A 109,941-nucleotide genomic window follows, 5' to 3' on the forward strand; every position below is an offset into this window, starting at 1 on the left:
GGGACCTGTCCTTGATAAACTTTAAGGAGTCAAAATTTGGGTTTTGGTTACAAAGAAAGTATATATACACTTGTATATGTCAGTTAGTTACTTACATAAATGATGGGTTATGTGACTACCTGTTCATTTGCATGCACAATTACCTGAACTGATTAAGCAAGCATGACAAATTTAATGTCAAATTGGGAGTGCAATCAGGCATTTAGCTACCTCACGCCTAATTGGGCATACTTCATTCAGAAAATTATTCCCCTTATTTTCTCCATACTTCAGTATTCTTGAGTGAAAGTTCTACTATCTATCTTTCATAGTTACAAAATCAAACAAAAGGGAATCGCATTTGTTTGCAAAGTACATACGCAGTAACATCACCTATATCTTTCTCAGTTTGACCTTGTCAAAAAACTTGCACAAGGCTCTACCAGGCTGCAATGTTGCTATTAGTAGGTTTAGAGACTCCATTCCACAGCAACCTATTAAACTTATGAAAATAACTCAGCATCAACTCAGTGCTATGCAGAATTTATGACTGAGTGTTCTTTCAGACCTGGGACTCATAGATTCTATTACGTACAAATAGTGTTGTATGGTATAAAGCTATGTTTTTATCTAGTATGGCATTTAACTCACTGAGAACCAGACTTTCTGTGATAGGCAGACACAGATGTTTGTGGATACCAGATTTATGTGCATAAACACCAGCTGGGTAATCACAAATCAAGCATCTGCACACACATATACTTACATTCCAAGTGGATATAAAATAGGTAAACAACTGATGTAAGTATATGGATTCACTTCTAAGTCACAGATAAGCCAATATTTGGGAGGCAGTACTAGCTTCTTCATTCAGGTTAGCCAGAGCTAAAGTGTCTGAAAATAGGTAAAGAATGATATGATTGAAAATACAGAGAATGGAAATATGTTTGACTTTCATATATCTATGGGGCCAGATGTGAGTCATTCAATTGTATTGAAAAAGTTGACAAAAATGGTCACCAAGCTACTTTCAATAATTTGCCAGCCGTTCTGACTTACCAGAGAGGTCCTAGTTGCCTGGAGGTGAGCAGATATGACTCCAGTCTACAAGAAGGGCAGGAAGAAGGATCCAGTGAACTAAAGGCTTATCAGTCCAACATCCATACCAGGGAACATACAATCTTGACTGACATCATACGGCACTCATAGGACAATCAAGTGACTGGATGCAGCCAGCACAGGTTTATGAAGGGCAGGTCTTGTCTGACTAACTTTATCTCTTTTTATGACAGGATGATCTTGTCAGTAGTTGAGGGAAAGATTGTGAATATTGTTTACCTGGATTTTAGCCAAGCATTTGACACTGTTTCCTGCAGTGTTTTCCTGGAAAAACTGTGGCTTAGATAGGTGTACAGATTACTGAGTTAAGAATAGGCTGTACTGGCAGGCTCAAAAAGTTCCAGTGAATGGAGTTCAAGCCAGTTGGCTGTCCTAATCTTGCTCCCCAGTACTCAGTAGTAGAGCCAGATTTGTTTAACATTTTTAGCAAGTATCTGGATGTGGGGACCAAGATAATCCTCTTTAATTTTGCAGATAATACCAAATAAGGTGGGACTGTTGAACTTCTTGAAGATTGTAGTATCAAAGATTCATAGAATTTTAAGGTTGGAAATGACCTCCAAGATCATCTAGTCCAACCATCCACCTACCACCTATACTGCCCACTATGTCTCTAGTAGACATCTACCCTTTCCTTAAACAACTTCAGGGACAGGGACCCCACCATCTCTCTAGGCAACCTGTTCCAATGCCTAACCACTCATTCGGAGAAGAAATTCTTCATAATATCCAATCTAAACCTCCCCTGACATAAATTGAGTCCATTCCCTCTTGTCCTATTGCTAGTTACCTGGGAGAAGAAGTCAACCCCCACAGAAGACTTTGCAGAGGCTAGGTTAATGAGTTGAGTCCAGTAGCAAGACATTCAACAAGGCTCAGTGTTAGATTCTCCACTTGGGTCATAACAAAGCTATGTGGTAATAGTAGCTTAGGGAAAAGTGACTGAAAGGTTGCCTCACAGAAAATAAACTTGGGGTGCTGGTAAAAATCTAGCTGAACAGGAGCCAGCAGTGTGCCTGGGTGACCAAGAACGCCAACAGCATCTCGGCCTGTATGGACATACTTTTGAATACTTGGACATTGTGATCAGTTTGGGGCCACATCCTGCAAGAAGGATGCTGAATTTCTCAAGAATTGCAAAGAGAAGAAGCTGTTGAAGGGACTAGAAAACAAGACATATGAGCAGCTGAGGGAACTAGGATTGTTTAGTCTGGAAAAGAAGAGACTAAGGAGAGACCTCCTCTCACTCTAAAGCTACCTGAAAGGAGGTTGCAGAAAGGAGAATGTCTGTCTCTTTTCTCAAATGACAAATGATAGGACATGAGGAAATGGTCTCAAACTCAGCCAGGGGAAGTTTATATTCAGTATCAGGAAGAAATTTTTCATGGAGAGGGTGATCAAGCAGGATATAGTTCACCTGGGGAACTGGTGGAGTTTCAGTTCCTGTAGTTATTTAAGAGATGCCTGGATGTGGTACTGTGGGATAAGATTTACTGAAGGAGGAAACTACTGGTAAGAGGAAAACAAGAGCAGGTATCTTCATTTCCTCCTACTATAGATACTATACCTGACATTATTTCTTCATATATTACTTATTTAGTGTAGGTAGCTCAGGAATCAGTTGAAAGGAGGTTGCCCCTGAATTACATTCTTGACTCTCAGTTGTTTATTTCCTTAGAGAAATTAGCTGTAAAAAATATTTAAGTTTTTATTCAAATTCTTTAACTCTCCTCACAATATGATTTTACCTACATTTTCTCTTGATAAGGTTTTTAACTCACTTGATAAAATTAGTCAATTTTATCTTTGATAAGGTGCTTGATTTAGTATCAAATGTGAGTATTATTACAAAATTAGCCTTTTATAAACCAATTGAGAGCACATTAAATGTGTTAAGAATCACTAATTGGCAGATGCCCAAATGCAGCTGTCAGCGTAGATGTCATCAAATGAGAAATATTCCAACAGGATGATCCCTTTGTAGAGATTAATTCAATAATGTTTTATTAATGCTCTGGAAAAATACACAATATCACTGCTAGCATCATTTGTGGATGACACAGAGATTGCCAAAGTAGCAGATAATAATGATGAAGAAACACAACTTCTCAGTCTGGGTGCACTCAAAAAAGCAATCTAAAAAGAAATGCCAAGTATTTCTAGATTGAAGCATCTGGACCATGCCTCTCAAATTAAATACTACATATAGAACAGACACTCTGTGAGGACCATGCAGAGCAAACTACTAAGCAGGAGCTTTCAGTACGATAATGTGGTTAAAAAAGGGATGATGAAGTCACTGGAAGTATGTAAATAGAGGGGTAGAGAACAGGGAGAAGATTGTATCTCTGTATGGGACACAGATAAGGCCAGCACAGGAATGCTAGAGGAGAAATTTCCAAGAATTGTCACCACCTAAAAACAAAGTCAGATACTCTGCTCACTGCCGTTGTTCATCGCATCCATTTCTTTTCTATGTGTAGCATCCAGTGGACAAAAAGCTTGAGTTGTATCAGGAGCAGTGGAGTGCCATATATAACCACTGGACGGCACAACATTACTATGCTCATACTCATACTTCTTTGCCCTTCACCTTCTTTGGTAACAGTGTTGCTCAGCACCCTCACACCTTCAGTGTGGTGACAAATGCACTCTCTCATAGCTCATCAATACATTGCTTTGATTAACCCAGTCTAAAAGATTCCCATGAAAGGACAGGTTGTTTTTCATTAAGAAATCATTGGATTCATGACAGAGAAGCTACCACTTGCTTCTTGAAGTCTGAAATGTATTACTAGTTTCTGACAGCATTTTCTTTTCCCACTGTGAATTATTTAAATTGTCTTTTAACTGTTACTGACACTGTTTATTTCATTAATTTTAGGTGGAACTACAACAAAACTGCCCCAGTCAAACAAAAAAAATATTGTTCAAACTTGTGTAGTAATCATTGCTACTTATCCACCTCTCTGTGAAAATGTGACAGAAGAAAATGGTACAACTCATATTTGGAAGAACAGACAATAGTATAGCTGAAGAAGGTAGTACTGTGATGTATGTAAGAGCTATTGGATGAGTTATTAGCACAGGTAGTTCTTGAGAAGACAGAAAGAAGAGGGTTTTTTTTTTTCAGTTGATAGAAAGAGTGAGCTGACATTTTATGGAGTAAACTTGGACTTTAGAAAATCCTGATTTCTAATAAAGTAGATACTGTCTGGCCACACTTAGTTTTCAGGCTCCCATATCTTCTCATAGTACTCAGTCATTCTGAAAAGCAGTCACATTTGGGTATACAGCAATACATAGGTTTTGGCTCTGGACATGCAGCCTGTCTCTTTTGAAGGAGAGCCATCTCCAACTTTTCATGTCTGACTGCACAGATAGCAACAGCTCTGGCTGCTCTAACACCCTGCCACAAATGGAAGATATGCAATTGCATTTGTGTTAAATGAGAGATTTTAAATGTTAAATGAGAGATACTGAAGGCTTCCCGCAGTTTACAAAACAAGAACAATCCAAAATGTAACCAAAAATAAGAATAATCTAGAAATGTAAAAGAGAGTGTTCTAATTACACCACTTAAAACAGCTCAGGATATCTGGGTGACAGTATCCTCTTAGCAAAAGGGACTGGGAGACCTCAGAGTAAAGATTCCAAGTAGAATAGAAGGTCTGAGTCTCCATTGCTGTTTGAGTAGAGGCTGAGCTTTTCAAGAATCTGACTGACCTCAGAAAAACAAGTGACAAGACTGATAGGCAATGAGTCCTCATGTCTGGTACAGTAGTCTATGATTTCAAATTTTATTTATTTATTTATTTATTTTCCAACAAAGAAAGAAGAAAACTTTCAAACCATGGTATACATACATCCCAAAAGCTAGTTTACTGTTCAGTAAGCACAGAATGTGCAAAGAGTCCTTTTCTGTTAAGATACACTGCATGTCTTTTATTGATCCACTACCATGCAGGACTTTGGAAAGACCAAGCTTGCATGCCTTACACTTCTCAAAACTTTAACATTCTCCATAACTGACAACAACTTGGACAGGCTTCACACCATAATATAATACATTCCCTTTTCTTTGCTCCTAAAGAGTAGATTGAGAACATTTAACAAATTAATATGGCTTCTGTGCAGGAAAGGGAGAATATGGATACACATATGTATTTTATTTGGCTGAAGGCAAAGCAATGAGCAATTTAAACATAATGAAGAAGAAATAATTGCCTATTATATATGCAGAAAGACATTAAGGGAAGAGAATAATTGACAACCTGGAAAAAATATAGTTAGTTAAAGGTATAGGTATAATCATATGCATATATACAGATAGACTTTGGGAAGATGTAATTCACTGGGGATAAGAAAAATATTCATGTAAAAAGCAAGCTTGCATATGGCAAGTCAGAAGGTTTTGACATAAACAGCAGGAACAATTGGAGTATCGTGTCTAGTTCTGGGCTCCCCAGTACAAAAAAAGACAGGGTTCTCCTGAAAAGAGCCCAGTGGATGGCCACAAAGATGATAAAGGGCCTGGAGCACCTCTCTTCTGAGGAAAGGCTCAGTGACCTGGGTCAGCCTTGAGAAAAGAAAACTCAGAGGGGATCTGATCCAGGTTTATAAATATCTGTGGTGCGGGGGACAAAGTGGTGAGGCCAGACTCATTTCAGCAGTGTGTGGAGACAGGACAAGGGGGAATGGACAGAAACTGCAGCACAGGAGGTTCCACACAAATGTGCACAAGCACTTCTTTACGGTGAGGGTGACGGAGCACTGGCACAGGCTGCACAGGAGGGTTGTGGAGTCTCCTTCTCTGAAGATATTCAAGATCTGCCTGGATGTCTATCTATCTGTGCAACCTGGTCTAGGGAGCCTGTCTTGTCAGGGAGCTTGGACTAGATGATCTCTAGAGGCCCCTTCCAGCCTCTACATTTCTGTGATCCTGTAATATTTCAACAGTGTGTGCTTGTCCATCTAGGCCTGATTGAAGACATGTCTGGTCTTGTTTCCAACAATGGGAAGGAACAGATGCCCAGGAAGGATATATGAATACTGCAAGCAGGAATTTGTGCTCCCTTGATGAACTGCACATATTTTTGTATCTAAAGATATCGCTGAGACAGTGGTCATGTATTTTTTCGCCTATAATGACCTTACACAAATAATTATTTTACGAAAACGTCTTTGGAAATCATTTATACTTTCAGCATTTACAGTGCCACATGGCAATGAAGGAAAGATTTGAATTACAGGTCACATGAAGACATGCCTTTCTTTGTGTGTTCCAAATGTGCTTACAGATCATTTTGAGTGGTGACTCTGTTCTTATTTTTTTAAATAAAGAAATAAAGCTATTCAGTTTCTCAAAGCCATTCATGAGTTTGTGTGCCTCAAATCCCACAGGCTATCTTCCATGCTTAACTGTCCTATTGCATTTATTCCCCATGTGCAAATACCGTTACATCATCTTTGTTATCCCTCTCAGTGAATTTTTAGTTTTATAATATCCTTACTGTGCAAACCAACTCATAAATGTCCTTTCTAGACTGACTACTGAAGGTGGTCAATAAATTCACTGCAAAGGGAAGACAATCACTTTTGTAAATAAAGCAACAAATGGCGTGCTACTTGCTAATATATAAAACAATTTAATTGATTTTCATTTGATTAGCTGATTAGAAAAGAAAGGGGACCCCTATACATGAGAATTACTTGTAAAAGCATGGCAATATGTATCCTAATGCTTCACGTGCTAGCATTCCCTGCCAGGTCTGTGACTGCTAATTTTTTAACTCTCTGTCCAACTCCCCCTTTTCCCAGTGTGATTACTTTTACTTTCTTGATATTCTTGTCCATCAGAAAATGTTGTGTTTGTGTATGGTTAATTGTTTCTGATGTAATAAGTCTGGCAATCATACAGTTTTGAAAGGAAAGATGTAATGCCATCATGAGAGTTAGGAAACATGGAGTTTCATTTCAAATTTAGCCTTTGCCACACCCAAACACTTCAGTGGAAAATATTTCCTCGGACAAATTCTGCTAATTTTCACTGAGGACTATAGCAAAAGCAAACATTCCCAAAGGAAAAAATTCAAATGTTTAAACTCTTCCTCTCTCCCTGCTTCCTGCAGGTGTGAGCAGTTTCTGATCATCTTTGATACTGAACTACTATAAGAAATTCAAATAGCATGAAATTACACACCATTGCTCTGCTCTGGAAAAATGCACATCATGGTCATAGGTGTCATGCAGGTAATAAGGCAGAAAGATGAGTTACTTAAATCTACAGAGCAGGTGCAAGAATTAGCTGAACTTTTCAGAAGCCTATTCTTACATTTTAAGATAGGAGCTTATTATCCGATTATATTTCTAGTTCAGGAAACCAGAAAGTAAGTAACTTACAGCATCCTTTTTATTCTATAATCTTAATTGAATGCATTGGTAAAAAGGACTGATATGTTTACTGCCTTTGATTTATCTTGACAGAAATCAAACAGTAGTGCAGCTTCAATCTAAGAATTCCTTTTTCATGGGAACTTGTGGCAGTTTCAATTCATTCTGACTCAACCAAACAAAATATGATCTGAGATTTCCTACAAAAAAATCAATGTTAATAATTCAGGCTCACTGATAATAATATTGTTATAATATTAGTAATCACAATAGCAGTTTCAGTAAAAAAATGAAATCACTTGGATCAATGAATCGCAAAAAATGAAAACCAAAGGCCAACATATTTTACTCAAAATGCTCTTGCAAATAAAAACTTCAAGAATATTCAAACTGATATCAGTAATACTATAAGCCTGCGTTAGTTTTGTCACAACATAAAAAGTTCCTCTGGGGAAACTTTGAGCTCAAAAAAGCTGACAGTTTCCCCCTCTGTCTTTCCAAAATGATTTATCTGATAGCACCAATACATTTCTCCTGAGGGTGTTGTACTCAGTGAGGATATGTGACACAAATTCCTCAGAGACTAAGAACCATATCAAATATCAATTACGGGAAAAAAGAAAAAAACACAAAACAGGTATGCCCATTTCAAATTCAAATCATGATCTGTGCTGCATCCAGCCTTCATGGCCTTCGATTATTAGCGACTTCAGCCCATAACACAGATTCACTTATTCCATTCTACAAACCAGCAGCAACAAAAGGCAATGAGCAGGTGCTTGGATGTTGCATGCAACAAATAAACAGCATTTCCTGATAATCATTTGTAAAGAGAAACTCTTTTCTGAAATAAAATAAATGGAAAAGCTGTAATTTAATTGTGTTTTGTTTGTTTGTTTGTTTCACAAGGGAAAAATAATAATATGATATAATTTATTATTTCCAGGGGAAAATACTCAAGCTAAACAACATACTATACATTTTATTGTCTATGAAGAGGTGTAAATCGCTGTCACTGGGTTTTATATTGCACTGATAAGGTGCTTCCACGAAAGGGAAACTAGGCAGAAAATTGGTACCATTACTCATAGCTGAGATGCTTATATTTAATAATTATGAACAGCTGATCCTTGAATAATAAACAGGGAGGAAGGGGGGAGAGGCTGGAAATCAAACAGTCAAAAATAAATATCTGCAGCTGCTGAATTGTGAAAACATCAGTTGGTTAATTACCTTGAAATGGAAAAAAAAGAGTTATGTCCCTACTTTCCCTTGTAAGAAAGACTGACACAAAAATAACCTCAGAATCGATAAAATTGCAAGACAGGAAACTGGCAATAAATGGAGAATAAAGAAATTCCTAAATGTGAGGACCATCTCCTTCCTTTCATAATGTAGAGACATCAGTAGAGAAAAATTAAAGACAATGAGCCTTAATAAAGAAACAAAGAGCCAAGGGTAGTAACACATTTTTTCTGAAAAATTACATAAGATCCACTCAAAACAAACAAACAAACAAACAAACAAGTGTGTATGTTATTTATAAGATTTCTGACTGCCTAAATTTTAAATAATCCACTGCAGTAGGTCAAAGTCACATTTCCATAGTGAGATTGCTTATTAAGTCAGCTTATTTAAATTTATTTAAACTGGCTGATGTTTCTAGCAGATACATACATACTGTGCTTTTTTGCTTTCTTTCTTGCTTATTTTGGCTTTGAAGACCACTGTACCCTAAAGTGACAGCAAGCCATATCCCCTGAAGAATTAGGTACTTGATATAACCGTTGCAAGGACTTTTCTAAACATTTTATTTTGAGCTGTAGAATTACTTCAATATCAAGTTTAGTCCATAAATGCTTTGAAATAGTTTGAAATTGACCACACTATAATAACATAAGAAGTTATTATGGTTTAATGTGCTTGCACATGGGACACAAGTTCCAGACAAGATCACTCTGACACAATGCATGAGCTATCTTTTTAAAGAAGAAAAGTCATATATATGGGGAATGAAATAAAGAGAGATCAGCATGAGCTGCAATATATCTGTATCTTTTCTCTTTTGTTGTTTTCATTTTCTGTTAACAAGATGTTTTATTTCTCCTTGAGGTCTTTGCAGTCCAAGCATTAAGAGGATCTAATACTAATGTAAAGCCTTAGCAGCTAGAAAATTTTCATTTGATATCATGATGAACAGCTGTGCTTTGTTTTATTCCAATCAATTTAATATTTGAAGTTATTTTCTTTTTTGTTGGTAGCGTGGTTGGAACTGTACAAGTTTATATGCATTAAAAAAATGAATGGTAATCTTAGAAAATAAAAAATATTTCATATTTCATGTTTAAATTTTGCAATTTTTTAAGTCAGTACATCACAATTAAATCAAATTTATATATATCAAAATAATCATAATCAAAATTATATATATATATATATATGTATTTTTTTTTCATTAAGATCAGCATTTAAACCCCAACTTCTTCATCAGGATTAGGCTTTCTGCAGGGATTCTGTGACATTCTGTGGATATGGTACAATCAGTCTAATTCAAAATTTCTTTCTTCATGAAGAATTGCCATTTATTAATGAAATGTATTTGTTTTCAGAGATTGAAATAAAAAATACTGCTATCAAATTTTATAATTAGCAGCATCCTCTATCATTACCGTTGTTGTAAGTAACATTTTAACAATGATTTTTTATTAGTAGTAAATGTTTTTTTAACTTTTTTAAAATTTCAATAATAAAAAAGTGAAAAAGTTGCAGATATGAATAGAATGGTAGCATTAAAAAATATCATCTCCATTTTGACAAATACAACCTATTTTTGATGCACACACACATTTCTTGTTTGTTAATCTCCAGAGTTTTCAACAGTGAGGTTGATGGATGAAGCAGAGAAAGATCATTTGACAGCCTAGTAATCTATCTAGAGGAGAAGGAACACTCTGTCAGTCAGGGTTCAGGTGCTGGATGTGCTCTTGACCAGCCAACCATCTGTAAATGTCTAGAAGGTCAAGCACTATTTTTTCTCCATTATTCATCTTCTGAGAATGAAAGCAGCCCCTGCTGCAGCCTATGGCCTTGCTGCTCTGCTGTCATTGCTGAGCTTTCCATTGTTTTATATGGGGATAGAGTGCACTCTCCACAAATCTGGAGGGAATGGCAGGCACATCAGAAGGCTGTGCTGCCATTCAGCAAGATGTGGGCAGACCATAGAGTTGGGTAGAAAAGAACCAAATGTGGTTCAACAAAGGGCAAGTGTGGAGTTCTGCGTGTCCGGACAAGTAACCACATGTATCAGCATGGGTTAGGGGGTGACCTGCTGGAGAGGAGCTCCAGAGGAGCTATGACAGTGCCATATTGCAATCAATAATTAATTTTCCAGATAAGTTGCCTCTACAACGTCATGGAGGTGGGAGCTACACTGACACTCTATTTGGTTGGAAGGTGTGTATGACATCTGGCCCATACAAAAACAGTGGTGCCTGACAGCAAATGCTTAGCACTGTTAGAAAGGAGCTAGTAGGATTGCTCTTCTCTTCCTACCTGCCTGCTTTGATGATACCATGCATCTAAATCCCTTGAAGCTCTACTGTTGATGCCCATGGCAACCCAGCTCCCTCAGGCCGAGCCCAAAACTGGGCCTCCTCTCCATGTCCCTCAGCCTGCAGCCTGGACTCCTCTGGTGGAAACAAAGGTGCTGTAGTCATACATAAGCTGCAGGACACCAACCAGATCCCATAGCATGTCTGGGCTAACTCCGCATGTTGCACTTAACCAATATGGTGGAATATGTTAGCTGTATAAAGCTTAATGTTGGGCAGAAATAGTTTCTTTCCAAAGCCTGTAAAACTCAAGTAGAGTTCATTCAATTAGCATCTGTCTTTCACATGTATTTTTTAGTGCTAGCAAGCCAGACAAACACTCCCAAATACAAACACAAAAATATATATGTATTTTAATTTTCATTTGGTCATATTTTATTTAACAGAATGTCATTCTTCCTCAGTATCCGACAATGATTTAAAGTAGTAGTACTCTCCAAAGCAGCCCACTGATCACAGAGAACTGATAATATTTAAATATACACTATAAAGAGTGACATGTTTCACAAGTTGCTTAATGTTCAGATTTTAGATTGGAACACAACAGACCATAAGTAACAATCTTACTAGGTCCAAGAATAAAATTCAAACTGACAACAAGTTGTGAAAAGAGAATGCTTGATGGAAATATACATAGAGAGAATGTGATTGATAGACTTGTTCTGACTTTACAAATCTCAGACCCCCTGAGTCCTAACAATACTAAATTAGAAACAAACAAAATTTATCCTGAGGATACAAGCGCTGTTTGTAAATTACTTCTGTAATTTCTGAATTCTCGATGTGGTGCTATAGGGTTTTCTGCAAGGCTCCAAAGTAGATTACTGCATGCAAAATAAAAATTAAAAGTTCAGTGGTCACTACTGCACAAGTACTACAGATCAGGAGAAGCTTAAGGCACAGATAGCCAACCTAGCTACTGCTATTTTAGATGTTGCCACAAGTAGCTGTTAATCACCATCCTCAGATGAGTTCTAATAGATGATATGAATGTTTTTACATGTACATGAAAGCAGAACCAACAGTTAGTGTGAATTGTTAGCAACATTCATTGGAAAAGGACTACTGACATAACCTACTGCTGCTTAACTGTTGGGGCAGTAATCCCTCGCTGAAGAGTGATCATTAACAGCCAGGAGAAAGCAACACCTTAAATCACAAGAGCTGTCTCAGGTGATTGTCTATCTACACCTCTGTGGATTCCTAGTCAAAATCTTCTTTTGTATTCATAAATAAATAAAAGTAAAGTCAGTCTCTGCTCCCATCTTCCATTTCACTCTGTTACCAGAGATTTCTGTAAGGGAAATATTTGGAATAATGATTTTCAAGCTCCCATCTGTAGATTGTCAGTGTTCTGTTGTTTGTTTTTTAACGTTTTCTCCAGTTATATACAGAAATTATATACAGTAAACAAGATGTTGTGGAATGCAAGGGGTGAGAGAAGAATGAATGCATATGGGAAAGGTTAGCAGGAAACACTTCATATAACAGTTCATGAAAACACTAGAGCCAACTGATTTAAGAGACATTATTGTCAAGCTGAAACCTAGTTAACTGCAAAACATTTTTACTTATTTTAATACTGTTAGGTATTCTACATGTGTCTGACTGAACAAATTCATAGCTTCAGAATCATATTTTCTACCATTTAATTCCTTCTGCCACTGATGCGTGAAAGATGCACATGAACCCCAGGGAAAATTATATTTTAGGGAAATTGATTACACACTAAGTCTCATCAAAGATACAATGCAACCGTACACTGAAAACCTTTAATTCATTATAATCTTAGACATTACTTGCAACCATCACCAATTTAGTATTTTTAGATTTAAGTGTAGTGCTTAAAGTTGTCACTTTCCTTTAAATCATCTCCACTCTGGGTGCCTAGTGGCTACTACTAAGATCACGAGCAGCCCTGTTAAAGACAGAGGACACAACATCAGCCACAGCTTGAAGGCTGCATAATTATCACACTGCACTAGGGTGTGTAGGGGAGGTGTCTGTACAATCACATTATTCTACACAGAACAGGAGCAGATACAGATGTTACAGCAAGACAGACTTGAATCCAGTCTCCCATGAAATTACTTCTGCAGCAAGGACTTGCAGAATACCTTCTCCTCCTCTGGACAGGTTTGTGAACATGAGCTTTTCAGCTCCTGGGTACTATGTGTTACATCTCAACAGCCTCACTGGAAACAGCAGCAGAGACAGTTCAGGCCTGGTGTACATATCAGGTTTAAATACCTCAAAATCAAGTTTGTGTTGGAAATAGAGAAATATGTTTTCTTGCCTTTCTGATGGCAGATTTGCCATTAGGCTTTGTAAGGCCTCTTCAATATCAGTTACAGAGCAAATGAAAGCCTCTCTCACCAACATATTCCAATGACTATTCTGTTCACTCCACCTTCCCATTATCCTTTACTCCATAGGCCTCCCACCATCCCTTTTGGGTGTACGTCTCCTTGCCTTCTCTTCCTGCATGACTTCTTCAGCTGGGCAGAACACAGCAGTTTGCATCACTCTTCAAGTGCCCAAGTCTCAGTTAGTCTGAGTCTCCTCTCTAGCTGAGGATCTGGTGGCAAGCAGCGTTAAGTCACGTTCACAACCTCATCCACTCTATGATTTCACAAGGTAGCTCAGAAGCATTTTCTGAAGTTTTGGGAAGCTCCATTATGGCCATACAAATGAAACTGTGTGAATAAAATGGGAACTCTGCTCATAATGTAGGTGGTAGACACAAGACAGACTTCCCTTCTTGGAAGCATTCATTCAAGATCGCTCACATAATTTTTTTGCTATTCCAGCTTTCCAGCACAGGACATCTTCTGTCTTTAATTATTGCACTTTATCATTTTTCCATTATCTCTCCCCTTTCTTTTTTCTCCCCTTAAGTTTTTATTAATCAAGGGATCCAATTTGAGATGCTTGCCTTTAGGCGCTGCTGTGCATTACTGATGATGTAGCAGCCTTTTAAGGAATTAAAGCAGTATTTCCATATTAAATCCAAACCCTAATTAATTCCCACCATTTGTCTGCTGTTGAGATATGTTAAATCACTAGAAATTATTTGCCAAAAGCATACAGATTTGTCACACCTTTATTAGAGAGGACTTGTTGCTTGTGATTGGTACAGAAACAAAAGAGTTGCTTGACCAGAGTTCCCACAGACAAAATACTTTGGTAATGTTTTACAATAAATAGCATGCCATAAGGGAGCATCAACATTTTCCCTTAGGGCAGTGTTTCCTTTCCATTTGAATTCTTCAGGAATACTACCAACTCAAATTTTGAACTCAGTATAAAAAGTTTTTTCAATATTAAACTTGTTTGATATATCCACTATCAATCAAAGCAGTTTGTATACACAAAACATCAGAGAATGAATGGCAAACTAGTGTGAGCTTGTGACCTATGCTTCAACTGCACCAATGCCCAGCATACTACAACTCATCATTTTTTAACAGCAAAATCAAGTTGCAAGTTCTGCACTCCAATAGTGTTCAGTGCCATATTTGTGGCAACAGACTCACATAAAGGAAACAAAGATCCCAAATCTGATAGGGAATAAAAATCTCGCACAAATGGAATTTGAAATGCAGACTGAATAATATGTCAAAGTTAATGTGCTAAATACAGACCCTTGAAACAGCATCATTAAAGGTTACAAGGCAACAAGGAATGGAGTCCTATCTAGCTAGTTTGCACTTTCATTTGGGGTGGGTCACATAAAAGGCCTTCAAATGAAATGCCAATGTTCCCTGTATAGTTAAGAGGACATAAGTATTGCCCAAAGTCCTCAGGAGGAGGTCTCCCTTGACAAGTTCAGAGTGCCAGCCAAGAGTAAACAGTTTTTAATTAATTATATGGGGAAAAAGTTATTTCATCTTGGGGACGTAATTCTTTTTTACCAATTCTGCAGCAGAAGGCACATGCATTCAGATATAACCCAAGCAAACCATCCCTGGTTTGTAAAGGGCTCAAGCTAAAATGCTTAGGACAGTTCTAAGGAAACTAGGCATGACTGAATCAACAGCCAGACATTCTCCTCACACAAAATATTAGACATACTTCAAACCAGACTGAGTGATCAAAGCATTCTTTTAGCCATAAATAAACTCAATATGAATGTCTTCTATTGAGATTTGAACATTTCTAACTGGCTGTGTTTTTATATCACTACCTGAGAAATGGGATAACAATTATTTTCTTGATTTTATAACATTGAACTTTTTGGATGAAAGTACTATTCTCAGCACCACAAATGGATGCACAGAAGCTACTCACAAAATGCTTTTCATTAAAAGGACATTATACAGCTAGCCAAGTGATTTTTCAGTACAATCCTTTGAGATCTTTTATCTTGTTTTTCACACTGATATTCATCTCACAAATTTGTCCTAGTACCCAATCTTTTTGATAGCTCCAAAGGACATTCCTCAGAGGCAAATACAAATTATCCAAAACAAACTCAGCTTCCCATCACCCACAATCCTCTTTTAATATTCTTAATAAAATCCTGAAGTCTTATTTTGAATTTTTTTCTCATATGGTCTTCCAAACATGACTTTTTCAAAAATCTGGACAATTGCATACACTGATAATCACAGAAACAATATATTAACAGGGACATGATCAGAGCTTATTGCAAACTGCAAATTTCCAGGTAATTCTGAATGGTAGAATTATTATATTTAGCAAACTTTTTGATTTCCCAAAGAGAAATAATAAAAGTAAATAATAAAAGATTTCAATAATATCAACTTACAGTTTTGTCAGATATTGTACATAGGCTTTGCTGTGGTTGTGTTTAAATGATACAAATAACATTCCATGCAGTGTACTGAGTTAAAACAATTTTTTGAGACACAACTGAAGAAAATCTGCTCTTCCACACATCCAAACAGCTGACATCTTGAGGTCCCTTCTACATCTATTTTCTTTAATTCTGTGTTGTTTACGTATACCATTATAAATATCTTTAGTGATAGGCATATCATGTTTGCAGAGTGCAAAACATCTTGTTAAATATGCTATACAATAAATTTACATTTTTGTAAAGACTTCTTAAAGCTATTTTACACCTAAAATCTACCTGGAACCTGCGTGTTTGTGGGAGCTTAGTAGGACTGATTACCTGTCTTTATAAGGCCAATAGATTTGCACATCTGTGATTACAGGATCAAGATGCTTTGGGCATTAAACTTTCCATGACTTCTCCAAATAAGTACAAAGGAGAGCATTTTTTGATCTTGCCAAAGGCATTAAATTACCAGTTTTACACTTCTTTTCTCCTTTTTTTTTTCCACTTAGCTGATTGAGCAGGTGAATCCAGTCTTTCCACTAAGTTCCTCATATGGCAGGATTCTTCTGATATGCATATCAGCATGCATAAGCACAAAAAGATTTATTCTACCCAATATACAACAAAGGTAAGAAATAAAAATGACCCTCCCAAACATTTTATTTTTAGCACTTTACTTCTGCTATAAAAATTTAACATTGCCTTATCATAATAAAGATTGGAAAAAGTTTTCAGTCCAAATTTCAGCTATTAAAAATTGACCTATCTATAAAGATTTTCTACAAGAAGCAAGGGAAAGGGGGAAACCCTTCATGTACTCTAATGAGTAAAAGAGAAATGCCTTCAAAGAATACCTAGAGCACGTGATGGAAAATTGGTTTTCTTAACAATAGTCATATTTTTTTTTCCAATGTCATAACTGCAAGTTACCACTGCAATAATTTGCTTCAGTGAAATAAAAGCTGTAACCAAGAAGATCTGTACCCAACTCCTTAACAGTGAGGATCTTATTGAAAAAGTAGTTTTTGTTCTTGGTGAAAGATGAAGAGCAAGTAATGCAAATTTATAATATACCCTACTTTCACTAACTGGAAATAATATATTAATGCTCATTAATTTCAAGCTGAAATCAGGCATCAGAAAACATTACATAAATTACAGCTAAGAGCATAAATAAAGGGATCACAAACAAAACAGGTTTATCAGTTGGTATGCAGAAGCTTCATACAGTTGAGCAGATATACTTTCCCACAAAGATACTCTGTCAGAATTCAGAGGCATTTGCATTGTCTGTCCAGACAGCTGGTGTACTCTGCTATCAGCACAGAACTGGCTTCCACCAAGGTTTGGCCCCAGTATACAACAGCATCCATGAAGACTTTGATCGCTATTGCATCACAGTTTGCACAAATGTCATTAAATCCCAAAACCCTTACAAGGAGAACATTTATGCTGATATTACAGTTTATCTGATAAGGATTTATGAATCAGCTGTGGCAATACACTACTCCACTAGCCATAAATGTGGGAATGCACAACCATACATTCAAATATGGCACTTATGTAAATCCTAGAGATACATCTTACCTACATAACATGATGTTACAGGATTCATGAAAAATAGAGTAAAATTGTAGATAAGAGCTCATCAATCTTTCAAGCCTGTCAAAGATAGCAGTAGTATTACAATAGCTTCATCTACTGAAAACTCCTAGGAAAGACTGTAAATATGTAGGCAGATACAGTTCCCATGTACCTTTTCTGCAATTGCCACTGATTAATACTTCTCAAGCTCAGGTTGTGTATCTTTTCTCTTTGCATTAGGGAATAACACATATCATGAAAATAGAAATAAGAGAATGGAATGGAGAAGACTACTTCAGACAAGTTTCTGCAATACGCATGTTGAAGCACAATCTATTTATGAGTGTCACTAATTAACTGCTTTATCTATGTACACCCTGGGCTAGTCAAGGGTGATACTGGAAGAGACTGGCACTGGGGAACGCCAAAGTTGCCATCACAGCTAAATTCTGAGATGACACATTTCCAAGATTTCTCTTAATTCTCCAGTCTACCAATTGTTAAATCTGGAACCATCCTGAGAGAGGAGAGGTGACCTATAACCAGCAATTGTGAAACTTCAGTAGACACTAAAGTAATGGAGAAAACTGTTACCACAGAGCTTCAGAGGCAAGATACCTATGAGCTACTGCCTCCCTAGTGGTCATCTGTTGAGATATTCGTAACCGCTGCACTGTCCAGACATTGTTGCAATAGCTCCATATCTCCAATTACTCAGATGTTTAGGTGAGCACCCTGTGCTATCTCATTCTGATTGCAAAGTTAAACCCTAGTAAGAAATGCCTGGCTAGTTCAAAGGATATATTCTTGTCTCAGTATATAATAAATTGCGCTCGCATCAACACACAACAAAGATTACACAGCCCCTGCATTTCAGCTGACTTAATACCTAGTGAAACCTGTTGCCCTTTTGAGGTAAAACATATTTTTCTATTATGGCACATGTTAAATAGATACACTTACACAACAACAACAAAAAAAAAAAGTGCCCCAAACACACAGGTTGAGATGTTTGACTACAACTTATTCATATTAATCCTTGCTTGGAGTGGGATGCTGTTGTTCTATGGAAAGTTGTACTATATTAATCATGATATCATCTCAATATACAATCTATAATATATATAAGTACACTGAATAGGTATGATTTCCTGTATAAACCTTCAACTAAATATACGTGTCTAACAATGTCACCTTATATGCTTGTCAGAGATTGGTAAAAATATATATATGTATGTATCCAAGTCTCCCAATGCACAGGATCCCGTGAGTAACTTTTAACCTCTGCTGCCAGGCTTTACTTTCTTTTCTTACACTGAACTTAGAGGATTATTTTCTCATTCCAAGGGAGAACAGAGTTCTGGAAAACTTCTTGATGTGCACTCAAAATTCAAAATAAATAACTCCAGTATGGCCCACATTACAGTACCCAGATTAGGGTAGCAAGCGATGTTATTTGCAAACTGTAAATAAAAAGTTAAGGAAGAAACCTCACAGACTCATATAGCCAAACATCAAAGCCGTCAAAGAGTTGGTTCCAGCTCATCTGTTATCTTCTTCACAATGCTACATGGTTTATGCTAAATCACAATTCTAAGCCACAAAGTTAGTTGGAAATAAATTCCTACATTTAGGAAACACTTGACTGATTACAGCATCCCCAAGTTCTTACAATCCCTCTTTTATCTTTGCACACTACTGAGCATTGCAGAGAATATCCTGTATAGTGCAGTCAATATACTAGCTGCAGTATGGCTTCCTACAAGAAGGACAACATTTAATTGGCTTTGATACTTCTCCTTGTCCAGTATGTGTTTCTCTGTGTGTGCACGCATGTGTGCGTGCACGGACACGTCTTCTACTCTTTCATACGGTGCACTTCACTGACATATTTAGTAGTCACTCATAGCATTTGCTTACCATAACTTACAAAGTCAAAGTGGAGGATTATATTATATTTACAAACAAGTTGGCACTTACAGAATAAATTATTGATTCCTATTTTTAAGTTATTTTCCTTCTTTCTTCTTAACCACTCCAGGGCATCCAGAATTCAAGCAGAATAGTACAAATTTCTGCCTGCTTCCATTATGCTACATAAACATGAGTAAACAGGATTCCAGCTGGTATACTCCTTTCCTGATGGTTTGCTTGTTGCTGAGTGCCTTCCACTTCAGTTCACGTTTGATGCTCAGGAACTGTCAGTCGAGGGAAAGCAAAGGCTGCATGTTTTCTTCCTCATTCTTATCCATGCGTTTTAGCACCCCAGGATCCACCACTGACTGAGACCTGCAGAAGGGTAACATGTTTATTTGACATTTCTAGATGAAAACAAATGCAGGTAAATCTCAGCTTACCTTTGTTTTTCCTTTCTGCCAGGGCTTAAAAAGTATGATGCTGGTACTCTGAGCATCCAATCATCACAGATGGTCAGAAAATACCCTCAAGAAGTGGATACATGCCTTTAAAGAGCTCTGTGTTGGTTTGTGGAAACGGTCAAAAAGGGCAATAAAGTAGATCCTCTTTTGTTCAGCAAAGGAGTGACTGAAGTAAAGTGCATCCTTAGCACACAACAAAGAAAGAACAAAGCTGTCTTTTGTATTGATGTAAGCACTGACCCTCTCTACCAGAAAGCAGTTGGCTTGTAAAGAAGGTACAATTCATCCACCCAGCTGGCTAATGGCATACTGCAATTAGTGGCATGTATTAGCTAGAGGCATATTTGTTCCTTTTCTGAACAGCACAATGCAACAGAGCATGCTCCTAAGCCAACCCTGGGGAAGCCTGCCATGGCCGGCAGGATTTCTGGAGCAGTGGACACATCTGTCAGACTCACTTGTCAGCTCAGTTAAACACAGCAGAAAAGGATGGCAAAAGGGCAAATTCAGTGATGATTTTAAACCTTCTCCAGATTCTCTGATTCAGCACAGAAGCATGACACTGGTATGGATACCATGTAACGGCCATTTGTGAGAGAGAAAGAGGAAGCCCCAGCCTCCAGCAAAATCAAAACATTCTGTTAGAAACAAATCCTGAAGTGGTAAGAATGAGTCTCGCATCCTGTCACAAGCTTGTCAAAAAACAGACACTTCTAGGGTCCAGTAAAAGAAACCTTTGATAGATATTTCCTTTAAACTGAGATTAATCTCATGCTAGAGATGTACATTTCCTTTCTGTAAAGAGGACTTGACATGGCTAGAGCCTGTATACATCTCAACAACGTAGGCACAAATTTTTGATCAGGAGAAGTGCATTGTGATAGCAGCATTACTACAAATTTGCCCATCTGAAGGGCTACAGCACAGAGAAAAAGATTTATGAATTTAAGATAAAAACGTCTTATCAGTACCCCACTCTGGAATGATCCCCTGAAGCCAATGAATGAGACTGCTTGCAGGAGTTGATTTGTTTTTTTCTCAAAAACGATAAGGAAAACATTTGAAAACACAAATAAGGAAGAACATCTGAATCAAACCTTATGTGAAAATAAATACAAGGATATTTTCTAACAACAATTATCACATGCTCCTACTAGTGATACAGTCAAGAAAATTAACTTTAAAAATTTGATGGTCTCTCTTGTGATAAACACACTCAAAATTTTTAAATTAATACTGTACGATAACCATCATCTAGAACATTAATCAGCTCATCAGGCAAAAAGTTAAACCAATGAATTCTAAATGCTTTTTTTTAAATCTGCACAAGTACTGATTGTGCTGGCAAAGCTGATTAAAAATTTGCTCCTGAAAAATCCAAGATAAAAAATGCTGTGGGAGCATACTAATTTCAAAGAATTTCCAACTGAATCTACATACTAATAGGAGGTTGAGCCTTCTTAGGCTGCCAATATCTGTGAAAACAAAGTTTCCATTTCTCAACTGGGGAACTGAAGGAGAGATTAATAGGCTGCAAACCTGGCCTCAAATTCCCAGGGAGGCAGTTATGACCATAAATTCTCAGGGCCTCCAAGCTTTCCATTTCCAAGGTAGTTATGAAAAACAAGCTGCACAAATGCTGACCTATGGCTTGCAAGCTCTGGGGAACAAATTCCTTGTAGAAGAAGAAATAACTTTCATTCATTTTAAATCAACATTTACTATCTTCCCATTCAGCAGCAAGTCGTGAATGAAGTTATATAAGAAGTATTTGTGTAAATCCATAACATCTTTTATTGCTTTCTCCCAACTACTTTACAGGTATTGCTGAATATATTTTCACAAATCGTAACAGAACAGAGTTGTAATGCAAAGTCCCATTGCAGAGGCAAGGAACCAAAGCTACACACAGGTAATTCACAAACTTGGTCAATACAGACACCTGTCCTGTGGAGTTAGATGTGCAGATCCTTGTGATCCCATCTGAGTACCTCAGCCATGAGAGCTATGGGTGGATGCGGCCACAAAACAAACACAATTGCTGAGACAGCTGCAGCAGTACCACGGTGTGAAGGTGATCTCCTACTTGGTGGGGTTAATTTCACCTTACCTCCACCAGTCTACCCATAACCAGCCTTTATTTCAAGGAGAGGTCATCCAATTTTCCCAAAGTTCAAGGAGATATTTAGGAACTTCAATGGTTCATATCGGGGCAAAAACGAATAACAAAGAAATGAATTCTTAGCATGGCCTTAGTTTAAGAATGATAATGTTTCAAAGCAGTAAGCAAATTCTAGTCTGCCTAACCAAATTAAACACAGTAATTGTTCTAAACCCTCGTGAAATTTTGCCTGTGAACTCAAGCACTTTCATTGACCTACTTCATGTTTTTAGATGTCCTGTTTCTACAGTAACGTACCTTCCTGTATCCTTGGATGAGGCCATTTCCTCTCATGACTTAATTTTGAATTACTAAGACTTCACTACTTCAGCTCCTCCATTCCATTCATCTTTACAAGTAAGCTTCTCTTCTGTTACATAATTTTTCTATTCCACACAAATCATATAGAAATACATCACTATTTTTTCCCCTCTCCCCTAGCTAGTCTTTCCTTGTCCCATTTTCTCAAATACTTGGGGTAGTTACACCTTTCTTAACTTTACTTATCCGAGTTCATTCCCAGCCAGACTCTTAGTATTCCTCACTTTCAATGAATTATAGATTTCTGATACAAAATCTTTAAATTTCATCAGGTTTTGTCTGTTTTTATTTCTACGGCAGTTTTTTCGTCACTATTTCCTACAAAATGTATCCCTCTCAAACTGTACTGTCCTAGTGAGTCTTTAATATATACTCCATCTAACATCATTTTCCTGTCTGACAAGTCTCAAAATATTTTCTCCTGTTTGACTTGCTCCCAAATTCTCTCTCCCTTCTGCATCAAATGCCAACGCCTGAAAATGAATTATCAAGTTAGCATATTCCAACTTAATTTGAAAGACTTTAAGTAGATTTCCTGTCCTGTATATTTATTGCTATGCTTACTCAGTATTAATTGGGGGTTGGCATCTTCTGCCTCATAACTAGTAACAGGACAAGAGACAACAGCAGGGGATTGAACTCAATGTTCTTAGAGTTTCCCTTCCAATCCCTACAATTCTGTGATTCTATGATTTTTGAGAAGGCAAATGTTAACCTCACAGTAATCCTGAAATATATTAGTATCTTAAACCCACCTCTTCATGGACTTGGGAGAGAGGTCCTTTTCTATATCTTTTGCTGGAGCATTGTAGGAGTCCGCATTGCATTCACTGTCATCATCATATTCATGGTCTAGCAGTGTTCTTGCCCATGTTCCCATGTCATAGGGGGGCAACATTCCTCCAAACTCTGAAGGCAGGATCTCAGGATGTATTAGCTGATGTAGACTGTTGAGGTTATTACCATGAAGGAATATCTATATAAAAAGATAAAAACAAAACAGTATCACAAAAATCATCAAAGCCAAATTACATCACCATTATTACAGAATATTGTACAGTTCCAGTATCATGCCTATGTTGGGCTAACAGCAATAGCCACCAAGGCACACATTACTTCTGCCTTCAGTACAGTCAGACGATGTTTGTATACCTACAAAGCAACGAAAGCACTAATGTTTGCAGGACAAGTGCCCTAAGGATTGTAAGAACTAATGTTGGCTAACAAGACGGACTCAAAATAAGACAGATAGACTGCTTATCTTTCATAATTTGTTTCTCCTAACCTTGTGCAATAAATTAAGTACATAAATTAAGCACATAATTTAATATATAAAATTAGCATTCATTATATATTAAGGAATATATATTGATCTCCAAGCATCCAGATCCAGCCTTGAGTTATGTGAAAATAAGATAAAAGACAAAGAAGAATATAATGAAGAAAATTTCTTCCTTATGGTCATGCATGGCAAGGTACAAAGCAAGTAAATCAATAAAATACTTTTGGTGACAACAAGAGAATTGTTGATGGATTATTTGATATTGTCTATCAGTATTCTTATTGACTGATTTCTTTTCAGTTATGCTTTATATTTACATAGTGTACGTATACAATGTGTGTGTAAACTTATACTTGCATTTATACTTCTAGTTATATTTAATCTCATTATTTCTCCTCAGAAATCTGCAATGTGTAACCAGTGAATACTAAAAATGGTGGAACTCTGGATTTGGATAGCATTCTCCCACTTTGGAGGACCTTTAGACCTTGCACTGAGAGGAAATGCCTTCTTTTGGGTGTAGCTTCACAGTTAGCTCACAGAAGCTATTTCTAAAGTAGCAAAAAGGCCAAGATTGACTTCTTGGCACCAGGAGCCGGTGCTATGGCAGTTTACATCCACAGAGTTAAATTCCCTTTACCTCCAGAACAGGCTTATCTCATCAATACTACATACACTGGTCCTTACCATTCAGAAATTGTTCCAAGGCACTATCTAAGAAAGCACTGGGTGGCACTAGCCAGTGCCATGCCGGAGAGTGCCTGTACAATTAAACAGCAAGAATGGCAGTGCCTAGTCCTCTTTTAATTGACTTGCACAGAAGCAGACAAGAAAGCAAGGGAGATTCTTGCCTCATAATGCTGCCTCTTGCTCTCCATGGGGCAGGCAGAGTATGCACAGATATGGAGTGCTAGTAGTTCACATCCTACTTCACCTTACAAGGATTTCTCTGGGCAGCTATACCTTGATTTATAAGATGTTAAATTCAAAAGGCAGAAAGACAAAAAAAAAAAAAAAAAAAAGAAACTTATATGCTTGTCTCATATTTCAGCTCATTTGGTCATGGGACATGCTCTCTATACTGATGCTGTAATGGAAGAGGAGAAAGGTAAAGAAAAAAACTCATAAATGTTGTCAACTTCCAGTCATCTGCAGAGACAGAAAGCTGAATGTAAACATGCAAATACAGTACTTCCTTCTCAGAAAGGAATTATCTTTGTGTGAAAGAACAAAGTAATTTATTCTATGGTCATTTCAAACTGGACTTTTCACTTTTTTAGTGATTGTGCTTTATACATGCTGAGTACTACACTTATCTGAACGCAATTATTAGCTGCAAACCTACCAGACATATACAAAAACTGCAAAAATAAAAATAAAATAATAAAATGAAAAATAAAAATACCTAACTGGTTAGCACACGTGTTCTACTGCCTCCTTGCTTACTTTTAATGTAACAAACCCAAAAGCTGTACTTTACTCCCTAGTTGTAGATACATGGTCCTTGACTTAAATAGGTCTCAAACATGGCAATGTTCTTTGTTGAAGCTGTAGTCAGTCAAGTGCAATTGAATCCGCAGAATGAATTCTCATTTATAACAGATATTACATAAAAGCCTTTGCAGTCTATAGTTCAAAACTGGAGAATACCAGAGGCCTCTAAAGTACAATGTCAGTAAAAAGCAGCTAAACACCAAGGAGCATTGTAGTCTTGCAGACTGCTTGCAGAGAAAAAACAGAGCTCCTTAGAGACCTGACTCTGCAAGCAAATAATGAAAAAATATCACCACATTCTTTGTAGTGGTTTTGTATGCAATGCTATGTTTTGCTGGATGACAGGTTTCCTGTTACAGAAATACTATCATCCTATGTGCTACTGCCAACAGTCTCTAATTTAAATGCACTGATGCAAAAGCTGCAAATTAAGCAACATCTGAGAGACTGCTCGTGCTCATGCACAGATACATGTACACATATTTCTTTTCACTGGCTTTAGCTGAAGTGACTATTTACAAGCTACTGTGTACCACCTGTGTAGTTTAGTTCATAGTAATGTCAAGGAAATTACTAGGAAAGGACTTGGTATGCAATATGTCTATCATAAAGGAAAGACACAGATCATTCCAAGATTTTACTGCTACAACTTTCTTATAGAAATTGCAATGCTGACAATACTATTATATAACCCAGAAGGCACCATATGCTTGTATGTAAATATACATTTAAAAACACTGCTTTACAGTGTAATTGAAGAATGAAGTTATAGATTTCTCTAAAACAGGTAAAGAAACTTTTTACAATGCAGTTATAGTTAAAAACTTTCCACTGATAACAAGCTGATATATTGTGTATATCTATTTATTTTGTGATACATCTGCTGACTACAAATTACCAGGTAATAGAAAATGAAACAGAAGTATACCCTTTTTCGTGTCTTCTCCTTTAAAAATGGACGTATAACTGTGTAGAGGGCATGAATATACCATGGTTGATTGACAAAATGTATTCCTCCAAACCGAGCTGGAAAACTGTCCTGTACATCAGAAAAAACGAAAAAAAAAATAGATGCAATGTGAGTTAACTTCTAACAGAAGTTGCACGTATATATATCATTTTTTATGCTGAATGCTTTCATTTTTATTTAAAAAAAACAACAACCTTAAATACAAAGAAATATTTTTCAAAAGACGTGTCCTTTCAGTGTGTTTCAGACTTCCATAACAAGGAGCAACACATCCTGAACAGAATGGTAAAGAACTGAGATGAAACAGCTATGACATTCAACAAACACAAACAGATACAGTATTTCTAACCTTCAGAAATGCTTTAAACACATATGATTTGTTTATAATTTATCTATGCAATATATTTTTCTCCCTATTTCTTTGGATTTTTATTCATTTTATTTACTTATCTTTACCAGTGTCACCAAAGAGGACTGGAAATGTCCCTCTGATTTCCACTACTAATCTAAAAATATCTCCAATATTATTCATATTTCATAAAACTGTGTTAACATTAGACATTATGCATAAATGTGTTATGCAATATCCACAATCATAATTTTTCTCATGCTATCAGAGGCCTTCTGGGAACTTAAATGTATGGATAGAATATCTGTATTGAAGAAATGGCATTTTTTTTTCTTATTGAAAAACTGATAGGTAACAGGCAAATAAAGTTTCTGATCTGCATTTTCAGTTTCTAAGTGAAAAGAATATGCCAAAGGATTTGGCAGTCAAGAGGGCAGACACTCAGTCCTGGAGTACTATTGCCAAATTCATCACATGTCCTCATTTTGTTTTTGCTTGATTGATCATATGCTCAAACAATGCAATAAGCTGCTGTTGCTTCCCATGTTGCCTAGACTTACTGGCATCAGACCTGATGAAAGCCCCCTCTTTATTTCCCTGACATGTTTGCCAGCTACACCGCCTGCTCTTGTGTGGCTGCAATATATGCAGATTCAGGTCACTGTCAGAGGGATCAGAACCTCAGAAGGAGGCAAACAAATATTTTGACAGGACCATCCATGTAAATACACCTTTTTTTTTTTTTTTAATCTCCTCTGGAGACAAGATAGCAGGCTATATACAAGTATCCACCAGTCTAGATATAACCCACAACGCACCATTTGAAATATACTGATATAAGCTCATAGAGCACACAGTAAAAAAAATAGCCCAGAAAAAACCATAAGCTATATCAACAATGCAAGTGTTCTTAAATAAGGAAAGCAGAAAGGAAATCTGTAATGAAAGGTTTCCAGATAGTAATATACTTCGAAAAACTGTATCTGCCATGAAACTTCCATAGTTCTGCAAGTGTGTACAGAACTGTTGCAAAAAGGAAGCCTGAAGGGTATCTGAACAGTACAATTCAGATAATGGTAGGCATTCCTAACAAAGGGAGTATTATCCACTCAGAAGCAACATGACATGATGCAAAACTATAATCAGAATAAGGATATAACTTCCTTACGCAAATGCACGTGCCTTGTATAGAACTGACACATGCAGACACATACCAGCAAACTTATTTTTCAGAATCTCAATCTACGTGACTGATACAGTATCTCCTTTTTCCTTTCTCTCTGTCACCCTTTTACTGTGTGCCACTTAACTACTAATTCCATCATCCGTGCAAACTCAAGGAAGAAACACTTTCCACCAAGGAGGTAATACCTTAAAAATATTCTGCAGGAAGGTTGACATGTAAAACGGACACTACTAACATCTGGGTGGCCTCAGCACAACAGCCAATGTGATTAACAGTATATTTTGAAGATTTTCTCTAGAAATATTTGATCAACAAGAGTCTTGAAATAAAACAATCCTACTGGAAGATTGTGCTACTTGCTAAACGCTCATTTCCTGCCAACACTAAATGTCATACAGGACGGTTGATAATACGACATCTAATTTACCCTGTTCAATATCATAAATCCCCAAGCACCATTTTGAGAACACAAACACTGATATATGAAAGGTAGTAAATTATGTCTCTATCACGGGAACCCAAAGAATCCATTGGGAAGGATAAATCATTGGACGACATCGTAGCCTTTCACTGCAGGAAATACCATTTGTCTATAGAAGGCTGTGCATAGTTGGCTTCTCCAGCAAGGAAGTGCAGAGCAGCAGGCTGCTTATACAAAAGAAGATTCACTATATCTGCAGAGGATCTCTTTTGTTAGTGCTATCTAATGATATATTTGATGGTATCTTCAGAATTAATGCTGGAATGGTAACTATACTAAGGCTTGTGAGGATCAAACACTTTTTATAATGAAGTAATACAGAAGGCAACAAAATAAACAAGGCATTCCTAACAGTAATGCTGTCCTGCATAATTTTAATGAGCTTTTTAACTAATACAAGTACCTCCAAACTTACACACACATAGCTATGGAATGCTTGTTCTTTGTTGCTCAAAAAACTATTCCCACAGAAACTGACAATTTTTGAGTGAGATCTCCATAGGCTATGCATGAATGTACACAGAGCAGACAGCCAACAACCATATTCTACTGTGTGTTCAAAATGGATGCCCTGACAATTTGTGGTTATTTATGAAGATATTACATTTCTAAGAGATAAATGGAGTATCTTTAGAAAGTACCACATTTACACTTAAGATTTTTCTGCATCTTGAAATCCATTTACATGGGCAATTGTGAATCTATCTGGAATGACCCTCCAATAGGATATGCCATTTGACATTAAAAGCAGCTCATCTTGGTGTTCTTCAGCAATTTTAAAGGCATTTTCCAAACCTGACTGAAATTGTTGGATATTTAACAATTTCTGTGACATGACAAATTTCAGCTCTAAGTGGGTACATAATAAGAAAGTGTGACTTGGTCAAGATATTCTAGCATTATGAACAGTGCTGAGAGTAGAATTCAAAAGCTCCTGAATACAGATAAAAACAACAACAACAAAAACTTTAATAATAAAAATGCAGAATAAGCAACAACTGCTGCTGGAGAAAGAGGCGTCAGAAGGTTGTCTGGCTCTTTGCAAATCTATCTGACTAGCACATTGGGATTTGCCAGACAGATGGCCATCCTACACAAACAGCAGGTAAAATTTTTTTCCAAATCACTGACTCTTGTGTGTTGTGTTTTGTTTTGATGTAGATTAAGTCATAGATATGGTGGTAGTCACAACTGCCTCTCTAGACATATTGTATTTCAACAGAAAAGCCTTTAACCTATGAATCATACAAATCATAAGCAGAAGATATCCCCTGCCAGAAAACAGTAAGAAATGGAAATCAGCCATAAGGTAAGCCATGCATTTTAATAGAAAGGTAATAAATCAAATGGAGAATTACCAAACCACTGAAAAGGTCTTAATTATATAAACACTTACACTGTGCTAAGGCACATATGCTCTGGGGTTCTATTCTGAGGGTTTTTTGTCCTTATGGGAAGTGAAACTGTTTTTGTGGACAGTCTTGAGACATCTTTCAACAGACTGTCTAAACAATTATAACAAACACACTCACATGCTTTACTTAAGGCTATGTTTGAGTGCTGTGCTGAATTTAGGCCGCATTTGAGTGCTGTGCTGAATTCAGGCCATAGCATCCACAAGCAACAAGAGGGGTCATATACTCATAATAAAAAGTACAAGTTCAAAGATGGCATATTAAATTATTAATATCTTAGAAGTCACTAAAGAGTTATCTGTGAAGATAAAAAATTCAGATCTTCTCCAGTTATTCCAAAAATAATCGAGCACTTCAGAGAAAAAAAAATCCCAAATTATGAACCCAAACAGTATTTTCATAACGGAAAGCTCCACAAGAACAATACTGAAGCATTCCATAAGATGAAAGATGCAGCATGACTACATTTAATTTGCAGTATATTAAAGAGGAAACAATGCAAAATTAGAGACAGAAAAGCTCTGACTGGAAAATTAAAGCTTCACTTCCTTAGTCCTACAAGATTTGATGTACTAGAGGAACAAAGAGTCACTGCTATGCACATAAGAAAAGTTTTCCTCCCTAATTGTAATTTTCATCGAAGGAATCAAAGAATAAGGCATTTCTAACACCAAATTCCCTACGGCATCCATCCTTGACAGGAGTAGTAACAATGTCTTAAAATAAAAGTAACTTGTATCTCATGGCTCTAAACTGGGGCTGTATCTACTGGTTACCATGACCACAGCTTTGCTGAAAAGTGGCAGAGAGACCCAAATCATGAGCATACAACTTTTTTTTTTTTTTTTTTTTTTGGGGGGGGGGGGGGGCGGGAGGGGAATAAGCAACCTAACTAACTCATTTTCATAGAATTATAAAATTAGAAGGATTATAAAGTCCATCAGATACTTTAAGATAGTGATTACTAAATTATGAGGAAACTGATCTCCAGATTGCAGCAACAGCAGACTTCACCTTGTGATCTCTATCACTTTGTACTAAACTTTCTAAAGGTTTGGATCCCAGAACTTCATTAATGTAAAGATATTGTATAGACATTGTAAAGATATGTAAAGACACTATTTGTTTTGCTATATGTTTACCTGCAGTCTATTGTTGACCACTTTTACTTCTAGACTGCTGAAAAAGCAAAAAAATATTTCATTTTTCAGGTTTCAGATTTTTTTGAATGTGGCAATTTTTTCCTGATCTCTGAAATATACATCTACATAATCTAGACCAAAACTAGTGTTCAATGAAATAGTTAACTATGAAATTTCTTCCCATCCAAAAATATAAGGATACACTCACATGCTACAGTTAGTTGCTTTAATGATTTTCCTCTTTAAGAGTACAGTGTTATTTTCCCTCAGCTGAAGCTTTTACTTTTCATTAAATAACATTAAACCACTTCCAAGACAAACTAAAAGTGCCCAAATAAATTTTTGTTACTCTGTTCAACTAAAAGGGCGCTACCTAAAGGCAAATGGACATAATTCAGTGACATTCCTACAAAATAAGATACAATTATCTAGAACTGGATGTTGTCACTTTGCTAAGAAGTTTCTAGTGAGGCAATCTGACTTGTGGCAGTCCTCCTTTTCATTTCTATTAGTCCTTTTATCTTACAGCTCATATAGAAATACGTTAAATTGAAAGAGCTGAGAACAGAGAGAGATGATAACCATCCAGTGAGAACATTGCTCTTTTCGCAGAACTATCTGTTATAATTTCAAATAGCTTTCCATCCTTCATTTCATTATGTTAATCATAAAAACTATTTATTGGTAAGATTAATTAGGTGGATAGGGATTTAAAAGTCATCTATGTGTGTGGCTATTTATATATAAATATAATACATAAGTCTAAACAGAATTTATGTTTGCATTATTTAGATAAAGGACTCTGACCACTTTCATTTTTTTAAATTATATGCACTTGATAAAGAAAATATTTTGCATAAAAGCTCTCCTTTGCACTTTGAATTACTTTAGTTTTGTAAATTAACTTCAAGAGTTTTTTGGCCTGATCTTTTTTAAGAATCTAAAGTTCCATTAGTAATTGTGTGAAATTCTTTAAGCAACATTTTCTTGTTTTGACAGGGGTTTGAGGGCTTGAGTATTTTTCTTTTCCTTGGCTTATTTGTCATCTTGAATTTGGAAAAAATGAAGAATTTGATTCTATAAAGGAAATTTTAAAATGCTATTTGCCTAAGAGAATTCTGTCTTCAGCTACAAATGCTGGCTCTTTCATTAAATTTGCATAACACTTCAACAGTCTGAAATGAAAGATAATAGAAAGGAAAAATGAAAATAAATTATTTTTTCTAAGTATGATGCTGTTCCCGAATCAGCAAAACCAGAAAAACAGTAAGAGCTAGTCAGTAGAGTATCATCTATACAGTTCATCTATACAATTTTCTTTTCCTGTGATGGAAATCATTTTTTACAATAAACAATTATCAGATGGTGATTTCTGCTGTGGAAATTCCCACAGGGAAAAAAAAATAAAATCCATTTTCCAGGCAGCTTGTGAATGTCTTACTAAATTAAGTTTACAGACAAATATAAAAACACTATACTACCAGCAAGTTTGCTGGGAGGACTGGCTGACACACCAGAAGGCTGTGCTATGATTCAGCAAGACCTGGACAGGCTAGAGTACACCTGGGTGAAAAGGAACCTTATGAGGTTCAAAAAGGACAAGTGTAGAGTCCTGCACCTGGAGAGAAATAACCACACGCATCAGCACAGGTTAGGAGCTGCAAAGGAGCACTGTGGAGAAGGACCTGGGCGTCCTGGTAGACAACAGGTTGGCCATGAGCCACCTGAGTGCCCTTGTGGCCAAGAAGGCCAGTATTATCCTGGGATGCACTAAGAACAGCATGGTCAGCAGGGGAAGAGAGGTGATTCCTCCCACCTCTACTTTGCCCTAGCGAGGCCTCATCTGGAGTACTGTGTCCAGTTCTGGGCTCCTCAGTTCACGAAAGACAAGGAAATTCCAGAGATCACCCAGTGGAGGGCCACAGCAATGATTAGGGGCCTGGAGCATTTCCCTTATGAAGAAAGGCTGAGAGATCTGGTACTGTTCAGCCTGAAGAAAAGGTGACTGGGGATTTTATCAACACTTACAAATATCTACAGGGCTAAAGCCTAGTGAATGGGGCCAGGCTCTTTTCAACAGCGCCCAGCAACTGAACAAGGGGCAATGAGCACAAACTGGAACATAGAAAAGTCCATATGAACGTGAGCAAAAAATGTCTTTAGTTTGAGGGTGACAGAGCACCAGAACAGGCTACCCAGTGAGGATGTGAAGTCTCCTTCTCTGGAGATAGTCAAAACCTAGCCGGACAGTTTCCTGTACAAAATAATACAGGGAAACTGCTTTAGCAGTGTTGTTGGACTTGCTGATCTCTAGAGCTTCTTTCCAAATCCCAGTGTTCTGTGAAAATGGTGCAGAGCATAAATACAGTAGCAATACCTTTGTAATGCTGATGGAATAAAAGCAATGCATGAAATAACCATTCCTAAAAAATGTCATACCCTAATTTCTGAAGCCAAACATCTTTGGTCAGAAATGGTACACAAGGGGATGAAATGCCACATCAGCACCTCAACTGCTACCAAACGAGTTACGAAGTCATCACCTTTTATCAGAGAGGCTAACCTAAACCCAAATAGCCCATCATCCGTACTGAAATCACTGCCTACAGAATGAATGTCATGGTGCTTTTTATGATGAGGGAAGCTTCCCATAACTCCAAGGCCATTTCAAAGAAGAGCACAAATATTTGCAACTTCTGCCTCATATTGTGATCAACTCCAAATGCTAGAAGACTAACATCACATACAGAATTGCCTTAGAGTAGCTACACCTATTTGTTCTGTGAGGTATAACCAAGATGCAATCTCTTGTGTGCTCTCACAGATCCTTCAGAGAAGAAAAAGGTAACAGAAATCTTTGGAAAACAACAAAGATAGAAAGAAACAATGAAAGGGCAGAAATCAGAACAATAATATATAGGAGTAAGGAGCAGAGGAAAAGGGAGAGATTAAATTAAAATTAATTCAGAAAGGGATACAGAAAAATTACCATGATGCACAAGAGAAAAACATATTCATCATATTAATTCTCTAGCTTCTCTTCAAAAATTGAATAGAAAGCCAGGGAAAGAGAAATGAATAATAATCTTACACAGAGGACCCACATTTTTTGATAACAGGTCAAGACTGAATGGATTTTGCAGACCTAATCTCAAGCAGGGTAAGCAAATACAAAATCTTATGGCTTCCATATAATATCCGTATATCATCCAAATTGGAAATTTCCCAGGTGAAACAGAGCCTACCTAAAGATTTCAGCCAAAATTTGCCAGAAATTACATCTGAACTTCATATATTACCTGTACAGGAAATGAAGTGCACAGGTCTGCAGATGGATAGGGCGAACAGAGGCAAAAATGCAAGCTTCTTTGCTGTGGCAGCTTTCAAATACTGTATAGCTTTGCAGTACCAGCAACTAACCATTGAGCTGAAAGCATCAGTTCTCCAATCAAAATGATCACCTTTTTTTCCCTACAGATGAAGAACTCAAACTGCTGCCTACAATTTTATTACCCAAAACTCTCCAAACATACAATATTTAGTTTCAGACAGGATACATTAAAACTGGATCATCACTTTACCAGCTTCAGTTTACAGCAATACAGTAGACTGAAAACTACAGTGATTCAAGAATTACTTCACGAGCCACGTTTCCTCATACAATGAGGAATTAATCTTCATCAGTGCAGTAGGCACTAAAAGCAGAAATCCTTCTAGTCATCCAATTTTAATCTGTCACTCTACGCAAATGAGAGTCCTGAGAATTGAACTGAACTGTAAAATTGCAGGGATAGTGACTAAAGAAAAATCAGTTGAGGACAGCCACTGAGATCTAGAATGCAGCCTAATTAAGCTTTAAATTACTATGGAAATTGAAAATCTGACTTGAGATCCATTAATAAGTATTGTATTTTATTAAAAGTAGAGTTATCTTGAACTATGAAGCATATAAATTTTCAAAAGGTCAGTTTTAAGCAGCAAAAAACTGTACCAGTTCCAAAGAGTGTTCAAACATCATCATAGTATAAAATGTAGATATACGTCAGCCTTTCAGCTTTATGAAGGTCTCAGTCTGAACTGCACGTCTATCCTTTCTCTTTGCAAAAGTGCTTGAAAAAATGTGGCTTCCTATAAAGTAACCCCAATTCAGCTTCCCTCTTCTGCATTCCTGAACGACTGCTGGTGGTATGCACACATAAAATCCTCCAGGAAGCTCAAAGAAGTATAATATTGTTTGAGGGAGAACTATCAGTCTTGTTATTACTCTGGAGGATCTCGTTATTACTCTGGAGGATCACACATCACTGTTAACGAATTCCAACTCCAGACATCAAATCCTTCTTTATAAGTCATGCAAGCATGGCTTTCTGTGTTAGCTGCTGCAAGTTAAACCTAACAATCAAAAAACAGAGCTTCACAAAAGCTGTGCAAATAAATATTTATTTAATCATACATATTTAGGACACATAGTATGGAATTACTGTGTTAGTAATGAAGAAATGCGATGTTACTCTACCCTGAAATCCCACTTACATGGCTCTTGAAAACTCATACCCAAAGGTTTCAGGAGTTAGATCAAAATTAGAAATGGAAATCTGTTCTTGCTAAGACCAAAGTGCACCCCATGTGAATCTCTTCTTAAGAAAACAACAGTAGCTTCATTTCATGTTATGTAGATACTCACAGAGAAAAAGAACTGGACTCTGAAATTATCTGGAGTGCCAGTCCACTTCTGTGTTCCCCAGAATAAGGTAGACAGAAACATTCTGGAGTAAGGTCATCAAAGGGACACAAAGACAAGTAAGGTACTGCAATACCTGACTTTCAAAGAGAAGCTGAGAGAGCTGGGGCTGTCTAACATGGAGAAGAGAAGGCTCAGGACATCTTACCAGTGTGTATAAATACCTGTAGGGAAGATGCAAGGAGGTGTTGCCCAGTGCCAGGACAAGAGGCCATAGGCACAAACTGGAATACAAACTGTTCACTCTGAACATAAGAAAACCACGAAGGAGAGCACACTGCCAGTTCTGACCAAGTTAGTCACTGTCAAAAAATAAAAACTACATACAGTCCTTGTGTATTTTCCAAAATCTCTTCCCAAAGCTGTGCTATTTTTGAAGTTCAACAACAGCCAAAACACCAATGTGAAGACAGACTTCTCAAGATAAACAAAAAAAATGATCTGCAGGTAGACTTTAATATTTACCATGTGTAATGTACTCAAGCTCTTGGTTTGCCTGAGAGCACTCATCTTGTAAAGGGCTTAATCTACCTAAATAAAGACTTGACTTACTTGAAAACTCTGAAGTTTCATGCATCGTATTCACTGGACAAAGATTAGCAAGGTGCTGACACTGCCAAGCTGTCTGCAGAAGACAAAACGAGCTTAGCTTCCAAAAGTTGGGAATGAGTTGCTCTCTCGGCTCTCGATCTACACATACCTGGGAGTGCAGCTTTTGAGAAATGTTACAAAAGGGACAGTAGCAGAGAAAGCCTGCAACACTGATTAACTTCATTAACAAAGTCTCTAGGAAAGAAGTTCAATTTCCATTTTGAGGCAGACTGTTTATTGCTATGCTCTTAGCATTACCAGTCTAATAAAGGGTGACTGCATGAGAAAAAGTGCCTTTTTCCAAATATAGCAATTGTTTAATAAAATATATTTTTATTGCACATATAACATCTTAAATGTTTGTAATTGTATTTTGCTCTACTGTTAATGCATTATTCAGACTGTAGTATCTTAAGTCTAATGCAGTATGCTAAAATTGAGCAACTTATTTTTCACATTCACTGCCTTTAAAAATGCACAAAAATGTACTATTTCCTTCCCCTTCCTTACTACTTTTCTGACTTAGACACTTTCTGATTTGCAGCCCTATTCTACAGCATGACTTAAACTTTCTGCTTTCTTACATTACTTCCACTGCAGTGTTAGTGTTTGATACCAAGAGGAGAATTAAATCCTCAGTACAAGGAAGATGACATCTGGCATGCCTGAATGGACTTAATGGAAGGGAGAGACATCCAGAACACTGTTGCTTGTTTCCCATCCATTAGCACCGTCCCCTGTACCTTGCTATGCCATCCGGCATACACAGGCTATTAGTCACACAACCATGCAACCATCATCCTCTTGTCATTCATGCTACAGATGCAAACGCCCCTGCTGTGAATGCCATGTGTACCTTCACAGGATCCTGAAAATACAGAAGAATTCACTTCAGTAAGGATATTATTAAACACCAAGCTTTAAACAAGCTTCCATCTCCTTTTAACTGAACAGTCAAGAGTCATTCCTCAGCAACTAAGAAAAGTGACATATGCCAAGCTGAAGCAAAATCAGAGCCAATGCTAATGTGAGCAGACAAGGCCTTTTCAGTTTGTCCACTCACAAAGGGATGCAGTTGTTGAGGAAATCTGAAGTGAATGGCACAAACGTATCACATCTCTACAGAAAATAGCTAAGCAGTCAAAATCTTCCATTAGGCACTAACAGGTGTAGGATCACAGAAAGAGACAAATGCAGACACAAACCACATAACATATCTTAGACATAAGGTACTTTCAAGGGCCAGTGAGCAAAATCACAATGAAATTTAAAAGTACGTGTCAAAATTATGTCAGTCTCTGTGTATAAATATAACATCAAATATCAAATTAATATCTTAAATAGATTATTACCATGGGTAATAAACTACTGTCAGTTTCTATTTGTCTAAACATTATTTGTCTAAATGCTACTTGTCAGTTTCTGGTAACCTATTCACTTTAATTTGAAATAGACTTTGGAGCTCAGACTGCCAGCATAGGACAAAAAGAAAAAAAAAGAAGGCGTTTCCTATCTCTGAATGAGAATCAGTTCTTTGAGCTCTACTGGTAGATCAATTATGCATTAGTGCTGCTTCTTGACTTTGAATCCACATTAGTTCACAGACCTTGTGCTAATGTGATGCTACCATATGAAAAAGGACTAGAATAAATGATATACAAAAAGTAAGGAAAACAGATCAAGCAAAGGGACGATTAATCAGACAAATGCTGACAATGGAGCGACAAGCTGCCTCCTGCCAGCAAAGAGGGAAATAGGATCTGTACAGATAATTCACATAAATCCCCTCAAAATGTAATAAACTCCAACTGAAATAATGTAAGATCAATTTTAATATGCTGCACTGTTACCCTTCTTTTTGGCAATTCAGGAAAAAGAATCTGCTGATGTGTCCATATGCGTACATTTCAGTACAATAGATCCAAAGATCTGTTCTTATCCTGAATGAATAATATTTCAAGCCACATTCTAGATGTCAGACCATACATATGGATATACAGACCAGCTGTATGCTTAACTATTTAAAAATCTTGGCTGCACATTTACTGAAGTAGATAATTTAAAGCAATGTTCCAGTCAGCTTTGCTCACTTTGGAGCCCAACTGAAAATTATTCACACATAGCCCAAGCATTAAAAAGCCTTCCATTTTCTAAGCATAAATTCCTGCATCATCATATCCACTACCACAGCCTTGCAGAACTAAAATTAAAAGCAGCATGAATATTTAAGTGTTTTGTGATAAGAATGCAGCAGCTAAATCTGCCAGTGTACAAAAGGCAAAGGCAACCTTTGAATTTGAGTTCCCTGAAAAGCAGAACAGAGGGGAAGGAAGGGGGATTAAAAAAAAAAAAAAGAAAGAGAGAGAGAGAGAGAGGGAGAAAATTATCTCAAAATGCTTGCTGGCTGTTACTAGGAGTTGCAGTTTGAATGCTCTAGGCTTCTATTGCCTTATACAGACAACATTATTTGGTTGAAATCTATTTCCCACGGCGCACAGTAGTCTCTCCTGGAGACAGGAACAGATACAGCCTGGAGGCAAATGGGGACGTGAGGCGTCTGAGTACTCCATTCTGTACTGGCAGCCCTCCCAAACCAAAATGGTTCAGTTCTGACCCATTTGGTGTTTGCCTGTAGGAGGAAAAAGCTCTCTAGAAAGGAGACACTTTCCATGAGCATTTTCATTTACTCATGATAGAAAATATATTACTCTTCTTAGAAAGAACATTTTCTCAAAGTTTATAATATTTCTGCTTAAATTTTTAAAAGAACAAGGATGTCCATGTTTTTATGTGTATAAATGTAGCACCTCAGAGCTATCCTAATAGATTTCACTTCGTTATTTGATGTGGTCATATAAAATGCAAGCATACACCAGGATCAGAAACTGAATTGCATGCAGATCTGGTGTGTGAAGCTGCGTGATGAAAAAACCTATAGACAAGCACTGTGTGTCCCAATGCATTCTGAGCATACAGATTTCTTTGTTATTTTAAGCTGCTGTGCTGCTGGAAACTTTATCTCTCAGCTCGGGGGCTATGACAGAGGTCACCTGAGAAATGAGGCCATGCGGGTTCATCTCCAGGTATAGTGCTGCACAGTGGCTGCAGGCACTCCAGTACATGGTTCCTCCTGACTCAGCTCTGCCCCTGAGCTCCAGCACCATCATGAGACATTGCTGTGCTTGTTGGAATTGCCAGCTTTCAGCAGAAAAGAGCAACTGAACCCTTGACCACTTCTGTTTATATGAAGTCCCATGGTGCTACTGTAGAAGTAGAGGTATTAACCCCAATGTCTTGATCCAAAAGCAGCTCGAGTAATCTAATTCTACCCATCTAAATGCTACACTTTCAGCTGACTCCAGCATTCTTACTGCAGCTTTTGGCTGCCACCAGATACTGAAAAACAGGAGACAGGACTATTCATTTGATGCAAGATGCACTCGTGTTATCACACTGGAAACACTTCAAACTTTAAACACACAAAAGCTAATACTAAGTCAGTCTGCTAAACTCAGCTCTGTCACATTCCATCCCTCCTCCACCACTTGCCTGCAAGACTGAGCACAAAGATCTCCAAAGCAATGTTCTTCAAATACAGCTTGCTTCCTTGAGCTCTTTGGGTGCTTGGCACCAGTTCGACTGCATTAGGGGTACTCTATAATCTGTCCATCTTCTTAAAATGTACCAGAGGAAATAACAAGATTCTACCCAGCACTTCCCCAAACATCTTGTACATCAGGCATTCGTCAAAAGGACGTTCACATGTAGCCATCTTTAATAGCCAGGCTGCAGCTACCTCATGGCCTCAGCAGCAGGTAGCAGCAGGTAGCAGCTCTGGGCACGTCTCATTTATTTACACTGCTGCACTACGTTAGAGAAGCTCTCCACTTGCAGCTGCCCATTATAAAACACTGGGAAACTCCTAAAAATATGAAGTAATGTAACATTATTATGGCTTACACAAAGCAAAGAAATTCACTTCCAAATGAAAGCTATAGACCTTTAAAATACTATTGATTACTCTGATTAAATCTTCTGAATACCACTAATAAAATACAGTAGCCACTCAAGCACTATGAGGTCTATTGTGTAAATACATTTTAAGGAATCTTGGGATCTGTTTCCACCCACTATAGTGAATTCCACTGAATAGCTTTTTCATGAGAAATTTAGTATCACAAAAATACTTTTGCTCACATTCTGCTTTTGAAACTTTTTCCACCCACATTCTGTACTGCCCAGAAAACACAGCGGAAATGGCTTAAACATGTAAATATTCTACAAGCAAAACACTTTCTGATTGTTACTTTCTTATCTACTAGCTCTACGGTATCCCAATTTGTTTCCTACAGGACTGAGCAATGCAAGGTCACTTACACTTAAGTAGGCAATCTTAAGCAAAATTAAATAAAATAATCTGTGGAAGCACTACATGGATGACACTGTATTTTTACAACATCAGACAGGCCATACTTTACCATGCAACCAGACATATTCTTGGTGATTCTTATTACATTAAAAATAAATAAATAAATAAGCGTGCACATGCAAGGACACAACATTAAGAGTGTCTACCAGCATGTTTGGAAATTCCACCAATATTCTTGCTAACTTAGTAGTGACACAAAAGTATGGACTTTAACAGACCAGGATCAACAATAAAACTGGTGCTTAAAGGAGGTGAGGGCAGGGAAAGAACTCACCTCAGAACTGGAGCCAGTCTGATCACAGAATTAATAAATCCAAAGTAACCAGTAATACACTTATTCCCATTAACAATTATTTATCATGGTTTTAAAGAGAGCATCACCTCAATGTTAAGATTTTATTTTAATTTTTAATTCAAAACTACACTCCAGTCAGAACATGGTTCTCTATTCTCTATTACTGAGTATCCACTGAATCCTTTTATATATGAGATACTTAATAAACAAAGTAAGAAACACAATTCACATCCTATCATCAGCAGGGTGAAAAGCACAGCCCCAATGCAAGTACAATCTCGGCTAACAGAGAAGTTCAATTCATAGTAAATAAATACTGTGATCACGATCTTTTCACAGTCCTGTATTTCACAGAAGAAAATCAATTTACAAGTATTCTATTTGTTGGGAAAAAAAAAAAAGAAAAAAAAAAAAGCCTCTCCCTCACTGTGTCTTTTGACATTAAAGTAGATATGTTCACAGAAAAAAAATTAAGTGATCTTTTCTGAAGTGCTATTGTTAAACAAGTGGTGACAGGTTAATAGAATCCAGCCCCAATGCAGAAAGCTTGATATACATGTTCTGCTAGAGTATCAACTTTATAAAAAAAAGAAGTATCATGGCATGATTATCAGGATATACATAGTTCATATAGTCCACATAAACAGTGAATCTTCCCTTCTCTGTATCTATCACACTGAGATGAGTTCTTCAGTACCACACAAAGCAGTAAAAATTGCAGTCACTGTTCATGTGCAGAAGTGGGTGATCTACTGTTACTGCAGATGAACAGTATTCCCAGAGATCATATGACATTGCCCTGAATACAGCTCCTAGCCATAAAAAGATACTTTTTTTTGTCCAGATGTGGAATATAATAATAATGCCTGAAGCAAGAATCAAACCAGAAGCCAAAATTTTGAAATTCAAGCAAGTAACTCTTTGTCCAATCTGATCAGCCTAGTTTTGCTGCTATCCACATCAAATTGACACTGGATCTGGTGATCTCTGTGGACAGGTGGCTGCTGCAGGGCTTTAGGAGTGAAGGAAGGTGCAGGATGCATACCCTGTGATGCACCACAGCTTCCACATGCATACAGTGTGAGTATGGGGCAAGGAAAAGTATAAGGATGCCAGATAAAGAAGGACACAGGCAGTGCATACTGGAAAGTTCTTTTTATTTTTATTTTTTTTTAACTGGAGCATCTTACCCAGCTCCATAAAGGGGCAGCAGAGGTTTGGATGAAAAGCAGAACTTTGACAAAAGCTGCCTGCTTGAAGCTCTTCTTCTGTGATGGAGAGCAGATTTATTACATTAAATGTGCAATTTTGATCGTTAAAACTAATTAAAAATGTTTAAATCTTGGTTTTGACTCACCATTATGTAATAATGAGGGAAACCAAGGATCTATTTTAGGAACATAAAAATGAGGGCAAAACAAACAGCATACAAAAACATGAAACCCTAAGCCCCCTAGTCACACTGCATAGCAGACGTGCTCCATGCTTGGGTCTCACCTGCCCCATGACACTTTCAACTGTTACCTTGGAAACTCCCCACAGATGATGCTTTTTAGCACCAGCTGCTCTAATTGTACTCCTGATAACGTTTTCTTGAGGCTGTGGATCCTGTTTTCACTCCCTCTTCTTCCATTGTCACTTTCTTTAGCATATAAATACGTTACAGTCCCTTTCACTCTTCATCCCCTCCTCTATCAATTATCGCTGCTTAAGAAATGGGATGCCCTCAACTGCTGCATCATCCATTTTCTGTCTCCTTCCCAGCCTCTCCATTCTTTGCAGACTGCCCTCCCCAAATTTCAGCACTGTAGGTCATTGTTGTATTTGTAGCCTTCTCTTGACCTTTTTTTTAATTTTTTTTCTAACTCCACTCTGTTTCCCCCTTTGGCACCTGTTCAGTTCCTGTTTTTACCATAATCCCAAAGAACCCTGCCCTTCTTTAATGTTCTTTTCCCACTAAGTGCCACCCCTGCAGAATTCACTTCACTTGCAAGCATTTAACTGCCATCTCCATGCTGAAACATACCTCCCTGCAGACAGCCTGTCTTCCACAGACAAGCTTCACATTTCATACTACTTGGCTGAATGCTCGCCAAATTCTCTCATTTTTTTCACTTCCTATATTGTTACTGCAATCCCCCAAAACTCTGCTAGTCAGATATCCTTCATTTCATATGTAAAATCCTGTTCTCTAACACCACTGCTCTCAACGCAAGACCACCACATAAAATGCCTTCCTGGACAACAGTGTAGGCATCAATTTCAGTTTGATGAGTCCAGAGCTGTGAACTTTAGTCCATGTTGGAAGTATCAAACCCAAGAGAGGAAGAACAGTAACACATCTTTCACAAGTAAAAGCTGAGAAGTAAACCAGACTGACTATCTGGATGAGAATAACTACAGTCTAGGTGAATCCTAACTGAATCTGACTGAATCCCCTTTGTAGTTTTTAATTGTGTGTTCAAAACAAAAACAAACTTCTGAATGAGGAGGCATAAACAGAAAGCATCATCTAGCAAAGCCTGATCAATTAATTAATGGCAAAAAAATAATAATAAAAAAATTAATAAAAAATAAAAAATAAAAAAATAAAAATAAGTTCTGCTTGGCAGAAAAACATGTCTCCTGTAATAAGGTATATGAATCAAAACAGACTATACTCAGAGCTCACTGCAGAATATGGAATAAAACAAGTTATTCTAAACCAACCTCCCTATAAGCCTGCAGTTGATCCAAGCTCTAGAATGCCAAATAAAAAGCTGAACAGCATGCTGGAGCTTTGCTCACACCATCCAGTCCTACTTCAGGAATAGGGACAGATGGTACCAGTGACTCAGAAGATCTCCGAAAGGCTTCCATCTCACAGCAATAACCTATGTCCCAGTCCCAGAGCAGTCTGTCATCCACACTAGCAGTATTTTTCAAGGACATTAGTGTGAAGCTGGTGGTGGTAGGAGAATGTGACAGCATTCTTTCACAGAAACAACTTCTACTGAGACCTAGGAAAATTCCATTCTGCACTGTTTCACCAGTATGAACCTACATGTGAGAAGGCAATTCTTTAGGAAACAATGATGGACAACATAAATTACTGCTTAGTGTACTAATTTTGATTAAGTGAAAATTGTCCAAAACCTTTCCAGGAAAGAAAAGCCTCAGGGAGAACATAAGTCTTGTGAGTTAGACTTCATGATTTTAAAGAAAATCAATTTCAACATCAAGATCTATTTAAAAGAAAAAAAGTTCCATTTGATGTTTCTGTTTTCTAGGGTTTTGGTTTTTATTTCAATTAATGCATTTGCAAAATGAAGTAGAACAGTTTTAGACTTGTTCTTTACTGCTTCCTCAAAATCTTTTCAATTTCCAGGTTGTAAAATTATCATCACTCCATTTCTAGTGTGGTAAAACAAATACAAAATTGTAATTGTACTTCTTTCCCCAAAAAAGTAGCAAAATATTCTGACACTAAATTTGACATTCACTCCTGACTGAGGATGAGAGAGGGAACAAAGCTTAGATATAGCAAAACCTACTCAGAAACAAACTGCAGAGAAGAATGGTGCAAATGACAACTACAGTGATGGTATTTTTAAAGCCATAATGCTGTAACGACACAAGCACATTAAAGTTTGTGGAGAAGAATTATTCTAGACAATGGTTTAGGTAAAATAGCACAGAAATGAGACAATTACATATTGACCCAAATTGCTATTTTAGGGAGCTGTTCCAGAATGAAAGATTTAGATGACACTTCTGTGTCCCTCACTGGTGAGGCAGATAATTCCACGCTTAATTCAGCTCAATGCAACAAACACAGTCCCAGTTTACTTACCATTTGCCCTCCCAACTCTGTGCACATTACTCATTTGGTATCCTTAAGATGCTCTATAGCTCATCACTGTTCTGCATTCAGAGGTCCTAATGAAAGTCAGGCTCTGTAGTCCTCCCACAGAAAACGACTAGTACGTATGACCACAATTTTGTAGATACCTCAGATTGATTTGCTCCGTTGGCTCTCCTTCCTCCTGCTCTATCTTTTGGTGATCTTGTTTACATGTCTTTCTTCACATGGGTCCAGAAATACTCTACCCTCAATCCCTTTCCACATCTCTCCCCATGTGTCAGCCAGGACATACACCCAGAATCTGAAATCAAACATCTCTGTGTTGGTAGCTCACATGAAGATCTCCCCAGACTTCTCCTATTTGATAACTTAAAACAATAGTTGATCCGGCCCAGATTCAAAAATGTTCCACTTTTATCAAAAGCCCAAGAAGCAAGAGTTGCTAAACTTACCACCCTTACTTCCATTTTCCAACAACATGCATAACAACACCAAGCTATTTATCTCTATTCAGGCCCTAGTGTCATACTTGCTTTTCACTGCACACAAGCACAACACATTTCTGCTCTGCATACGTCCTGCAAATTATGTCTTCACGGTGTTGTGTAGATGATGTATGTGGTTCATAGAGTATGCTCACCAAAGCAGCAAATTTTTCTTTCTAAAATCACAGAGATGTGTCTTTTATACTTTTTCTGAGAATACATCAATGCTACAAATGTATGTGTTACTGGTTTTTTTCTCATCTCAGTCCTCATATCTGCTTTCTTAGTCTGTGATATAATGAAAGATTAAAGACTAGCTGATGAAACTTCACCACAGCAACTGCTGATATCATTGGGAACTAGATTCCCAACTGGGGCTTAAGGAAAGATGAAAACATGATTGATAATTGACAATATTTTCGACATTATTAATCCAGCCAATTAAGGCACAACCCTATGCTATTACCTATGCTCAAAACTCAATGAACAGAAAACACAGCATTAACTCAGTCGTTGGCATGATATAAATTTAGCCCACAGAAATTGTGTTCAGGGAAGGGACAGATTATTTACTCCCTTCCCAATCAAAAGCAGAAAAACAGAATTAGTTATACAGCTACTTCTTAATGCAATGTCTTTGATTATGCTACTGAATTAAAAAAAAAAAAAGCATGTGAATTCTTCCTCAGAAAATGAATGTAAACACTGTATCCCACAAACTGTAAATGAAAACAAGGTTTCTATCCATTTAATTGCAAGCACATTTAAGCGTCAAAGGAAAAGAGATACGCGCTACTAGCTGAACCAGTTTTATATGTAATGCACAAGCAGTATTTCCTCCCTCTTGCTCTGTATATTTTATTTTTTATTTTTTAGAATACACAAGTCATGAAATTGTATGTGCACTCGCCTTTTTGATTCTTCAAGTCAGTTATAAAATAACTTTATGGTAGTTTGTTCTTCACAGTGTACTGAAATGCAGTTAACCCCATGGTATGCAGGTACACTTAGTTAAGGAAATACCCACCACAAAAGCAGAATTCTTCAGGATGGAGCATGGAGGCTTGATCAGGACCTCTAGCAGATTTCATGAAGAAAAAAAATGCAATCAAAATCACAGAATCGATTACAGAATTGTAGGGGTTGGAAAGGACCTCTAGGGATCATCTAGTCCAACACCCAAGGGAAGACAGGAGAGAAGAGATCTGCACATGCAGCAAACCAGTTACAATGTCTTTGAGAAACATAAGAAATAAGCATAAGTGGTTAAGTTTGTTATCTACTAGAACTACAAGTGTTTGGATGACAAGAATGAGAATAGATGTAGAAGGATTGTATTCTCCCTGCATTTAAGTGAAACCCCTGAGACCCTGGACTGCACCAGAGCCCTGGATAGAAAACCAAGAGGCTGCGCAGTTATGCTGCAATATTGCTGCTATGTTCAGGAAGGGATATCAGAGCTCATTACAAAAATTGCATAGCGCTGTCAAAGGTGGGCTCCTAAAAGAAGATGTTCACAGTTGCCGTATGAAATAAATATAATTCTTCAAGATTTAATAGGAGAGAATATCAACAGGATGAAGAGGAAAATATATCTCAAGGATAACCTTGCAAGTTAGAAACTATTTTGATTTATTTCCTGTTAACTTGTAGTATGAACACACATGGTCCTAGCTTTTCCATGGATCATCAAATAGATTCATACTTAATTGGCTTTCCATGTAGCTCTCTTTAAAGGCTTGAGTGTTACTTTCATTTGATACTGCATTGATTTTCTCTAAAATTTCCTCTTATTACAGCTACCCTGATCAATTAGTGTTCTATAAATAAAGAGGTCAGATTTCTTTCACTGGTCTCATTAAATTGCACCCCTGCTGAATTTCTGTGGAGAACAGAATTGGATCATACTGATAGCAATAGTATGAAGATGCCTCCAGGTTTTCCAGTGAAAATCAATTGCTGGATATTCGTAATAAAATGATTTGAAAAGCATGACCCATAATACAGCAAAGCTTACTTGCAATTCTAAATAACTTAAAACCACCAAAGAGAAAGAATGGGAAAACAAGTGGGTAAAGGGCTCAGCCAGCTCCATAGTGGTATATATAATCCCCCATCAACCATAACTACTTAACTGCATCATCTTGTCATGCAAATATCTAGAGATCTTGAGTAAAATATGTAAGTCACCACGTAATGGTGGTGTGATTACCAAGCAAAACTAACAGGCACTGCTAACATTTGGAATTTAATCTGAAGGATGACTTTTTGGTCTCCAGTTTGCCTCTACAGACTGCCATATCTTTTCACAACTATTCAGTTTCCTCCTAATGTCTTACATATCCTATTTTCTCCTCTGTTAAGCATTTCCTTTCCCAACAATTTGAGACCTTTTCCATCTTCTCAAAATGAAGCAATACTTTAATCACAGATGCTCCTGCAGATTAAAAGTCTCACTTTCAAAGGTTGGGGTTTTTAACTGCAGTCCTCGATTACTTCATGTATTTGTTGTTTCTATATGCACTCACTGGTGCCTGCTGTATCAACTACCATTATTTTTTTTTCCCACTAAGGTGTCAAGGAACCATTGGAAACCTCAGAAGACTGGTTGTGCCTTCTGAAGATTTTGCAAGAACACTGGAGCACTACCATTACTCACTGATCTATCCCAGATCATTCTGCCTCTGAGACAGAAGATGCAGTGCTCTATAGGACAATTACAGCCAAATAGCTTAATCTGGGACAAAGGCAAATCCCAGCAAACCCAGAAGATTCTGTGGATAACAAAGCACCTTCATTGAAATATCAGATTGAAATATCGGGAAGTTGAAATTCAGCTCTTCTGGATTTCCGAATTCTTCCAGAATGATTAACAGATTCTGAAGAACCAACTTATACAAGCGAGATACTAACAACTACATTTGAAAAGACAACCTTTAACCTCAGAGTGGTATTAGAGTCAGTCATAAGGACACTGAATATCTATTTTATAGTCAGAACTCAGGCCTAAACTGTGAGGCACAACATTAAATGTAACCCAAGAAACAGTTAGCTATCTAAAAACAAAACAGCAGCAACAATCTGAGGAGGAAAGCTAATTTACTAAATAAGATATCAGAATGCAAAAATAACACAATATAATGCAATATAATTGGAATTGAGGCTAATAAATAAAATGAGAGTGTGTCCAAAAACCAAAGGCCTTACTCTAACTTGAAGGCAATACAGCTACGGAGCACACACACTGCTGGGATGACCCTAAAGGGAAAGAGAAGGATCCCATGACTTGCCAACACTTTTATTTTTCCCTCTGGAGCAGAAAATGGAAAAACACAAGGTAATGCAAAGACATCTAGGGTACATAGTTCTTCTCTTCTGAGGCAGGTATACCTGGAACTATCAGTGATCCATGGAACTGGAGCATTAACTCTTTAACTCACAGCACAGTACATAATGTTATGATGTGGAATACTGATGACAAAAATCATAAACCATGACATAAGCTAAGTTAAATTGCAGTCAATAAAATAACTTTCATAGAAGCTGAACCCTTGCTAAGAAATATAAACAAACAAACAAAACTATCACAATAAATTACACTGTATTGTTTTGGGGAGAGCACTGAAAGTTTGGCTGATAAGCCAGGGACTACATGCAAAGGCATCATTTAGAGAAGACAGTAGCAGAAAGCCAACTGCGCACAGCCTAATAAGATCACAGAGGATTTGTGAGTACCACAGAAAACAAAGGTTATACTAATTTCAGAAAATAATTCCAGAAATGACCCAATATATCCATTTAAGGTAAAACTAAAAGAAGGACATAAAAAAATGAATTGATAACACAGGCAATCTGGACACTACAACAAAAAGCAAATTTCAGTTCTCAACATAAGGATTTTTCTCATTTTCATACTAAGAAAGAGATCACAGATCACACATCCCCACTGGCAAACAGGACTGGAAGAATCTCCACAAGTCCTCATTCTACATCACTGTTGAAGATACTTCACCAAATAATTCCTTTCTTTGCCTTACTGCAAGTCAAAAACAGATATTTGCATACCAGTTTCGGTTTTGGACTCAACTGTAACTGATTAAATAATGAAGGGTTCATAGGGAGTAACATTCCAAAATAAAATATTAAGGATTAGCACTGAGAGAAAATCTGAAGAGAAAGTAGATACGGAAAGGAATGTGCCAGAAAGAATATGCCAGACCTCCCTTTACAACTTTAAATTAAATTGTGCAAAGTAGTAGAAAATATAACACATGAGAGCTAATCATGCCTTAGCAGGAAGGTGAACTATTATCTTAAAATGTGTCTTCTGTCCCTATCTTTATGATTTAGAACAAATTAGTTTTATTTCTGATACTGAAAAACTTATGATATGGAAGCAAAGAGAAATATTTAGGTCTTGACTGAAGAAAATTATTTTCAAAAACAATTTTACATTTTGAGGAATGCTCATAACCATATATTCACTGAACTATGATCTACTGGAGACAAGAAGCTAATGATGGAGTCAAGAGTCAATTCCCTTAGTCAAGCTCATGCTACAAGTCCTTTTTTCATGCTGTTGGCACTCACCTTAGTATAACACTAACTTTTCAGCTTAATTGAAGCAATTTATTTATTATCGTTATTTAATACAAAGATTCAGTTTCCCAAATTAAAAAAAAAGAAAAATGGAAAGGCATCAGCATTTAACAAAGGCTAATGAAAGAGATAGTATGTACATACAGAAAAAAAATCTCTTTTACATGCTATCTCTCAAGTAGCGATAATATTAATTGGACACTTTATTAACAGGAGGATGGGGAAGTGATTAACTACTTTCAATGGCCTTTACACTAATCATGGCTGGTTTGTTAAAGCAGAAAAATTCTTCAGACGTATCTTCCCTGATCATGCAATGTCTTTTCACTACATCCAATAGAAGTTCCTGCCTTCTTCAGGACACTCTGAGTCACATACATCAAGCAGAACAGCTTCAGTCTGAGCAACTACAGGGACATTTTCCTTAACAGCGTGGTGGCCAGAGGCCTCACTCATTTCACATGTGAAGAGATCAGAACTCATTCTCTAGTGCTGCTTTCCAGTGTGACACAAAGAGCAATGGTAACACTGGTTACAGAGAGACAGTAAGGAGATTTGAAGCTGACTGGACACCATACGTGGAGAATATTAGAACAGAAAGACCAGAAAAGGTTGAGATCTCCTTAGGAATCTAGGATGACCTTACCATGCAGTCACTCAAAATAACTGAGATTTCAGAACACTACACCAAGTCATCAGTTAAGTCTGGTACAAAATAAGGCAACACAAAGAGGAGTGGGATAAGGAATCGAGGCAGTGGTAAATGGGGATAAAGTCTCAGGGGGAAGAGAGCAGGAGGAAAGGCCACAAGAGTCTGTGCCAGCTAGATCAAAGAGTCTGAATGAAGGCCAAGATCCTCACAACTCATCACGCCTTGCTTACAGCAAATAGCTGCAAAACAATGGCAAAGTGCCCACTCTCCTCCTCATGATGCTTCATAAGGAGGATGACAACTCACTACAGTCGGTTACTCCACTAACTCCAGTGGAAGAATTTACATGATGGATATTTAACCCCATTACACATCCTTGTGGCTTTCAGCAAGATGCCACATGGCAATTTCTGGAAGTGAAAGTTTGTTGCTTCCTACCACTTGTTTCAAAGAGGCAGCAGCCCACACAGAGACACATTCAAATAGCAATTAATGAGAAACTCTAAATTTAGGTAATGCTAGAATTCAGGCTCCTGGCTTGATGTTTCAGGATCAAATCTTCAAGTCTTCCTCCTCACTGAAAGTCAAAGGCATCCAGCCAGGGAAAATTTAAAAGGTGCACAAAAATAAGATCATCGCCTGTCAGCAGTGGGCATCACAGAATACTATAGTAGATATTTAGTAATTTTGCTAACAATTGTGGAATAGCTCTCAGATGGAGAGAAAAAAGGAGAGAATACTGTCCCCACATCTTTAAAGTGTGTCTGTGAATAAATTTAAGAACATTTAGAAGGTATTCAGTGCCTTTTATTAATGAGCATCATAACAGAATCTGGTGAGGAAATGAATTAGTCTGTCTTCAGATAATAGTTTTTTAACAGCCTGGATCGAACTGAATAGCTATGTCTATACAGACATGCCTGTAAGCAACTGAACTCAAGCTCTGGTCATCAAGTCCTTTCTTAACTGGCAGGTTTAGCCCATCCAAACAGCAGGTAAGGAGCCAGCACTAATGATCAGCTCCACCCCATTCTTTTTCTACAGCAAATAGCGAGGAAATATTCTTCAAAAAGTACTATTTTCAGAGTCCCTTTGTTCTAGTAGTTCCTGACAAACAAATTCTTGATGCTGCAACATATTTGTTACGCAGATGTAGTGTAGAACTAGATGGATAAAATTAAGCACTGTACATGGATATTTAAAATGAAGATGAACCAACAATAATATTCAGATAAGACTCCCTGTAAAATACTAATGAAGTTTACATTCAGAGAAAATGGGCTTAGAAAGCCCTGACCTTTTCATCCCTGGATTCTACATGCTCTGGTCTTTTTTGCTTCCACTTTACACTGCTGTGACAAGCCTGACTGGGGACATGATGTTTGCAATTCACAAGAACAGCTGACTGAAAGATGTTTTGGATAGCAATAGTAGCTGCAAATATGTTGCCTTTCTGATCTTTCTGTTCTACTTTCATGTTCACAGCAACCAGTTTGTTTTAGCTTGTGAATTCTTCCTTTGTTATAAAAATAAGTCATGATCAGTTGAAAGACCTGCCTTGTCGCCACAGTGCTTTCACTCTCTCCCCGTAAACATCCTCAGTTTGAAAGCGAGTCTTCTGTCTTCTGCAACAGTACTGACTGTCCATATACATTCCGTTTGCAGTGTAAATGCGTACTACTTCTTGTTCCCCAATAATCTTTCACTTAGACAAAAAGCATTAATATTCAGCCTCATATACATAGGCAGTTTTTCAAAGCTCACTTGCGTGGGAACACACAAAATGAATCTGTCATGTATATAACTACTATTATGAGCTAAATAGAAATAAATTATTTAAGAAGGATTTAGCGTTCCAGGTTTTAAAAATCCTAAATATCAGTTAATCAACCATCACTTAGAGTTTTTCATGTATTCCCACAACTTTTGAGTCTGCAAAGCTCATTTATAGTTACCACCTAAGCTGTCCATCAGAATTACTAATAAAACTAAACTTTCAATATAATTTTCAAATTCAATTTTTAGTCTTTGACAGTTTAACTGCCTTCTGAAAAGAATTTTGTCCTGATGAATAATGAAAGCCAAAGTAGCTATAAAACAGTTATCACAAATGAAAGAATCATGCCTAGAACCTCCTCTTTCCATTTGCCCAAGTGTTCCCAGCTATGAAAACAGAAATAAGTAAGTGGGGAGAAATAATCACAGAATTGCATTTATTCACATAATTGCAGGGGTTGGAAGGCACTTCAAGAAATCAAGGCCACCTCCTGTTTGGGGCACCTAAAGATTAGGCACTGAATACTCTGGAGAGAGCCAATACAATGCACTAAGTCAGGGCATGAGTATAGGTTTCATTCTGTGCATTTGATGCTTCCTTCTGCTCAGGTTCCACAGCCTTGAGCTCTTAGGTACTCCTATGCACCTAAACCAGACAGACCATACTCAGAAAATAGAATATTACATTTGCTTATAAGCTTATTCTTCACTGCAGAAAGATAAGGGATCTAAATTTAAATCACACTTCTCACTGACTAGGAGCAACATAAATCCCACATCCACTTCTATGTGCAATGAAGAGTATTGCTCTTTCCCACAAGGACAAGGCCCGTGAATCAGCTAGGACTGCAGTGTCAAGAATCCCAGCCAACTGCCTCAATCTCCACAGGAGATAAAGACTTTTATTGGCGAGTAATTCCCTTTGATCTAAAAATCAGAAGTGGTCTACACTGTACCAACTGCATGGCACAGCACAGTTAGAATGGGCATGCTAGAAATTCACATTAGTTAATTGCTGAATCAACTATAATCACCATCCTCTAAGATTAAAAAATGCTATGGCCAAAAGGCCCTTTTCCCTGAAAGCAACTGCACACACCTAGAATATTTTTCAAACACATTCAAGTTAGATAAATCCTGCTCCCATTTAACACATACTTGTAGACAAAATATAAAGCGGAACCTGTATACAGTAGAAAGCTTTATGCATTTACTTACTGTACTTTCACAAGACATTTCTTGAAAAACAAACAGTTGTGAAGAGCCTAGAATTGCCATAGCTTGTAATAAGTTTGGTTCGGTACACGCCATATTCTACTCACCATGGAAATTAATCAAACATAATGCAAATTCAGTAGATTTCATTGAGGAGGCAAAGAGATTTGGTTAGCATCAAATTTAGTGGTCACTAATCCCACTTCTACTGTCCCTTCCCACCGAAGTAAGAAAAATATTTAAATTCCCAAAATGGTAAATTTCAGCATCTTGAGCCCTGTTAAATCTTATAAGCCAAATAAATTCCATTTATCTGATTAAACAGAGTATATTCACAAAGATCACAAAAAAAACCTGTGTGCCTGACTACTCTTATTCTTCTTCATACCACCTGAGTGTTTCTTACTTTAACAGTGTTCAGAATTAAGTTTCCACTACAAATTTTTATTACAAATAAAAGGCAATTGCTGTATAGCATAAGGAAACTGAATATTTAGGCATTAAATCTTGCAAGAAGATGCAAGTAAATCCATCCCTTGCCCAGGGTCTCTCTTTGTAATCTTTCTACCACGATACCCTCTTATTTCCTTCCTGATCATAATTGTTTTTGAAGTGAGGTTCTCTGTCCAAGAAGATCAGTATAACTGGCTTGAGCCCTTTTCATTGATTCTAAGATAAATCTACATAGAGTTGCATCTCTACCTCCCCAGAGTCAACAGAACTGGAGATAGTGAATAGAAAACAATGCCCTGGGTGATGACCACTGTCAGATTGAGGATATTGGGACAGACAAAACTGTGGACGTGGGTAAACTAATGAAATAGATTTCACGTCAACTCAGCGGTGAACCAGCCAATGTCAAGAAAAAGTTTCAGAGTCCAACTAACTCATCCACTGACATCCTGGTTAATGTCCAGGATGAGACACCACCATTTAAAAGGGAAGAGTACTGAAACATTTATTTGTTACCTCAATGAGAAAACAATGGCTAACATTGAAAAGCAGCACAAAGAAGAAAATGTTGAAAACCACAAAAAGAAACATCACTTTTAAAGTGCAGATCCCACTGCTGCTTTGTGATATACATCTGAAGACTACAGAATCACATCATTGCATAAGTAAGCACAACAAAATGAAAATTCAGATCTTCATTAATAACTGTCGCTGCCTTTCTGTTAGCAACAGCAGGCTGAATACTGTTTCAGCCATTTCAAGATTTAAATCAAAACTCCAGATTACTGCTACACATGTTTCTTCAAAATAGCAATATCAAAGTGAAGAAAGTTCAAAGGTTGCTATTCTGCATTATAATTAATAGAAATGTACAAATGATGAAAATATCACAGAAAATAAATCTATGTCCTTGTAAAATCAAAGTACACTACCATGTATAACAGCAAATTTCAGGTATTTTTAACACAGTACCTCAAGATTCTATAGGAAACAACCACTTCATGGATTCTATTTTTTTCATTTTGATAAGCATTAAAAATCACAGGAGAAGGTCAACAGTATTTTTCCACATATACGCCACGTGAAGTACATTTAGAAGGAGCAGAAAGAAATTTAAATCACTGCATATTCAATCCTAAAAGATGTTGCTCAAATTAATCCTTACCCAGCAAAAAGTCAAGCACATGCTGACCTTTCCATGAGTAAATAGTTCCAGCTACCTGTCCTGCACTTTTCAGACCAAGTGATATAGTGTGAACCTGTCTCCAGTACAACCAACAAAACAAATGGCCTATCAAGGCAGCAGCAACCCACAGTCCATTAGCCCTGCTCAGAACAAAATAAACTGATTGTTTCTTAGGTGCAGCTGCAGAAGCTATGGTCTAAATTTGCAGGGAGGAAGCCACTCTGGGATAAAGACAGAGACATTATCTCTTATTTATGGCAAAAAAGGAGCCTACACACCAGGACATACTGCAGATAGTAGACTGAGCTCACACATTAGCTGCCTCCATTGTAGTTTTTCTGACGATACATTAAGGTGCTAAGAACCTTCCTACTTGGAAGTAGGCAGCATTCTTGGATTTTTGTTCTGGTACTTTTTTAGCCTTCCAGATTACAATGAACTAACAGAAACAAAAATGTAGAATCAGGAAAAGAAAGAACATTACCTGAAGGCCCTCTATGGCTAATCTAAGCATACTTGGTGTGAGCTTGGAGGCCTGCTTGAAGGTGAAGTTGCTCCAGTCTATAATCAAAACAAATCCATTCACTTGAAGCTCAGGGTCTTCTATCATGGCTTCTAAAGAAAGAAGTATGGCACGCAAAATATCCACCAATGTGTACCTGTGAAAGTTAAAGTGAGAATCAATTAAGCCATCTGCATCAAGGCATGGTGGAAATTCTGAGCATCCTTCCTTTGCACTGCTTATCCAGAGTTTAACAGCATATATAACCTCAGAAGTCATGTGTATGTAAACTTAGGAAGGTCTCAAAAGCTCGGTTACCTGACTTCATCCTCTGAGGCAGGATTACATACATCTAGACCAAGAGCTAGCCGAAAAAAATATACAATATGAAACACATAAAAAGCAAATTTGAACTCTTCTCTAGAAGTCTGCCTATTAAACCTGCATATTATGTCAAATGTATGTATATAAACAAATTGTTTTTTCCTGAAATCATAACAATAACAAATCTAATACCAGAAGCACGGATCCAAAGTTTCCTCCTATGTTTTTTCCAAATAATTGAAATAATAGGCTCCACAAAATTACCCTCTTAAAATAATGAAATTTTCACACACTCCTCTTACACATATCCAGGTAACGTTTTTTATTTACAGAAGGCTGATATGTAGTCAGCCTCGAGGATCTCAAAAGTAGAAAGCAACATACAATAGGGCTGGAGTGTCAATGCTTAAGAGTAACAGCCTTTCTTTGGGGTCCCTGGTCCTTTAAATAAGGCCCTGTGACAGTATGAAACACAGACGTTCTCAGTGTTGCGAGTTCTCAGAGAAATCTCCACTATACCATACATCCAGCAAAAAGCACATCTGCCTAATTCAATGTTGCATTAAATTATATCAAATGCTACTTCTTTTAATACAATGCCTGAACTGTTCCATTATATACATTACTGTATTTTGAAAGAAGGAAAAAAAAGACAAGTGACTGTCATCTGTTCTAGCTAACTTCTCACATTTTTCCATGCATTTTTGTTGTAACCTAGTTCCTTGAAGAATCTCTTGACTACACAGTCCCCGGAAAGTGACAATTAATGTTAGACTAACTCAAGTCAACAAGAAAAAGTATGTTTTTCCCTGAAAAGAACAGGGGAAACATTGTTTACTCAATTTTTCTCTTCATTTTAGAAACACTTATTTTGATTTGAATTTGGTTTGCTTGACTAGGATAAGAGTTTTCATATTTTCCTCTCTATTTTCCACTTATTCTGAGATGTTACTTTTTTCTAATGTTTCGCTATTCAGAGATATCATATTTGCAGGTAGTTTTGTATGCTCATTTTTATTGTTCAGATTTTTCCGTCAGGGAGAGGAAACTGCAGAAGAAAAATTCTCCTCTGTAAATTCCCTATGGAAATCCTCAAAAATCTGAAATTCTCTATTTCCCTGTGGCAAGGAAAAAAAAAATTAAAACGGCCATTGCTGCAAATGGAAATTTTTCCACAGGGAGATCAAAGAGCTGTAATCCCAGGACCTCATTTCTGCAGAAGGTACAGCTAAGCAAGCCTGGGTAAAGCTTCACAGGGGCACAGGCAGTGCCTCAGGCACAGCCCACTTGATGCTCCCTCTACTCTCCCCAAGGCAGAGCAATTTCCCTAGCCCAACCACTGTATGCAACATCCATTTGAGAGGGGAAAATACCAAAGTTGCTGTTGATGCCTCTGAGCAAATCAGCAATTACCCTCAGCACTGCAGTATAAAAAGTGTCTTGAGGAAAAACAAAATCATCTTTCCTGACCAAGGTGCAAGTGAAATGGGGTATGCTGGGGGTGTTCTGCAGCAGGAAGGCTACAGAAGCACTAACTAAAATGGTATCAAGTCCGCCTTCACTCACCAGTTAACCTACCTGCTACAGCACAGGCATGCAAAGACATTAGAGGGTGCTTGATTAAGAAGAGTACTGAAGGTCCCCTGAATGGTCAGTGTCTTGTATAACTACCAGCATTAGGATCAAAGCACACTTAGCCTGAGAGAGTGAAGTACACAACAGAAGTTTGAGGTCCAGGGCTGCCCTGGAGAGTTGTCAACTGCCTTCAGACTCACTGGATATGTCCACACAGTGGGGCATGTCTCAGAACTAGTAAGTTTTTAATATAAAATTAGATAGAAATATACCCTGTAAGAGATCTTCCAAGTGGAAAGGTGGCACAAGAAAGAAATTACCTCCAGGTGAGTCAGCGTGAGAGCAGCTGTTAACAAATATCTCAGTCTGAGCTGGACCATCTATCAGATCTCATATTTACAAAAAAAAAAAAAAATTGGAATTACTCAAATTATACAGTTACCCTCAATCCCATTTGCCATTTGTGCTACCTCATTCAGATGATCTCATTCTCCATCATAGGGGCTCCACAATGCAAGAGTCCGTGGCAAACACCCAAGCTCCAGTCCAAGTTTCCCAGGTTCCTGGGGTAGATCCCTAAACACTCTCCCTAGGGCACTTTAGGAAGGCACTGCATGCCTTAGACTAATGGCTCTCTAGTGGCAAAAGGCTGCTTTGCTTTGTTTGATCAGTCCTGTAAACAGTACATTTTACTTACACACATGTACACACCATAAATAAATGCACCTAATAATATCCTGAATTTGTTTAAGACCATGGGAGAACTGTCAGATATCAATGAGGACTTCAGCCACCACTGATAGTAACCAACAGCCAAAGGGCTGGGTCTCCACAAATGTGTAATATATTCACCATCACCCATTGCTTGTTTGATTAGTATGAGAAATACTGTCTACAATGACAATAACAACATTGTATGTTCACTTAATGTAAAAGACAAAAGGTTGTTTTCTCATTGAAAACAGCATCCTGAAGATCAAATATCTAGCTAGAAGCAAGCAACAACACTCTCTGCCAAGGGAAAGTATCTGAGGTATACTCATTTGAGTCTAAAAAGCCACATTATATTTACAAAGAGACTTGACACTGATAACCAAGCTTCCCCCCTCTAATACTCTTTAGGGCAATTAGCTGGAAATAAGAATGATCTTTCATTCTGTAATGGACCTCCTCTTCTGCTTCTGATACATTACTTAAGTACAGTACAGAAAACCAGACAAGGAACACAAATCCATTAATGGATATTTAAAGCAGCTTTTCCCCCAGACACATGCTGAGGTAAGCCAGAAACATAAGTTTGGTGTGAGAGATGAAATTCCAGGCGCTGCAAATGGCAAGCTGAGTTCTGAATGTATCACTTGAACAATCCAAGCAAATGAAATATGATTAAAGAAACTCTATTAAAGTTTTCATACAGTAGAGAGCTATTTGTGCACAGATTCATCTTAAATTCACTCCAATCCATTTCACCTCACTGCTACTACTGTACATAATAGCACCAGGATGCACAGGCTTTACCACAGCATGCGCTCCAATCTTCTCTAGGCTTCAGAGACATTAAAACCCCACGTAAACAAAAGGTGTAAAAATTTACTCGATGCAGATACACAGGAACCACACATCAAGCAAACCTGTGACTATATGTTTGCCTACAGCCAACCACAAAGCTGACCTGAACCCCACTGAACTTCTTTAGATAGTCCCACGCAGACTATCTGACGCAGCCTCAGACAAGCACTGGAAATTTAACTGGTAGGCAGAACAACTGCAACATTGCCCTGGATAAACTGGAACCCTGGGGTAAGAACCCTGGATGAACAGCATTTTGATAAGTGGGATCTGTTTTTCACAACAGCCTTGTTGTCTTATTGCTGCATTAGTAATTCCACATAGGGAATTGCTTCTCCATAATTAGCTCTGTTCCAGCCAAAACCTCAATAGGAATATTTGCCAAAATAATTATCCTTTCAGCTTTCAGAGATGCGTGATGAAACATACTTTGCACCTTCATAGCTAAAAGCTGAATTCCTTCCTTACAATGCATTTAACAAATTCTACTACTGCAAAAATACAGCACTGAGAGCACTGCATAAAAGGTGATACAGAAATTACAGCTTTAAGGTGATATACAAATTTCTGGTTTCATGCAGGCTTTTATTTTAATGTTTTGCAGATTACTATCAACTTTTAAGAAGTCCAAGAAGGTAGCCTATTTTCCTAGAAAAAGCCTTTCTCTAGATAAAAACAGCCTTAACACCCTGTCCTTGGGATTGCACTGCTGAAGATTTTACTCCACACTGAAATTACATTCTGTATAGATACAGAAATACAACCAATGAAAAGGGAGAAAGGCAGGATGAGAGCTACTAGTGATTCTGAAACAAATTTGCTACAAAATGGCTCCGCTTTTCTACACTTTAAAGCAAAAAGAAAAAAAATAACATATTTACCTTTCATGTAAAGAGAATGCAGTAAGAAGAAAAGACACTATCATTTTATTCTTACAGATGTGTGTTAAGTTGCAGTGCTTATTTAGGAGGCCTTCATTTTGCTCTGGTCCCAGTTCTAAAGCGCTGACTGCAGTGCTGTTGGAAGAAGGGTGTGCTGGCAGCCCCACTGCAGTCTATGTCCTGAGGCAGCCTGGAGCTGGGCTGGGCACAGACGAGTCCTGCTTTATTTATGCCTAACTTCAGTCACATTCCCTTGTTCCAGCACACTGTAGCAAGGTACCACTAATTCCTAGGATAATCTAGAACTCATGGCTAATTTAAATGTATTTAATGTCCTCTATTTATAGAATCATGCTTAATTCAATGAAGAGCTCAGACAATTTTTTTTAGCCTGGCTGTTAAAGTGAGTAATGCAAGCTGAAAATACACCATCATATACATAATGCACTCGTAATGTTCCTTTTCTATGTAAACCCCAGTACGAGTTCAAATGAGGTGGAGACCAGCGTGCAGATATACCCTACTGCTTCTTGAAATGTTCTGTTCCACTGTTTAAGGCAGTGAGGCTAGAAAGACTTGACAAGTTAATAGCCATGCTGACAGTGATTCTCATAAATGAAAGAGGGCTACCATTTCTACCATGAGAGTAACAAGGCCTAGTAGAGTAATGCCTCACTGAGACCTTGATTTGTCAAGAACAGAACAGCTCAAGCTGCTGAACATCCCACTCTCTGGTTACTTAACAGTGACAGCAATTTACAGAAAAGTTCATTGAGAATTTTTTAAGGGACAAAAACAGCAGCAAAGCTTTCAAAGGGTTTATAGGAAAAACACTCTGGAAGACACTCTTGGTAGTACTTCATCATAATCTTTCACCTTCTAATCCTCTCCACTACCAGAGGCCACTGTGGCTTCTAAAGGCCAAGGGAAGGATGAGACAGGGAAAGCACGAGACAGAAGTCTCATGTCAAATCTAGCTGACAGCCATTTTCAATTCTCAACACCTTAGGTGAGAGGTGGCATCCACCATATCTTCTGTTCAGACACATACTGGTGCCAGCCAGTTCACATTCAAATCGAACAACGTATAATCTAATTTGGAGGAGTTATCCTATTGTCTTAATTGCTGTCTTACCCACTGTATCAGAAAGTTTTAAGTTGAGGATTAAAAATGAATTGAATGATTGTGTGACTCAGGACGCAAACTGTTAACTAGAAGAGATAAACGATAAGTCGCCTTTGCCTGAATTTAAACCACGTCTCCTAAAAGTGCCAAACATGTAAGGAATCCACAACTTGTATTTTAAGATCACCACTCTTTTAGCAGGTAAAGATTTTTGCAGGTAAAGATTTAGAAAGCTATCTGAGTCTAGAAGTGAGATGATGGCTCAATCTACTGTTCTGGCTTAATATTTTTAGAATTTCAGTAAAAGATGAGCCCTCAAGATATACACAGGAGTACCTAAAAATGATGCCTCGGATTTCCTTTCTTCATCAGTCTGGGTACAAATTGAAATGGTTAGAAGGTAGGGGATAAAAACTTCTCTTATAGCTATTCTGTTTAAATAATGGCAGCAGACCCAGGGAGCCCTTATTCTGAAGGGCAAAGGACTAACAGTGTTACACAAATGCATAGAAAATTAGAAAATACATCAAAGATTTTATCAGATTAAGTTTTAGATTTATATTTTATACCATCCATATCTCATTATGTTAGACCAGTATCTAAAAGTCACAGCCATGGATGAAGATTCAGCTGATCTAAGTTTCACGTCCCTAGCCATAATGCTCACAGTCTAAAGACATGTGAATAGGTAGATATGGATAGATGGGGAGGAAATGATGGATAAATGGCTAGGAAAGAGTAAAACAGTATTAGTCAGCAGGAAAAGCGACAGAATAAAACAACTGTGTGCACTATCTGAAAGACATGACTTCCATACAAAAATTTACTCTTAACCAGGTATTTCATTATTGTTAACAAGTTACTACCATTAGTATTGCTAGTTGTTTGTCACACTGCTTCCATGAGAGCTTGAAAAATGACCTGCCAACTCACCTGCAAGCTGGCAAACAGAGCAGACTCCTAGCAGCTATAGAACTTACATTTTCATTTCACTGGTGGAAAAGTTTCTAGCACTTCTGCAGATAAAATCATAGATTTGAAAGCACAGCACTGGATTCTGTCTTTGCCCTTTGACTGTAAATTATCTGAGGAAACAGTAGCACTAATGAGTAATAAGCGCAGTGGATTTCTGTATTTACCATTGTGAGCTACTGGGTCATTACACCACAGACAAGAACCATGGATTAATGCAATTCTCTCCTGCACTTTCTAGGAAATCTCTAAGATAACTAATACAAAATAAGCGCTCAATAAAATAGCATCAAAATGGACCAGTTTTCATGAGGAACTTATGTATAGATGCTACAAAAAATATAGAAGAACATGAATGGCAAAAGATGCTTTGCTGTGAGAGCTGAAGTTAACTGAGGCATTAACCCAAAAAAACTTCACCATCTGGACACATGAAAAAGAGGAATCTCCAAATGCAAGCACACACCTACAAGCCATACACAGATATGAATCAATGGTTTGGAAGCTCATATGGAAGGCTGATCCCACCACCCAAGAGCAATCCTGGCAGGAATTACGAAGAGTTGAACAGACTCCCACTGGAAAGCTGTCAGACTACTTAATGCTTTATCCTTCACCTTTTTCTGTTTTTTCTTCTTTTTTTTTTTTTTTTTGTTCATTTTAAACTCATGCCTGATTTAGATGCTCAGAGGGAAGGACAGCTGGTATGGTTTTCAGGCCCTGCTTTAATTTAATGATTTAACACTGAGTAGATAGTCTTGTTTTACCATAGGAATTCTTGCCTCCCACACTTTTCTTTATAATTGGAACCATGTAAATACTAGGCTATTGGTGCTAAATTAATCACCTATAGTATGTCTGAAATTCATCTAAATAACAAGTCAGAACATTTTATTTCTAACGGTTCCAAGCTGGCCTTAATAAACAGTATACATGTGATAAATTTGGAGGCTTGCAGCGCTCTATTTACTTAGTTTACAAAGCATGTAATGAGGTCCTAACAAAACAAACTTTGAAAAGGAATCATCCCAGCTTTGCTGTCAGAGTAGCACTGTTTACTTCCCGCAATACTTCAAATCACTTAGGGCATGAGCCTGAGACACGCTGCATAGCAACTCCAGTATGCTCCCCACAGGTTCAGCTGCTGAACATCAGATAATGGAAATGGATAATTAGGAAAAAAAAATGGTTTAGATACATTCCCAGGTTTGTTGCTGATCCATTCTGAGCCTTGGAGCAAGCCACTCCCCAAAGCTAGGCTCCAGGGCTCTCCCCTTTGCCTGTGCTGCGGTTTGAAAATGAATCTCTCAGCCATAGGAAAGCACGCCTGGGCATGTACTACTGTAGACCCTGCTGTAGACCTGACCATTGGGTATACAGGTGGACCTCAGTTACTCTGCTGTTGTATGATAAAGAACTGCCCCAATAGCACTTGCAGGCAAAAATTATAATAAATGTACTGTTGTGTCAGCTGGTCTCCTGCAATTTAAATGTCAGTACATTCAAAATTAAGAAGAAAATAGAGTTATTCTTTTCACATGGGAATTTTATTTTTGAAATGTTATTCTCTGCCTGAGCTCAAGTTATATAAAACCACAGAATTATACGGGTTGGAAAGGACCTCTGGGGGATCATATAGTCCACCTTCCCTAACTAATGCTAGTTCTTGGCATTCATTTTGATTAGGAGCTGACGATCTGTTAAGTGTCACAAAGTTTCAGGAATTTTCTTCATTACCAAAAAATAACGGCATTCAGCAGTCCATGATATCTTAAACACCAGAAATTCTTCATGGTAGATGCATGATTTAATAAATGGCCCAAACAACCACTCCCCTGCTAACTCTTCGTTTGGGGATTTTAAGAGTTTGTGGAGCTGTTTTTAAAATAATTTGACCTGGTCCCTAGGAGGGATGATGAAGACACTCACAGTCTCCAGCTGCATCACCCTTGCTCATCACTCATCTTCAATGGCTCCATAAGCCAGAAAACTGAAGCAGAATGAGGATCTAGCCCCAGCTCTGACCACCTCCATCCATATCTCTCGATTGTCAGTGCGGTGGTAGGGGCAGATTCAATTCGTCCTAGACAGCAGCTTCCTGATCCCTGGGTACAGCCCAAGGGCTAGAAGGGGATAGGAAGCTTCTTCAGCAGGCAGTGTGGATGCAGCCACCCTGTCTGAAGGAAGAAAGGAACAATAGGCAAAGACTCACCCCGGCTGAAGTACCCACTGGTGACAGGAGCAGAGTGAGCCCTTCCCACAATGGCCATGGACAGCCTGTTGGAGGGCCTTGCACAAACACTTCTACTTCTCCACCATGGCCTATATTTGTGTCCTGCCCATTTCAAAGCAGCTAAGAGTGGGATATAAGTGCTCAGCAATGCCAGTGCCCAGCTTGTATTCTGTACAGGACAGTGTGGAGAAGACAACTAGCAGGTGTTTCAGTTTTCTCACTAAGTGCTGCAGATCTTAAACCTCCACCCTAACTTGAAAGCCTGGAGAAGCCTAGAGATGCAGTGCTCAAAGGTGCAGGTTTTAGAGTCCTCTCTTTATGGACTCACACATTTACATGTACTGAAGTCAAGCTGTGTTGGTGATTTTAGACTGCAGGAGAAAATAGGCATGGCACCTGACAGTCGTATAATACCCAACCAAAAGCTAAAAAGAAAGGGTCTTGACAGTAGGCAGCTTTCAGGCCCACCTGCCAAGTCATCTTCAGGCTAGAGCAGTCCCCAGAAAGGATGAGACTATTTTGGAGACTGCATCAGCCTCCTTCAACCTGCTACCAGAGCTTTGTGTGCCTGTATCATACCACCAAGCCGATTCACACACGGAGCAGTGTGAGTGGGGAAAAGAAGTGGCTGCTCTAACTTTCATCCTGGCATTTTCAGGTGGCTCAGAAAGGGATTTCTTTAGATGAGGAAAAGGATTTGGAGCCTCACCTTCCTACATGGGCAAACTTTTCAGCTCCAAAAACTGTGATGGATACCCTTGAATTGCAAAGAATATCTCCCACTTTCTCCTATTGTACCTGGGCAGCTCTGCACGTGCTGAAGCAGAGAGACCAGCACACTGAGCCCAGCCAGCCTTTGTCAGGGTTGAGCACAGCATCTGCCACATCATCCCCCTGCGGTGAAGGGAAGCAGATGGGCATAAACCCCAAAGCACCTGACTGAGAAGGGCACCTGAGCAGCTCCCATAAATTCAGAGCTTAGAGGATGAAAAGGCTGAAAAGGTGTTAAGACACTAAATACATTTCTTTTCTCCCCTTACCTCCAAACTGCTGCCCAGCTCACACGTCCCACTGCCCTCCTACCTGCCCACCCACTCCCACTGCTCTGGCAGTATTTCCCATGCATCCACCTGGAAAAGAAGACGTAAAGACAGGCAGGTGGCCCCGCATTTACCTGCTCTGGTCCCAGTTGGCAGCAAAAAGGACAAGGATCTTCCTGCCATAGTGGTCCAGGTTGGCTAGCCCGCCGGGAAAGCCGTCCTTCAGCGCCTGCTTGATGCCCGGGTCGGTAGCCTTGAAGCTCTTAAACATGTCCAGGTTCTGCTGGCGGTACTCAAAGTACTGGGCCAGGAGGCGAAACGCCTCGAAGTGCTGAAACTTCCTGGCCCGCAGGAACCGCAAGATGAAGGCATCATCGGTGCGGAGGAAACCGATGTCCGGCCGGGTGATGACCATATCCCGCACCTCCTGGATGTCCTGGTGCAAGGTGTCGGGGTTCTCGTTCAGCTCCAGCCGGGCTTTCTCCAAAGTCTCAGGGGAGAGCCCTGCCTGCAAGTGAGTCATGGCGCTGCCCTCCTCCTCCTCCCGCTGCCGCCCGCGCTCCTCAGCCTCCCGCGCGGCGGCCCCGAGGCGCGGAGCCGGGCACGGCAAACCGCCGCTCCCCGCCGCCGGACCTCGCCCCGCCGTTCCCCGGCCCGCTCCGGAGGCTCCCGGGGGATGCTGGCTCCCCTCGCCGGCACCGCGACGCCCCCGGCTGCTGGCGGAGCCGCGTTATCTCTCCCGCATAGCGCCCTCCCCGCGGCGGGCTTCGGCGGGCCGCATCCTCCCCGGGGCCGCTCAGCGGAGGCGCCGCCGCCCGGGGACGGGGCTGCAGGCTGAAGGCTGCCGCTCGTCCCCGCTGCCGGTGCCGCGGAGAGGGCCGCTAGGCAGGGCGAGCGGAGCCAGGAGCTGCTCCCCCGGCCCGGGGCTGGCAGGGGGAATGTCCTCCCCGCCGCGGCACCATCTACAGGAAATCAGCCCTCGCCCCGCTTTGGAAGCGTCTTCGTGGGAGAGAAAAAATAATAACCAAAAAAAAAAAAACCACCAAGCCAAAAAAAAAAAACAGTAGGAGGAGGAGGCGGCAAACCGATCTGCAGGTACTTCCCTGGTACCGGTGCCCAAAAAGCAGGCGCGGAGCACGCACAAACGAACGGAGCCTCGGCCTGAAGGATGCTCGTCCGCCCCCGCGCCCTCCTCCGCTACACGCCCCGGCTCCCAGATGGCAGCAGCCGGCGCGGGCTGCGCGGCCCCGCCTTGCGCACACGGACGGACGGACGGACGGACGGACGGACACACGCCCAGGCAGCTGAGCGCCCGCAACGCCAGCGGGCGCCGCCCCCGCGGACAGGATCGGCCTCTGCCTGCGGCGGTGCGCGGAATTTGCGCCGGCGCTGCGAGCGGCAAGATGGTGGTGGTGCGGCGGGAGGGGCCGCCGAGAGCTCGGGGTGCCGTCAGCGGGCGGTGTGCTGCCTCCAGCCCCCTCGGGGATTCATTTCTTAACGTGTTGCGTTGTAGGGATAAGAGCTTGGACTCTTAGCAGCCTTCTCTTTTGGCCTCGCGTGTCTGAAATTGCATTGTGCTGCAATGAGCAAAAATGCCGTGCTCCCGTGTATCGGAGATGTCAGTGAGGGAAGATGCCTTTTTGACGCAGAAAGTTTGGGTCTGCGGTCAGATTTCACGGAAAGTTCCCGCTGGAGAGCATCTGACCTTTGTCTGACGGACTGGACCTTTCTGATGCAAATGTGTCTGAAAATGAAGCGAAAGGCACAGGGAAGCCTCCGCCGTGCGCAGCCTCCTCCTGCCGGTGAGAAGCGCAGCGCCTTGGTGCTCCTTTCTCGTGATAACATCGCTAAAGCACACAGCCTGAATTATTGAAAAGGCGCTGGAATCACTGATCCGTATGCAGAGTGCAGATGGGAACGAGACCAGCGGTAAGCATAGGCTGAGTTCTAAGACAAATAAAGATACTCATAAAAACAATTAAATGGTGCCCTGCGTTTTCTGCAAACCTTCAGGTAGAATATATGAGGCCAGCAGCAAAAGGGGCTGTTGGCTGCAAGAGTAGGGCTATGCCGTGAGCGGCTGTCAGATGGCACAATCATTACTTATCAGGGGACTTCAGGGAGATATTGTTTTCACGGAGTTCTGCAGGATTTAACAGTTCTCCACCAGATCCCTTGTGCCGAGACAGATTTCACGAATTTCCTCACAAAAGACCAATCTCAAAATGCTTGCAGTGTTGGTGGCTGGGAGGGCAGCGGGAACACGGCACTTCCTGGGTTACCTAAAGTTAGGCCAGTATGGGAGTGCCACTATCTCTTCCATCCAGCCATACTATCTACTGTGGGATGCCACACAAGAGAGGAAGCAACACGATCCAGCTAATTTCTAGAGTTGCCCTCTAGAAATGCCTACCCTTTCTAGAAGGGGGATGAAGGGAAGCCTCATAGCAGCCTACAGCTCCTCACGAGAGGAGCAGAGGGGCAGTGCTGAGCCCTGCAGGTGACAGCATCAGGACCAGAGGGAACAGCAGAAAGCTGTGTCAGGGGAGAGTCAGGTTGGGTGTTAGGAAAAGGTTCTTCACCAGAGGGTGGTCAGGCACAGAAAAGGCTCCCCAGGGCAGTGGTCATGGCCCCCAGCCATCAGAGTTCAAGAAGCATTTGGACAGTGCTCTTGGACATATGATCTGATTTTTGGGTGGTCCCATGTGGAGCCAGGAGCTGGACTTGGTAATCGTTGTGGGTCGCATTCAACTTGGGATAATCTATGATTCTCTTAATTCCTAAAATGTTTTTAAAGTAGCTTCCTTACATAGGTGTGGTAGATGCATAGCTGGTAACTTTCTTAGAGTGGTCATTGCTCCAGAAATAGTTTGTGTTGTTGTTGTTGCTGTTGTCGTTGCTTGTTTTTTCCTGTTTTGGTTCGGTTTGGTTTGTGCCAATTTGTATCATTGTTAATTCTTCCTTTTCCTTCACTACCTGTATATTACTCGCATATTCTTCTGGAGTGAGCCTTTGAGACTAGCTGTTTCCATTAACTATAAGGAATGGCTGACAAGGTTTTCCCTGTCATTGTTTACCCGTTCTGATGCTACTGCTCTGCCATTTCCTCTTCAACAAAGCTATAAAAGAGTAGGTCATGTAACAAGTACCTCAAATTCTCTTTGTGACAAGCAGACTGTGGGCATTCACTCTTGCAAAATCAAGCCCATGTGTTCTATGAACTCCAGTAACACATTCCTTATTTTGTTTTATTTTTCTTTTACAAATCAAATATTTACAGATATGCACATAACAGATTTTCTCATGTAGTTCAGCACATGAATGCAGTGAAGAGAGGAAAAAAAAAACAAAAAACACCTGAGCTGGCCAAAATTGAAATATTAACAACTTTGAAACTTCTTAAAAGATTAACACAAAAGATTTAAAAAAGAAAGATAAGAAAATATATGATTTTTTTATCTGAAAACATTCATTTGCAGTTATCTTTTTGTTTTCATCCTTCTTGACCAAAGTAATTGATTTCTCTCCTCACCTTCTCTTGAAAAGAAAAAGCACACACACACACACACATAAATGCCTCAGGAAAGAGTGCAAAAGTAGAGGATTTAAAAAAAAATCTAGAAGCCAAATATGTTCTTTCATCAAAAATATTCCCACTTAATAGGCTTCAGTTTCAAAGAACAGTTCAGTTTCCATAAAAATGGATTTACTGATATAAAAATTTTAGCCAGTACTTTGTCACATTAAAATGAAATCCACCAACCATTAAGAGAATTTCAAGAAAACATTTTAAGTTAATTTGTAGATGAATCACAGATGAAATAGATCAATTATCATAGACCGATTTCATAGTTGAATCACGGATCAAGATGTCCTCATCATGAATGAAGCGGTTTACACAGCTCCTTCCCAACCTGAATGAAGAAGGATCTCATTAAGAAAAGTGCATGCAGCAAAGCAGCCTGAAAGTAGAGCAGGTCAACAAACAAGCTTTTGGTCATATTCTATGTGAGCCACAGATGGAGCTTATTAAGATGATAACATTTAAAAATATTTTGAAACTTGTATATAAAAGCATTACATATTTAAGTATAAACAACTTGATAGAAGCAATAAAAATGTTTCTATCATCTAGAAGCAGACCCACCAAACCATTTAAATTGTGTAATAAAGAAATATGTGTTTTCCAACATGTCACACTACCTAAGTCATTAAGGAAAAAATGAAGCCTCTAACACAGTTGAATGCAACATATTGATGGCACAGTGTAATTTATTTATTGTGTGTATGCACTTTTCCCTCTGTGAAACAGTAGGGTATCTGAATAAAGCCATTATGTAAATCTAAGCATCTTTTCACTTTTTCTTGCAAACTATTATTTTTCCTTGATATTTTTATAGTTACATTTTCCTGAATTAAAATCTGAAAGTCTTGCAATCCTATAAGCACTACAATTAAGCACCTGATTTGAAATAAAACCAAAACACAAATAAGGCACAAAGGTGTTTGTGTGGGTTGCACCAAGCTGCTGTTTTACATTCAAAACAAAATTGCATAAAATCATTAGTAGACTGGAGCATTCAGGAGCAAATATGGAATGTAGGCACAAAGCTAAACAAGATGCAGGTCATACAGATTATTTCCATAGAAACTGTAACAGATACAGAGAGTACAATAACACTATTCGATAGAGAAAATTCTCAGCGACAATGAACTATTTCTTAACATATTCACCACTATTAGTTATGAATTTTCATCAGCAACAAAGAAGAGCCTGAATGCCACACTTGTAAAAATCTGCACCAGCAGAGGTGACCCACTGTTTCACGGTGGCTATGATGGTATCATTACTAGGAAAATGTTGCCCACACAGTCCAACTTTCATCCGTCTGAACAGATGGAAGTTAAAAGGCATCAAATCCAGCCTATGTAGTGGGCATGATAAGACAGTCCAGCCAAGTTTGGCAATGTGCTCCATGGTCTTCAAAGTGATACGGGGCCTGGTGTTATCACAGTGCAAGAGGAAGATTGTCTTCCCTGTCCTGACTCTGGACACTTGAGATTTAGTTTAGTCAGTGTCACAATGTAGTGGTCAGGGTTTATAGTTTGTCCAGGTTCCAGGAAATCTAGAAGAATCACTCCTTTGCTATTCCAGAAAAGAGTACACATCATTTTACCTGCTGAGGGATATGTCTTGAACTTGTTCTTCAGTGAGGAATTCACATGTCACCACTTTATCAACAGCCATTTTGACTCCAGCTTGTAGTGGTGAATGACACCACATCTCACCATCAGTAATGATGTGATCTAGGAAACTGTCCCTTTCAGCCTCATATTGGTTCAGTAGGTTAAACTTGCATACAGTGTTCTTTCTGTTCCTGCATGAGCATTTATGGCACCCACCTGGAGCAAACTTTACAATGTTGCCACCATTGTTTCTAATACACTGAAGCCAGTGTTCAGCTCCATACAGTGTTCCCTGATTCTAATCCACCAGTTTGCATGAATGAGTTGATCAAAACATTCTTCATTTCACGGTGTGACAACTGTGCATGACCATCTGGAATGCAGCTTGTCTTTCATATCTCTGTCACCACTGCTGAAACATACCATCTACTAACTCACTGTGCTCACATCCGCTGTTTGGTCTCCATAAACATTCAGCAAATGTCAATGAATGTTAATGGGTACAATGTTTTCTGCATGGAGGAATTCAATTCAACTCATTTGCTTCATATGCACTTCAATGTCAGATGCCATTGTGTCAGGATGCTCCTTCGCTGCCATCTGTCACACAACAAGATGTAACAGAATATTGGTGGGAAAGCTCAGCCTTTACTGCCATACCACCAACATCCACCTCTGATGTCATGGGACAACATACTAAAATAGGAAGCATTACTTTTGGAGCAGCCCTCATAAAAACTCAGTGGGTACTAAAAAAAAAAAAAAAAAAACACTCAATAAAGACCAGTGTAGATACTTTACTTTCTGTGAAGTTGGGCTAAGACTTTGGACAGCTTTTGCTGCCCAACTTAAGCTTCATTTATATTGCCCTCAGCATCCTGCTCTAAGTACTCCTTCACGAAAATGTGGTTTTAGGATCAAGTATCCAAGAGGATTTGTCTCCCTTAGCTATGATACAGCTGAAGAGGTGAATAACATATTTGAAAGTACATGAGAGCAGGAATACGCACCAGTATACATTTCTCTTCAACAAAGTATTTCTATAGGTGTACATAGTTACGCACATCCTTAAAGATTTTGAAAAGAGCTAAATATAATTTCAAACCTAAATGACAGCTTAATCAAAACCAGCTAAATTCAGACTCCTGGTCCCTATTTCCCATTTTCAGAAGTGATTTAGGAAGTTCATTTGGATACTTCAAGAGCACAAGAACAAGTATAGATGGTCAAAATAAGCATATTTATAGCTCCGTAGCATGTGTCTACAATGGCTTAACACAGAGGCCTAAGGAACAGTATCAGACTTGGTGTTAGGGTCCTGGACTCCTGGTTTAATTAAGCAGATATGTAGGAAGGGTCATGGTGCTTGACCTATGAAGTTCCATCATAAGTGGAACAAGGGAACCTCTAGAACTAACCTCTGTTGGAAATCCATCTGTAAATTCAAATGCTGACCAGCTGAAAAATCATCTTTAGAAAGCAAACTAGTCATCTATATCTTTTATTCATCATCGTACATCTAACAACATAAGGATAAATAGCCCTACAGTAGACAAGTGATAGCATCAGATCTTAATCAGAGAAATATTTCAGTATGACAAGCCTACTTAAAAAAAAATCATAAAAAATAGAACTGGAAGAGTTTTTAAGAGATTGTCTAGTTTATCAATCCCCTATCCTGATAAATGGTTTTTTGAATCATGTTTAAAAATCTCCAGCAGCTCTACAGCTTCTCTAGGCATCCTGTCCCAGAGCTTCAGTATCAACACTGCACATTTTTCTCAAGGTCTTGTCTATCTTTCACTTGCTGCAATTTAGCCCATTGCTTTTTATCTTATCTACTGTAGACTGACAGAGTACTTCATTTTGTAGCTATGTTTTCTTTATTTTGGAGATTGCTGTAAAGCTCAGGTAAAATGTCTCTCCTCTTTTTGTCTGCAAAATCTCTGTATTTTCAATTTATAGTATTTGAAATGGCTGTGACCAGGGCAGGGTATTAGCATCCTGAGGACAGCATTTTGCCATTTTTGTTGAAATATACAGTCTTCCAGAGGTCAATTTCTAGATCTAAAAAATGAAACTTTGATTTACAAAAGTCAGCACATCTCAGCCAAGTGATAGACAAAAATGAAAGTTCCATCTAACATTAGCATCACCACACAGTATCTTAATATCTGAACTTTTTTTTTTTTAATAGGCAACTCTAAGGACTTTTTATCAAGTGAGTTCAAATATTAATTTACTCTAAGTAAAAAGGTATCTGGCAATGTAATGAAGTTCATTGTTATATTAATACTGCATTAACTGGAAGCAAAGCAGTCATTCATTGCTATAAAAATTTGCATATCAGAGATATGTGAGAAATAAAAGATTGGAAAGTTTGAAATAATGTTCATTTTATTAAAAGATGGATAAATACAGTCATGAAAAAAAGTTATTCATTTTTATGCAAGTACAAGATAGACATATAAGTCTGAAAAGCTCCAGATGATGGTCTGCCTTGCCTTTCTTGAAGTCAATATCCAAAGTGGCATGCCCAAGTAGATGTGCTCAGATATATAACAACATATGCACCAGATGAGTGAGAGCCACATATGGATGCCATGAAGAAAAATCCAAGCTGGTTTATGGTACTGATTACCAATGCCAGAGTAGCTACCAAATTCACTGCATTGGAAACCAGGAAATGTCTGTGGTTTGGCTGTGCCAGTTAAGGTGCTTCTAACTTCAGTCAGCATCATTTTGCTCATAGTTCAGGAGCCTTAGCATTGTCCTATCTAGGATAGGATTCTTCCTATTAGGATAGGATTCTTCCTATCCTAGATAGGACAATGCTATCAGATAGATGAGAGATGCTATCAGATAGAATCATGGCTGTTGAAGTTACTTGAAGGACTGTTTTGCCTAATGGGGTTATATTTTCATCTTTTTAATAGTGAATTTGGGGAAACTAAGATTGTCCAGCTTCAAAATCTCTTGGTGGATTTGCTTTCAGAGTTAGCTGCAGCTTTCATCTGATTGGACCGACTGCAGTGCTTTGTTTTCATAAAGAATGGTCTTGCATTGCTGAAAATCCAGCCTTTGCAGAGCTTTCTGTGGCTCATTAGTCTCCCTGACTTATTTTCCTGTCTGTCTAACTATATATCATTTTTGGAGCTCATTTTCTATGAAGCAAGTAAACATTTCCTATTTTAATTATTATGTTCTGTTTTCTAGCTCCCATTTCCTGATATTTCTTTACAATATTTTTTAACTCCCACTTTGTCCACCTGGTTAGACACTTCTCCACTGGAAGTCTTTTCTACAGACTGGGTGATGTGGATGCCTGATGATGTGCACAGCATCATGTTTTATCCTTAGACATGACACTTTGTACCACATCATGTCTCTTGATTGAGACACTGAGGAATGTTTTGCTTTAATGTAGCATCTTTTTTTTTTTTTGTATACTTTTCCCATTATATTCAATTTCATTACCAGTTTCATAAGTAGTTCAAAGTACTATCTTGTTTTCAGTATTCCCCAGGCAAGCTTAACTCAAATAATCACAGAATTACTGAATCAGAGAATTGCGGGGGTTGGAAAGGACCTCAAGAGATCATCAAGTCCAACCTCCCTGCTAACGCAGGTACCATACAATAGGTCATGCATATTGGCATCCAGATGGGTCTTCAATATCTCCATAGAGGGAGACTCCAGAACCTCTCTGGGTAACCTGTTCCAGTGCTCGATCACTCTTACTTTAAAGTTCTTCCATATGTTTATATGGAACTTACTGTGTTCAAGTTTTAGTCCATTGCTCCTTGTCCTATTGCTACACACCACTGAGAAGAGCCTGGCTCATCCATTTGCCTCCTACTTCCCTTTAGATATTTATAAACATAAATCAGATCTCTCCTCAGTCTTCTTTTCCCCAGGCTGAACAGACCCAAGTTACTTGTCTTTTCTTATACAGGAGATGCTCCAGACCCTTAATCGTCTTTGTGGCCCTCCACTGGACTACTTCTCCATCTTCTTCAAACTGGGGAGCCCAGAACTAGACACAGGATTCTAAGTGTGGCCTCATCAGTGCAGAGTAGAGAGGGAGGATCACCTCCCTCAACCTGCTAACCATGCTAACCATGTTTTTTTTAATGCACCCCAGGATACCATTGGCTTTCTTGGCCACAAGGGCACACTGCTGGCTCATGGCCAACCTGATATCCACCAGGACTCCCAGGACCTTCTCTGAGGAGAAGGTCATGATAACACCCAATAATACCCACAGTAATTATGTGTGTGACTCTACCAGTTGTAAGCTGGATACAACTGCTGATATTAGTCTTCCAGTATTATCAAACCACATCTGGTAGTGCTTAGTCCCTACATCAAGACACAATAGCTTATTAATTTCTCACTATTTACTTGGTTATATACACTGATCAGCAGATTGCTTGGTATTATCTACAGGTGAACTGTTCATGAACTTTCATGTCACCTTCCATACGTATAAGAAACAAAACTATATACCCTCTGTATAGGTTGATTATTTTCAACTATAATTACTGTATAAAACTGTCCAGAAATTTTCACAGAAATATCCATTCTGATCTTAAAAGTCAGAATTTATATGAATTTGAATGTCTGAGCTTGTAAATTTGTCTCTATTCTGTCAGTCACCTTGAAATAGCAGAGACTGCCTGAAAGCAAAGCAATTGAATAAAGCTGAAGTCAGCCTGTTCTCCTCAGGCAAAACTTTCAGCTTGTTCAGCAAAATGCACTGGTTCTCCATCACAATAAAAATTCTTGTGTGGCAAGGTAATGTGTATAAATATGGACTGTGTTTGGTCATATAACCTAATTTCATTAGAATTTTCCATTTTTCTTCCCTCTTTTGAAAACTTGGGATATCATCTGTATATGTCATGATTTTTATTTATTTATTTATTTTAGAATATTGTGAAGCATGAAGATTTCTGCCTCTCATTTTTGTGTTCAGTATTTTTTTTTTCAATTAAAGAATTCAGGGTATTTGGGAGCTTCATCTATTTACTAAGTAAAAAACAGATCACACTCAAAGCTATCAAGTAGCAAAATTACCTTCTGCTGTAACTTGTTTCAAAATAAATGGAGCCACTGAAAATCCTTAGACTAGAAGGGGCAGAGAGGTGGCTATGTTTTCTAAACTTAGACACATGGCACATAGCAAGCTTTTCTTCACATATTACAGATCAAAACAGCAACGGCAAACTAAAGCTCAGTTTTCTTTGAAAATAACGATGGAAAGAGCTCAATACTACCAAACATTGACACATATATTTTTGGAAATGAAGTTAATTCTGCCACTGCTCCAGGTGATTTGATTTTATCACTTTAGAAATGCTAATTTAAAACTTCTTTCAGTCACTTAAGATTCAATTCAGCTGCCAAAGCACAGACATTCAGAGTCACTTGAGATGACTTCAGCAATCACACCTGATCTTCAGCTGGTGCTCTGGAAGCATAAGTTGCCCATAGCTTTTGTGTTCCACCTATCAACTCAGTGCAGATCCTACAGGTTTCCCAAGGAAACTCATCTGGTACTGGATACCTGTATTTTCAAAAGTGAGCTAAGCCCTAATAAATAGTCACAATATAGGAATGTACATATATATTTCCAGTAGAAGTTGATATAGGCTGGTTTAGCAATAATGATTGATACATTAGCTTAAAGACCAGTATATTAGTTTAGTGAAAGGAATTAACGTGTGCTAATTTTAGAACTTTTCTGTTTAGTTTTGCTTGGTATGTGAATACTCTTGTTTTTCTGAACAATCTCTGGTTCACTGAATCACTGCAGTCAAAATAGACCACTTCTATCTTTGCATCCACCAGGTGCAAGGACTCTTTTCTTGCTTTTCATGTAAGCTGTTTTGAGTTATAATGTACCAAGTGTGAAAGTTGCTCATTGTGACATTATTTGACAAACTGGGGGAAAACAGTTAAGGTTGGCCAAGGGGCACTGGGAGGAAAATGATGATGGAATTATGAGGATGAAATAAGGTGGAGATGACCCCCAAAGCTGTCTTTTGCTAAAATCCAGAGGGTCAGTAGCATATATTTATGAGTTCTTGGAAAAGAATGAATACATATGCCAGTGAATCTCATATGTATGTCCTAACTGTTTAAATTTAGTACTTGAACTTTGAGAGCGCGTGCTTGATTTGCCAAGTCACCTGAAAAGTGTTGTGAGAATAAGGGAATGCAGGCTTTCTAAAACCACAATGGAATTAAAGAGTTTTCTTCCCAGATTTTTCTGATGACAAAGTTAAGCACTAGCTATAATTTGGTGGTTTTGCTGTTTGTGAAACCATGATGTGTTAAGAGGCAAAAAGTATACTCTTACACTCAATCTGTTAATTACAGAGGGAAGCAACTGCTTTTAGTTTTGCCTGATTAAGCGTTAGGTCTCTTTATTCCTAGGAAGTTGAAGAAAAGAGTGAAAAGTAACATGGCTGTTGAGCGTTTTTCACAAACTGAGATTTCCCAGCACTGTTTGATTCACACTAGATATTAAACAACAATCACTGATGAATCATGAGTTCCATGTCTAAACTTCCTTCACAAAGGCACTGCAGAAGATAGGGAAGCAAAGAAGTGAGGCACGTGCTAATGCATAAAGAAATGCTGATAGCAACAAAAGGAGTCCTGGCTGAACCTAGCCTGTTCTAGGAGAAACTCCAGCATCTGCTGTGCATTGTTCTTGGTGAAAACAAGACCTCTGGGCAGAAGAAATGAACTTTCAAACAGCTAATATGAGAGGACTGAGTGCATTCTGTGTTGAAGAGAAGAAATTTCAAATTTGTGTCCATGTCATCAAATTGTAAATGCAGGGGAAAAAAAGCAGAATCAGTAGGTAACATCATGGTGTGTCCATGGTGTTGAACAGGTCAGCTCTCATCAGTTCTTTGTACACTAGCCATAGAGGAGGATGTGGGCACTTCATAATGACACTTTACACTGGGAAGATACCTACCAAACTTATATTTTGGTATGGCTAAGCTTACCAGTAGTGCCTAGGAAGACTCCTGTAGGTAAAAATAAAATATGGTCTGTTTGACAAGTCTCTTGTATAGAAAATCTTTTGAACACAGACATTCCCATATGAGCTTTAACTTTCAACTTCTTTCAGTGAATTACCTCACTGATGTGATCACACCAAACCTATGAGATTACTTGTTTCTGCACATCAGTTCAAGGAAAAATGTAATGTAGATTATGAAGTCTTGATGCACAAAGTCAGGGGGATTTTTCCTACTCCCCTTGAGAAGTAAGGGAACTAATTTAGTTCTCAAATTTCTGCAAGTAAGGAATAATACTTTTTGTAACAAAGGAGGTCAGCATAGACTAAGACAGCAGTGCCTTTGGCCTTAAAAATATAAATGAATCTATAACGTGTAATGTCTGTGAAAAGGTTAACTGCCTCACTGTTAATAGTGAAATAAAAAGTAGCAATGACATAGCACAGTGCTGACTAAGAAACTTACTGCCAAGGAATTTGTAAAATTCAGGGAAAAGTAAAACCGACAGCATCAGATGAAACAGATGTGTTTCCAAGATTTTGTCAGAAATACATAGACAATGCAGCCCTGTGTATAGAAAACACACTTGATGAAGAAGCAGGTATAGTTCTATAGATTCTCTGCCCTTCAGAGTAAATGGCCTTAAGAATGAGAGGTATCTTGTAAAAGGCACCTCTTGCTGACTTTACAAAACTTATTTGATATTCCTGCACCAAGGAAGTGTTAAGTAAATCTTCAAACAACACAAGTTCAAATGTCATGAAGTCTTAAACTAACAGAACAACACAAAATGAATCCAGAATATGCCCAAATATGCAAGATAATGTTAGAAAATGAGTTCTGAATGTGTATTTTGTATTAACATTCTAACATTCACCATACGTTTTCATAGTCCATGGTATAGAGTAAATTTTAGTTCAGCAGAAAAGCATGCAGCTTTTTAACTGACACAAATGCCAATGCAAATCTTTTGGGATAAAAATCATTAATCTGAAAGTTTACATTCAAAGGTCAAAGTGATGCCATGGCATTTGAAGACAATGAAATCTATTTTCAGGGCACTGTTGATTCAGCCACAGAAAATCTAGTTCTCGAGTCTCAAAAGTCCTGCCAGTTACATTTATTATAATGTTTTAAAGAACAGAAAACTATGCTGCTGTTAAAATAGCAAGAATCTGGACAGGTTCTCACTACTCGAGAAATAACCAAAAAGCAAGCTGGAACTGTAAAAAAAAAAAAAAAAAAAAAGGGTTGATTCAAAAGTATTGAAAGATTCTACATTTGTGTGAGATATAGGTGTGGTTTGCAGCAATTCCTGCTTCATAAATATGTTTTTACTGTGAAAAGCACACATACATGTACACACTGGCACACATCCTAAAATAAAGAAGCCAAGAAACTCATGCTTATCTCAATGTTATTACATATATACAAGCAAAAAAAAAGATTGAATATATGGACACCACATAGGATGAGTTTGAGATTTTGGGATGTGTTTTTATCAGAATTATTATCCAATCCTCCAAAACAGTTTGAGAAACACTGCTGTAGAGCCATGAGTGAACACTAGTCGTGTTACTTTCAGGAGCTGAATGTCTCCTGTAACTTGAAACTCAATGGCCACTTAACTTGACTCTGAAGAACTTTCTAAAACTGGCTTCAGAATAGTTGTGAAAAGCCTGTAGTTGTTTTTTCTTCACAGAAGCCCTTATTTTATGACAGATAGCTCTTTGGTGTCATTTGGATCACAGTAACCCTCCTTACACGAGCTGGCTGGTCCTGAAAGATTAAAATGAGACATGCAATAGAACATTTTCTGTGACTTTTTCACAAAATTCTCCCTTAGATTCTATCCAGACAAAGAATTAATGCTGTTTTCTTCATAGCTGCAGCAGCAAATTGGTTCTTTCACAACTTTTATGAAAGTTACAAAAATATTATTATTTTAAAGATTCCCTGACAACATCTGTATTGTATTGCCAGCTGCCATATTAAAATATTTGCTGAAAAATCAAGCATAGTAGATAACTGGATTTTCTTTTGATTGTCAGGAAGATATCACTCAACACTAGGCACTGAATGGAAGAGATACTACTACTTAGTAAGTCATAGTAATTTGACAGTTGACCTAAAAGGCCATTTGACTTTGATCAATAGCTATCTATTAAGGATTTATCATTGCTTCTGATTATATTACCAGAGCATTGCTTAGAAAGAATCAAGAACATCCAACAGGAGCAAGCACCTCCTTATGTTGTTATATAGCTCCAATAGCCTTTGAGGGATTATCCTTGATTTTTAGTATCCTTGATATCCAATAGATACGTTACTGCAGCAGTAATTATAAAAAGTATTCTTTTTTTCAATTTCACCACATATCTGATCTTACATGATTCTAGCCATCTTTACTGAGATGTAATTACTGTATTTCTAATACAAAAGACTTGTCTCCTTAATTTTACATATTAATGGCATTAATTTTTTACAGCAATGCTCTACAAACATGCATCAGTATGTTGCTTTTGTACAGAAAACTCATGTAGAAAAACAGGTTTATCATTCAGTTTACTGAAGTCAGTAAAGAATCCTACATATTTCAGCAGACAATGCACCAGATCCTAAATGCTAGTAGCTGTCCATAGTAGCTCTGAAAACTACTTGAAAGCCAATTCAACCTATCAAGACTAAAGAAGCTAACAGGCCACTTTCCCATGGCTGCTATTTTCAGTTTATGCTGTAGCAGGAGGTCATGGGACAGACTTGACACTTGGCATTTTCTTCTCTTCTCCGTGTCTTTGCAGAATTACGCCTGACACCCTCAGGCTGTCTCTGAGGTGTGTATGGAGGGCAGAGCAGGAGAAATACACAGGGAGAAAAAGAAAGGTGGTTCTAGCAGACGACAGACTCCTGTTAGTCCGTCAGAAGAATTTGCACATTTAGTATTTTTGCCACCATTCTTGTCAGTTTCAGGTTGGCATCTTGGGACTTTACAGAAGTCCTTGTCAAAATAATACAGACAGAACTGTAGAAGGAGAAATGAAAGAGACATCACAAAAAGAAAGATTTAAGTTTAATTGCAAAACTACACTTTTCAATTCAGAGATTTTTTTCTGCTAGCCAGTTGCAAGGTGACACTTGACTCTTGTAGGTGTCCTTCAACACAGCCTGATTACAGAAGCAGAGGAAAACTGAGGGAGGAGAATTTCAAAAGCACAATAGAGGAGTTGAGCTCTTCCTCTGTGCAAGGAAATGGACCTTTCCTTGGGAAATAATCCCCACAAGGATTCAGTTCAGTTAGGACTTCTTTCATTTGTCCAAATCTGAGAAAGACTCTCTACCGGTAATGTGATTTTACTCATAAATTTAAAACAAAAAACTTACAACCATATGTTAGTGGAGGTAGTAGTCATCTAAAAGAACCAAAAGTATAGGGTATAATTACCTTAAAAAAGAGATGAGGAGACTTTTAGAATAATGGGAAAAAATGTTCAAAGAGTGCAATAAATGCTTCCTGGCAAACAGTGGAGAGGCAGGTTCCTAAAAATCCAGAAGCAATCTTGGATAAGACAAAAAAGCTGCAAAAGATTCAATCATATCAGTTTCTAGAAAGAACTTTTAAGTTGAGTTGTTTGGGTTTTTTGTTTGTTTTTTGTCTTTTTTGCTTGCTTTTTATGGTGCTCAGCTATAACTATCCATCCTACACTCTCATTCATGAGAAAAAAATTGTCCTTCACTCTTCTCTGCACATAATTTAGGCATATCCACATACTGATTAGAACAATGGGTTGTATGAAAAAATATTACTACAGAATGCATCCCTGCAGATTTCCCCTATCATTTCATGCAGATGATTACTTAGAAAAAAGACCACAAAACTATAGGCTGTCAGCAATTACTCCGTTAGTCATCAGTTAATGAATTATCCTTGGATTCTCTTTTGAAGCCTATGTCAGTGCTTCATTTGTCTCTCCTTTCTGTAGTCTGAGGACAAAAATTCACTCATTTCCCTCTTGGCAGTGATATGACAGTAGTAGAAAGATCACTAGCCAGAGCAATTCAGAACAGAGAAGATCACTAAAAAAAATCACAGCTAGTGATTTTCCAGAATTTATTTGCAAAACAATTAATTTACGCAACCTTCACCCTCTGTCACTTTTGCAAGTTTTGTGAACAGTAATTGACATCAACTACATCAGTTTGAGATTTCAGCTTGTGTGTTAAACAAGAAAAAAAATGTTAAAAGGATATGAAGTTAGAAAATTTATTCATCTTTCCTACTTTAATAAGTGGAAACTTGATGTTTACAAATTGGAGTTTTGATTTGTTTTTTTGTCAGCTCTTGTTGTTCTTTATAATGTATGTTGTGCTATATATATGTATGAAACCTTCCTAATTTCTCCTAATAGTGCAGGTAATTTTTATGCAAGTCCCAGTAGGCAAACTGTCAGTTATCCCAAGCTTCTGAACAATTCTGAAAATGAATAAAATCTGTAACATCCTCCATTTGTACAGGATCTTTAGGATTTTTCCTGCAAACACTATTCTAAAGGCAGTATCCTGCGCCAGGGCAAGGGGCTGACACAGACTGTAATCACTATTCTTTACTCTATACTCAAGGTAAATTAGAGACAACAAAGTCTCATGAAACCATAAAAGGATGAATTAATACATGGTAGCAACACTACCACACTTTCTTCCAAAATGTTTATCGCAAAGTTGTCAATGGATATTTAAATTGGATTTACTTCATTTCTTTTCTAGACAACACTGAGAAGATTTTGATTAATCTAAAACACGTTTATGCATTTTCAATTGTAACAACCTAGGATATGTATCATAATATATAACATTTTATATGATAAAAGTGACTCAAGAATACCATACTACACAGCATTGCAGTACAAGAATGTAGAAGGAATAAGCCATATGCAAGGAGGTATTGTTATTTTTTATCGGTGCACATAGCATTTCAACTTGAATCAAATCCTTCTGATAGCAGAGGCTTGAGGTCCCCTCTCACTTATTTCTTGTCTATAACAGACAGTTTGTCAAAATCAGGATATTGACATTCCTAAAACACCAATATAGGACAGGAAGAAAGGAAATTACTGACCTTCTGTTTACTAGAAATTAGATGGTAAGCAATGTCTCCATCTGCATTCCCATTTTAAATGCTTGTGTCTTGCTAGAGAGGCGTAAATAGGCCATTATCTGACTTTTCCTCTACAAAGGCCAAGAAAGGTTACAGCATATTTCACTGCAAGTAAATTCACATTAAAATACTTGTCATTTCTAGGAAAGAAAAATTTCCAGTTGGATCAAAGAAATAGATATTTCCATTTGGGTAAGTTTTACATCTGCCAGAACTAGTATCCAGTAGACGTCAAAGGTGTGCTACCAAGATATCTTACAGTTTGTAAAAAGAAATGGGGTAGTTCATTTTGGCTATGAAGTATGTACGTAAATCATAATATAGGCAGGAAGGATGAAGCAGAAAGGACAAGTGTATAGGACAAAGTTTATGAAGATGACATTAAAAGTTCTTTGAGAGGCTTCTGTTGAGGGTTTTTTATTTTTCGCAGGCAATGGTTATAGCACAATAGAATAGCCAACAGTAATACTTGAAGGGACAGAATAATTCAAAAAAATTGCTTCATTATCATGAATAAAGACTTATATGAGTTGAAAGAACTAATAGAGAAATGCTTTTATAATGATCAGGTAAAGAAAATTGATCAGATGGTATTGAAATCAGTTAGGTCAAATTAATTCTTTCCACTCCTCTATCCGAGAAACTAGATGCTTCATAACTTTATCATTTAAATAGCTGAATCTGGCTAGGATCCTGGCTTTTTTTGTTAAACTGAGCATATTTCCAACAATCTTTTTTTTTTTTTTTTGTCACTTCCTTTATCAAAAAGATATAGTAACATAGAAATGTATATCTTATTCATCCGTTTTTAAAATGCATGGAGAAGATGCTAGATTTATGTTTTACTGCTCACAAGTGGACAAATGTCAGTAGTTTTCAGGTTTTCCAGAAGTCTAGACTAATAGGTGAACACTAAGATTGATGTAATTTTTAAAGATGCTAGCCAGGCTGAAGAGAGAGGGGTGGAAATGGGCTAATATGCAATAGGAGTTACTGATGTGCAAGCTAAGCATTTCTCTTAAACAGCTGAATGGTACTGGAACCAGAGTTATCTTGTTCCACAGGTTAAAGAGTAAGTGAAGGACCAAGGGCTGTCTGTGTCTAGCCATGCATGTGCATACACCTAAGGATCATAGGGGAGAGTAAGGGATGGATTAAGCAAGGACAGGCTGAGCAGTCAAGGAAGTGGAGTTGCCATTTACATGACAGAGCAGCAGAAATGCATGGAACTCTGCCTGGGGTGAAATGATGAGCCAAATATCAGTATATGAGTCAGAATGGGGATGCAGACCAAAATGGCTGAGGTGTTGTGGAATGTGTCTGCTACAGATCTGCGATTGGGAAGAAATAAGAGTGGCATTTCTGAAGTTCACTCCTAGCACCGGCAATTTAGATGATTAGGAGAGACCACTATATTGGACCTCAAGTTTACGAAGAGGAAGAGCAGGTCAGTTATGTGAAGGTCTACAAGCCACTGTCTTGGCTGCAGTGATCATGAGACAGTGGCCATGAAATGTCAGGATTCTGAGAGGAGGAAACAAAGGGAAAAGCAGGACTGCAACTTGAATTCAGGTGAACAGAGTGTCTTATTCAGGTGCCTGCTTGGAAAAATCTCATGGCATATGGCCCCAGTGAGAAGAGAGGTTCAAGAGAACTGGCAGATTTTCCATGATGATTCTTCCAAGATCAAGCATCTCCCATTCCAATGAGCAGAAAATCAAACACAGCAGAAGGTCTGCATGGATGAATGAGAAGCTCTGGACAAAACTCAAAAGGAAACAATGGGAAAGATGGAAGAAATATCAGATGAGACAGAAAAATATAGAGAAATTATCCACACGTGCAGGAGTGGGTGTAAGACATGGAAGTGAATCAGGTGAGAGATAAGAAGGGCAACAGAAAGAGTTTCTACAACTATGCCATCAACAAGAGGAAAACTTCTAGAGGAAGATTAGTATGATCAGTTGTTAGGAATCTCAGGTTTATAAGACCAGTAGGAATGTCTGGGGCAAGGAAGATTGTCCTCAATGAGAGAGGATCAGGGAAAATTTATACAAACTGTACATGCACATATCCATGGGATGCTCCCACAGGTGTTGAAGGAGATGGCAGATAACACCAAGTGGCCACTGTCATTGAAAGTCAAATGAAATGGCTGAAGCTTCCTAAGAACAGAAAAAAGCAAATACCATTTCTGTCTTCAAGCAGAGCAAGAATGATTCAAGGAACTAAAGCTTCATCAGCCTCACCTCAGCCCCTGGTGCAGCCAAACCTGGAAAGCATTTCCAAAAATGTTGCAGACAAGAAGGTGGCTGGGAGTTGTCAGTATGGATTTATAAAAGGGAAGTTATGCTTGATTGTCCTAATTGTCTTCTACAGTGATGTGACTGGCTTGGCAGTCAAAGAGAGAACAGTGCATGTTTTTATATTAACTTTAGTAAGGCTTTCAAAATCATTTTTCATAACAACCTCATGGATGAACTGACAGAGTATGGATTAGGTGAAAGAAGGGAAAAGTCAACCAAGAAGTAGTGGTACTGCCAGAGTCAAAGATCTGTGATCACTGGCACTTATTCTGGCTGGTGGCAGACTAGTGGGGTACTCCAGAATCAATAACGGGTCTTGTGCTGTTTAAAAGCTACATTAACAATCAAGATGATGGGATAGAGTACACCCTCTGTTAGAGTATGAAAAGAAGAAATGGGCACAAGCTATAATAGAGGAAATTCCATTTAAATGTAAGAAGAAGCTTTTTCTCACTGAGGGTTATCAAACACAGGAACTGATTGCCCAAAGAGGTTGTATAGTTTCCATCCTTGGAACTGCCATAAACCCAGTAGGTGGACATGGACCTAAGCAACGTAGTCTAGTTGGCCCTGCTCTGAGCCAGAGGCCTGGATTAGTTGATTTCCAAAAGTCCCTCCCAACCTCAGTCATTCTGTGATTCTGCGATCTTTGACCTTAAGATCCTATTTCTTGCAAGCTCTCTTTCCTGTGAAATTGTGAAAACTCTATAAACACAACATTAACTCTTCCAGTCCATTCTTGAAAATTACCAGGATAATTCTCAGGAGTTCTTTCAACTTTGGGAAATGTAAATTAATCTTTCAATGAAATTATGTCTCATAACTCTGTCAGAATAAATGTAATCGAATATATTGTTTTAACATCTCCAGTACAGAAACTCCACAAACCAAATATGAACAGAGAAGAAAATCAGACAGTAGTCAATATTTCTAAAGGATTCAAAGAAATAAAGACATCGTCTAATCCAGCCAGAAATCTCATTATGTCAGAAAATCTCCGGAGATCCTCAAATATCATTAGAAGCAAGACAGCTTGCAGAAATCTACAGATCATGTTCTTTCAGAAACAGTTTTTATTCTTGTTCATGTGACTCTAGTAGGGAAGTGTAATTTCTAGCTATGATTATTCTCATATTGCCTAGAGACTCTATTTTAGTGAGCACAATATTGGAGACATTCTTTACATACTACTGAGAGAGAAAACTTTCATTAGTTCAATCTTATTTCCCCCTAGGTTGCCCTCAGTCTGCATCTCTCTCTCCACCTAGTAAGATTTAATATTCCAGCTTCTGCAAAAATGTCTGGAATTACATGACGACGACCCCCACAGTCTTACAGTTAACTGGTTCATTCTTTTCTATCTTCTCCTACTTCTCTGAAGTGATATTTGTCTCTAGAGGAAATGAAACTAACATTAACTCTCCTGAAGGCAAGTGCTTTTTTACTTTTTTTTTAACTGATCACAAGGGTAGTTTTATAACTTACACATTCAAAGAATGTAATCACTATCCTCCTCTGAGAGTCATAGCTACCATTTCAAAGGGAAAATCAAATTCTTGCACACACCAGCACAACTGTTGCCCCTTCTTTCCCCAGCCTTCTGACTGTCAAGAAAAGATACAGGCAGGTACTTCAGGCACTTTAATCTCAACAGGAGTTGGATTCTTGAATTGGTTGGGTGTTTATAAAAACTCATGTCAAACAGAGCTGAGCACAAGACTGAAGAATTGTGTTAAGGAAGTTCAAAACTCCATGAATGCTGTCAGTTCAAACTAGTTTCTATTTCCTCTATTCAAATATGCACAGTGGCTATGGCACTACTGAAGTCTTCAGACATACCCTGTAAACTATTAGTTGCTGGACTAATCTCTTGTTATAAAATGCCTCATAAACTACATGATGTCATATTATATAACGATAGGATAGAACAGTATAGGATAGGATAGGATAGGATAGGATAGGATAGGATAGGATAGGATAGGATAGGATAGGATAGGATAGGATAGGATAGGATAGGATAGGATAGGATAGGATAGGATAGGATAGGATAGGATAGGATAGGATAGGATATGGAACCAAATTAGGCTGCTTAGCATACTGCTTTGTGGTAAATAGAAAGCCCAGGACTCCTCACCTTAATACAGACCAAACCCAGGCTTGTGGATTATCAGGACCAGGCCCTTCCCTATGGTCTCCAGAGTGCTGGTATCCCTAGCAGAACAATCAATATTCATACCACAGTGTGTTCATAGGCATTCTATGGGAGACAACACAATTGCAGATTGTGTCTTTAGAAAGTATTAAAAATGGAAGTTAAAACAGGCCTTGCACAATCTTCAGTGGTCTTTTATTTTTGACGGCTTCTTTGTTAATTTGCCTTATCTATTGCTGCTCCCCAAACATTAACACATCAACTAGCTTTGTAGCACCCTTTCATATTTTTCACTACCTAATCTAGATATATATTTCTTGCCTCTACCTGATTTGATATGCCAGCAGATGACAAGGAAAAGAAAATTCCATTTCACAAGATTGGCTCCCAAATTAAGCTATGGGCAAAAAGCCACCTTTCTACATACACTCTGCTTCTGCCGATTACTTAGAATCATGTCCTATTTCAGTTAATGGCAAAACACATTCTGACCACAGCACAGTCAGCCTAAGGGAGTATCACACCTGTTTAGTAAGAAAAAAAATGTGAAGGAAGGAAGGGAGGAAGGAAGGAAGGGAGGAAGGGAGGGAGGAAGGAAGGGAGGAATATTATTGATGTAATGCTTTGTACTCTTTATATTGCTCACTAAATGCCTGAAATGCCTGAAAACTTCTAGAGTCTTCGCAATGATTGGAGAAGGCAGGAAATAAAAATGTGCTGTTTAGAAAGAGCAGTGTTTTCTTTACCTTTGTAAATAAACCTTTTCTAACTTTTGACACCTGCAAGCATAATTTCCATACTGCAATATTTCATGCTTCCTATTAAGCTTTAATCTGCGTGAAACATGCTCAAAAAAGTGGCTAAGATAAATATAAGCAATAATCAATACCATTGTTTTATTCTGTCATTTTAATTCAAAAAATTGACATGATGTAAATATGGTTTTTAAATATTGTAAAGCAATGATGTATCCCAAATATATAGTACAAGAAGTCATTATGCATGTGTAATTAGTGCATGTGAAAAAAAATATATGCTGATGATTAGAGGAAGAATATGGAACTCAATTTGCTTATCTTTAGCCATTTAGAAATTAAATATATTGCCAAGGATAGCAATCTAATTACTGGAAAAGAAAAGAGAGCCATTTCCATTGTCACTTCTCTCACTCTATTCTGAGATGGATGTCTAAGGTACATAACGTTGGTCACCCCTTGGATAGCATTCTCTTTCTGTGCTTTTCCTGATGATAAAGAGACCAGACGACTGGCTTAGGTCAGACACCGACCTTTTAGATTAGCTTGCATTAAGTGAAATGAATCACTCCTCGACAAGATTTCATCTTTCCCAGGCTTTCCGTCTTTCTCTTTGTGATAGCCATTGTGTGTATAACCGCAAACATGAAGGCCAAAGGGAAATGTCTTTTTTGGTGGAATTCTTCCCAGAGATTTACTTGGATTTCCATCAGTGGCAGTGGTAAGAGACTACTGACACTGAAATTGTAGTCATTCTTTGGATCAGCTCCACCAAAAGCAGCAGCATCAGGCTCTCAAGTTTACCACTCTGCATCTACCCCAGATCACTTCATGCTCTCTGTCCTCTAAAATAATTAAAGTAGCTTCCAGAATTCTTTATTCCTGGTTATGAATATTGTATTCATTGCCTCAGTAGTGGCCAGACAAAGATTTTAAAACCCAAATCCTTACAGACTATTTTAGGCATTTTGAGCTACTACGATTTTTGTTCTTAGCAAGTGCTTCTTTGACTGCTCCAAGAAAACATATGGTATGGGTAAGCATAGAAAAGTAAGTTCCATTTACTTTAGAAAATCTGCTTATCTGTGTCTCAGAAAAGGGAGCTGACTGAGTTGCTTTTACAACAGCAAAACTAATGAATCTTCCCTGAGGCTTCAGCCAGTGTAGCATGCATTAAGCTAAAGTGGATCTGTCCAGCCTTGCCTGGGGTAAAGCTGGACCATGGAAGCACCACTTTGTATTTAAGAGCTTTAAGTATGAGGAGGTTGCAGAAAGAACGAACCTCTTTTATTTTACTTTAAAGACACAGGGTTGTGGTTTTTTTTTTGTCACAGCGTGTCCTTGTTAGTCCTACATGTTATTAAATCAGACTTTGCGAACTCAGGGGTGATTCAGATCAGCTGGCCTCAAGGTCAGTGTGCCAGCAGCATGTTCTGTGTTGAATTTCCCGGATTTCACTAAAAATGTAGCACATCCAACATCATATCTTTAAAAGAAGTGCTCCTAGGTAATTCCTCTTGGCTTTTTCAAGCTAGTCCAATACATTCACAAACATTTGCTCCTATTTCAGTTTTGTTTTTCATTCTTAAAGGAGAGTTACTTTGCTCTGACACTGATTTTTGTCACTGTCAGATAGGCTCAGTTTCTGAGCTTCTCAGAAAGGTTCAGCTTCTTAATGCAGAGGTCAGCAGAAGAAGCAGTTCCCTCAGATGGGCAGTAGCTTAACAGTTTTTGTAGGTTTTGGCAGATACCACTTGCAAAGGCAGGCCTGAAGACAAACAGTGAATGTGCTTTGCAGACAGCTTTGGAAAAAATAATTTTAAATTGTCCATATGCAAAGTACCCCAAAATTATTTCAAGAAAAAAGTGAGAAAAAGATACCCGTTAAAACATGCTATAAAGGTTGGACTTGCAGGGTAAATAGAAGCAGCTTTTGACAATATAAATCCAAATAAGAAAAAATAAATAGGCCACAATTTTAAGCTGTAAAGAAGCTGTAAAGAAGAGTAGTGTAAGCATGACCTGCAAGAAAATAAATAGTTGTCTAGGGCAAAAATGAAATACAAAAAAGATATTATGGATATATAGTGCAGAAATGATTACTTCTAACTTACTTACTGGCTGGTATTCTATCATTATACAGAAAATTAACATGAATTAGCAAGGAACAGCCAAGTTAAATGTATACAAATGTATCCCAATATCTCTTGTATTTCATCATTTCTTGTGGTTTCAGTAACATAAAAGACAATAATTAGAAGCTGCTTAACTGTATCGCCTTCTGAAGCATTGTAACATAAGTTTTAAAATGAAAGTTATGATTGAATTTTTCAATGTTCTCTTTACCACTCAGTACATAAATCCTGAAGATTATGAATGTTTATAAGAATGTGCTACAAAAGTAGGGGATTTTTATGCAGCATTTTTTCTTCACAGTGCTGTATATGAACCAGGAGAACCTGGAGATGCTCTGCTAGAGCAAAACAGCAACATAGCTCATTAATTATTTCTTTCGTGTAGAAAAAACTTTATGTTCATCTGCTTCATCCAGTATTCTCAATCAAAATCATAATACTAAAGATGTCTAAGTCTGAAGAGTAAATTTTCTCCAAAGCAAAGGACGCATCTGGAAGTGAGCGAATTGATACTATATATGTCTGACTCTTTCCCCATCAGGCCAGATAGTGGAGGAAAGCGCAGAATTTAAGAGTACATTACATTACAGTGGATCTCTTTATCTTATTCCAGTGACATATTATGAAAAAAATATAGCCACTATTTGATTTGATTACAGGAGAGCAGAGACTTAGAGAAAGCATCTTATTAGAGGAAGTAGCAACAAAACACTCAATAGGTTGATATTTTTTTAGATTAAAAATATCATTTTCATTGTCATTTTTTAATTACAAAATGTAATGCAAACTATGTAGAAAAAAATGCATATTTGTAATTTTATTCATGAATGCTAAGGTGTATTTCTATCAGGAAATTTTTTGTAATTTTTACAAAATGACTCAAAGCAATTTGTCATTAATTTTTTTGAATGTTACACTCAAAGTCCACTGTAATGCTATCAGTATGAGCATGTTCTTCCGTCTACATGTCAGAACTTTGTTCAAAATTCTAATTTATATTTAGAATTTCATATGAAATGTGATTATCCTGAACAATTTTACATACTACTGTGCTACGTAGTGTTTTGTTTTTAAATGGAGGAAACTTTTCCCCAGTGTTAGGGTTTTGTTGCTCACAGATGTATCAATAGATGTACTTGTACATATATGAGGACTGAAATATGGTATTTGGGTTTTTCTGGAAAGCCTCTGAAAGATTATAAAGATTATAAAAATGAGAGCTATGACGTCCAAGTTGCTTCTCCCTTTTGCATCTCCTAAAGAACATTGATTGCTTGACATTTTCTTATCTTTATTGTGTCTTAGTCACAAAGCTTCTGTTAAATTACAGTTCAAGATATTAGTATTAATATGTTAATTGCTTGCACATCAGTTTTTAAATGACAGCTTCTGAATAGCACGAACTATGTATGTATACTGATGCACTTTTCCTCAGATTCCTGTATTCTTCTAATCATGCCAATATCTTCGAACATAAAGAAGTTTTATTTTTAGAAGGAACATGTTCTTCTACAGGTTCTGTTGGTTTAGGAAAGTAATGACATAAATAGATCTTGGAGTCTTTTCAGTTCCAAAGCAGCTTAGTGAGAGAGACTTTAGAAATCATATTTGCATCTCTTTTGCTTAATCAATACAAATGAAAGGTCTATGCACTTCCTGACCAAGCTCTTAGCAAACTCAGGCAAGGCACACATGAGGTTAATCAACCTTTGCTTTTATTTCAGTGTTCAATTAACCTAACCTTATCACATATGTATTCTACAGCCTAAAATATCCTGGGGATGTTTCACAAAAAGGATTGCTGCTGAGATCTTACCATCTTTGTCACTTTCCTTTGTTCAAATCTACTCTCTTTCCTCTCTTCACCTACGTAAATCTTTCATTCTCCTCTTCTTCTTTCTCATGTTACAACTGCTGCTAAAAGCGGCAAGCTGTTTCACACATAGAAGGAATAAAAAAAAAAACAAAAAAAAACCAAGAATTCTTGCCTGTCCATCTGTTCCATGCCTTTAGCTCTTGGACAAAGGCAAGAATTACCCTTTTGAAATCCATCATTTCCATGTAGCCTCAACTTTGGATGAGGAAAGAAAAACCTTTTTCCTTATACTTGATGGGAGAGAAGTAAAAGAATTAGCTCTCCCCAGTGTACATGTGCAAAGATTAAACTGGGTCAGAAGATAAAATATTTTCAACATCTAGTGGTCAGACACAAACACAAAAAAGCCTGAATTCAAGGTCTGAATAACTAGAAAGACATCTACTGCATCTTTCAACACAATAGCCAAGAAAATACAATCTACTAACTGGACAACAGTTGCACTCCATGCATAACTAAGCTGGGAAAATCATTCCCCACCTCAAAATTTTCATTAGGTTCAAAAATAAACAAGCAATAGATGCTAAGTTATCCTGAAGGTATTAAACTCGTATTCTTAATAAGCCTGAAAGAAAATCCCTAAGACACAAACTAGTGGGAATGGGAGAAGACCAAGTGAAGGAACACTGTACATTCGCTCAGCTCCTGCTGATTCTTGTTTAAATTCAAGAAGTATGTAAAGTGGCCACCTGCTTCCCTTTTTACCATAATGGTTGTGGTGACAACTGGAAGACAAAAAATGAGCCAAATTCTGTTTTATGCCTTTCCCCAGAGGCACTTGCTTCTCAGTCCAATAGTATTCTGCAGGCTATTATGATGTTCCCATCTGTCTTCGTCATTGTGCAGCCAAGCTATTTGTATTTAGCTCCTTAACCTTTCCTCATGAATCAATTTCTCTAACTCAGTAATCAAACCCATCTGACAGTGGAGAAAAGTAAAGCTTGGATTTGGAAATAGGACTTCACACAGCTACTTAATGCAATGAAAGGTGTAGAATTTCTCTGAGTTTCTTCCTTATCTTTGTTTGGGTAAGCATGTATACTTGCCAGAGGAAACAGTGAAGCAAAAAGTATGGGTTATGTATGGAAACTGGATAGGAAAGCCTGTTAAAAAGTAAAACAGTGAAAGGAATTAAAAAAGCACTCTGTTCTTTCTTGAGATATTATGAAAATGTATTGGAGTCTACCTTCCTTTCCTTTCTTCCTCTCTCCCTCTTTCCTTTCCTTCATTCCTTCCATCCATCCATCTCTCCCTCATGCCTTAGAATCATAGAATTGCTCAGATTGGAAAAAACCTTCAAGATCATCAAGTCCAAACAAAATCTGACCATACTATCCTAACAGCCCACCACTAAATCATGTCCCTGAGCACCACATCCAAACACCAGCCTTGTTTATGCTGTGGCTTAGAGAACCCTCACGGACAATTGAACCTCTAAACTCATGCCCTAATGGGAAAATAGGCAATGCAGGAGGAGACAGTAAAAGTCACTGGTTATTCAACATAAACTACCTTTATTCCACAATACTTCTTTCCAGACAGTCCAGTCTTGTACAAGTCTTTGACAATTTCCTCTAAATAAAAGATATGTCACTGAAAATAGTGTAAATCAAAGTTTGCCTCATTTTTGGAAATTTTATTCTTTGTGGTCAGTGAAATGGATTTTTTGGTTGCTGATTCAAACTAGACCCACACAGCTGCTGAGACAGAGAATTTCTACGAAGCATAGCCCACAAAAACTGCAGTTTGTGATGAACAAGGACCTCAATGTATTGCATTATCAGCATTTGAAGTGCATTTACAGACATCTTTGATAGCACTCATTTTCATGCTCTGTGGGTTACTGACAGTTTAAAGATAATGAATTAGAAACATTTTCAGTAATTTTGGTAGAAGTATGGAGGTTCTGACTCTTATACTATTTTCTTTTTTAGAAATGTATGTACATTATATACATATATATTTGCCAGTTAATTTTGTTGTTTGTTTATTTTAATTCATTGATTCAGTATCACCTATATTACATAATCTAAGAAAGTTTTATATTGTGGAACATCACAAATCCTGATTTGAACCTATTTTTCATAAGTTTTATTAGGCTAAATTAAAATGAAATCTTTTTAATTAGGAAGGACATACTATTACTAACTTTGGTATTGAGTTTGATCTATGTAGGAACATTCAAATTAATGTTCTCTGTATACTGAGCATCTACAGTCTAGTCAGTTATAAAAGTTGACCTGTACTGGGCCTTGTTTGGCACTACTAAAGCTGCCTACAAATATGAGCTGCAGTTGTGAAGAGAATTTTGGAATGAAGTCTAAAGCCACAAATTTATCAGGCAAATGAACTAGCAAGTATCTTTCATTGCCTGGTAGTGATAGTAGTCATTGATGAAGCATAAATAAATATCATAGTCGGTACAGTTGCTCCCATCTTCCCCAAGTTTTAATCCTTCACATTCATCTTCTTTGTGCTTCTCTGCTTCAGTGTTGCTTTTATGAAATTTCAGTTCCAAAATCAAAGATTAATGAAAAGACACAAGAATTCTCTGAAGCAATGTGTTGAAGCCAGATCGCCCTATGTTTATGTCTACATGGACTGTTTGCCGTGGTTAAACTCATGACCATCTTGGTAGCCTTTTCTCAAAGCAATTATAGATGCCATGGAGAATGGGGTTACTGATGAAAGACTACCCATCAGCTCATGCTGAACTGAGAGATTAGTGTAACAGGATATATGGTGAGACCTTAGGGATTGAGAGCTGATATTCTCTCACAGGTTACCCTTGGCTATCTTCTCAAATAAACACACAGGCACCAAGATGCATGTGTCCAAGCTATCTGCCCAGAAATTCTTGTCTGCAGCCCAAAGGGCAACTGACAACAGCTATCAAACTTTTGCTGTGTCCCCTGGGCTCCTCTTGATTGTCAATGAAATACTGGTTTTGGTGCAGGCCTTTTAAGACTCTGTTGGAACCTAACAATTATTGTAGTGGGTTCATTTGCCTCAGAATTTTTCTTACCTCATCCTCCATAAATCTTAGACAAGAGTGCCAGGCACTGTCTTTGTTTGCTTTTTCTGGGTATTTGTGGCTCCTGCCAGCCTTCCTAGCACATACAATGTGACTTCAACCTGCATGGAAATGTTGTTCAGTGGACAAGTTCAGATGAAAATTACATCCTTAACACCTCAGCAGGACTAAACAGTTCAAGTCCATGTGTGGTCTTCTCAGCTTCCATAAAGTGATCATCATGCAATAGAACTGAAGGACTCTAATGAAAGACTTACCAGGGGTTTTGCAAAATTCATTACTTCAAAAACTAATATTAGAAGATTCTTAGTGGACCTGTAATGATTCCCAATGGCACACCAACAAATTTTTTCTTCAACAGGATTGTTGCTTCCAAAAAAATCTCGTATGGATTTCTCATATTTTCAAACTACACAAAAATTCCTCACTGTATGAAATGAAATAACATTTTATTTGCAAACTTTTTATTTCTCTAAAAATTCAAGGGTTGTCTTGAATAACAGAGACATAAGATCCCTTTCCAGGTAAGAACTGGTTGGATTTAGGAGCTGTGACAAGTTTTTCCTCTACAATGTTCTATGCTGAAGAGGAAGTTGGTATCTGCACATAAATCAGTTCTTCTGCTGTACTGTACTGCTTCCCCCTCTAATAGTGTGATCACTGCCATAAATTTGGCACCTTTACCTGGTTATTACTGGCACAATTAGTTCTTCAATGCAGAGAATGCATTTGTAAGTGAGTAGCTATTAGTAGGAAGCAGATTGTGGACAGGGGTGATTTGGTTTAATGCAGCCTTCCTGAACTGTATTTTCTATCAATTTCATGTGACATAAACTGATCAGTAGCTGAAAATTTCTTTGTTTTAGGAGTAAGAAATTTTTCCGTGAATAATGCCTGATGAGAGCAGAACATTGTTATAGAAAGGCTAAAAGTGAAATAGAGTAATTTTTCTGGATGATAAAAATTAAATAGTAATAAACTTTGTTGACAGAGGAAAAAAATATCCATCATAGCCCAATACATAAAGAAGGGAAAATTATAATAAATATGACTTTACAAAATAATACTTCAGTAATTCTGGTTGTGACAAATTACAGCTTTAGAAATCTCTTAAGTTTCTGTTACAGTTGCAATATTTAAACTTTGCCTCTCCCACTGAGCAAACAACATGCTACTAATGGACAAATAAATCTTTTTTCAGAATTATTTCAAGACATAAGAATTGGAAAAATCATTAAACATTTGATGACAGATGCAATATGTGCCTGATTTAGAAGCAGATCTATTCCCAGGGAAATACAGAGAGAACAATAAAAAGGAGATCAATAAATCTCTGCTTATGTATATCATATGAAGGAAATACAATGAAGATATAGTAGATGAAATGTATTCCTAAATGGAACTACAGATGGAATTTAATTTGTTTCTCTCATATTTTAGTTTTCATTGAAAGAACAAAAACAAAACATAAACTTCATAAACTCATTAGAAGTGTGCAAAGTAAAAATTTTGCACTGCCGAAGCTGAGGGACAGCTTATCACCAACTTCAGCTAGGATGGATCATCTGTTATGCTCAGCTCCTGCTGCAACTGGATCCTTATCTTTGTGGATGCAAAAAAAATTTGAACGGTATATAATTCATCTGCTAATCTCCCAGTACAGTTTTCAGTCACTTAGTCCATGTTCAGAATAGCAAGTACTGCAGTTTAATTCAACTTTTTCCAGCATCACTGCTGCAGTCAAAGTTGCATTGTAGATAAGATTAAGGCCTGCCTATTGTTGTTTCATCTCATTTTACTGATGCAGCTAGATAAGACTAAAATTATTTTAGTTAGAGATGCATGTGCTTAGAATCTGTTAACACTAAGCCTTATATGTTATTTCAGTTGTACTAATAATAAATCCCAAGGTAGGAAATCAGAGAGCCACGAAATAAATTATCATAAAATATCATATGACAGAATGGCTTAGGTTGGACGGGACTTTGAAGATCACCTAGTTCCAGCCCCCAGACATCAGCAGGGTTGACACCCACTAGATTATGGCTAATAAAGACTCAGAAGTCTGTTTATATTTCTGTAGTAAACTCAAACTACTCAGCTCTTTGATCCTTCAAGGCCTCAGGGCCTTGTCAGTATTGTTTTTTTTTATTTGATATAGTGTAGTGGTTATGTAGGGGTCTTTGCTTCTGCTACGTCGGGGAGAGGAGAGAGGCAGTATTGGACCGAAATATCGTAGAATCATAGAATCTTCAGGGTTAGAAGGTACCTCTGAGGGCCATCTAGTCCAACTCCCCTGCAATGAACAGGGACATGCGCAGCTAGATCAGGTTGCCCAGGGCCTTATCTATCCTTGCCTTGAAAATCTCCAGGGATGGGGCATCAACCACAACACTGGACAACCTGTTTCAGTGCCTTACCACCCTCACTGTAAAAGACTTTTTCCTTATACGTAACCTAAATCTACCCTCCCTGAGCTTAAATATGGAATTAAATATTTTAAACAACTTGCTTTACACCTGAACAAGAATGTTCACAGTGCTTATTTTAATAATTTTGACTCTGCTGAATACAAATGAAAGCAACTCCTGTAGGTAAGTTCAGGCAGGATCCTTTCCTTGACAGCAGGGTTAATTCTGTATATTCTCATTAGTTTTACTTAACCTGTAGGACCCAACTGAAAGGCAGAGTGTGTGGTGTGCTCAGCTGACAGAGCAATTGCTTCTCTGGCCCTGCTGCAGTGGGAGGGCTGTGCACTGGCATGAGCTCAGACAGCCAGAGTCACAGTGTGTGTGTGCAGCACCAGTTGGTGCTAACGCAAGGGGCTTAAGCTTCTTATCTCCCTTACGTCCCTAGCCTTAAATCCATGCTGGATATTTTTTACTGTGCATGTCCATTCCCTTTAAAAATAGAAGAGAAAGCCATTTTTCAGTGCTATTTTCATTTCTTTCTCTCTGGTTTTTGCTTTATGTCCTTAAATTGCTGTCTTTCAGTGAAGGTTCCCAAACTTCATCATGCCAGTAAATAAATTATTTTCATTTATAACTCCAAAATAGTCTGTTCATAGCTGACAATAGCTAATGTATTCATTTAAATCCTGAAAGGGCTTCAGACTGTAAAACCTAATTAATATTTACTAAGCAGAAGAAAATGGTGTGGAAGGAAGCATTTCTCTCTAGCATGTATAATGCATACTTGTTCTTTCTGCCTTTTTCTCTGTCCTTTAACCGTACTTGGGGCCTGCTATGACTGCTTCATCTTAAACACGATACACACAGGCCACACACATTGTTGAGAGCATCCTCCTGCACACTATGAGCACAGTGATGTCTTCCCACTGGCCTGAGAGTTTAGTATGAGCAGTCATGGAGAGCTGTGGCACACTGTGTTCCTGTACTGCTCTTGCTTGTCCCTCCATCGTGTCTGAGGGTTTCACTCAGTAGGCCAAGTAGTTCACATTAACATCTTAGTAGGACAGAGAAGTGTTCTTCAGTGATTCTGACCATCTGAAACTGAGTTAAGTCCACTCTGAGGGGCACTTCTCTGAATTACTATAACAGATTTTTTTCTCCCCTGGCACTGGACTCTAAAAATCATAAAATCTGATCCTACACATCCTAGAGATGCAGGCTAAGTGAACTGCATCCATCAGAAAGCAACCACCCCTCTACTCTGAGATCTATCCCATCTGCATTGTGTCTCTGCTTTGGCCTCTCCACACTCCCATCCCATTCAATCTCATACTAATAAGAGAAATTGTCCTAGCATTCAATAGGGGAACAATGCAGCCAACCTTTCAATAATTTGGCTCCAATTTATTACCATCTCTCTTTGTTGGAGGCGCCTGGAATTTCTGTTGTAATAAAAGCTTTCTCTGATTGAACTTTGTTCTCCTGCCAGTTTTTTTGTTTTTTTTTTTTAATGTTTGGTTTTCCTTTTAGAGAGTAGCTTAGCCAGAGAATTGATATGTACACACACTATGCTTCTTCACAGATTGAATTTACCCTCATGAGTGTGAGAAAATCCACTTTTCTTATGAAGTTTCCAGCATCAGTTTTACCTTGGTGGAAAATCATGGGGCACAGTCTACAAAAGAACCTGCTAGCTGTCATCCATTAAAAAATATATACTTACATACATACATAAAGAGTCAAACTTAAGCTTTTAAAGTATTTATGAAAGGCTTCCTTTTTCCTACAGCATGCTTTAGCAAAATGGTTTTCCTCCAGATGCAAAATACATGCGCCTGCTGTCCTGGATACAGGCCTTGGAGACCTGTCCACTGTTTACCTCCTGAGGTTTGTTCAGGACACTGCAGGAGAGGGGCAAAGAGCAAACTGGGAGTCCAGTCAGATGGGACAAGGAACCTACAATAATTTTATGAGGAAATTATGCCTTTTCTGTAAGTTTCAGAGCTGAATTTGGTAGACGCAAGAAAAAGCATACCGCCTTCCTGAAGTGACTTTGTCTATTGGAATGACATAGTTGTGATATATTTTTAATTCTGGAAGAAGAACCTACATTAACAAAGGCATTTATCTTTTTTTTTAGCACTTACACATTCCATCATTTCATTCTACTTAGTCTGGAAGCCACAACCCATTAGACAGTAAACTATAGCTGAAAAAACTTCTTTGCTTTTCAGACCAATCAATGAATTGTCATAAATCGAGTGCAGATCTATATTCTTTATGAGTCTTTGACAATTGTTCTTATGGCACATTTATGATTTAGCCTTTTATTTGCATAGAAAAAAAACTATAAGAGTAGAAGAACTGCTTATATCTGATATTTTTTCCTGCAGTGGTCTAAGCCCAAGTGTTTCTCTTTGTAAATGTTTAGAAATATAAGTACTTGGTTATTTTTAAAATGTGAAATTAAGGAAAGAAAGTACTATTTTTATCAGCTGAAAATATTTTGTCAAATATTTTGTTGTAGAATAATGGAAAATCAAATGCTACAGGCCATTTTGGATTACTGACTTTGCTACTGTAATGCTGTGAAAGGATGCTTTGTAGGGCACCAGCCAAACCACGGAGGGAACACCCAGTGAGCAATCCACCTGACTTAGCTTAGATACCTATATCTGACTTGGGTGAAATAAATGTGCTCTGAAGGTGTCCTTTCTCTCACTAACTTAGATACCTGGCTTGGACCAGACATTTAGCTCTCAGACTGAAAAGTTAGGTGAAATGTATGCCATGCACAGTGAAGAAGGATCAGCCAAAGTTAATGGCATCAGCTGCTGTGAAATAAAAGGGAGCTGAACTGCAAGGGGCCTTCGGGGTAAGTGGAAAGAATTCTGAAGATGGGAAAGAACCAAAGCAGATAATAAAATGGAACCACACAAAAGGATTTGAAATGCAGGGTGAAATGATTTTGCAGCAACTAGATACATCTGACTGGGCTGTCGTGTGGTATAGAAGGAAATAGAAAAGCTGTCAAGTGGAATGGTTTGTAATAATCAGTGCAAGATTTGCTTCATGTGTGAATACAAGAGTCTCCTGTAGGGATGCAAAAGAATCACCAATCTTTGGGGTACTATGAAAACACAAAGGGTATTCAACCACAGTATCTGCAAAAGATGAGAAAGGCACTGATGGTGGAAATGGGTTGTATTTTTACTGCCCTGGAGAGAAAATAGACTATATGCAAAATGTGGTGAGAAAAGATACTTCATCTTCAAACTGAATTTGGGCTTCACAATGAGAAATAATTCACTGCATATTAGAATGGATTTTTTTCTTGTTTTCTATTGTGGCAGAGTTGCTGAGTAAGATACTAGAAACACTTAAGCAGGAGAGCTTTAATGGTGCACTACCAAAGGCAATATATTTTATTGAAGGAATAAATAAAAGTGACATGATCAAATAAAGAAATCTGCTCACTTATTATGCATTATATCTTCTAGTCTAAATAGACTTACTATATATTTAAAAATATCAGTCTGTACTATGGCAATAAATATCACACATTCCAGGCTAAAAACAGACAGAAGATTTGATTCAACCAAATTCTAATTATTGGCTGAGAAATATTGAGCAATGTCTTCCATGACTGGATGTTTTAAGAAATGGCGATAAAGTGCTATAAAACCTGAGATGATCATCAACATCCTGCACTATTTCAAGCCAATCACAGTGTAGCCGAAGACACTATTAAAGCGAATCAATGGCTTATTACTCTTACCTGAAACAATTTTAGATATTTCTTGCTATTTTCTTAGCTCAAAACCTGAGCTGTGCTCCTTGTGTTATCTAAGGATTCAGCTACGACTGCTATTTGTTTCTGTGATGTTTTGACTATATTTTTAAGCACAAATATTATGAATTCTTTCCTGTCAACATTTGATTTACCAAGCATTTGGCCGAGTCAGTGAACAGATTAAGCTCACTCCATAATACCAGATGGCTTTATGGTTTTGTGTCCTCTCCTGGGCAGGGCTCGCTGTCATCTCTGAGCATCTGCACAGAGCCACAAGGGATACGTGCACTTTTCATTCACTCAGCTGGGTCACTCATCATTAATATTCAGAGGAGGAAAGGAGGTGTCAGACAAGAGAATTGGTTCTGGCTTCTGTTAGTACACTGACATGTCAATCACTCACCCTGGAGGCTGCCAGGCCCAATTTAGAACAAAAGTAACTGCTGGGCTGAACACATCATAAAAGGAGATGAGATTTCTTTGTGTTAACCAGCCCCTTCATAGGGTTGAAACATAATTAGAGTCTTCCTCACAACCAATAACACATGAAGCCAAGTGATTAGCAGGACCTACTTTGAGATAAAATCACTGACCTCAATCACATTATGAATGATTCTGCTGCAATTGTAGAGTGCTCACAAAATGAAATTTTATTTAAAACACCTCTCTGAGGAAAGATGCCCAACCCAGCACTATTATAGCCTGAATATGTTAAGTTCCCTACAATTTCTTACATGACAGCTTTGATCACTCATAAAAGGTACTGCTGTTTTTAAAATTAATACAATCACCCTTAAAGGAAAAAAAAAAAAAAGGCAGCAAAAACAAATTAATCCTCACATTGTTTGATCTTAGTGCAATTTCTCAGCAGCAGCACGTGTAGCAGCCTCCTAGTGCACCCTGCTGGACTCCTTCAAGAATGCTCCCTGCTGCCAGGGAACAGCTTGAACAGGGAAAACCTGGTTACAGCAGTAAACCTCTCATGGGCTGAGCTGCTCGTATGAGAAAATACAGTGCTGCCCCTCGATAAACCCCTCAATCCTTTCCTGAAATATTTTGATCATATTTGCTATCTATTTGCTATCACCATTCATATCTGTTTACTATCAAGACACAACAGTTTCATTTAATGATGGTAGACATCTCACCCTCCAGCAGAGGGGCCAACACAGGACAGCTTTCACATCTCTACCACCATACTAGCAGACCTGAACTTCTCAGACACCAGGAAACGAACACTGAAAGTAGTTTCTCCTCTGGCAAAAGCTGAACTGACATATAGGTTGCAAGTAACAAGGGGCAGGTTAAATATTTATTCTATTGATCAGCTTCATCTCTATGTGCAATATCTCTTACCACCTAGGGGTAAACAAAGAAACATTTTCTCAAGACAAGCCACGTGTAAAACCATCAGAATCAATAGACAGAAACCTTTCCATATGAGCTGAAGAAACAGTCTGTTTAGTTTTAGTATAATGTTATCAAATGTTGGTTGTTTTTGTTGTTTTTTTTTGCTTGTTTGTTTTTCATTAAGCATGCAGTTTTATGCTGTTTACTGCATGTGGTACAAGCAATACACACTAAACTTCTGTTATGGTCGTGTTATAAACCTTTCACCTCCAGCATTTCTCATATCAGATAGCAATTGTTTCATATACTTAATTTATTTCCTCAAGAAAGGGAAAGATTTATTACAGAGTCCTTAATCCATTTATCTCCTTAAGCCTCACTGTCTATATCTGACCACATCATGAAAGATGTATTCTTACTGTGGCTTGTTTTTTATAATTAAATTTTATAGCCATTTAAATGTAACCCAAAGTATGAACTCTAATTCAGGCCCTGCAAAACAAACACATAATATGATCAGCCAGGGGTTTTAGCTAAACTGCAGGAGTAAGAAACAATGACACTGGGAAACAACAGCCATTTCTGGTTTAGATCTCACAGGTATATCTTACTAACACTGTTTAACAGTGAGTTCATTTGAATGGCTGCATCTCATGGGCAGGTGAGAGAAAAAGTAGATTTCCCTAGGCACATAGCCATTTCAGGTACAAGAAGTGAAACACCATAAAATATTTTGCTTTGGAATTCATTCGTACTGCTATTCTACTTATACAGTTATTTTATTATTCAGTTATCTAAAGACTGATTAGGCTGACTGCAACAATTACTCTGCATCTCAAAAATCCAACAACATGTCCACAAAAGACTAAAAAGACAGCATTTTAATAAACTTTTAAAAGTATGTTTTGGTGATTAGCATGAAGCTATTCTCCTTTTATACTGTGAGAGACTAATAGGAAACACGTGTCCATTCACTTGCCTTACTGAACTATACTATCATATAAACGATATAATTCCTATTAATTATACCATCTTCAAATAGCATGTTACTGTTTAGTTTGCATAGGGTTATAAGGCTACTGAAATGATACAGCACACAGTCTCTGGCCTAAACATCTGACAGCACAAGTGAGCATACATCATAGCTAAAGAAAGAGGGGCAAAGGAGCTTTTGTACTCAGACAAATGGACAGAAGTTGCTGACTGTTTGCCTGGCATCTGCTCTGAAGCTGTCTCCTCTAAACTATGGCTATGTGAGGGGCCAAAGAGCTCATGTTAATATCTTTAATGGTGTGAATTTAATGGTATTTTCTCAGAAAAATGTTGGTGAGTATTTCAGATAAAACTTTATGCAAGCCCCACTTCCCCACAACCTGTCCCAGTATGAGCAAATGGAGGCTAAGTGCAGTAAAGTTCTGGGCAAGAGCCACCTCTGGTTACATAATGTGTGGTGAGTACCTCCAAGTTCAGTTATGTCTGTATGCATCACAACTACACTACAAGTACATGCATATGTAAGTGGTTTATCAGAGAGGAAGAGCAGATAAACACAACCTGTCAGAAAAGACAGATTCTGTTGTTTGCTCAACAGAGACTTCACGTGTTCACATTTGTTGTCTTTGTCTCCTCACCTCTAAAACAAGAACAACCTTTTTTGTTTGCTTTACAGAGATGTATGAGGTCCTCAGGAAAAGTATTGGTAGTATTGGTATTGGTATGAATATCTTCAAAAGATTGTTGTTTGTTGTTGGTGTTTTTCTTGTTTTGTTTTGTTGTTGTTGTTTTTTACTTTTTTAATAGCTTTCAGTTGTAAGGAATGTTGAATGCTGGCATGTTTTAATATAAAAGTATTCAAATTTTCAGACTGCGTACGGTATTTTTAGTATACCTTCTTGCCCTTGTTTCTGTAGGCATGGATTTTACAAACGAAATAACCGGTCCTCTTGTAATTCATTACCCACATGTTGCAGTTTCATAAATCATTTCATAAACTCAAAGACAAATACTTTGAGAAGGCCATATGCTTTCATTTCCATCATTCACCATGTGCACTCTGCTCTGAGGTACATGTGTAGCAACTGCCAAAATAATAATCCCCAAATTGAATGATCTCTGTCTCTTTAAAAGAAAGTAAGAACTCTATTACAAATTCTATCTTTTGTAATACAGGAGAGCATATACAAGTCTCTCATATACACAGGTAGGGGCAATGAGCTTGCATTACTGTCTATGTCTGCTCTGGAGGAAGCTTTCCTGGTCTTTCCTATGGAAGTTTCTTCCCTTCATGCAGCAAGTCCCCAGAGACTGAGGCAGGCTGGGTCATCATGCCTACCTTCCTCCACACATCCTCTTTCTTCCTGGATGGGTCATCTACAGCAAGGCAGGAAGAAAGGAGCCAGAGCTGTTGCTGTCAGCACAGGTCAGTGCTAGACAAGTTACTCAGTAAGCTTCACAATCTCCACAATGAGAAACATGATTTCATTCCTGGAGGCTGTCTGGCTGCCAGAAAGAGCAAGACATGCAAGAAGGGGCAGCTACAGGATGAGGGTGAGGAGAGAAGACAGAATAAGAAAATCAGATCCTGAACACAGAAATAATGGTGGCAGAAACCCATAACATGTAGCAAAGAGAGTGGGATGCAAGGACGGATGAGCACTGGCTGGATGGGGATGGAGTCAGGAAGCCATACCAAAATAAATGATGTTTTGAGAGAAGAAATGGCAGAAATTGCCACAGGGGGAAGAAACTCAGTGTGAGGTAAAACTTGAAAGATTATATACCTAGGATTAGTAAAGGAAATAAACATTTTCAGGAAAAATAGCCGAGAGAGATGCAGATCATGGAGAAAAATACTAGAGATCTGAACTGTATTCTTCTCAGAGACAAGGTTGCTCAAGATGTTTAGAAATGGTGTTTAAAAGAAATGGAAGAAAAGAGTTAAACACACACAAAGAGAAGACATGGATTCCTGAAGAAAATTAATCACCAGGTCAAAGCCGATGAGTTTAGCAAGAGAATTACAGAGGAATAAAAGCTTCAAAGATCTCAAGATATTCTTGATCAGCTTATGGAGGGGAGGATTAGGAAATCAGAAGAGGCTCTAAAGAAAGAAAAAGGATGTTTCATGGTTAAATTTGGAGTGAAAAATAAGTCATGAAGTTATGTTGCTAAACATAGCTGAAATGAAAATTCAGCAAGCCTGAGAAATGCTGGACAAAACTGTAAAAGCAGAAAGTAAAACACATCAAGGAAATTAACGGTTTGAAAGATAGAAAATAATGTCAGAGGAAAAGACTTGATAACGGTGAAAAATACCAGCTACAGGAGATAAAAGATCGTAGGAACAATCTACTCTTAAGAGATAAGCAACCTGTTGCTGAGAAAGCTAAAAAAAATCCCCAGTGCATTTTACAGCCTGAGACAAAAAGTGAGAGAACTAATAAAGAAAGAATACTAATATACGTGACTTGAAGTCTTCAGATCCTTCTTTTAGTACAGATATTCTTAAAACAGAAAAATTACTGCCATTGTTGTGCTAAAAACATGGTTTGCAGTTTATTCCTTTTATGATTTGGGAAGAGCTCTGGGTTCTATTCCACTAAAATCATTTTATTTTAACCTGGCTGCACCTCATGAATAAGTCAGCCACTTTCTGAGGGCACTGGGTCACCCTGGAGCCCTGCTGGCCCTGCCTAGTCTCCCCTGGGGACTCCCTTGCCCTTCTGAGGGCCCAGGCCTGTTTCACCTCTGGCCTTGTTCCCAGACTGATTAAAAGCTCAAGCTGCAAATGCCAGAATACCGCTTGCCTGCATCCAGAGAAACAGATCTAGTTGTTGTCTGTAACTAAAGGCACTTGAATTTTATATGGGATCCTCAAGTTGAACTTATTTAGATTTGTTGTGCTGCCAATAACCTGCCCAGTTGCTTGTTCTAAACAAACATGAGGAACCTTGTGGGCTAAGATAAACACAATTTAATGGATGAAGGAAAGGGGAAAAAAACAAGTAATGCAGAGTCAGTCATGTATTGCATCATACAAGTCTCTGAGCAACAGCCTAATTGGAAGCCAAAAACCTCATTCTTCAACTACCTCCGTTTCTATTGCTCATTGTGACACTGCATCATACAGAATATCCTTTCTGCCAGATTGTCAGCTGTCTCAGTTATACCTTCTACAAACTTATTGCTCACCCCTAGCCTACTTCTAAAAATAAAGTAGATGATGTACTTCATACTTGTAGAAGCTGACAGTGGAATTTTCCATTTTATATCAGAGTATTTCAGGTACTTTTGTGATCCGGTACAGTGTGCAGAATTATAACTCTTATCTGGGGAAACACCAAGATGGCATCAAACATCCTTCACTATTTTACATAACATTCCTATGAGATTTAATTTAATTTAGAAATCATTTTTACATCATTCATAATGAATCACATAAATTAAAAATATTTATAATGAAATAATACCAGATAACCCGAGTCTGTCACTGTTTTAAGTATGTAATAAATTGATTATCTCTTTAACAGTAATACTTACCTTTCATTAACTCCTTTTGCTTTGAAGACAATGAATTGCTTATATGTTACATAGCATCTGCATGAAAGCCTATAGTTGAAATTCTTGTATGTTTTTACCTCAGATATGCAACCTCTGCTACTAATGCAGCACTACCAAAATACAGAAATATCCTCAGGTTCTTTCTCAATCTAGAAGAATTAGCAGTTCTAAAACAAAAAGGTAGTTATCAACTAACACTTAGCTATCTAATGTGCTATCTGAAATGGAATTTAGTTTTATAAAAAACTGTTGGATCAGTGAACTACATGACTCATTGTAATGACATAATCTTACTATATGACATATAGACCTTTGGTACATTATTTTTAGTACTTTTAATTTTCATTTCTGCAAGTTGTATTATGGTATCATTCACAGCATGCTAGATACAAAATCCAACTTCTAATTTTTTATTTATTTATTTTTGAGGAAAATCAATCCCCATTGTATATGATTTTGAATCATTACAAATAAATGTTTTAGACTGAGGGAATTTTGTGCATCACACTGAGCAAAATATACTCCACTTCAAAGGCTGTAATACATTCCTATTTGCTTGAACACTTTCTTTGATCTGCATTTATGTTTTTGACTATATCACTAGTCAACAGCCTATGACAAGAAGCAGCAACATCTGGTAAAGTGTTCTCTTAGAGGGAAAGGATGACTGAAGCACAGTTTGTAGCAGTAGCAGTAGCTTGTACACATTTGTGAGACTGAAGAAAGAGCAGCAGAGCATCCCAAAGTTAGCGATTTCAGCTGATGTAAGCTACACAAGCAAGAAGTGGTCAAGGGAAAACAGTACAAATTTGATGGCACGCCAAGATCTGCATGTCAGCAGAGATCATTGGGAGCTCCTGCCTTGTGGAAGCATTAGTGCTAAGGAAAGGAAAGGAAGGGAAAGGGAAGGGAAAGGGAAAGGGAAAGGGAAAGGGAAAGGGAAAGGGAAAGGGAAAGGGAAAGGGAAAGGGAAAGGGAAAGGGAAAGGGAAAGGGAAAGGGAAAGGGAAAGGGAAAGGGAAAGGGAAGGGGAAAGGGAAAGGGAAAGGGAAAGGGAAAGGGAAAGGGAAAGGGAAAGGGAAAGGGAAAGGGAAAGGGAAAGGGAAAGGGAAAGGGAAAGGGAAAGGGAAAGGGAAAGGGAAAGGGAAAGGGAAAGGGAAAGGGAAAGGGAAAGGGAAAGGAAGGGAAGGGAAGGGAAGGGAAGGGAAGGGAAGGGAAGGGAAGGGAAGGGAAGGGAAGGGAAGGGAAGGGAAGGGAAGGGAAGGGAAGGGAAGGGAAGGGAAGGGAAGGGAAGGGAAGGGAAGGAAAAAGGGAACAAAGTTGGGAAATCTAGTGACTGATAATGTCTCTGAGCTTCACGGCTGCTGTTGGAACATCATTAAACCAAATTTGTTAAAGACTGTGTGAAATTTCCTGCTTTATGCTGCAGATCAACAAGTAAAAGACAGTCCTTGCCAGAAAAGAAAGTAGGAATGTATTTTGCCAAAATAAACCAACTACAGTTTGAAAATATTTTATACTAAAAAATCAAACGGATTGTGGAAACAAGATAACCTAAGAACCTTGCAACTGTAAATATGTCTCCTCCCAAAAGACTTGATGAATCTAATTTGCAAATCATAACTGGAAGATATTTCCACAGTTCAAAATATGTGGTATTTTCTAAACTGCTTTAGAACACATTAGTCATCTGCTGGGAGATTTCAGATTAACCTTTCCTGCTTTCATTTGGAATCAGAAATTATGATGCCCATGACTCAGATTTCTGCGTGCTCTCAAGTGAGGCTCAGGCAACTGACTCGTTTGCTGTTTGTTACCCACAGACACCCACTGCATCTTAGTAGGGAATATTCTAATACTATGCAATTAATTGTATTTCACAGTAAATGAAGTATTATATCCAAATTCTCTCTTTCAAAGAAAAGATGATGTTTCCCCTTTCTAACCTGGAGTCTGGGGTCTCAAGAGTTATTTCAAATGGAGCAGAAACTGGTGGAGTTGAGCAATTTATTATAAAGTCACCTTTCCTGAATGCAAGAGAAATTAAGCAGCAAGAACAAATTTCTTAGCATGTAGGTCAACATCCTTTTCTGAACAACACTTAAACAAAATATATTCTGTTTTCATGTCTGTTTCTAACTGCCTCTTGTAGACTTTTTTTTTCTCAGCTATTTTAGTCAATCCATACCTCACAGAACTGAAAACCATAATATAGCAAAACCCATTCAGGCTCTGTCTTTATGTTAGGTGGAAGCTCTTTTTGTTTCAGCTCTCTGAATACTTGCAGAAGCTTAATCATTTACCTTTATCTTCACAAAGTGCTATTGTTAAACCCAGAAGCTTTTAATGAGTTTTATACAACTATAACAACATCTTAGTTTTGAAGGCTTATCAACAGCTACAAAATATCTCATTGCTGTGAGCAGCAGCCATAGACAGCTCTGTGCTCCAACATTTATTTTCAGCAAAAGGCAGATAAAGACAAATTATCCCAGTCTTTGGAGATAAAGGTACAGAAACTTAATAGCCTCATGATTTAGTGCTTTGGCTTCACAATGGAGATAAAAACTGAATTGATTCAGAGTGACCATGGGTAGATGGCACTGCAAGCCAGTATGCTGCTGCAGGTAGGCAAGCTGGCTGGCTTCTAAAATTTTCTGACTCGTTGAATGGTATAAAATAAACAGCAAATAATGGTATTGATTATGCTCAGCAAAATCTTGAAATGATACTACGCGTCTTTCAAGGTGCATTGCTGGAATACTGTCTTCTTTGTTCTATAATACAAGACCTTTTTCTAACTAGCCTTATCTGAGAAGAGAACCCACTCACTGTTCCTTCTAAATTTGAACTACTGTGAGCAAATATCTATCTACACATCTGTGAGTATGGCTGCGAGGCATGTGAATATCTCAAAGATATGATCATAAAGGTCTGCACGGATTGACCTGTAGAGATGCTGATGATATAGTCAAATCTAAAACACAAATCAGCTACATATCTTTTCAGATGTTCCGATAAATGATGCAAA

At 38.1% G+C, this 109,941-nt stretch overlaps 1 protein-coding gene across 1 annotated transcript; it reads right to left on the reverse strand.

The window, feature by feature from the left end:
- Positions 1–19,385: 19,385 nt before the first annotated feature.
- CLVS2 (clavesin 2) lies at positions 19,386–65,973 on the reverse strand. Its single transcript, XM_065734400.1, has 5 exons — positions 65,295–65,973; positions 55,423–55,597; positions 26,058–26,168; positions 23,109–23,329; positions 19,386–19,782 (listed from the first exon to the last, which is right to left on the reverse strand). The coding sequence occupies exons 1-5, from the start codon at positions 65,681–65,683 to the stop codon at positions 19,695–19,697; spliced, it is 984 nt and encodes a 327-aa protein (XP_065590472.1). The 5' UTR covers positions 65,684–65,973; the 3' UTR covers positions 19,386–19,694.
- Between the last annotated feature and the right edge of the window lie 43,968 nt (positions 65,974–109,941).

Source organism: Cyrtonyx montezumae, unplaced genomic scaffold, assembly GCF_038088225.1.
Source record: "Cyrtonyx montezumae isolate F1298 unplaced genomic scaffold, pur_monq_1.0 scaffold_0, whole genome shotgun sequence".
Lineage (NCBI taxonomy): Eukaryota > Metazoa > Chordata > Aves > Galliformes > Odontophoridae > Cyrtonyx > Cyrtonyx montezumae.

Bases quoted from the DNA above. Each gene is read 5' to 3' on its own strand.
- CLVS2 (XM_065734400.1), bottom strand. From the start codon at position 65,683: ATGACTCACTTGCAGGCAGGGCTCTCCCCTGAGACTTTGGAGAAAGCC. The intron at 55,598-65,294 runs GTAAATGCGGGG...TAACTTTCACAG, and splicing joins GCCAACTGGGACCAGAGCAG to GTACACATTGGTGGATATTT. The intron at 23,330-26,057 runs GTATACTTCTGT...CTTTTTATATAG, and splicing joins AGGAGAAGACACGAAAAAGG to ATATTCCTTCATGGTAATAA.